Below are 142,286 nucleotides of genomic sequence, written 5' to 3'. Positions count from 1 at the left end.
TACCACCCTTAGCCTTTAATTTCTCAAACATGGGTAGAGTGTTTGTGTTTTCCTAATAACAGATAACTGCAGGAGTAGTTTGGAGGGAAACTGCACGTTTATAGACACTTGAATGCAGCTTTTAATTCCGAGTTTATTAAAGACATTTTTGAAGGGACAGTTCTGCAAAAAGAATCCATGTTTGCAGTTTTCCATGTCACCAGTTTACTTACTGATTTATTTCAGCTGCTGATCTCTCCCTAACTATTGCATCCCCAATCACTTTTCTCCCATCAGAGGGAACAATCACAAAAAGCTGCCATTGCCCCTCCAGGTTTCTCGTTGGCTAATTGGAGTTTTTGGCTCTTTATCCTGATGATTAAAAGAACAGCTGAGTGGAAGTCAGAATGCATTTACAGAGCTGCCACACCCAGCCCTGCTCTTTGCTTTCCTCTGATTAATTTAGCAAATGAAAAATCCCTGGAAGCTCACATAACTTTTTGCCCACACAAACCAGGGTTGCTCTACAGTTTGGAGTAAGCCTTGGGTAAACTGGCCTGGAGATAACGAAATCAATACAATAAAGGCTCCCAAAAAGCTTTCTGTTGAAAAGTGGTTTTCTGTAAAGTAACACTTTGTGCTGGGGCATATAGATAATATGAAATAGAACAGAACAGCCTTTTGGAGAAGCCTTTAATTTGGTGTATGAGAAAAACAACTGTCACTGTTTACTCTCCTCACTCAAGGTAAGCATGTTTGTCTAAAGTATTACTCCAGCCCGGCTTGCAAACACTTGAGGCTTGCTTACCATTTTTCTATATATAGACTGCTCTGTGGAACTGTCTTTATCAAAACCTTGGGGGAAATCTTTAACAGAATCTGAGAGACTTGCCTAATTTATGCAGCCATCTATTCTCCTCCTATTGATTCCCTCCCTGATATATGTTTATCCTCCCTGCCTGTGAAAACCTGGAATTAAAACTGAAGCATTTCTATTTTATGCCTGTAATTGCTGCTGGAGAAGAGATGGGGGTTATGGATAAAAGCTGTAATCTCCTCAGTGAGCTTTAAACAAATCATCTTGTAAATCCCAGCACAAAACTATCCCAACTTTACAAGACAGAAACTTCCAAACAGCAAAGCCTTACTTGAGCACAGTTTTTAGAAACTATTTTAGAGCACCTTTTGTGATGAAATAGCCTAAAATGCAGCAGGCAGCTCCCTGATTTGAGAGGGGACACAGAGAGCTGGGGACGTGGTCCCCACATCAAAACTATCCTGGAGAGATCAACCATTGATGATTTAAATCTTCACTACTTTATCTCTTTGTTTGCTGCTTGGAATGCTATTGATACCTCCTTTGTCTTTGTAATTGTTTTAATTAGGCACCCAGCATGGGCCCCTGGCAGAGGCTGCGATAGAGCATGGTGGGGCCGCAGCAGGGCAGGAGTTTGTTAACACGAAACACAGACAGCAGCCCAGCTCGGCCGCTTCATTTGTGTCATTTTTCTCCTGCTGCCCTTTAGTTGTGTCATTTTTCTCCTTTGTGTGCCTGTTGGGCTTCATTGCTGCTGGGGAAGGAAAACCTCCCCGAGTTCTCTGCTTTTTAAAAGGGGAGAGAAGCATGGAAAAGCCTGCATGAGTATTTCCCGGGGATTGTACAATTCAAGCTGATATTTGCACCTCTCATTGCTGGAGTCAGACAAAGAGTGAAGCATTGCCCGTATTGATTAGTCTTTGCACGAGTCGTGTCTTCAGCAATTAAAATGATATTTATGTCACTTACTGTACTCTGCGCTCGGCAAATTTCTTCTTAATTATGACTTTTTTGGCTCTCTGGTGTTATTTGTTCTTGTTGACCACATCCTTCTTTTGTAAGTGGAAATCTGGATGTTCAATTATGATGCAGATCTGCAACTCATTAGCAGTAAGCTTTGGTGCTGTGGCCATTTGAAGACAATTCTGTCATTTAACTTGTGGGAACTTTTGGCAATGGGTGTATTCTGGGGGGGGGAAACAAAACCCAAAAGTTTGTTTTTAGAGATAAACAATAACATTGAAACCTCAAATCCTTTCAGAGTATGGTTTTCCCCCACAAAAAAAAAAAATAGAAAATAAAAAATAAAAATAAAAACCCACCAAACAAAACTGTGCCTGGGATAGAGGAATGTGAATAGAGAGAGGTGCTCCATGAAAGCACAAGTTTCCTTTGGATTTGGATTGTTCAAATTAGCCCAAGGTCATTCCCTGCCAATTATTGCCCCACTTCAGCTGCTCTCTGGACATTAATAAAAGCATCTCCTGTATTAATCAGGAATCCAGTCTTGGCCTCTCAAAGCAAGGAGTTTTGGTGTTTTCCCCCCTCTGGGATGAATTTTAGCTCATTAGTCTGTGTGCTCCATCTCATTGCTCCCCTTGAAATGTGTCCATGATAAAGGATTCGTTTGGGTCTTGATGGACTAGATTGAAATAATTTTCCTCTTGCAGTTGAATGTAAATCCTAAATGCCTGGGAAATCCTATGTTGTGCTAACCTGCAGGCACTGCTGATTCTCTGTGGTGCCAATTCTTGCACTTTTCCTCTTGCTGGAGGGACATGAAAAAGGTGTGTTGAGAAAGGCCTGAAAGTTCTTTATTAGAGCAAACAGACAAATAATGTCACCTTATGAAGAGGGGGAGGGATTTGGGTTCCTTCAGGAAAGGAAGCAGCAGGACATTCACTGCCACATTTTCCATCTCTTCAACACAGGAGTTAATACTGAATTTCTCTGCACCATTTCCTTGCTCTCACATACAAGGAGAGACAGATCTTTGGTTTGCCTCAGCACAGCTCAGGGGTGTTGGTGGGGATGGCGAATGGCAGAAATTAAATTGTCTCAAGATCTGATGATTTTTATTTGCATTTATAAGTCTGAAGCAAACCTTGCCTGCAGACTTCTTGTTTGACCTTGGGCACCTTGCTCAGCCTCAGTCTGCTCCCCCAAGCAGAAGCTGTGGCTCCTTTTGCTTTTCTAGAATGTGGCTAAAAGCCACCAAAGATTGCAAAGAGCTCAGAGGCTGCTTTAAATAAAGCTTTTGGGGTTGAAAGGAAGAAATCTGAGAGTATCTCTGATGGCAGTGCTTAGCCACCTTTTACAGAAGAACAACTAATCTTATTTATATCTGTTTATGTCTATTTGTTTTTCTTCTCCAAATAGAAACATAACTCTTGAGTGGCACTCAGGCTCAGCTGTGCTGTGCCATGTGTGCCAAACTGATACTTGTAGGTGATATTTGAGTATTTTAATCAAAAATAATTCCATTAAACATTGCAACTGTCTTTGCACTGTGAAATCACACACTTGCAAGCTGTGAATTTATATTTCTGGAGTCTCCATTCAGATTACTTTGAATTTGGAAGTGCATTTACTGCAGGCAGCAGTGGTGGCACTGCTGATTGGGTAATTAGGGTTTGATGGACTGATTTCCTTGTGTATTCATGGACAATGCGTGTGCAAATTGAAGGCACAATTTGGTGTTTGATGCTTTTTTTCATGCCAGACGCTGTGCCTACTCTTGGATAAAGCTGAGTGTGGCTAGCGCAGGTCGTTCCCATGAGAATTCTTTTTGTGTTTTATAAATAAAGACAAAGTTTGGATGTTATTAAAAACAGTGTCCCAAGATCTGGACGGTGCAGGCCTGGCCAATCTGGCCTAGGGGGAGGTTTCTGGCTGACCAATCTGGGTGACTTTTGAGAACTCTATATATATGATGAAATCAAAACAATAAAGGTCTTTCCTTCTTGCCACTGAGAACTGAGTTCTTTACTCTGCTAGCTGCTCAACAGCGACAGCTGAGTGTAAAGCAGATGCTGCATTTCTGTGATGCCATTGCAGTCGAGCTGTTGGGTGGTTTTCCTTTCAGCCTGGACCAGTGGCTGGTAGAGTTCACAGTGTGGTTTCACTGGCTGGGCACATGAATTGGATGCCCACCTTGTAAAGGCACAAAACCAACAAGCTGAGCCCAGAAAGAATCCCTTGCATGCAAAAAGCTTGTGGAAAAAGGCAGAATTACTCCAAAGGAAGCCTGACACGTTATTAAGAGATTAATGTACTCTTTGTGATTAGGATGGAGCCATTGGTCTGGAGTCGATTTTCTTTTCAGATCAACAAACCTTGTTCACTGGTTATTTACTGGAGGAAGGCTCCTATAAAGCACCAGTGCAGAGCTTTTTGTGTGCCTCCATCTGAGTCACAATTTATAAATAATAGCTGTGTTTACAAACCAGCCATGAGCAGAACTCTCCCGGGTGAGGCAGTGTCTGAGCTGAGCCACTTTAATTAGCTCTTACTCAAGAGTTGGTGCTCAACAAAGGCTCACCCCAGTGCCAGCAGGAGTGGGTGTTGTCTTCATGGGCTGCTGGGTGAGTGGTGGGATTTGGCCACTTTGGACACATCACGTTATCTTGGTGTTGGAAAGCTCTCTAAGTTATCTGTCAGCTCTGGACACTGGAGGGAAGGACAGCCTGAGTCTGGGCCTCTCCTCTCCATGGGCAAACTCGTGTGTTGGGGAGCCTAATGACAAATATGCACTGCCAAGCCCAGCAGAACATATCTAATCTCACATTTCTGGGTTTCACTGGGGTTCAGGCCTGCTGTTAGTGCCCAGCCCCAGACTGGGGAGGGGGAGATGCCCTTGGAGGGAAGGTCACCTCCTGGAGAACACCCCTGCCTGGAGAGACCAACATCTGACTCCATCCTGATGGAGCAGCTGTGCTGGGGAGGGGATTTGGGGTCACTGTAAACGTGCTGTGGGCAATGGATTGGGGCTGAACTGGGAGAAATATGTGCCAGAGCTAAAATGCTCATTTCTTACACAAGAGCTCTTGTGGTAATGCATTGACCCAAAGGCAGCTTGAGTGTAAACAACTAATTGTAAAGGTCGTGTGATTATTTTCTAGTTTTCATTTTGAGCTGGATGGTGAAATGTTTACATCTCCTATAGATATGATTGATGTGGAGAGCAAACAAGAAAAAAATCCTTTGCTGGGTCAACAGGTTACTTAGAAATGTGTAGAAAGGTTAATCCCAAAGCTTCTGTCCTTCTTAAGTGACCATTGTTATTTATGTATTCATAACCCTGGAAAAATCATAAAGACCTTTCCCCCCACTCCAGGAAGTTATACTCATGCATTTACCTGTTACAAATGACTAACTAAAGTAATCCACGATTTTTATGACCTCTCACTGCACTTTCAAATGAGGTTTTTTCCTTTGTGAGAGCTTGCTGAGGTATTACTTTCTGCTCAGGTGTAACTGAAATCCTGGGTCATCCATTCAAGAATGTTGTTGCCTGTGAGATATTAATTGCTTCTCAAACCTCCGAGCTGCTCCAACTTCCAAAGGTTAATGGAGCAGATAGATTTAGGACATGTTCCTAACCACCCAGGTTATCCTCCCTTCCAGAAATATGACACTAGCTGGAGATGGGTCATTCATTTTTATTGTTGAAAATGTAATGAAGCATGGCATTTATAATCCACTGGCTGGGAACATCTTACTTGGAGAAAAAGAGGTGATGATATAACAGTGCTGCAGTGGGTGTTGGCACATCCAGCCTGGTGCTCTGGAGATAAAGCCACCTGGCACAGCCCTGTGGCACTGCCAGGGCAGGGGCTGCCCTGGGTCACCTCCAGAGCTCCTCCCAGCCCCTGCTGAATCTCTGGCTTTGGCTTCCATTACCCTCAGCTTGCTTGCTTTTCTGTGCTCTGAGACACACTCAGTGAAATTTGCAGGGAAATGTTCATTTCTCTAAATATCACTAGGCCAGGACCCTTGAACTCTGTGCCAGACAGCACTCCTGAACAGCACCAACAAATTCCTCATGTGAACTTCATTAGCTCCTCCTCATTTTTGGAAGTTACCTAAATTCTATCTGTCATAACCCCTTGGCAAAACAGCTGCTCAGTTTTGATAAATATTCCATAAACTCCAGGATTTACTGGGAAGATTCATGAGGGTCCCATCATCCCTCCCACACACGCTGTGGGCTCTGGAATTTTAAAGATATTTGCACAGGTTGAGTTGTGAGCAGGATGTGCAGACACGTGGTGTGGATAACCTGCAGCTTCTGGTGTGGATAACCTGCAGCTTCTCCTCTTTGTCTCACAAATGGAAGCAGTGGTTTGGCTTGCCAGGTTCTGCAGCCTTTAGTGGCCTGAAAATACAACCGAGGAGGTCTAAATCTGGTTTAGATCAGTTAAAAGCTATGTATTTTTAACCAGTTTATATTTTGGCTAGTAAATGTTATCAATGTTCTGTGCAAAAAGAACAAAAATACTTTTTCTGGCTCTCTGGTGTCCATCAGGTTGAAATTGTGATAGAAAAGTATTAAGTATTCTTCTGCCATCCCAGGGAAATCAGCCACGTTCTGTGCAAAGGCAGGTGTCACCCAAACTCTTCCTTTTAAAGCTAAAAGTCCAAATAAATACTGCCCTCAAAGCTGGAAGTGGTTTTTTTTCTGAGGGATTTCTCCTCCTTCCCTCATCCAAAGACAGAACCAGTGGGAAAACCACAGTGATCTCAGCTGCCCACAGGGAGGGATGGAAAATTGTGATGCTCCTCAGGGTCTTATGGAAACTCAACTTTATAGACTCCAGAGCTGAGTGCCACACTGTAAAATAGGAAGGGGGAGCTTTATACCTTAAGCACAGAGTGACACTGAGGATGACAATATTTCAGTTCTTAGGGCATAGTAAATGGAAGATGAGTAGATAAAGAGGCTGAGAGCACCCAGAACAGACACATGTTGGAAAGAGGTTTGTTAAACAGCTGGGCATGGGCAGTGAGATGTTTGCTGCTCCTGAGACACTCTGGGCTCTCTGAGCTGCTCAGCACTGCTACTCAAGGGTTAGACACATCACCAAGGGGAACAGTTGTTTAACAAAATTTCTTCACTACTGCATTTGGATTAATTGAATCCTGTGCAGGCCTTATCAGGAAGAGCTGTCAGCAAAGAATTCCAATAATCCAATCAGGAGGTCACGAGTGCAAGAATAAGTATCTACAAATCGGATTGAGAGAGCCAAACCTGAAGCCAAGCAATATTCCAGAGATGACAGAATAGATGATTTCACCACATTGCTGATATAATTAATGGAGATTGATAAGTTCATCACAACACCCGTGTTTTGTTTATGGTGCTGGAAAGGTGATAATCTAAAATCCTGATTCAAAAGGCAACAGAACAAACCAAGAAGTGTAAATTGAGTGGTAATAGCAGCTAAAGTCACGATTCTCATGTTACAGTCTGTGCAATTTTATGAATAGGAAGGACTTTTAAGGAGGTGTCCAAAGTTAACCACCAGGTGAAGTAAAAAACCAGTTGATAACTGAGCAACAGATGGGTTAGAGTTTGTTAAAAAAATAAAAATAAAATCACTGGTCATGGGACTGCTTGTGTCAAACAGTCACCTAAAAATAACAGCTATTCTGCGGTGCAGATATTCAGGAATATCGTTTGTATCAAACTGTTCTTGAGAAGAAATATTTCAAGTGGATGACTCAAACCTTACTCACTTCTTGTTGTGTGTTTCCTGTTGTATTTATCAGAGAAGTCTCTTGACCTGAGCTGTCATGTAAAAATGAGGCTGTCCAGAGGTGATTGAAATACAGTAAGTCCAGCTGGCACCCTGGTTTCACCTGTCAGTTTAAGTTTTGGGATGGGTTTTTTGGTTTTTTTTTTTTTTCTTGCAGGAAATGATAGTCTCAAAAAGAGAACTGCAGGGTGTGCTCAGGGCAGGGTATGACTGGGAAAATCATCACCCCAGGTGAAACTCAACCAGCACAGCCCTGGGGATCTCTGACTCTCCAAAGGGAAGGAGTCTGAGCTCTGTCAGTCAGGGCAGCTTTAGGTCTGGGATGTAAAACCCAATTCTGTGGTGTGTCTGGGACTACAGGTCTTCTCTCACTCTTGTGGGACAATTTCAATTTCCTGACTGCAGACACAGAGTATTTACCTAAATATCCACACAGTGCTTGTTTTATCCCCATGTCTGGTAGAAGGTGGTGTAAAACAGGATAATCTGCATATGCTAATGAGACGGAATGAACCGAAGGGGAGAACAAGTGAAAAGTGCTCAGTTCAGCTTCCCTCACACAGGAATGGCTGGGAGTAACTTTGTGATTTAAGCCAGTGTGACTGAGAGTTGATTTGGTCTCTTGCTGACTGCAAAGGGGCTTTCCTGAGCCAAGAGGTGCCTCTCTATTGTAAAACCTTGTATTTCTAACCTTTAACATCTTACCAGGAGTACTGTCCATTGCTTTCACATCATTATCTGAGTTTAAATACCTCTCATCTGAGCTTAATCTTTAAACCTTGCTTAGTGCTACCTTCATACTTAATCATTCTCCTGCTTTGCAAAGCACTGGGGCATCATTCCGATGATAAATTTCAGCTTCATCAGCTACTGACCCACATATGCTCTGCAACTGCTTGTCCCCACAGGTCCCGGGGTAATGTTATAATTAAAGAGCAGCTGCTGGCACATATAGGCTCCATGGGCTCTGTCATCAAAGGGCAACTGATGTCCCACATTAGCTGAATGGATCTCTGAGGAATTTCAGTGACAGAAACCAACTTTCGTCCTCAGGAGGAATTACAGCACATCTGCCTTGTGCTGGGGATTGTGCCTCAGCCAGTCCTGCCTGTGGGCTTGGCCATGAGGTCTGGGAGAACTCAGGGACCACCAGCCATCCCCAGGAGTCTGATGATTAAAGCTAAATAGCAGACCAATCTAAAAAGTCGCTTTATAAAGCAGCAAAAATGGATACAAGCAAATAATCTCGTGTTTGGTGTATGATTAACCCATGGAATTTACTGCAGTAGGATATTACTGAGGCAAATAGTTTAGTAGGATTTAGGGATTAGAGAGATGAATAAGAAGAGCATTTGCTGGTTACCTTCTCTAGGTTTAGGAAAGGCAATTTCTTCCCGGTGCAACTCGATACATGAGTTGAGCAAACAATCACCAGCATGAGGACAGGCAATGTCCTCTCCAGCCCATGGCCTCCAGCAGCTCTGCAGGACAAGGTTTTCCCTCCCTGCAGCAGGATGGGGCAGCAATGTGCTTGTCAGTCAGGGCAAAGCTGTCCTGAGAGCCCAACTGCTCTCTGCTGTGGGAGGATTGTTTTGTTCCTGTGCCCAACTCAGGACTATTCCACACCCTCAGCACTTTGGGGCTTTGCCCTCCCACTTTTTTTTTTTTATTCCTTTCTTAATTTCAGAAAGCCAAAGCCCTCCCCAGTGATCATTATGGGTACTGGACAAGTTTATTTATTATATAGTCTGCTAAGGGGTAGTTAACAAGCCCAGGTTTCTGTTTAACTGTCCCACTGTAACCTGCTTGGGAGCAGAGCTGCACTCCAAACATAATGACCTCTTAATGCTTCTTATTTATTTATTTAGAGGCAGTATAAACACCCTAGGCCAGAACCTCTGTGGACACATCAGCCAGGATCTGCTGAAATCAATGGGCCTTTGCTGATTTACATCCCCAGAGAATCTCCATGCAAAATAAATTCCAGCCAGGAGGTAGGAGATATATGGATATGCAGAAGTCAGATAAATTGGTGTGTTTGTATGACACACAGACGTTTCAGGGTCAGCAGTAGGTACAGAAATCAGAGTTCCTTTAAAAGAAAACACAACGACTAATCCAACTTATTAAAGCTGATTTATGTTTGTTAAAAAACAGTCAGGTGACAACAGACTGATGCATATCTTTATTTGCTTTGGTGTAATCCTGCATTTTTGTTTTGCACTGGCAGCTCTGATGTCTCCCTGTTTTCAGGTCAGAGTCTGATCCCAGCTGTCCCGAGGAGGGAGCAGCACAGCCCTGCTTTGTGTGCATGCACAGAAAAAACTGCTTTTGCAACCCTGAGCCCCTCCACACTCACAGCAGCTGTAAACTGCCCCGTCCACCCTCAAAACAACAAAATACCTTTAAATCGAGAACTTGCAAAATGCTTTTCAAACCGTCAGCCCAGCCAGGCAAGTTTTAATAAGTTACAGTAGTTCTGACTTTTTTTCCCCCCCTGACTGAGGTCAGTCTTCAGCAAATGCCATGCAGGTTTTGCTCCAAGTGAAATGAATATGCATCCAGTTTTCTGAGGCCACAGCCCATGGCGTGTGCACAATTGGAAGTTGGGTTAAGCTGAAATCGGTGGATTTCTGCTAAGGAACGTCAGTATTGTATATTTTAAGTACACGGTTTTAACTGACTCATTTCTCTGCTGCTTTCCCCCCTCCCTCAGGATGAAAGAAGGACTCAAAACTTTCAAAACAACCATTTCTGTGGGTTTTAGTGATGTAGCCTTGTCCCTTAAGCCATTACTACTGTACTATGACTTATTATAATGCTGTGCCATGAAACACCTCATAAAAATGTTATTTCCTCTGCTTTCTTCTGAACCTTTACAAGAAAATTGCTTTCAGTCTGCTCAAATCCTGTTGCTTTTCATAACAACCTCTTCTAAATAAAAGCAGTGTAATTAGCTTAGGTTGATAAGAACAAACCAGAAAAATAAGGGAGATGTTTAACTTTCTTTCCCCCCATTTTGTTTATTGCTTTGTCACTTACCAAAGGTTGGAGGGGCAAAAAAAAGAGTAATTGGATGGTTTATAATTTGTGACCATTTAAAAGAATAAATGACCTGAATCAAAGGTCAAAGCCTTTGTGCTTTCTGCAGTAGAGAGGTTTTTGTTTTGTTTTCCCCTGAATCTTTTTATACTGGGAAAAAAAAAAAAAAAAAAAAGGAGAGAAAAAAATTAAAGCAGAGCAAAATAAAAATCCTCCCTGTGCATATTCACGTGGTTCCAAAAGGCCCTTTCCAGCTTCTGATTTAAACGCCTTTTTCCTTCAAGCTTGCAAATATCAACAACATTCCTGCGCACTGTAATCAAATACTTGCCCAAAAAGCCATGGAATGTGCCATAATTTGTCAAAGATCCTCACTGACAAGTTTTTAGTAAAGTCCACTACAGCAAACCCTCCTCGGCCCCCTTGACCCACGTAGCAAGAGACCTTTGACCCTATTTGGGCCTCTTTTATGAGCTTCTTTCACTCTGACCAGATGGCTAAACTATCAAAGGTTTTTATGAGTAAAAACTGCTTTTCAAACTCGCGAGTTGTATATTTCTCTCCATGTTAATGTGAACTATCAACCCAAAGGCTTTAAATGGAAAGCACAAAAGGTGCAGCGCAGCTGCCGCATTGTGCCGGCGGGGTGGGGATGTTTGCAGAGTAAACAGCTGATGGCCACATGAAGACGGTTTAAGGCCAAATAGTTTAAAAAAACACCCATCCCAAACGTAATAAATTATTTTTCCCCCGGATATTGTTTGGAGCCTCTAAAAGGGGTGTTTGCATATTCATTCTCGGCTCCCTGCAGCCCACCCTCCCTCCCTGCCTGGAGAGCACTACCCCCAGTGGCAAATTAGGACTAATTAGACCAAATTGTGTCAGAAACAAAAATAGAGAGATTACAGACTTCTCCATCAGTTTGAATTTCAATGCAAACATCACTGAACACCTGGACATCACTTTCTTAGAGCCAAGTGAACTGTCTTGTCTCTTGCTGTGTTCTCTCAGAGTAGCACTGGGCAGGATCTTTGATCTGAGATCATTAGTGGAGATTTGTTGTTACTGTACAGTTCAGATTTTTTTTTAATATAATATGCTCCTATATATTGTTTATATAAACTATTAATATACTGAATGTGTTTCACAGCGTTTGGTCTTCCTGTTTTTAACGGGTATTTACCAACTTTCAAGTCAAGATCCTATAAATCACAGAGAGATTAATAAAGAAAAATCATACCCTCCGAGGCTTTCCCAAGAGAGCTAAGGAATATAATCTGCTCTTCCTCTTTCTCACAGGTCTCTAAGAGCTCTTTTTTAACCCTTCCCATTCTGGCATTCCATTCTCTCCATGGAATATTTGTTTCATTAATGGAAAATCATGTAGTGTCCAAGTGGGAGAACTGCACATCTGGGAACAACTCAGTTTAACATTTTTAATGACTTTACTTTTGTGCAAGGTGTTTCTTTAATTTGTTTCTTTAAAATGAGGGTCTTAATTGGCTCTGTATCTTTTTGAGTCAGATATCCTTTCCTCTCACTTAAAATCACAAAAGGGTTTTGTTTGAATGAAAACAGTGGTGTCCAAGTAGGATAAAAGAGAAATATTGGAAAGAAGTCCCTAGGTTAGTGAAACCAAGGTGTCTGGTGACACCAGGCTGGTAGATCATGTGGTCATCCATGCATCCTGAAATCCCAAATGCCACAGGCCAGGGCTGTGTGTTCTCCTCAGGAGCTGTTCAGGTTTACTGTACTCAGAGCTGTCAGTCATGTCAGCACATGCTGCAGGAGAACATAATGTACAGCAAAAGAGATGGAAAAATGTGTCAATTTTTCTCATACCTGAGAGAAAAAAGAAATCAGCTTATCCTTACCTCCTGTCTAAAGCTTTTCACTTTCTCAGATTTCTTTACATGTGACTTGTTAATCCATCAGTCTTGTTTATCCAACTGGGTTTATTAATGACAAATGTTGCTGGCCTTGCTGAGTTATGACTGTAAACTGAAAGAATATGAGGGCCAAGGTGAAAAGGTGATTTCTTTATAACAGCTGTAATTTATCCTGGGCTTTGGCCAGGCCTTTGATTTTGGACTGGCCCTGGATATAGTATTCCTACTGATTGCATTAGAATAGCCCTCAGGGGTCATGCTGAATTCCAGGGCCCTGGAACCAGTTAGAAGAATGGAAGATGACCATATGTGCAGGGTTAGGGAATGATAATAAGGTGCAGCACAATACCAGCCCGGGTGTTGTGGAAATCCTCTGCTCTGCCTTCTGCAGGCTGTCATTCGAATCAGCATTGCTTAAGAAATGCATCCCAGCTTGGACAGGGGCAGGAGAAAAGAAAGCAGGAAAAAAGAAATTAAGTCTCTTAGTTAGTCCTTGGGTTCATTAAACGTCTCCTGCAATGAGAGGGTCTGAGTGTCTCGTGTTTCCTCTGGGAAGGTTTTTGAAAGGACAGGAGAGGCCAGAGCCATCTAAAGCAGCTCCAGCAATTGTTGTCCCCAAGTATCACTGCTTGTGCAAAAGCCATCCTGTCCTTGTCCCACAAAGAAGGAGGAGATGGAGAACATGAGGGTCTCATCCCTGGCTATGTCTCAGCTGGGTGTCCCTGGATGGACTCAGGTACATCCCATGGATCAGGGACAGGGCTGGGCTGCCCAGGGTGACCTCCCCTCCTGGGGACTCTGAGCTGCAGCACTCCCCAGCTCTGGAGAGCTCTCATCCCTTCCTTTTCCAGCCTGGCTGAAACCATATTTGAACCAGCAGCAAGTCCTCACTCTTTCCTCTCAAAACTGTTTCACTTTCCATGGATTAATTAGGGGTTCATCTGGAGTTGTAAGAGCACAAGAATGTGTGTAATTTTCCTAACACAGGGCACTGTGTTGGAAGGGTAAATGAGCATGGGGCTCTGCTCTAGCAAATATTTGCATTATTTTTATTAAGCAGTCACAGAGAACTTACTACAGGAACAAACTTTATTTTTTAATGGCCTATTCTGAACTGCAAATAATGAGAAACTAGAGGAAACAGGAGGTCTGAGCTCACCTGCCCTCGAGTCAGGTGGATTTGCACTTTGTAGGTGCAAACAGCTGATCCCACTGCAGTGCCACTTGTACAACTCAGTGACACACACTGCTAGGGACAAGTTTTCACAGGTGCAAGACTGCCTTTGAAAAGAGATCAATCCACCTCTTAAAGCAGTTTTATGAACTGTTGACAATTCCCTTTTTATTCAGGCATGGCTGGTTGCACTGTCACTTTTGGCAAATCCTGGCTAGCTCGAGCTCCCTGCTGACTGCAGAGGCTTTGGGCAGGGTGATGCTGTACCTGCTCTTCTTGGCCAATATTTCACAAAATGCAGCCTTAAAGCTCTCTGTTCTGATGGCACAATTAACAGCAAGGCATCAATCTTCGTTAGCAGAAGGCAAGTTATTTTAAATTTCTTTATTAAGTATGGAGAGGCTATGAGGTTTTACCTCAAAAAACACTTTCAATTTCTGCAAAAGAGCAATAATGTTATTTTCATGTCCTTGTTTCTGAGCTGTGCTCCATACAATTACCTGTGGTACTCAGAGTTTAAAGGCACAGCAATAAGATGTACCTGAGTATCTGGGGAGTGGGCAATCCGTGGTCCTGCTAGAAATGCTCCATGTTTCAGGTGCAGCTTGTCTATACCTCATTATTAATTAATAATCATAATCAATTAATGGTTAATTAATAATTAATTAATTAATGATCATTAATTAAAATCAGTCACTTTTGCAACCATTCTTAGCCCAGCTAGTGAGCAATGCAGTGGTGAGGTGCTGCTGTGTTCCCAACCCACTGCACCACTGTGGCATAAATAAATCCCTGACCAGGAGCAGAGCAGGCAGGGCTGTCAGAGCTGTGGTTTGTCAGGACAAGGAGTGTTGACTGACAGATTCTTGCAGGTCTGGCTGGTGCAGTTCCCTGCCTGCCCCGTCATCCTGCCTGCCTTGGTGATAACTGCCTGAGAGGTGGGAGCAAACAAACAAGGAACTTCTCCAGTTGTTCCAGGTAGATCCTGTCAGCCTGCTGTGTGCTCCGTCTGAGGCTGCTGCTTGTTTGCCAAAAATTGGGCACTGCTCGTTTAAAGAGGCATGTTAGAGAGAGCAGTGATGATATTGGGTGCCTCAGTTTGGTCCTAGGAGGGCTGGGCAGAGCGCTGGGATGAATGAGGTGAAGGGAAATGAAACTCCTTCCCAGGTAACTGCACCTTGGCTCACATAGTGCAGAGCCCTGGCTTTATCTGCACATCTGACAGGCCACTGGCCTCACTTGCAGAGAGCTGACCTTCTGTCAAACAAGATGATCTGACTGACATTTTCTATTTCTGGAAATGATTAATCTGTTTAGAAAAAGTTCAGTTAAGAAAAGCCTTGAAGTTTCCTTCCACATTTTCATTGATTTCTTAGAGATTGAGTTACATTTCCCATTTGTTAGAGACTGAGAACTGGCTATTCAAAGAAATTCAGATCCCAGTGCTCTGTGAGGCCTTGGCAGGGGCTGCCCAAGGAGGTTTGGAGTCCCCATCCCTGGAGGTGTCCAAGGAAGGACTGGATGTGGCACTCAGTGCAAAGCAATGAGCATTAAAATGAACATAACATCTTCATTTTTACCTTCACATCTCAAAAGCCATGAGATGCCTTCTTTACCCCACGGAATGGCAGTCTGGGTTCTCTTCAAATTTGTTTGCATTTTGTGATTTTCCAGCTTGTTCTGAGCTATAAATACTCTCAGGAGCCATTAGGCTCCTATCAGATACATTCATATTTGCCCTTCTTTTGGCATTCCAGTCCCCAGCTGAATCTGATAAGCAGATCAGTCACTGCCATGTCAGCAGAGAAGAGCAACGTTGTACCTTAATATTTGTCATCATTACCCAACACACCCATGCAGAGCAAGCTGTGAGGAATGCAGGTTTTCATGCTTTATCAGCTGTAATGAAACATCTGGTTACAAAAAAAAAAAATGAATCACTCAAAGTTAATGGAGGTTATGATTTCATATAATCCTTTTCAAGCAAAACAAATTCCACTGGAAGAATATAATAGATTAACTGTGGAACTGAATCAATTGAGGTTTTGCCATCAGTTATTTATAACTCATCCGGTTTCCATTCTAAGCTCAAACTTTGTTTTGTCATTGCCAGCAGGACTTTTGCATTTCTTTTTAAATGTGCTCTCGAATGCATTCATTTGGTAGTTTCCTAGAAACATAACCACTGGTTTAGTTGGGAGTTCAAGCAGATTAGTTCAGTTTGTGTTACTGAAATGCTGTTTTTAATAAGTGAAAATAAAATGCAGCTATTCCTTAAATTCTTGAGTGTAATACCTGACACAGGGTCCACTGCAGAGGTGAAGGAACATGGCCTTCTGTAGCCTCTCCATCAGCAGATCTGAATTATTTCACATGCAGTAGGGAGATCTCGGCAGGAAATCTCAATTTCCTTTCTGAGAGGGGAGGAACTGAGGCACTCTGGTGTGCAAAGCCTCTGCCCAAGGTGGGGAGAGCTGAAGTGGGCAGTGCTGGGCTGGGCAGGAGGAAAAGCTCCAGGGAAGCCAAGGGCAAAGGAGAAGGACAGAATTTTAGGAGGTACAACAGGGGAAAACTTCTTTAATGAAGCCTCTGAATTTTATTCCCTATCAGATTATGATTTATCTTTATGTAACTTAGAGTATTCATTTCACTTCAAAAGCAAAACTAAATAAAACTGCTTGCTTTTTAAGAATGCTGCTCTCCGCACCCCTGAGTCTGGGATTTAGCAGACTAATGGGATCAGTCATCCCCTACTTAAACACATCCTGGACAGCATTCAAAGGAATGTCGTTGTTTGTGTCCAAACCAGGCTGTCTTCCTCTTTTTAGCATCTCTGAAAATGAGTGAAGCTCGTGGAAGTGCCAGTGCCAGCTCTGGGCAGGCTGTGCCTGCAGGAGCATCTCTCCCATCACGTTGACCGTGGTCTGTTCTCCTTGGCTTCTCCTGCAGCTCCTTCTGGGTTTGGGGTTTAGTGGTCCAGGGTGCCCAAACTCTTCCCTGCCTGTGGCTGGTGACAGTGTGTGGCATCAGCCCTGCTCTGTGCTGCTCCCAGGACTCACCAGCAGCAGGGCTGTGACAGATCCAGTGCCACACTTGTGCTGGAGGGGGTGAGGGACCGTCATGGCCAGCTGGACTGGGGAATGGGCAACAGGAAAAGCCTGGCAGTGCTGGGAGCACTGCATTGGTATCCAGCCTGCTGCTCCTTGAGTCCCCAAAAACTGGGATAAAACAAGAGATAACTCACATTGAATAAGAGACATCAGTGTTGGATACACAGCAATTCAGGTCTGACCCCAGAGCAAATTAAACTTCCTAGGGCAGAAATCCCAGTGGCCTCAGCTCTGTCCTCTCATGCTGTGACAGAAATCCAGGATGGTTTGCTCTGATAAATCAGACGAAAGCCACTTAAATTAATCATTTAGTGAGCCAATACAAAAGCAAGTGGATTCAGGATCTTTCTGGAAGGATAATATGGACACAAAAATAGAGTTGCTTTACAGGCCCCTTTTTGCTGGGTAAAGTTTCACATCCTCCTAAATGACACCCAATTGTCTCCTCTGTGTAGCAAAGATCTCCCACTTCTTTCACAAAGCTTCCAGGACTTATCTATTTTTGTTTTTCCCAGCTGTTGTTGTAAAATCTGTTATCTTTAATGTATTACCCTGAAAAACAACACACCTTTGAGAAGGCCAGTGGACTGTGACATAATTAGATGCAAAATGCACATCTAAAAGCTGTTTACTTCCTGTAACACCAGGATAACTACTAATGAATCACTGACTCTGGGGATTCTCAGTTTGTAACTGGATACTCCACCAACTTCTTATCAGATCAACAATGATTTCTGTCAAAAAAGGGGGGGGAAAAGAAAAGTGGGGGTGGGCAGGTTTTTTTCCCCTGAAACCAGAGTTTAGCCTACATGCACCAATTCTAAAGCATTTTTAGCATGTCAGGCAGAGTAGTCATGGTGAGTTTGAAGGGATAAGGGAAGATAAAGTGTATCAAAGCAGGATCTGACACTCGTGATGCTATGCAGACCTTTCTTTCTGAGAGCATCTCGCGGGCTGGACTGACAGCAGGGATTAATCCATGCAAAGGCAATAAACAATAGCTGAAGTGGGGTTGAGGCCTAACACCTGGATGTTGTGTTAGCCGCAGCACAGCAGCCTGCTTCATGCTGGGGCTGAATATAGATGATTCTGACACTGTTGCTTTGCCAGCAACAGGTAAGACTGCTCAGAGGTCTTTTGGGAAAGGATTTTTTTCCTTTTTTTCCTTCTTTTTGTCCATGGAAAGCCTCATGCTGTCCGATGCAGATGAAATGCTTTAGCGCATTTCCGTAAGGCCCACATTTAGAGGTAGAGCAGCTTCAGTGCACAGACTGACATTTTGTGGTTGTCTGCAGATCCATATTCGTCCAGAATCCACTTTCCCTGGCTGGGCATGGACACCTCATGGTGTTGGGTGGTCCAGGGTGCAGCAGAGTTTCCCACGCAGGACAGTGGAGGCGAGGCTCCAGGCCATCCCCGCATTGTCCTCAGCGGAACCGAGTTTGTCACCTCCGCTCAAGCGTGTCAGCCCTGCCGATCTCCCTGTGAGGAAATCACCCCTTATCTTCCCTGGGGTGACCCTTTTTGGCTATAAAACTCACCTAAAAATTCACCTAAAGAAGCTGGAAGGCCGTGGAGAAGCCAGAGCTCTGTCAAGCACCGAGGGATTGGCGGGAAGTTCACCGTGTGGGGGCTTTTCTCCATTTTTGACCTCATTTACTCTCGTGTATTATCTCTGACTCCTCAGGGTCAGCCTATGTAGGTCAGGGATTCATTGACATAGATGTTCATCTCTCTTCTTTACAAGAGAAAAAAGGCAGGGGGGAGAAAAGGGAAAGTGGGTTGGACAGACTGACAGGAGGGCCCAACAGCCACAGCCATGAGGGATGCAGGGAGAGGAGGCGAGGGCAGGAGGGAGAGGGGTAAAAGGAAAAGTGCTTCAAGCCATGCTTTGGGACAAAAACTGGGAAAATACACTTGTGGGAAGCCCTTCACTATGGTCTTCCTGGGACAGGCCTGGTCGTACCAGCCTGAGCAGAGAGCTGGAGTATGGAGCACACAGAACTCCAAGCTGAGCCACAATGGAGTTCTTCCAGCTGGATGGTTTCAGTACAATTACATGGAGAATTTAGTTATCCTAGTCGTGTACTATGAGATCCCCTGAGAAAATGAAGGGAAATGGGATGCCTTTGCTGTTTCATGCTCTGTTACAAGTATTTTTTGCATTCAGCAGCACCAAGTGATATGTATTGAAAATCCAATTGCTAAGACACTTGGCCAAGATCAAGAGAGATTTTGCTTAGGAATTAAATCCAGATTTCCCAAAGACATATGCGAATTCCATCCTGCTAGTCTGGGCTTAGCCACACTGAATTAAATCAGCCTTTGACAAGGGGCAAGATCACTTTTGCCTGTAATTATCAGGAGGTAGAAGTGGCCATTCCACTTTCACCTGTCTCATCTTGCTCTTTATAACTACTCAGTCCTTCCTCAAAAATAGCACAGGGAAATCAACTAAATTTTTGTGAATTAACTGTTCTTGTCAGCTCCAGCAGAGACATTAATTTGAATAAGTAGCTATGATTTTTTTTTCCTTCAATCCCTTTCTCTGTCTAGCCAAATAGCACAATTTTGTCCCCTTCCTCTGCTACTTGGCCACTGTATTTAGATGTTACAGAGGAGATTTTGAACACGCTGAATGCTTGCCAGAGCCAAGGTCTGAGGCCAGTAGGCAGTGAGGTATCTGGAATACAGAAGTCTGTCTAATTCAGTCCCACTCATGTGTTACTGGAAGCCTTTCTGCTAAATTCAGGCTTACGATCAGCCTGTTAATGTTTACAATGTGGCTCTTTTGGAATAGATGGGAAGGATTTGCAAAGTGAATGTGCCTATAAAATCTCTTATTTACATGCATCATTTGAGTGATTGTGTGTGCAGAAGGACAATGACGTGAGTTGTTTCCTATGCAGTGTATTCAGCAGTCTTTTTCATGCAGCAGCGTGGGCACAATGGGTTTTTAGGGGCATTCATCAGTGCCCTCCTCTGTAACCTGCCTCACAGAGTTTACAGCAACTTGATTTCAGAGAGTGATAGATTTCCAGAAGAAAAAAAATTAAAATGCATCAAGCAAGGCTCGGAAATGTGGGCAGGCAGGGGAATGTTGCCCAGCTGGGCAGCTCTCAGCCTGGCAGCCCATCCACTGATGGCTGCACCTCTCTGGCCCTTGGGGTATTTTTTTGCTCAGTTCCTTTAGGCATTTCAAAACCTGTTTCTAGCTATGAAGGCTGAGCTTGGGAAGGGAATGTCCTTTCTGTGGTTATGAATAGGGGAATGGCTGACGGATGAGTCAGAAGCAGCTACAATTAAGTAGGAAGCACATTGTGAAACATCTGATGGCGAAGCAGAAGGAGGAGCTGTGGATGAGGGGTTTATCCTTGGTTTTACCAAAACACATCACAGCTTAGGTACCAACTTGTGCCTTCCTCCTGTCTCAGCCCTGCCTGTCTTGTCATTCCGTGGGGACAGGAACTTGGTGGCTTTTTCCTCAGGGCCCAGAACACACAGGCTGCTCTGAAAATTCTGTGGCTGCTACTGCAGCCCAGATAATACATTCAAAATATTGGCTGGATGCATCAGATAATTAAGCCTTTAGGCTAAAGAGCACCTAGCAGCAGAAAGATGCAAATCTTGCTCACAAAATTGCATCTGTGATTTATTTCTTGATTCACCAAATATTGCTTCCCAGGTCTCCAACGTCTTTTGATCAAACTGCTTTCAAAATGGGAACTCCCAAGGTCTCGCAGCAGCACTGGGTGGTGGATACCCACCTTGGTCATTCACATTCATTGAACTACTGTGTTTAAAAAAAAATAAAGAGGCAAATCAAGTCTATATCCAGCTCTGTTTGGTGATAAAACCTCCTTGTCACTGCAACAGAAATTAACCTTTTGTCAGCAGCTCTTGCCAGGAGGGTTGCAAAGCCCCCGACTTCCTAAAGTGCGGAAATAGCCAAGAATTCAGCAGCAGAACTCTGACATCTGAATTTTAATACACCAACCCCTTAGGAAGCTGATCAGAATGGGGGGAGGGAAGTATTTGTGCAAAATGCTTTTATTTGACTGTTTTCTCTCCATTCAGGAAGAGTAGTTGCCCTAACAATGGCACGAATGTAGTGTATCGGTGAGTTGTATCCCTTGAACTCCAACTTACAGAACAAAAGACTTCTAAGAAGCATCCATGCAGCAGATGTTTAGTTATCTGAAGTGTCAGAATGCCAATTAGATATTGAACATGGCAGGAGGAGGGTGGAGTTTCCAAAACAAATGAATGATGAATAGGAACAGTTCCCGAGTTTGGTCTAAAGTCCTGCTGTTCTTTTGTAAAATGATTTGTGGCAAATTTGTTTTGTCACTGAGGCATAGTTCCCCTTCAGGATTTAAGTGATTTTTATAATCACTCCAAGGAAACTTAAAAAAAAAAAAAAAAATAGAAAAGAAAAAGAAAAAAAAAGGAGAAAGAATATGAGGATAAAATGCCTTATTTGTTATGAAGAGCAGGGTCTAAAAATGAACATGTTTTAAAGTGTAACCAAATAATCCTGTCTTCCATGTGGTTCATACATAGGGGCTACTCCCCCACAGTGAAATCCTAGCCTTGCATTGCAATAGAAAGGGGATTCTTTCTCAGGAGGGGGGGAGGACATGAATAAATTCAGTGAAAATCGTTTGTTTCAGAGATTAAATTTTAAATTTTATTGCTAGTCAGTGCCAGTGTAATCTTGTACATGGTTGCATGAAAGGGGTTAAAAAAAAATCAACGAGGTTACAAAACGCTTCTGTAGCTGACTTGCATTTTTATTGTCATTGACCTCAGTAAATCATTGTTAGAAATTAATATAACATGGACATTTTCAGCTCAGTGCTTTACATTGTGTTTAAAATACTCATCTCTGACTTGCAAAACGCTCTGGGTAATTCTTCTAAAGAGTCCCACACAGCTTGTAAGTGTACTCAGGACAACTGAGCCTGTGTGTCCCTGGCAAATAAGAATAATACTGAACAGTATAAAATACCAGGCAAGGCAGCAGAGAGGAAATTGGACTTGCATTGACTTAAATAAGCAAGTGCTGTGACAAAATTGTTTAGTTCTCGTTTGACCTTTGGAGGTCACGTTTGACTATTTATGCTATCTCCTAATGCTCTACTTCTCCCTGCCTGGTAACAATTATGTGTTTATGCTGTTCTCTGCCTTCCCTGTTGGTATATTAAACAATCACTAATTACTGCATAAAAATATACATTCCTGGGTTTGGAGCTTCCTGTAAACACCCAGCTACTTCCAAATGCTCTATTTAAACAGCCAAATGAAAACCTCCGTGTTTTAGTCATGTTGGCTGATTTGTTTAAAACAAAGGCATAGAAATCAAAATATTAAAACTTGACGATTTTTTTTTCCCCATCCAGATATGGGAACAAATAGCAAGATTTATTTTGGGGAGGAGGGAGTTGAATGATGTGGTAAGATTGGGATTTTGTTTGCAGCAGTGCTGTCAAAGGAAAAGCTCAGCTGAATGCAATTTTAATAGACATTTTGTGATCACCTTTACTGTAGTATTTGACCCTTTTACCTTAGGTGAAGTATTGCTAAGAGAGCTGAGAATAAAACCTCTCTTACTGCCCTACATATGGCAATTCCTGTCCAATTCTGCAGGAAAGACAAGAATTAAAGTCTCAGGGTGACTTCTGCTGCTTTGAGAGCTTTCCCTGGTCCCACTGAGGTCTGCAGATGTCACTTAATTCCAAAGGCTGCCAAGCCAAAGTGTAGCTAATTTAAGGCAGGATCCTGATACTCATATTTAAGTACTTGAGTGAAAAATATTTTATGTTTAAGATATTTGGAGATTCCGTTTGCTACTGAGCAGCAGTTACCAAACATACAAAAAACATTAATAATAAGTTTTCATGTAAAGTATCCAGCTACTGTGAAACCTCTGATTTCTTTTTTTTTTCCTGCCTGTTTTAAATTGTATGTCCTTTACTTTAATGCTACAACTTGAAAATAATTCGGGCAATTTATTGAGAGACAAACTGAGCAATTCCACCCACCAGGATATTTCAAGGCATTTCAATAAGACTGTTAAGCACCACATAGGTCATGCACTTTGCCCACCTGGTTCTTTGGTGTGTAGTGCTTAAAAACATAGGAGTCTTATGGAAAATTGGTTACAAAATACAAATTCTTTTCTTGCACTTTTAGTTTACAATGTTTACTTCCACACTGAACATTCCTCAGAGAAATCAGTTCATGGCAATGGCAGTGCAGGATGAATTCTCTGCCTCCTGGCTGGACTTGGTCTTTCTGCTTTACCTTTCACAAAAGCTGGGCAGTCGATTCCCAGTGAGTGTTCATTGTGTCTCAGTGCGCCAAACGTGGCCAAATTACAGTGAGCCACAGACAGAAGTCTCAGCTGAAATCTGACCATTCTCTTGCTGCCTTGTGCTGAAATCCAATCAGCACCACAGCCTTGAATTGTTGCATTTGATGCTGCAGGATGGGGACAAGGTGCTGTGACACCCCAGAGCGAGGAGCCAGCACCAAGTGAGGGAATCTTGCTCTCGTGACGTTACAGTACGTAAAGCAGTGAAACGGGGCAGGAAAGCCATTTCCCAGGCTATTTCCTGATTTCCTGCTCTCTGCATTCCTGCACATAAACCTTTAATTCATTTCAGAATGCAGAGGTCATGACAAAAAGGCAGAGGATAAATATACCCTTTTGACAAACAGAAGGCTGACAGCAGTTTTTACCCAGAAGTTTCAGGGCCAGGTGTTTCCCATACACTGTATGGAAATGTCCATGTTGTGTTAGTGTTTCAACTGTAAACACTCTGCAGCATTATGCTCCAAAATAATTTCTTGATGGCAAAGCAGAAACATTCACATCTGTAATAGTGCAAGAGCACAGGTCTGTCTGTCCAAGGAGACTTGGGGTCCTAGTGACCTGGTGACAGCATGGTGTGAAACGAGTCACAGAATCAGCATTTGTTTGTCAGATGTCCCATCTGAATGCAGTGAATTGCTGCTGATGCTGAAATTACATATTTCATATTGTCTGATGATGGAGCAATGCAATTATTTGCTTTTTAGTAACAAAGCAACCAAAGGTTTAATTCATCAAGAGGCCATTCTGTGATCCCTGATTCTTAATATTGCAATTATTTGTTGTGGTTTATGATTATGAGGACAGACTGTGAATACAAAAGGGAACAGGTTGGACATCAGCAGGAATTTCTTCATGTAAGGGGTGGTCAGGCCTGGCAGGAGCTGCCCAGGGAGGTTTGCAGTCCCCATCCCTGCAGGTGTCCCAGGAAGGCCTGGCTGTGGCACTCAGAGCTCTGGGCTGGGGACAAGGTGGGCATTGGGCACGGTTTGGACTCGATGGTCTGGGAGGTTTTTCCAACCCAAATGCTCTGGGATTCTGTGAAACAGAGGGATGAGGTACAAAGTTATGACTTGGGTGGCAGTTCTTCGCTCAGGCCAAATCAAACCCTGCATTATTCCTTACAGATATTTTTCGAACAAATACTTGAGCTGTTGGAATGATGGAACAGAAGCATGGTGTGTGCTGTGCTGAAAATCGGGCAGTGAATCTCCCAACAGAGAGAAAGGCAGCGAAAATTCTGCAGTGCAAACATAGCATCCATAGGGTTTGGTAGCTCCCAGCAGGGTTGCACCCCAGGGAGTGAATGTTGCACCCCAAGGGCACTGTGGCTGTCCAGCAGTCCCAGCTCAGCCCGTGGTGACGTGCCACAGTCCAAGTCAATAAAGTGCAGGAGTTTTGTTTAGCTAAAAAATCTTCAGGATTAGATGGCTCAACTTCCAATGATCCTCTGATAAGCAGAGAGAAAATACACACCCTCAATTTGCTATTATTTGGGAAAGAAGAGCCTAAAGAGGAAAGGGATAACTGGGAGTGCCTGGGAGCAATGAGTTCAGGGTATTACAGATGGTCCTTATAACCACAGCAGCCTCTGGGGCTTCCCTGCTGAGCCACTGCCTTAAAAGAGATCTCAGTACCTTTAGCTCTTGTGGCTTTTTGTTGGTTTGTTTTGTTTTTTCCCTGAGCAAGAGAAATATTTCATGATTCAAATAAAACTAAAATAGGACCTGCCTTTAAGGAAATCATGAAAATATGAGGAGAGGAGGTTGATCTCCCTACTGCAAGTGCAAGATTTTGTGTTGTGCTTCCACTTGCACGATGTGTGGGACTTGGCAGTGATGATTTTTTTGTTGGACCAAAAACATTCTGGGCTGCTAAGTGGGGATAAGGAATAGCAAAAAAGATTGGAGAGAAAATGGATGGGAAAAGAAAAATCGGTTTATTTTCTCCTGTCTTTAGCTGCCTTTTCCGCCTCAAGGCTGTGTTTGTGAAGCTCTCCCTGTGCCAAGGATTTCCAGTCACACAGGACATAACTGAGAGCCCCACAGAAAGGCACTGAGGAGCTGTTATCACCCAGATCAATGTTTCCTGCAATCCAAACCACTGGAGTTGGCTTGAAATGAATTGATTGCAGCTGTCCAGATGTCACAGCATCTTTCCAAAGTGATTTCTCCCCTTGGAAAACTGAAGACTCTCATGTATTTACCCTCACCCATTAGGTTTCCCAAGGGACATCCTTGTGTTATTATCCTTTATTTTGCCAAGGGTGCTTGCAGTGAGTGACCTCCACAGACACCCTCTGCAGCCAAAAGCTGGAAAATGCTACTGAAAATAAAACATTCCTCTCTGCACGTAACTATTATTATTTGCTTTAAAAGTCAACTTGGTTTCATTAGATACCGAAGTTTGAAAGCAACCTTCAAAGACAATCCTTTTTGCCCCCATCCTCCAAGTAAAATGTGAAGGAGATAAATAGATTAGGGACCTGTTTGCATATTGATAAGAAAAAGTACATTACATCAATGTAACCAAATGTCTTATCACAGCCATTACAGACTTCAAGGTCCCTATTAATATGAGAGCAGGGGAAAACCCGAGTGTTGAAATCAGCTCCTTAAAGGGTTTGCTTCCCTTCAGTTTTTATGAAGTGATGTGAATTTCTGTTCATCATGGATTGAAGGAAGTGTGGCATCCTCTGGGATGGTTCAGCTGACCTAAGGCTCCTTAAATTCCTCATGTGCTTTAAAGTGACTTATATACAGCAAAGTTTCCCCCAAATTGTGGCAGCAATTCCACCTGGCCAGCAAAACAGCATCTCCTTCATTCCCAGCTACTGGGGACTAAGGGAGTACAGCTACCTTTTGGTTTTTTGGTTGGTTTTTTTTTTTTTTTTGGAAGCTGAAGGGAATGAAATGGTTTTGGGAAAGGAATTTGTAAACTTGGGATGTCAGTGTTGCAATGACGAATGTGAGTTTTGTTCAGCTCTTCACCTGATTTTGTTGTCCTGCTCAACCACCTCAGAGGCCTCTGGTTTTGCTCTTTTCACTGGACAGAAGCAGATTTTGGAGACCTTTCTGTGTGTTACCTTAGCTCCAGGGTTGCTGTTTTGTAAAGTCAGTGATGATTTCCTTTGGTGTTGGTTGTTGTCTGCCTGGCCCAGCCCTGGGGTGGGAACAGGGCAGGTTCTGCTTTGGGATATTCAACACACAGGCTGGGAAGGAGCTGCTGTCTAAAAACAGCTCAGACACACAGTCTGCGACCTTGCTTCTTCCTCTCCTCCTCACAAATTGGGTAAATCGATGAAATTCAACTTGGGCCTTGCACTTTATCCATTTGTGATGGGTTTTCCATTTCCAAATTGGCCCTGAGAAATAACAGAGAGAGTGGAGGAGTGTTATGGGATCTGACACAAAGAAAATCCGCAAAACTGCGCTCAGAGAAAGGACAGAAAAATAGGGAAAAACCAAACTTGTCTATATTTAACAAGGATGTAGATGAAAATGTGAAGAACTAAAAACCCAAACGTGTATCAACTGTGAGGCACTGCCAGCACATCCTTCCCAAAATCCATATGAGGGAGGAGCTATCCTGGGGAACAGTAAGGCAATGTTTTCAAAGTTTCCTTTTTTTTCTTTCTCCTCTCAGAAAATCCGGGACTCCAACCTGAATGATTGTTGCATGCTAAATAATATTAGCATTTAAATAGGGCAGCATTGTAGTTAACAACTGGGTGAGAGTAATGGGAGGGTGGCAGTGCTGGGTTCACACCTCTGGCCCTTTCCTACCCTCAGCTGCTTCTCCCCCTTTGTTTGAGACCTTTGCAGGGATAATGAAGATCCAGCAGCAGCTATAAAAAGCTAAAGTCCTAGGCCTGTCTTGTAGCTTTTGCCTACAACTGCCTGTAAACCCACGTCTTGCTCGAAATATGACCCTAATCAAGTAACTCTCCAGTAAGCTGCTTGAAACGCATTTAAAAATTCCCTTTTTATTTCGCTTAATAAGCTTGGCAGGCTCTTGGCCATAAGGAGACTGCACAGAATATGTGTATACTCAGGTGTCCTCATTGTCACAGCTGAGATGTTGATATGTTGCCATGGAGGAAGGCTATTAATGAGAGGAAATTAAATTAGATCACCTCTGTGCATTTATCTGCACACAGCACAGCTTCAGTCTCGAGGAGAGGGAGTTCTTGTGGGAAAGCAATTAATAGATGCAGGTGCACAGGAAAAAAAATGCATTTCTTACAGATCTCTGAAGGATGCAGATGATATTGGGGCTCTTTGACATGCTAATCACCAAATTTCACAGGCACCGGGTGATTTATTTCACACAAATTTCATAATTAGCAAAATGTATTGTTTTTTGCAGAGTTCCTTTCAAAAGGTAACAGATGCAGCTGTCTGAGGTAGGGGATGTAAATCATTTGCAGCTCATGTAGAAAGCTGTGAAAGACACCCCAGTCTTGAGTGACTGTGTATCCCACAGCAGAACGTGGGATCAGAAATGCCCCAAAATCCTGGAGTTCTGCTGCAGCCAAGAGTGCTGAGAGGCAGCCTAGGTGACCAATGTGTGTGGTTGGCTGGGGCAGAGGAGGCTGTGCTTAAAAGGAAATGGATCTCCCAAAAGCAGGACAGAGGCCATGGCAAGAAGGACCTTTGTGTCAACAGCAACGTCCTGCCCCACATCCATGGAGATGAAGATGAATAAAGCCTAAACCAGCTCCTCAGTGCTGACAGATTTGTTGGGTTGTTAGGTTCGGTTGTTTCCCTTCTGTTCCATCTTTAGAGGTGTCTCTTGTGGCAGCTGGAAGGAGCTGAATTTGCCCCCGGAGGGCTCCAGAGCCAGGGTGGGTGAGCAGCACCTTCCCCTCCTGCACCCTCCAGTCCAGCATCACCCATGGATCTCCTGCCTTCTGATTCCCCTAACGAGGAAGGCAGAGTAATTATCAGCCGAGGGGATCTCTGACCAATCAATTCTGACTCCGTGAAAATTCTGCACTTATTTTGCTTGATGCGGTGACAAATGACATCTTCTATAACTGTAGGTAATTTCCCTCAGTTTAAACACAAGGAAATTGAGCCCCAAGGTCACCAGAGTTACAGTCAGGTACAACAGGAGGTATTATCCATAAGGGGCAAAAATCCACCTTATGAGTTTGGTAGGAAATAGCAGAAACTATGCTGGAAGGAAACTCAGTAGATTACAGCAGAACTGTAATTAATATCAAATATATAAATTACACAATACCAATGCCTTAACAATAAACAGATATACTAGATTTAAATAATTATGTCACCCAAGATTTTTTAAAGAGGTCTTGGACTTCTAAGTTTCTTGAGAAATGTACTTAAACTAACTTTGTAAAGAAAATGTACAGTGTATTTCCTGAGGTTTTGTCCCAAAGGAGAACGAATTAATGACAACTTTCCTTTTTCTTCTCTGCTCAGCCACAACCCAGCCAAAATCTGAACAATAAATTCTGCCCCTGGGCTGAAATCCTGTATGACAGGTCACAGCCCAGAGCGAAATTTCAGAGATGAGCCACGTAAGCCCTGCAAATAGGAGCTGATAATGATAACAATCACTGCCAAACCTTTAACCATGCCTGTGCTAGTGTGTGTCACTATAATACAATTTTGTATGTTAAACAACAGATGTCAAACAGAAGAAAGGAAAGAGGCCTTTGCTTTTCTTCTGTTGTGGACCTTGTTCTTCCAAAGCAGCCATTTTTTCAGTTGCCATGACAGTGTTAATAGGAGTTTATCATTTTCCCATGCCTGCTGCATACTAATGAGGGATCAATTCAGGACTGTTATCTGTAGGGCTGGGAAGGAAGGGCCCAGCACCACATCCCTGCAGCATTCAGGGCTCGGGAAGCACCTCCATCCCTCCTTCCCCACTTTTCTAGGGAGCACTTTGTGCTGCTCACCTTTAATCCATGCAGGGAGGATATGCAGCAGCCAGGCTAACGACCCAGTGCAGCCACCAAAAAGTTGGATTTGCTATTTCCTCATTTGGTCGAGGGAAAAGCAGCTGTGAAATCTTCACAGAGATAAGGAATCGCTTCAGCTGCATGGGGAAAGCTGAGATTTCTGTGAATTTGGCTGAACTCTGGGACTTGCAAACTTTTTATTTGGAGCATTTTATTTGAGGCTGTTAGGGAAAAGGCAGATCTCACCTTCTGCAGGAAGCACCAGGATTTCAGAGGCATTTTGGCATATTGAGTGAGGTGGGATTGATTCTGCCCCCAGCAAGCGTTTTCCTCAAATCCAGCAGTGAAAATAGATGAAGAAACTGAGATTAGGAACTGATAGCAGAACTGGTGGGGGTGTGACTAAAGTGATGCTGAACAGCTTGATCCTAAAAGTTAAGGAATGCCACGATACAAAACCCAGCCCAGCATCACAGACTGGAGGAACTCAGTCCCAGATGCAGAAGTTTTCCCCCTCATCAGTTCATTAACTGCACCAGGAAATATGGGGTTGAATTATGAATATTCATAATTATGCCGTGATTTATTCTAGGTAGCAAATTGAGTTCAATACAAGGCCTTCTTGAGCTGTGTAAGACTTACAAATACATTATATATCACACTGATAATGCCATGGATTTCTGGATGTAAATTTTTCACCCATTTTCCTTTTGGGTTTCTGTGTTTGTTTTGCTACTATAAAAGCCCAAAGAAATTAGGGTAGACAGCTTCCTTTTTTTTTTTTTTTTTCACGTAGACATATTTTTCTTCAAGAAATCTGAAAGCATTTTGGTCTTTCTTTTTTCATTCTTTTTCTTTTTTTTTTTTTTTTGGTGTGTGTGTTATTTGCAGTTGTTCTTTTATCATTATCTTCAGGAAGCAGCATTACCATGCTGCAGATAAGAGGCACATCCAGATGTGCATATCAAAGGATGAACAACTACTTATTAAGAAAAACTTCTTTTACGCCGAGCAGGGTTCAAAGGAAGAGTAAAGTCTAAGGCATAAGCGACAAAACTGTCTGGCAATTCTGTGCATTGTCAATCTAATGCACAGAATGGGGGAGAAAACAGTTTCATCCCAAAGAAATGGTTGGAAAATGCATGTGGAAAGACAAAAAGATACTCAAAGGGCAAACACCCTTCTAAGCAGTGACAGTGTTACCCATTCATTTAATTTTTGTGCATTAAAAAAACCCTAAGTTGTTGAAATTTGCTCTTTTTTTTCTGTATAGGTTATAGACAGAACAAAAGTTCCCAGAGAAAGGCAGACTTGTGATCCCCTTTGGATACTGCTGGGAGGTGCATGAGCTTGCAGTGATTGTACACAAAATATTCATGTGTTACCCACCATCTTCATAAAATATTCTGCTCTCTTTGAATGGCAAGGAAAAGCGTGTTGAGCTGGCTGTATCTCTGTGCAGCCCTGTAACCATGGCAAAATTGGGAGTTGGGGCTGCACTTGGAGTGCTCTAAGGCAGGAGATCCCTTCCCATGAGGAGTGGGAGCAGAGCTGCTGCTCAATGGGTTTGCTGGGATAACAGCTGAAAACATGATTATTCCCTTTTTACCACAGCCAGCACAGCCTCCCTTCTTTAGGGATAACTATCACAAAAGATCAGAGAGCCAGGAGAGAACAGAGTGCAGTAAATGCTGTTTTTTTCTGAGCACTGCCAGGATTTATCCCTGCCCTGCTGCTTTAACACACCCCGAGCTGAGCTGGAGCAAAAATCCCAACTTCCTCTGCAGTGCATGTTCAGTGGGACAGCCCTGCCTTAGGTCTGCTGAAGTGCATGAAAATCAGCTTTTCCCCCCTCTCTGTTTCCCTGTACTCTCCCACCAAAGGTTGGGAAGATATCTCCAAGGAAGGTTTGTGTTCTCTCACAAAAGTGGAATCACAGCTTTCTGACAGCCTCAGTGTTGTTGAGATAGCTGGACTCTGAATATCTGACATTACAGCTCATTTCAGGAGTCGATGCATGAAAAATGCTGCTCAGGCTCAGGACTGTATGAAATCTGATGGAAATGTTGTTGGGCTGAGCAGGATGTGCTCAGGACTCATCCTGCAAGTGATCAGGGAAATTCAGTTGCAAGCAGCAATATTTCTCCTCGTTGTTTGAAAGGCCTTTTGACAAATTGATTATTTCTGATCAATCTTTCACTGTGAGTAAATTGAAATAAAATCATATTCGTGTTCCCATCCTGTCAACAACACAACATAGGATAGTTGAGCAGCTGGCATAATCACTGCAAATTTCTGAGCTCTTTTCAGTTTTAGCTCTGTTGAAAATATGAGATTGCATAATGCACTTCTGTGTTTTATATAACAGCCTCACATGGCTTCACGTTATAATTTCACATCAGTTTTATCTCAGAGTTTCTAACAGGTCAAGTAACCTTCTGATTTCATTTAAAGTTTCCATTATTCTCTCCTGAAAAGGAAAATCTAGCTCTTGTTTGGACAGCTTTGGTAACTCCAAAGGAAAAATTGGGCATTATAGTGAATACAAAAGATTCACTTTCCATGCATTAGGCTTTTGAATTGCTTTCTTAATGCAAAGTTGGACAGGAGAGTATAGGCAGGGAAAAAAGATCATTTTGTGTCCATGGTCAGATGTCAATATTGACAAAAATAAATGGAATGTAACAATAGATCCTTGCAAAGATGAAGGTCATATGACTAAAATGTCTAAGCAGACCTTCACTATGGCTGTATCTTATTGCTGTTTGTGATAAATCACTGGGTTTCCCCCCACCCCTCGTTTAAAACATGCAAAAAGAGAGTCAATCTGGAATTTTAGCCCATTTTAGCCAATAATAGTGATGGTGAATCTGAACTGCAGCACTTATATAATGAAAAAAGAAATTAAAAAAAAAGAAAGCGAGAAATAAGCCTAAGGAGGTCAGCAGTGTTGGTGTCACTGTGGTGTGTGCACATCAATCCCCAGTGCAGAATCTGAAATTTATCAGGATTTGAAATTTATTTCTTCCAGACTCAGCCGATGCAAACTGCTCTCCCTGCCCAGGGCGCTGGGCTGAGCTCCAGTTTGTAAATTGGGTTAATTACTGATAGTCTGTAAACCCATCGTGCCTTCAACTGAGAGTTTTCCTCATGTCAGACTTTCCTGCCCAAGTCTGAAATGCAATCAGCCTGAGATTCTTGCAGGTTTTGACTTTTCCCAGTTAATATCACTGTTTTAAAGGGAATAAGTTGTTCAGCATTCAGACCTTTTCCCCCGGAGGTTCTTCCCGGAGTGAGGAGCAGAGCTGAGCTCTGCCCAGCCCCTGTGTGTGTCTGTGTCACCCCAGTGTCACCCCAGTGTCACCCCAGTGTCACTGCAGGGCTAAACCCTGAGCCAAACACACAATCCACTTGGATTTGAGACCTTTGGCTCAGCAGCTCTTGAGAACTTTGAAGTGTCATCATTTATGGTCTCCTCACACAGTTTCTTATGTCTTTGGTGCTCATACCTCTTTTCTTTTTTTATTCTATGAAGGTCCATAAGACAGGCATTACTGATTTTGTGAATATTTGGGTATCTTTTGTGAGACTGAAAGATAAACTCGTAGATGCCCAGCGATCCCTGTTCAGAAATATGGACAGACACTCACTGTCAACCAATTTTTAAAAAGTCAAAAAAACACTTCAAGTACTTTAATTTGCAGCTGATTTATAGACCTGATGGAAGCTGTTTCCTTGACATGAAATATTTTTTTTCAAATGACTCATTTTTTTATTAGCACCACAGTCTGAGAAGCTCCTCATGTCTTGTCTTGCATGTGGAAAAATCGACTGTTAAGTTCAGTCCAGAAGACAAAGCAGGGGACAAAGGTTTCCCAACCGTGGCATTGTCCTCCCAGAGTGCTGAACAGCCCCACCAAGTTTGTTGCAATTACACTGCCATTTCCTAACTCCATCCAAAATATTTCTTCTAAAGGCTCGTCTGGTTTGGGGTCGTGATCATAGGTGGAAGGTCAGTTAGTCATTTGCAGAGACATTCGCTTCTCACTCGAATCATCTTTCATAAATCTTAAAGGAATGCAATCGTTTATGGCAGGAGGAGCAGGGGAGGAGCAAGGGAGGGTGAGAGAGATTCCCACAAAATGCATTTCTTCAGCTTCTGTGTGTTAGCTTTTCCTCTTTGGACCGGTGAGAAATGAAGCTGTTTGCCCACTTGAAGGAGAAGGAGCTCCATTGCTCCTGAGCACACGAGGCTTCTGTCCAGCACAGGATTTGTCAGGAAATTTAGCTCCAGGTGCCCATAAGCACTTGTTACTTATGTGATATGCATATAACAATGCTGGGCTTAGCATTATTATATTATCTGTGTGCCAGCACAGCTCTTGTGGGACAGAGAGGAAAAAGAGTGGGAAAAACCCACCTGAAATTTCACCTTTATTTACTGATTTGCTCAGGTCAGGATGTGCAGGCTGTGCCTGTCCCAGCCCTGGGAAGGAGGAGAAAACCTGAGGTCTCCAAAGGGATCCAGCAGAGCCAGGCTAACAGGGGATGCTCTGAACTGCCACCTCCTCCCCTCCTTATCCCTAATCCACCCTGGCAGAGCTGCCAGTGCTTCTGGGGGAACAGGCTGTGCTCACCCCAATGGGATCATTTCAAGTGCAATTTTAATGCACCACCAGGCTTGTGTAGAGATTTAGGCAGATTCATTTCTCTGATTCTGAACATGAATAGTGTCGGTGTGGGAAAATCTTACTGGAAATGTGGTCAGTGTGACTTGTAGAGTGCAGTGAGTGAGCCTGGGGCTTATCTGATCTGTGTAAGTGCAGTGAGGCTGGCCCAGAAAACCAACAGTGCTGCCACTGAATAGCAAGAGAAAAGTACGTTAAACAGACAATGAAATAAATTCTTTATCAGATACAAAGAGCAGAGGGAGGATTCCTACTGTACTGCTAGTTGTACTGGAAAATGTACAGAAATTGTCTGGGTGCTTCCATTTTCTTGTGTAAAAAAAGAAAATGCAAGAAAGATTTAGTTATACTCATTCCACAAGAGTGTTTTCCCTCATTTAGAATAGTTTGTGAAGTTTGTTAGATGAAAACTGTTAAAAAGATGTCAAGTGTTAGCAGCCAAAAATCCATATTGGTTTTGTTTTTTAAAAAGAAAAAACAAACTACTGATTTCAAAAATCCATACTATAGATTTATCCAGTGAGAGCAGAACTTTTAGTGCCTCTCATAAAAAATATATGGGCTGATTCTCCCCTCCTGATTATTGGTAGAGCACAACAAAAGAGTTCTGAACATGGGTTTGATGATGAGGTGTGAAATGTTTCAGTGATTTGTTTTGTGTTTGTTCCTTTCATTTCTAGATCACTCATGACAAACAGCAATGTATCAGCAGGACGAGACAATTTACCACTGCATGAGCTAAAAGGGGGAAAAAGTTCCATACATTTTATATCCCTTTTGTAGTCACTCTACTGCACTAAAGATGACCGTGGGTCACAGAGCTTCTACCCAGCATAGTTTATGTGTTAATAACTTCTTTGGGTGATCTCACCCTGTTTATTTTAGGGTCCTCAGATAAAGATGGTGTAGTCTGGGCTTTCTTTCATGAGACCTCCTTTCCTCACATGACCGAAAAAAATTACTTTCTTATTAAAATAAAACCCCCAACCCCCTCAGCTGCAGCTTTTCCCCCTTCTCAACGGAATGGATTTTTCCTTTGTTTGTACATGACAATTTGGGGGGGAGAGTTTTGTGCTTAAACTGCTCATGTGACTCTGTCACATGCATATCAGCTACAAAAGGAGCTTTGGCATGTTATGTATAAATCTCCATTAAGAGAGAAAATAGGCAAGTTTTACGTGACTGGTATCTCATTCACAATCATTAACTCATTAACCATCTCAAACCACTACGAGCAAGGGCAGAACAACCAGCAAAAGCAGCATTTTGGTCACGTTGTGCTACCTACAGGAACAGTCAGGATTCTTATCACAGTTCTCATGGCATAAAGTCTTTTTAAATTATAGGTCGTTAATTTCAGGTTCTTGTCCTGATTTATGCAGGAAAGCAGACCCGTGTGATGATAACATGATGTCTGTCTCTTTTTGTAGACATTTCACCCCAAGCAACTCTCAGATTTGTTGCCTGGTCTGAGCTGAGTTGGAGGGAGAGGCAGAAGTCTCAAAGATTGTGAGTCATTTCTGGGTATCAGAGAAGGGCATTTTTATTTCCAGACTGCAGAAAAGGCTCTGATGTGTTCAGTGTTTATTGGACTGCAGAGTATCCAACTCCAAAATACACAGGAAACCTTCATTAATTTCACTGCTCATGCAACAGCTGCTCTTGCTGTAAGATTTCCCCCAGCAAGCAAATCCTGTTCAGTGGGTAAAAGCAAAAGGGCGTGAGCACAGTCAAGAAAAATTACTATAAGGCAGGTTTTTTAATTGGAAACAAACCTTGCAGTTAGTTCTCAGCCCTACCTGCCAAAGATACACAATCCCTTTCATCTCCCACCTCTAAAACTAAAACCAAGCAAGTTGCTGGAACAGCCTGGCAAACTTTATCTCATTCATCAGCATTTTATGATAATTTTGAGTTCAAACTCTGCTGAAGGCAAGTTCCTCTCTGTGAGAATGTCACCACATCCCTGGCAGTGCACAGGTAGCTTCTTTTTCAGAAGCCCAGCATAACTCTGCTGTAGGATGGTGATTGCACAGGCAGGATCCACTGTAAAATTTTAAAGCTCATACAGGGCTGAAGAAGTGCTGTGGTGCTTTGGCCTTATCAGGTTGATTCCCTCAGTGTCTGTTCCTGGAGCAGGGAGGGGGACAGAGGTCTGAGGGAAGTCCCTCTGGACATGAGGAGAGGAAAGGACATTCCCAGCCAGGTGCCCTGATTTGCTGCTGTTCCCTTTGCAGAGCTGCAGCGGAGGGGTTGCTGTCATTAAGCTGTAAAAGCAGAGTCTGCAGGAGAAGGAAATGGGCACATAAAGCCATTCCTACAAAAGGTGACATCCCCGAGATTGTGCTGGGTTTAAGAGGCTTTTTAATTTGTCCGTGGGTGGAAGGAAACGTGGCTTTTGTGCAGAGGTTCTGCTGAATCTCTTTATGACAAGAGGCAGTGGACAAGTCATGGACAGATTCCCTGCAGGTGTGACTGGGGTCTGTGCCCACCCAGAGCAGGACCTCTAAAAGTGTAGCTGAGTCTCCAAAGGGCTTTGATCAAACATTTTTGGTGTTCTTTTCTTCAATATCACAGCCTATCTGAGAGATACACTTCCCTTTCATGACACGTCAATAATTTCAGAGCAAGGTGGAATGAGGAGGTGAAGGTGACAAATGCTCAGTAGGTGTTATCCAAGGACTCTGTGTCAGGCTGTGTCAGTGTCTGCATGATTTCCATTCGTGACAAGTTTGCTCCAACACTCAGGGCTGTCATTCATTGCCAGGGCTACGACAGGGGCTGGATGTGCACCGTCCCCAGCAGGAGCTGGAGTGACAACACATCCTGTGGGAACTGCAATGTTCTCTAAAAACTTGGGGGACCCTGCTAGGGTTAGAAAGTGAAGTTAAAGATGCTCCTTTGTGGGGGGAGGAGATCCAGCAGGCCAGTCCAGGATGGGCACAACCATCCCAGCATTCCCAGGCGTTGCCAAGCACCAGCAAGCCTTGAATTTACAAGGTCAGTCTGAGTTATAAATTGATCTGGACCTGCTTACTCATCCTCTGAACCTCCTGGCTTCACTCTTTTGGTCTTTTGGCTCCATTGAATGGAATCATTTCTTTTGGGGAGAGTATGAAAGTCCTGCTTGCATTTAGCTCCTCAGCAAGAGCAGCTTGGGCAGTTTATAAAGGAAGTCTCCCTGAAATTGCTGGTTAGCCTCATAACTGAAAGGCACTTCCTTTCATGGCTCCCTTTGAACGCAGCGCTGATGCTCGCTGATCATAAATGCAGCCTGCTCCCTGCACTTGAAAAAGCTGGGAAAGCACAGAAGTGATTCTGGAATTTTCCTGTTCCCATTAAAAATACCCAACGTCCTGTATTTGCATGGTTGCCAGTGTGATTTCGCTCCGGCCTGCTAAGCTCTTTTCACTCTACTGTAGGTCTAATTGTACATTTTTTCCAACGAGAAACCCCAGCTTTTCCCCTTTCCGTGGCACAGAAACACTCCTGCTGTGAGCCTGCAGCCGGGCTGGGTGTCCCAGCAGGGCATGGGGGAAAATTCCAGCCCTGTTTCCTTCTCCAGGGGGGAGCAGGGATCCCCAGGGCTCCCCTCTCCCCCAGCACTGCCTCCCTGGCTGCTGTTTGCCAGCTTGCAGCCACACCTGCTCCAGGCCACTAAAGCCTTTTATGAGGAGAACCTTAATACCTCCCAGTAAAAATCATTGCCACCCCCTGTGCCTCCCTTCCCTTCCCTGCAGGTCCTCCAGGTGGGAGCAAACTCATCTCTGGGTTTGATACATTTGGTATCAACATTTCCTGGAGCTCATAAACACCTTTGTCATTTATCAGTGCAGCGAGAGATGTTTATTGCCCAGATAGAAAACTGATGGGATCAGTGCTCTTGGAGACTCCCTGATCCCCCAACGCTCCCCAGAGAAGGCTGAATGTGGGGCCAGGTTTAATTTGGAATATGGGAACCCCCAGTTTTTAATTGCTGGGAGTGATGATTGCAACTTCCAGCAGGAGCTGGTGAGCCCTGTCTGAGCAAAGCTCGTTTTACACAGCCCTGGAAAGGACCAAATTGAGGGAGGTAAAAGGAAAGGCTGGGGCGGTGGGGGAGGAAGAGGAGATCTATAACTGGCATGTTAATAAAACTCCAGTTTGTCACTTCAGCAGCACACCCTGAGTGTAATAACTAAGCTTCCTTTCTATACCCCCTATGAGTTCCTTTGTATTGACAGATGCCATTTGTTCATTTACGACGTGATAATAAAAACCTTCAGCTTTACTGAATGTTGTTCTTTTCCTCCCCTGACACTGGGGCACCAAATGGTTTGTACTGCACTCAGCAGGCACTTTTCATTAAAGATCATGCCATGAAAATGAACTGTATTTGAAAACCATTTAGGAGCAGAAGTTCTGCTGTTGAATAGGCTGCACAGAAACCTTCCCTGGCGAGGCAGCAGCTTCCCAGGAGCCTCACACACTCCCACATGGATGCTGGGATCAGGGGGGCTTTATGTCCAGGAAACATTTGGGAGTCCAACTGCTCAGATTCCTGCAGCAGTGATTCTATATCGCTATCAATTCCCTGTGATTATGTCTTTTTAAAATCTCTATCTGATTTTAAATGCCTCAAAAAAAAAAAATCTTTATTTGTGCTTCTCTGTGCTTCTAGAAAGTCGTGATTTCAAAGTTTTTCACACTCACAAAAATTAAGCCTAAACTGTAAATTTGGATGGCTGAAAACGAACATTTGAATTGATAATTAAGCTTTTATTCAGGAATGCTTGTAAAGATGCTTTAAACCATATTTTTAAGTAATGGTCAAAATTCAGGCTGACAGCACCTGCAACTGTGATTTGATTTGCAAAGTTACAGAATGCTTCGAATTCCCACTGACCTGGGCAAAACATGAATGCACAGCTTTGGGCTGGACTCACCTTGGAAAATCAGCCCTACAGGTTTGCAGTGCTCTGTCCAAAATGTAACACTATAAAACAAGTCAGAAATTGCCAACAGGTAAGCAAAGCAATAAACATAATTTGTTCCACACATTAATTAATTTTTATCCTGGGGAATGAGTAATATTTCTCTCCCTCTGTAAAGGAGTCAGTTATAGGTTTAGTAGCTGGCTGTAGGTCTTGCTGTGAGTACAAAGCAATAATCTGCATTAATTATTTCTAATTAAGAAAAAGAAATATTACTGAAGCAAAAATAATTGGCCAAACTGGAACACAGCCACAGACTGTACTTTTTAAATACCAACAGGGTGCTCTTAGCATCCTTCCCTAGGCAGAACTCGTGAAACACATCACCAGCTTCTGCAAGGCTGCATTTGGACAGTGTTAGTCTCTTTTCTCTTATTATTCTTTAAATCAATCATATTCTATCGTACTTTACAAAATACCTGTAAAAGAAGTGTTTCCTAAGCACCAAAAAAGGTACTAATAACTGTTATCATCCTTCCCTGATCATCCAGGAGGGACTTTTATCACCAACATTATCACTTGTTGCCAAACAAGTACGGAGATGTTAGCCCGGAGGATGAAATAGTTTAATCATGGGGAAACAATTTGCAGTGCACAGATCTCAGCTGGTTCCCTTTCATCTGCTCGCAGTTACTCAGCGACTCCCGAAAATCTGTTTTGTAGCTGTAATAAAATTCATTCGCTGCTCTCGCACGCACACAACAAATGGTTTGCCTAATTCTGAAGTGTTACAATCACCTGGAACAAAGACAGGATTCATAAGGATTCAGGGAGGGTATTGTGGTTTTTTTTTTAAATCACAAAAGCATAATATTTGTCTTAAAAAACTAAATAAAAGGGAGATTATAGTTGTAGGGTTCGGATTTATCTCTACATTTACGACATCCATATGATCAGATAATCCATATTACATGTGTGTTCTCACTCTCTGTATAGCTACACTTTGATTATTAAAAAGCAACATTTATATTTATTTAATAACCCCTTTTGCTTAGTATGCCCAAACCCAAGCAATTACTTATTGACAATTGTTTGTTAGAATATAAATAATTTTATATAAATTTAGTTGGGGCTATCAGCTTCTACTTTGCTTCCTGAGCAAGCCTGTTACTCAAACTTTGATTAGACAACCATATCTTTTGTAGTATCTCTTAAATGCCCTCTAACTCTTGAAAACCCCACACATCCGAATGTGAGCAGTGGAAATACATGTCCAATGGTTTTCATATTCTCTTATCTCTTCCTCTCGCACCAAAATGGCTTTTGCTGAGCACAGATAAGATCTCAGTGCGAGCACAAAGCTGTGGGGTTCATTCAAAGCGTTGCTCGCTCTCCTCAGGCTCAGCAGTTGGGCTGGCTTTGTGGGCATGAAGCACCCAGAGACACTCAGGGCTTGGTAACCCCAAAAGGGAGCTGTGGGGAGCTGGGTGAGTGAGGCACAGAGAGAGCAGGGCTGGGGACAGGGGACAGGGAAAGGAACCTTGTGGCTCTGGGGACAGCAGCAGAGCACTGGGGTGAGGCCAGGGTGGGTCTGCAGATGGTGATTGGGACTTACATCAGTCCCTCAGAGGGATTTGGTGTTCAGTTCTTGCCAAGGACACACCAAGATCCCAGTGCTCAACTTCCATGTGGAAACTCCTCCCGAAGTGTGGGTGAGGCAAGGGAGAAGCTGGGAGGTCAGGGTGATGATGGCCAAGGGCTGTTGGTGTCTGAGTGATGTTTTCTGGCAGTGCAGCTGCCTCTAGCCTGCCCACAGCCCTGCTGTGCCCTGGGGATCCCAAACCTGCTGGGGTTTGGATCTGGACAGTTCCCAGCCCCAGCCCAGCCTCACTGTGCAGCTGCACCCAGCAGAGCAGCAGCACTGCAGCCTCCAGCCATGGGCTGCTGCTGAAATCCATGGTTGTTCTCCTGGGAAGCAGCACAGATCTGTGCAGGGCGTGAGAGGCACGTGGGGCTTCTTGCAGACCTCTGACACCCCTTATCCATCCACTGTGACACCCCTGTGTGCTTTGCTCAGCTCCCTAGCCACCAGCATTGACAAAAACCCCACAGGAGCTCCTTCAGCCAGGAGGAGCTGGCTGAGGACAGGGACAGCCCATGGCTGGGAACTTCCTGGGCAACCTGGAGCAACCTCTCTTCTCCCTTTCCCTCAGCTTCCCCCTCCATGCAGGGAAATGTGCAGATGGAAATGTTTCCCAATGTCAGTGTGCAGTTGTGACACATCATATTCAGATCCTCCCTAATGGCGACCATATAAATTCCATAGCTGCTTTATCTGATGCAGCAGTCATGAGTCTGCCTGTCGGAGAGGTGCTGCTCTTGATAAGCAAACATTCCTGCTACAGAAATTCCTTTTGGAAGGAGCACTGGGGAAGGTCTCAGCCATGTTCTGCTGAGCAGGTGCCTGGGCAGCAGCAGTGATGGTCACACGCCATGGGCTGGCACTTTTTTGGGTGACAGTCTCTGTAAATGTGCATCAGTGTCCCTGCAGAAGGGGACGGTCCTTTGGCAGGCACCTCCTGCCACCTGCAATGCCAAGGTAGCCCTGGAGCCCAAATTATTGGTCATTTATTTTCAAAAAACTAGGCAGAATTTACTGTTTTAATGGGTTTGGTTTGTGGTGTTTCTTTAAAGCAAAAATAATGGAAATTAGCTATTCTAATCTCATTTGAAAATGAAATTGTAATGTGTTTAAATATGCATAAAAGTTGTGGACTTCCCCAGTGCAGTGCCCTCTGAGTCCCTCTGTTCATCTTGAGGTGGCAGCTGACTGATCCAGAGCAGCATTATTTACCCTCTGGTGGCTAATAATGGCCAATAAACTAACCCAAAGAGCTCCAGAACACACAGCTCTTCCTCCACATGCAAACAAAAAGAGGTTTCTGGGTTACGAATGCCAGTGGCAACACTGGCAGCATCCCAGCTGGGCACACACGATGCCAGTGCCCAGGAAATCCTTGGAAAAATGCCATCAGTGCCACTGCTGGGAGCTCTGGCACTGCACGTGTGGAGCTGCTGATCCACACAGCAGAGGCACAGAACGTGGAGTTGTGTGAGTTTGTTACCCAATTCTGCCCTTTCCCCCCACCTTTCCATTCCATTTCATTCCATTTCACCTCGCTACAGTCAGTCCTGCAGGGTTAATTCAAATAACCTGTTTATTACTTCAGCAGTTCACAAGAAACATGACTTGTCTAGTTCTGTTTATAGAGCATGTAATCATTAGAATAAAATAACAACAAAGATCAGATCTCCATCTGTATTTAAAAGTGACCTCAAGTCTTTCCTGGGATGGAAATGCTGCTGTGAACACCTCGGCAGCTTTGGGGACCTCAACTAAAGTATTTTCCATTTTTAACAATGTACATCATTAGCTTTTGTGTCGGTGGGCTTTGCTGTGTACAGTTATTTATATTTATATTTTGTTGCTATGGTAATTGCTTCTGGTTTTGGAAGGTGGGGATGTTTTGTCAGTCAATTGGAATCAGATTAATTGAGCTCCTTCTGATATAAAAGTCTCAAATCAATACAGTGTTCACCTTGTAAAATGCACTTTTTTTTTTTTCTTTTTTTGTTTAATGCCTCCTGAGATCAGATGCATTAAAGTCCACGTGGAACTAACTTTTCTTTCTCTTCTCACCCCCACACTTCCCCATATGTGGTTTTGATTTTCCCCTCAGGGTACCTATGGGAGGTCTGGAAAACTCTTGGGAGCTTTCAAAGAATGTTAATATGTATAACACTGCATTTTTAGTTTTAAATGCAACCCGTAAAGATCTTTCTTTTTGAGGATAAACAAGTAAAGCTGCTAGTTAAAAACTATTTGTACGAAAGTTCCCTCTTACCATAAAAAAGCTTAATAACATTTCATTGTATTTCATAGCATTTTGCACCCATGGTATTAAGCATTTACAGTTCCTTGTAAAATGTCTGGGCAACACTGACTTTTCATTCTTATGAGCTGCTTGGGTTTTTTTTTCCTCTTCTTGATAAGAAATTTCTACCTAATGGTCCAGCAGAGCATTTGCTATTCAAACCTCGAGCGTTTTGTTTGCCTCCGAGCAGAACGAGGTCTCCACAAAGCCCATCTCTGCCTGGTGCTTTCTGCCAGCTCTGCCATTGCAATCCGAGTGGGAGCAAAGCTTTCTGCCATAAGTGATTCTGCAGATAACGAGAATAAACATTTCTGAGATCAAACCCTGCAGCTGGAGCACAAAGGCAGCACCTTTGGGTGGATGGCGAGTTTGTGGTGCTGCTCAACAGGCGTTAAGTTATTGGTTCTAGCTGAGCTCCCTCATTTGATCCTCACCGGAGGAGTTAGCTGGGCAGTGCTGCAGATAAAGACTGTGAAATTTGATCACTGGAACTAAAATGGATGGCTTAGCTGCCTAATCTCCTCCATCCCGTTATCATCAGCTCCCAATCCCCTCCCCACACCAGCTCCAAAATTGGGAAACAGCCCCAGACTTATGGGAATATGCTGCTGGGTAAAGCAAACACTCCTCGCAGACCGTGTGGCCCCAAGCACAGCCCCAGGTGGGAGCCCCAAAGAGGGAACATTGACTTTTGGGGAGATTATGGCACATTTGTCTGTGGGATCAGCTTGTTAAAGTCGATAACTGATTGTCTTGATAGCGAGAGTATCTGAAAACATCTGATAATATATTGCTAACTTGTATAATCTGCCTTTATCCCGGCAAATTGCCTCTGAAGGCTAAATCCCCCAGACAAGGAAGAAGTTTAGCATGAGGCAGGAGAATTGGAGCTCTGCTCAGCGAGCAGTGCAGCACAGACAGGGCAGAGCTCTGATTTCCCCCCTGCCATGGGGAGCAGCCTGGCTTGGGGGTTTGCTTTGCTTTTCCCCAAAATATTTCTCCACAAATGGAAACGAAGTGAATTCCTTCTGCAGCACTGGTTATTGATCCCTTCCCGGTGGATACACTGGAGGGAAGGAAGCAGCCCAGATGTGTTTGCTTTGTGCTGAATTTCTGACCTTCACCAGAGGGGATTCTGTACCCAAAACCTGCTCCACTCCTGCTTGTTCCACAGCAAACTTCCCAGGATGCACACAGCATTGCTGCCTTGTGTCATTAATGGAAATTCCTTTACCAGAATCACTTACTGTGAAGGGGAAAAAAAAGTCTACTACTGACATAGGCAGTAGTCATCCCTTTGTCATCCAGAGATCTTACTGAGCTTCACAAAGGGGAAAATGATCCACATTTCTTGATAACAATAGTAAAGTACAGCTAAAGTCCTAGTTTAATATGAGGGGTTTATTCCATACTGCAGGAGTACATAAACACATAATATACCTGATTTTGAATGTATTAGGTGCTGAAAATATTTTTAGGGAGAAAAAAAAAGTTATTTATTTTGCAAATTGCTTCAATCTTTGTGTGAGAAAAGATAAGAAAGTGGGACAGAAAACAAATGGATTGAGTTAATAATCTAAACCTCTGGAATTCTCAGCGGTATGTGTTTATGATTTGATTTTAACTGGACAACTTATTGGGCATATGAATAAAGTGTCCTCCTCTATTCTGTACCAATGCATTTCCTGAAGATATGAGCTGCTGCTAATGAAGCCAGCTGGTATTATCTGTAATGTTTTTTGAGGGATTTTGCCAGTTTGCCACTGGTCTGTCAGCTCTGGGCTCCTGCTGCTGGCTGGGGACAATTCCATGCTCTGGGCAAGAGAGAAAATCTCCGAGATGTAGGTGGAATCTTATATGTGAGGCTGGGGACTTGGCTTTGGTCTTCACAGTGTGGCATCAGGATTGCTGTGAGAGTAAGGAAATGATGGCTGATTAATTATAACTAATTATTATTATTATTTTTCATCATAATAATTACAATTATCATTACTCCTTATATATTTCTTCTATCTCACCTCAGATCAAATGTCCTCTATGCCAAAAGTGAAGCATTTCAGAGGCTGCACTCCCCATCCCCCTTACCCCGCCAAGGACATATTTAAAACTTAAGGGCAAATGTTCCATAAAACACTGCCCAACCCTTCGCAAATTCCCTGCATAACTCTCACATGCATCCTCTAACTTTAGTCCATCCCTACTCCAAAGTTGTAATTTGCCCTCCAGTCCTTTTCTTTCTCTCTCTCTCTCTTTTTTACAATCTCTGAGATGGCAATTAGCTCAAGAGATGCACTTAGAGCTTCGCTTCAATTACACATCCCTCCTCTCAAGCGCTCACTGCTCTATGCTAATTTAAACGTCCTTTTGCATGAAGCATCAGTCTGAATTCTTTAATTGTTCCCTCCTTATCGGAGATTTGCCTCATGCTTTCCACCCATGGGTGTGGTAATCATAGTCCCAAAGGCCAACTGGGACGAGGTTTTGTTACAGAAAATCCCCTGGGGCACAATCACTAAAGCTCTAGAAAAAAAAAGTAGCAGTATTAGTGGGGAGCATTAATACAGCCCTTTTCTCTCCACAGGGCTGGCAGAGCTTCACAAAGAGGAGTAAAGTTGTCATCTGCATTTTAGAGGTGCATGAGGTGAGACAAAGCGCAGAAAGTTACTTTGCTAGATCTGGACAAAGCTAGGGCTGATAAGGAGCTCAAAGGTTTGGAATATTCGATGTTCAGACATTATTCCCTGGTTTCCCTGAGATGATGATATAAAGGGGTGATGTGGCCAACATAAGGGTCAGCAGGACTGTCCCTTCTCCTGCCAGTCCTTGGGGTTTGTGGATTTGGTCTGAAATCCATGCAGGGCATATCTTGGGTGAAATGTTTCTCCCGCTGGGAACTCAACGCTTCTGTTTCCAGTTTAACTCTCTCGGTGCATCTCAGCCTCCCTTTGCCTTCCACACAGAACAGATTTCAATGTCATACTGGGAGGGAAATGGTAGGTTGAGGTAGCAAATATTGAGGTACCAAAGGCTCTGCAGCAGCCAAGGAGAAGCAGCACATTCAAATTTGGGAATTTGAAGGAAGCAGTGCCTGTGCCCATGCCAGCAGTCCTCCTGGAAGTGCTGCTGAGCCTAATGGCTGCAGAGACACAAAACTGAGTATGACACTTTCCTACCCCTCAGACTCCCAATTTCTGCCGCTGTATATTAAGCATCCCCTCGTGAAGTCAAAGTAGCTCATAAAAGTGTTGAGCAAAAAGTCCAAACTTACACGGGGACTGTTCCATTTTCTCTGTGTGGCCATAATGAGGTTATTTATGGTACATGTAGGAAAGATTAAAGGTTTTCATAATAAAGGAAAGCGAGAGCCCAAGAACTGGGTGCCTCCTAGCAGCACTGACTCTCAAGACAGGATAAATCACCACAGCAACCATTAAAACTTCAAGAAGATTGCTTGTAAACCTCCAAGCAATGCCAATAAAGCATATTCCTGGCCACGGAGCAGCCCAGATGGTGGAGCTCAGCAGTTTTCAGGGCTGAGGGCTCCTCAGTTTAACCCTCCTGTCTTTTTCCTCAGAGGGCACAGTGCCAGTGAAGCACTAAGGAATCGATGGGATCTGGAAATGTGGGATCACAAGGACAGCAGGAGTGGACATCCCAGTCAGAGCTGAGCTCCATTTCTGCCCTTAACAGCTCCAGGCCATTTTTCATGCTGCTTCTTGGGGGTCTCCATCATAACAAGCTCAGAGACAGCTTTTTATGGGCTTCAGGAAGTTAGGAAAATATTCCAAGGCCCTTCAAGGTTCTGGTTCATTTGCATTTTAAAAAGTCAAGTCTGCCCGTTCCTTCCACTGTGAAAGACCAAGGGAAAAGTGCAATAAATCACAGTTCCAGCTTGTGTGTGGCACAGCAGCAGCCAGGGATCCCTCCCTGAGTCCTACCCCAGAGAAAAGCCCCAAACCAAAGTTATTCCATTGTTTCTCCTCATCACTTGGTTGTTTGGTTTTATTCAGTTGGCTGTTGTATTTTGAGGTGGTTTTTCTCTCCTATTTCTATTTCAGAAAGACCTAACCCAATGTCGAGGTGTGTCCCTTCTTGCTCAGGCTGCCCAAAGGTGAGACCTGAGGAGAGTGATGTGGGAATCAATCTGGGCCAGCACAGACCAAGAATAACCCCAGAGATGGATCATGCCTGGTCCCAATTCTGACAGTGCATTTCTCTCATATTTCGTTTCTTTTCCAAGTCTTGCTCAAGAGAAGTTACCAGATCCAGTTTTCATGCTAATCATCAATCTTGACTTAAGAGAGAGGAGTAAATTTATGAAGAGTCTTAATTCTGCAGAATTCAGGCTCCCCATGGGGGTGTTCAGTGATTTTCTGGGGAAATCTGGTAACAGCCTCAATTCCCACAACAACAGCTTCATTCTTATTGGGGGATTTCTGATGTTGTTACATAATAAATCACAGCTCTTATAATAAAGATAAGGAAAATCTACCAGTATTCAAGCCATTCATATTTAAGCAACACTTCAGATTTTGGGAAATATTTTTTTCCAGACAATATAAGAAAGTCTTTCTGGGCCAGAAATGAAGTAAATCTCTCATAAATACATTACCATTGGTGTAAATCAATGGCAGTAGTTCATCAGTACATTTTCATTCTGTAATTTTTCAGGGAGTAATTCTAAAGTTGTGCTGGAAGAATTGTCTTATTCAAGAGAAATCTTTGTCCAAAGACTTTGGTGCCCGCATGAACTGGGATCTAACATCAGGGGGAGATGGATCCAAAATCCCTGTCCATACCAACCAGGCTGTCACTGTGTCCATAACAACCTTCAGATATCTCAGACACCACAGGCTGCCTGCAGAACTGGCTTTAAATTAAGAAGTCTTTGAGTCTCCTGAATGAAGGAATGGAGGAAGATTTAGAGGAGCTAGAAAAACACCTCTAGAAATTAGGTGAGGCTGTGGAGGTTACTGGGAATTTGCCTCTGGAGCAGCTGCAGTCACTGGGAGCTCATGGTGGGGAGGAAAATAGAAGATGTTTTTGTGAAACTCCAGCAAACTCCACCGTGCTGCTCCTCCATGGCTTGCTCTGCTCCAGGAAATCCAGTGCAGCACTTGGCATGTGAGTGGGGAGAGAGTTTCCTGTCTGGAGGCACCAAACTGTGTTTCATGTATGGCCAAAGTGCATTTTCTTTGTCTGTGGGAAGGTCAAGAGCACTAAAGCATCAGACCTGCAGTCAGACCAAAGCAGGAGAAGTGAATTGGTATTAAAAAATTATGGCAAATGTGAGGCAAGTCCATGAAAATCTCATTACATTTTATTTCTACTCCCTTCCTCCCCAGATATTTGTGTGTTGCCAGCACAATGTCTGTGTCTGACTTTTCTTTAAGTGCCCTCCTGAATTACCCATCCAGAATCATCCCAGAAATGCCCACGAGGTTTGAAAGTTAGCCTGGAAATCTTTCAAAGGACCCCAAAGATAACTGCACTGGGTCTTCTATTGCATTTCCATTTTATGGCATCTTTTTATATTCTGCAGTAGCCTTTTCTGAATAAAAATGAGACAGCCTCTTAAGAGGCCTTTTTATTATTTGCATTTGGCAAAAACAGCCTTAATGAGCTGTTAAGAGTCATTCCCCAGTCCTATTGTTGGCGATGCATGGGAGCCTGTAAAGTGCTGAAAAGCCAAAAGACAATTTATGATCCCTGATGCTATCCCTTCCTGAGACAATTCCACAGAAAGGAAGATATCTGGGGAGTAGGAAGTCCCATTATTTAAATGCCTGAGTAACTTTTACTGGAGTCATAACTGTGGAATTTGCTATTTTCATTTCAGAACTGTGCTCCCTGGGAGAGCAGGGATGTCACTGCCTGTGCTCTGTGCTCCTTCTGATGTGCAGCGCTGGAGAATAGCTGGATGACTCAGGAAAAACTCCCCATTCATTGGCGGGATGAATAAATAGCCCCAAATTCCAAGGAGGCACTAATCAACTTCCCAAAGTCTCATTTCTCGCTTGCAGCGTTCTGTGGTCAGCACTGCTCACAGCAGCCTGGTCACACCGTCTGGGAAGTGCAAAGGAACTCGAATGTTCTGATATATGGGGCAGGAAGGTTATTCAGCACTGGGGGAAAACCCAAAGAGTTTCTCGAGGCTGTGCAGTCGGAGGCTCTGGGCATTGTTTTCATTTTGGAAAGGGGCAGCAGCCAGGAAATGTCGGAGGTGTTTGTAGTCACTGAGGGGACAATCACAGGTTTGTGACAAAGGCAGAGACCTTGGTGTTATCATTGACACCCAGACGGCTGGAGAAAAGAGCAAATATCGCAGCCATTGTGTTGTCCCCTACTGTAAATGACAAAATGCCATCTTCAGCAGGCTCCTGTGTATTGATCAGCTCCCAGCCTGGCCCGGGTGAGGGACAGCTCTGCCTGTGGGACACAAACTCAGTGCTGTCCTTGCTGTCTGAGCAGAGGTGACCCAGTGAGGCCTTGCAGCAGCAGGATTGCTCCTGACTGGGGAACTAGAACTGCTTGTGCCATTAATCAAAACAAGGAAGACACTAAATAATGGAAGATTTAAAGGTCTCTCTTAAGATGTCATTTTTTGTGCAGAAGATCTTCCCTTTTAACAGCACCAAACCATATCCTCCACTGAGACATTCCCATTCCTGGCCAGGAAATCCCAGCACAGCACAGCTCAGGTGTGCAGTGAACATCCTGTAGGGTCACCCAGCAGCAGGCACTGAGCATCTTTTGGGGAGCAGCAGCACCCCAGCCTGGCACAGAGGGACTCATCCCTTCCCTTGCCTTGGTCCTTTAAGGGTGTGGAAACCTCCAGTGGGGATGGAGGGAGCAATCTCTGATTTTTGGGTTCCACTCTGGTACACACAGACCTGGGCAGTGAGAATTCAGGCCATGGTTACACTTGGTTTTTCAGCTGGTCTCAAGGGGCACACCACGAGATTTATTTGGATTTACATGTATAATTTACAAGCTGTTTTTTACTGTATAATCAAATGTGTAACTTGATTATCTTTCTATTATTGCTACACAGAATAGTCACATTCTGCTATAACAGAATAGTGTTCAAAAATAAAGAACTCAGTCTCACTTAAAATGCCAGCACAGGTTCTACTTTTTAGCTCTGTCTCCCAGGAAGTTTGATAAAGGATCAGATCCTGCAGCGATTTTCCTACTGATCTCCAATTTTTCAGGCACAATCACATTTTTCTGTTTGATTTTTGAATTCCCCTGAAATCCCAGGCTCTGGCTCTGACCTGGCCTCCTGAAGGGAAGCTGAGTGACTTTGGCTCATTCCTCCTTGCATTAACAGCAATAGAGCTGCTGTATAATTTTTTCTTCCAGTGGGGAAATGTGGTGTTGCTGTTTTGCTGCAGCCCTTTGTGAGGAATGCAATCATCAGTAGTTCCCCCTGTGCCACATTTTGTCACAATTCCTTGCTGCTCAATCCATCCACGGGGAACTCTCCATGTGGGGCTGCTGGAAGTGCCTGTGGGAAGGGTGACAATACAGTGATTTTTGCCCACAGCAGCTGGATTCTTGGCACTTCACTTGGCTTCTGATTCTTTAAAAATATCCTTTTCTTGGGGAATTTTCTTTGCATGAAAACACAGCACAATAATTTGACGGCTGCACACCCTCATGATGTGCAGAGGAAAAAAAGCAACTTAGCAGTGAACTAAGCAAGCAGTTATATTTCATTTTTTTTCTGCAATCACACCTCTTTCACTTTCTTCCCTCTGCTGTGACTTACAAAAGTGACTTACAGTGCAGCTGGGTTATGCAGTAAAACGAGTAACTCAGAGCTGGTAAAAGAAAAGGATTATTCTTCTGTTAACTCAGGGAACAAAGCTTCCCAATAAATGTCGTGTTCTGCCCTGCACCGAGTGCTTTTGTGCAGCTCATAGCACAAATCATACTGTTCCCAGTGCTCATCCCCAGCAGTATTCTTTAATGCTTAACTCGGTGACCTCACAAAAATAATTGGTGTGAAGCAAATTTACTTAGCCCTGCGCCTTTATTTGCAGGCTGAATGGCTGGGAGAATTGTGCACATTGTTTATGGAAATGAAGAGGGAGAAGGGAAAACAGGACGTTTCTCCCAGCCAAAGATGCACAGAAGGACCACAGGGCTTAGCACGGTGTCCCTGCGTGCCGTGGGGACACTAAATGGGAGATGCTGATGGACCAACCCAGCTGCAAACCAGCGCAGTGCCTGTGACAATCCAGCGCAGTGCCTGTGACAATCCAGCGCAGTGCCTGTGACAATCCAGCAGTGCCTGTGACAATCCAGCGCAGTGCCTGTGACAATCCAGCGCAGTGCCTGTGACAATCCAGCAGTGCCTGTGACAATCCAGCCCAGCTGCTGCCATTCAAACACTTCACGGCGTTCCCAGCCTTATTCTCAAGGTAAAATTTCAGCTTTCACTGCGAGCTTGGACTAATAATTATCCCCAAGAGGAGCCGCAGTGATTTATGAGCATCTTTACAAGCGGTGGATCAGCCCGACTCTCCCTTCTCTGGGTAAATCTGTGTAAAAAGTCCTTTTTGGGGGTTTTGGCATCCCCTGGGGTGCAATCCCAGCTCTGCCCCAGCCTGGCTCAGCACATCCCAATGCCCATCCCACCCCCGGCACTCAGAGGGAGGCAGAGCAGGGCAGGGAGACACAAACCCCGCTTATTTCCCCGCCTATATTTTTATATGTATAGATATGTAAATTCCCCGCCGAGAAAAAACCCAAAAAAGCCTTGGTTTAAAGCAGGGCGAGAGTCGCAGAATGGTGGTGCTTGATGTGCATGTGATATAACCGCAGCACAAAAGCAGCTTACCAAACAGCTTGCGGAGATTAGCTAACAAGAACTGAGCTATTCTTTTCAGGAGGTGTTATTAGCATATTTTTCATCAATACTATACTTAACAGCTACTACATAGCAGGAAGTGGTATTTAACCTCTTGTTCCAACGTAACGAGATTACTGTGGATGGTTATGTTACATTCCATTCAGAAAGACCCTCCTGTGTCCAGTTAATTAGATTCACTGCTCGGCAGCATGAACTGCGAGCAAAAGCACCCAAATGTATTTGGGATATTGAAATGTTCAGCTCGGTTTGTCTTTCAGGCTGCCCTGAGAATGATGTAAAACTCAGGGGTGTCATGAGAATATTCTGCCAGCTTCTGATGGACATGGGGGTTTAACCACCCCAATGCCCAAAGTTTAAAGGAAAGCTCTTTCTCAAAGCCAAACTTCTTTGAAATAGATGAACATCACCTGACTTTTTGAGGCACAACCAGGTCAAACTACATATTCTTTTATTTGGATATAAAAAGTAAAGAGGGGACTCTGCTGCCATAAAACTTTTGCTTTTCAGTGAATTCAGGCTCAATTTGGAAAATGGCAGGAGCATTTTGATCTGAATGTAGAGTTTGGAATAAAATTATAAAGCAGGTGAGCCTCATGGTATATTGTATTTCTGGTTAAAATAACATCCATGCTCCTAATAGTTTCCTTTTTATTTTTTTTTTTTCCTTTAAGAGTTTTTAGGTTGCAAGATGGGTACCAGGAATGTTTTTGTTATTTGAAAGATCCAGCATTAATTAATAAAAGGAAAAAACTTGTAACAGCCGAAATTAGTTTAGCAGAGAGTTACAGCAGCATCTCCCTCTTGTAGAAACTGCTTTGTTCTTCTACAAAAAATCTTGCAAAATAATGAAAGCAGCCTCCTTTTCCATCTCCTGTAAGAACAGGGCCTTACCTCCATGTAAAAGAAAGGAAAAAAATAAAGAAGCTAATTAAATTCAGCCATTTAGCTTAACAATGCAACTGTTTTGCTGTTTGGCTGTAGTGTGAGGTGCAGCAGATTTTGTGCAGCAGCACAAAAGAGACACATTGGATTTTTTTTTTTCCCTCTTCCACCAACCTTCCTAAGACTCACCAGCGCAGCCCTGACCCTCTGCATTGTTCTCAAGCCAAAGAAAAATCTACACGTGAACAGTGACAATGTTTTTTCGTGCCCAAGATTAAAATTAACAAATTAGGAAAAATCTGAGATGGGATTTTTTTCCCCTGTATGCTGGTGCTTCAGAGAAAGTCTTTAAACCCCTTTGTTTGTTCATCTCCAGGCTGCAAAGTTAATTTAAAGGGGCACTGCCAAGGCTAGCAAGCTCCGAATTTGATTTGACTGGCTGGGCATGTTTCCCAATAACTGCTTGGAAAGTCTGCATAGTTCTACATCTTTTTATCTTGAGGAGAGGGAAAAAAAGATATTCCTCCAGGGAAACATATCAAAGCTGCAGGTCTGACTTCATGGGCAATCCTGCAAGATCTGCCCAGTGTTTGTACATAATAGAGGAAAGGAATATTTGAATTAAAAACAGCTTCCTTTGCAAGGCTCCCAAAGGAATGAGTTTAGTTAAAAGAAAAGAGAAAAATAAAGAAAAAGGTGATTGAGGAGGAGGATTCTCCAAGTGGTGTGGAACTGTAAGCAAAACTCTATAATATAAAACCCAAACCACAGCAAGTATTGGCCAGTGGGTTATGGGAGCCTTTTTGTTATTCAAATAACTTCTGGAAAACAGCCTCGAAGTTATTTTCTCCATTTTGCTTTGACGACATCCCATATTTACTGATGACTCAGAGTCACAACCAAACCAAACCCCGTGGAGTTATTTCTGCAGAGCACAGACCGTGCAGCACCTGAGCTGGGTTTCCTGTGCTCCTCGCAGCTCCTGCTGGATTTTCCCTGGGAATTCAGTGTGGCTCTGAGCTCCAGCAGCACAGTCACCCAGTGCCTGCAGTGAGCTCAGGTGAGCTGCAGTGCTGAGGAGCTGTCCAGCAGGGCTGCCCAGCAGCTTCTCCTGCAGCAGCAGCAGCAGCACAGCCAGGGATGCTCTCAGAGCCCCAAAGTGCTGCTTTGCTGCTTCACACCTGGGAAAACCAGGGATTGAGTGTTTTCATCCCTGGGAATCGCCCAGAGTGCAGCAGCTGAGGCAGGGAAGGGAGGGATGAGTTTCTCTCTCCATCCTGAAGAACACAAACTCCAAATGTGTGTCATTCCACCACTTTCAGAGGTTTCTTGCATCACCTCATGCAATGAGCATCTCAAGAAGCCTCTCCATCTATCTGAGGCTTTTCCCAAGGATCTCTTTCCCCAGAAGCTATCCCAGGTTCCAGGCCCTTCCATCCCACCTCCCACTCTAAGCCATTAAATCCAATCCCAAATCAGAGCACATCTGCTGCACTCACTGTGTGAAAAGATAAAGGATAACTCTATAGGAGAAATCCATTTATCCTTTTTTTGGCTGTCATTCAGCAAAGTATGAACTCATGTACCAAAATTTAAATAATTTAAATGCACACATTCTCCTGGGATTACTTAATTGCTTAAAGTTGGGTACAAACACAAGCAGCTTGTTGAATTAGACATGAAATAGCATCTTCTGCTCATATAAATTACACCTTAAAGCTCATTCTGGAGCAGCGTGGTAAAATAAATCTTTATCTCAGTACTAATAAAAACAGCATTATTGGTACCTTTGCTATAGCAATTCACTGAAAGAGAAATGTCCAGCTGCAGAGAGCAGCTGACCTTGCTTCTCGATCAAGCTGATAATTAATAGGAATAGAGAAAAAGCCCTGTATTGCTGAGTGCTGATCAGGCAGCAAAGGCACTCCAAACATCTGAAGAAAAAACAGTTTGTTAATTGCTGTCTAGACAGTTTATTGCTGCAATAAGATCAAAACACAGAATACTGAGGTTTGTGGTATGAATCATGCAGACTAAACAATTGTTTTATTGCATTTACAGAGCACTTGATTTATAATGCAGTCAGCTCAGTAATAAAATTCCTCCATTGTATATCCTGAATAATTTCACCTCGTTTCACATCTCCCTGGTTGAATTCTATATCGAGATGTCTTTAAAATGTCTGGATGGAGAGGGGATTAGTGCCATGTGTATATAAAGTTACTTATCTCGGGTCTCTGTTGTATCATCACAGCCATCCAGTGTTCATCCAGCACGCCCTGCAGCAGCTGGGGGATTTGGGATGCACTGAGGAGCAGATTTATTGGGCTGCAGCCCCACTGAGGGCACTGCAGGGAAAGCCAGGCTGCCCCATTGCAGGAGGTTTCATCCCACTGCACCTTCAGCCAAAAGGGATCCACCAGGCAAGTGGCTTTTCCACTTTTTTTAAACTTTATTACTCTGCAAAACTTTTTTTTTCTTTTTTTCTTTTTTTTTTTTTTTTACCGAGAAGAAAGATTTATCTGTCTGCTTCTGTGGGCATCTCTGGGGGCAAAGGAGAGCTTTTCTGGAAACCAAGAAACTTTTGGGATGACAGAAATTCCGCTCTATTCAGTGCTGAGCTGGGAGAAGGGAATAATTGCATGGATCTGCATGGTCACACTTGGCTTCACCTGTAAAAGTTGATTTCAAATGGAATTTGAAAAGAAAACAGCACCAGGTCTGTACCAAGGCTGTTCCACCCAAAAAGCTCTCTGTGGGCTCTTTATCTCCTGGTGTGAGCTGCACTCCAGAGAAATGACCCTAAATGCTCTGGCACAGATTGTTACATCTCCGTGAGTGTGGAAATCAGCTCTGGCTCTCTCAAATCTCCCAGCATCACTTTGCTTCCCTGCTTTAGATTCCTCCTCCCTGCAGTGGCTCCATTCCACATTCCCTCTGAGCCTCCAGCTCCCACCCGGGGCAGAACTGCAGTTCCTGAGCATCCTGGGCAGATGAAGAGCTGAGTTTGGAGGGCAGAGATGTCCCTGAGAAGGTCAGGCAGAGCCCTGAGGGAAGGAGCAGCAGGAATCAGGTTGGACTCAACACCAGGGTGTGTCTCACGGCTGATCCCACAGGTTTGTGTCTCTGGAAGCACCAGGATTGGATAAGGAAGCTGAGGAGCTTTGGGAAAAGACCCAAAGGTCCTTGGAGACCCAAACTCCCGAGCAGTGAAGAGAAAACAGCTAAAGACAACATTCCCCAGAATGCCTCTTATTTCTTCTCCCAACGGCAGAGACACAAACACCAGCAGAGGATATGAAGTGCCTTTTGAAATCTCTGGTTGGTTTGAAAAAGCAGTGATAGCCTCAAAAATCAGATACTAAACCCACAGTGACAGGGCAAACAGGCTTCCAGCAGCTCAGATCGATGCCTTGAGACCAGAGAGATGCTGGAAAGAGAACCTGAGATGTAAACAGAATTCTGCAATCTTGCCAGCAATCCAGGAACTGGCTGGTCGTTTAGACCTAGAGATTTTCATTAATAGAATTGTAAAGTAAATCCATAACATTGATGTCGATAATGCAGAACTGTAGTTTTACAGTTTGGAATGTCCAGATAAATTATTTGGTTACTTTCTAACTAAAGTGAGAATCTGTTGCTGCCTGAGAGGATTTGACACTAAATTTGCTGGTGAAAATAGCAGCAAAATACTCTATTTAGAGCCCAGCTTCCATGCAGGTGTTTTTAAAGCTAAATAGCTCTGGAAAGGGTGGTGTGGTTTTTGTGTCAGGCCAATGGCCTATATTCTCAGCTGCCAGAGCTTTTTGGTACAAATTCAGGCAGTTTTTGCTGGGGATGTGCAGCAGGATGAGCTGGAGGAATCATCCCTGCCCGTGTGGATCCCAGGATGCTGCAGAGTCCTCCCTTCACTGCAGAGCACCTCCTGCCCACCCACTGCACCCAGCCAGAGTGCTCTGACAAGAGCCAGGCTGTCCTCATGAAGAACTTCAGGAGAAAAACGAGAATTTCTTCTGCCCACTGCTCAGCCTGATTTTCATTTCCTGCTCCCTGATGGCCTTGAGTGTGTTTTCCTGGAGCATCACTGGGGTGTGAGGCCAGGCAGGAGGGTGGCACAGGCAGTGAGCTCCAAAGCTGTCTGTGGGACAGCAGAGCAGAGGAATCTAGTGGGGAAAGAGAGAGGGAAGGGTTATTTGTGGGGAAAAGCACCAAAATGTTGTAGGGACTGTGAGCAGCAAATGCAGGTGCTGGAAGGCATTCCAGCCAAAGCCCCAGGTGTGACAGGCAGGCAGTGACAGGCAGTGACAGGCAGTGACAGTCAGTGTCCCCCCAGTGCCCCTCAGCCCGGCACAAGCTGTTCCAAGCCCAGGCACTGGGGGCAATCAGCCCTTGGTGTTCCTTTTACATGGCTTTAAACGCCACCAGCAGCATTGCTGCCGTTTATTGCTGCTCAATAAAGTTTTATCTTGTGCAAGTCATGATTTATTTACTCCATCTCGCAGCTCAGACACAGTGCTCTCTCCCACATCAGCACCCCTTTACCAGATTCATAAAACGTGTTAACAATTCATTTAAAATTCATATACAAGGCTAGCAGAGCTGCCAGCCAGGGCTGCAGCACGTGTGGGATGCTGGCAGGGTGTGCTCTGAGCTGCTCCCTGCCCAGCCACTCCAGCATCTTTACATCTTCCACTCAGCCTGAGTTTCTGCTGATTTTCCTCCTCAGCTAGCAGGAGAGCACAGATTGTGAGGGTGGAAGTTTAGAGAGTGACTGGTCAAGAGTTTATCTGCAGCCTTTCTGTTTCTGAACTCCCTGTTTCAAGGGCTTTCCCCTGCCCTGACAAGGCACAGCTTTTTGCTGCTCTGTGTGAGAGTTAGGAGCAGAAAGGTGAGAATCCAAATGAGGTTTTTCATCCCTCTGTGCCCCTGGGGGAAAATCATCTGTGCCTGGAGCTCTTCCAGCAGCCCTGCAAGGTGCAGTGGTTGTGTGGCTTCAGTGACCTCTGAGCAATGGCTGTGAAACCTCCCTGGTTATTCCCTTTTCTCGTGTATTTGGTGTTTCTGCTCAGGCCCTGCTCACAGCACTGCTAGTTTCATTGTGCAGCTCTGAACCTGACCAGCACCATCCCAGGCTGCTCTCAGCAAGATGCCCCACTTGGAGCCTTGGCCAGGCATGGAAAACTCATGGCAACACAACCTCAGCCTCCCTCATCCTCTGCTATCTCGTGTTATTTGCATCATTCCCAGCCTATGGAGATGTGAGGGATCTGGGATATCTCTGCAGTTTGCTCCCTTCTCTCCCTATTCAAACTGGGAAAGACAGTCTGCTGGTGGTGAATTCCACAGGAAAAATGACTGGCAATTCCGTGCTGCCCTCCCTAAATACAAACAGGACAATTTCGGGGTGTGGAGATGTCCCAGTTGTGAGCTCCAGGCACCAACTGTCCTTCAAAAGAGCACCCAGCTGGGTGTGCATTCCTCACCACGTTGCTGCACACACTTGTGCAATATTTGGCTTATTTGTGCAACATAATTAATGAAACATGTCTCGTTGGCACCAGCATCCTCAGGGACCCTAGAGCAAATGGAGGCCTTTGAAGCCTGAAAGGGTCTTAAAAGCAGAAAATATTTACCACAAGTTTATTAAGCCAAGCTTTACTGGTAATAAATTAGCAGCCTGTAGACAGAGCCTTATCTTGGAGAGCTCCATGGATCTATTAGAAAAACACAGTGACAATTTACAGTGTCCACAGCAGCTTTCAGTCCCTCATTCACGAACTGCTGATGCACTTGGCTACCAAAAGCCCCAAGTTTGGGGGCTGAGATGTCCTTCCTGAGGCAGAAAACAGCCAGAAGTCCAAGTTCTCCTGTCCATGTGCAATTCTCAGAAATCCTGAAAGATGCCAAACCTCATAACCCCATCCTGCCATTCCTTTTCCCACTGCCACTGATCCATGACTGGAAGTGTTTTAGAGACATTGACCCAGAGCTGGAGTGACTGAGCTGGGGTGGCTGATGGTGTCCATTCTGCCCCTCCATCTGCAGCTCAGCTTATGTGATCTCCCTGTGCTCTTTCAAAACCCCCAAACCACTGGGGGGTGTTTAGGGATTTGCACATCCCTCACACTGCCCCATTGTATGGTAAATTACATTGGAGCCTCTCCTGAGCTGCTGAACAAAAGCTCATTGTCTGAGGGTGTTATTTGCCCCACGTGCTCTGCAGGACCTACACTTGGAGCATGAAAGTGGGGTGAGGTCACAGGAGAGCTGTTTGCTGGTGTTTCTCTGTGGGTTTTTAATGGCATTTGTGCAGGTGCACAGCTTAAAAAAGGGCTTTTTTCTCAGTCTAGAGTTGGTCCATATTTCAGCTGGAATAAGAGCCATTCACAGCAATACTTGATTTTTAACAGTGATCTCAATATTTTGTTGCATCCCTGAGTATTGCTCAGCTTCATTTACTAATGGTGTGTTTGAGCATTTTTCCATTAAATAGGTTTGATAGGTGGGGGCAGTTTGTGCAGTCCAGTGCTAAATCAACTCCAAGGCAGCTGAAGATGTGTGCACAGATTAATAAATTCATCTTCTCAGCGCGAATGTTGTCTTAAATTAATAAACAATTCTGTTTTGTTGCAGTGCCAAGCCTTGTGTGCCAGGCAGGACAATCCAGGCAGGACAATCCAGGCAGGACAATCCAGGCAGGACAATCCAGGCAGGATAACCCAGGCAGGATAATCCAGGCAGGATAACTTCATCCTTAGTTTCCTTGGCAGAACCTGGAATTGCTCCAAAGCTCCAAAACCTCTGGGCTGTGGCTCCATGACAGAAAGGGCTCGGAGCATTCTTGCCCCATCACACCTTCCCAGGCTCCATCCCTTGATTCCTGGAGCTCCCTGAGCTGGGTGACAGATTTCAGACCAAGGTGAGCCAGAGGAAGAGGCAGCTGGAGGGAACCCTGGCTTGCTGGAACCCAGAATTATGTCAGAGCTCTCGGGAACAAATCTGCAGCTCGGGTTGGTTTTGACCCCAACCTGCAGCTGCTGTCTGCTCCCATGGGAGAGTCCCTTCCCAGCAGGGCTGTGCAAGGGCTGATACTCTGCCTTCCTCATTCCTGGAGGGCTGAAGCTTATTTGTACATCAAACAAGGCCCAGTTGGGGTCTAGCACACAGAATTGTCCCTCTAATATAACTCAGCTGTGTGTGTATTTCATTGCAAAGAAAATAGAGCCACCACTTGCACCAGGTTCCCTCATCAGAGGGAACATCACAGCAGTGCTAAATGTTCGTTTGGCTGGTGTGTTCAAAGAGGTGCACTGGGCAGGATTCTGAATAAAGGCAAATTTATTCCCAATCATCTGAAATATTTGGAATTACAGACAGAGGCGAGATCTGAGTCAAGCCACTTGTCCTAGTTTCTGTCACCCAAACACTAACCCTCTATAAATCATTAATTTCCAGACTGTTTATTATCCAGGGGAAGTAACAAAACAGTAGTATCACATAACACATCCTAAGAATGCCTTGTTCATTTTAAGAGCAAATAAAACTAAATAGCACCAAGTTGTTAGTGATGCAGCCTATGAGGCAGAGCAGAACACAAAGAGGGAGCCTTAATCAGACAGGGGCCACAAAATAAACAGGGCAACGGGCAAAAAAAGAGGAGAAAAAAAGCGTTTGGCCAAGGCTGACCACACGTAGACATCTTCACATAGATATTCTTTGTTTACTGTCACAGGGAAATTGCCTCTGCTCATTCTGTGGTGAGGCTGTGGAGCAGAATGGTTTCCACAGCTGCTGCTCCCCTCAGCCTCTTTTCTCACAGGATAATTTAGCACCTATCCCGGGCAGAGAGCAGAGCAGAGCCTCTGCTTCAAAAAAATCATCGTCAAAATTAATCACTCCGCCAAGAAAGCAAACTTTGGGGTGTTTGGTTAGCAGGGCTCTTCTCTAATGGGTTTGTCATGTGTCACCAGGGCAGCTTGTGACGAGGCAGGGACAGTAATTCCCAGCTGAAGGTGAGCAGGAGCAGAGGGATGTTTGTGCCATAAATTCACCTTCCTGAGCAGCTCCTGCCATGGGGAGGATGCTCCAACACCCAGACCTGCCAAGGCACAGAGATCCTCCATTCTCCAAATACCCCAGCAGAGCTGCAAGCAGGAGCATGGCAATTAGACAGACGAGGTGGGAATTCGGATTTATTTGGTGCCTTTCAATGGATAGTGCTGACAGCTGGGACGTGCAGGCAGCCTGGCAGGTTTGCTAATGCAGCACAGCCAGACTCACTGCCTCAGTGCTGCTGAGCTCCCCAGCCTGACTGGTTGTCAATTTAGCTTCAATGCTCTCCAACTTGCCCTAGTGAAAAGTCCTTTTCTGGGCAATATTTCAGGGTTGGTATTGAGCTGGGTGTTCTGCTGGTCACACTCGTCAGGAAGGTATTGTACTTCTAGAAGTGATGTTAGCAAAACTGGAGTCCTGCCCTCACACGTTATTTTCCTCCATATGTTATTTATTTTAGTCCCTTGAGGTCCCAAAATACTATATATTTACAGCTGCCCTTTAAAGTTATTGTTAGTTACAAAATATTAGAAACACAGTTTCATCTATAAAATGTGTAATTAAATTAATCTTTACCATACTTTTTTTTTTACCTCACACAGGAAGCATTTTAGTCTGATGAATACCATGGACATATAATTAGTACTTTATACCATAAACTAGATTATAACTTACACTGTCCACCCTGGCTCCAAAAATCCTTGCAGATTTTAATTCAATTGCTGCCCTTTATCTGGATGAAAGCATTTGAATTCAATTATTGGTTGGATTATTCAGGGCGGGTTTGTGCCTTTGCATGGGTTAGATGTGGTGGTAGTTTTAAACACAGGTTTAGTGGAAGTCTCAAATTAGCCACTTGCAGCTATATTTAGGCAACTAGCAGATTTTAAATGCTGAACATCTGATTTTTCCAGCTGAGGTTTGCCTAAGCTGGGGTTTAATGGGAATCAAGGCTGCATGATGAAAGTGAAGGGAAGCTAATGTTGAGGTGTGGCTGAATTCCAGCGGGCATTGGGCACCTGAAATGCTCATTCTTCTGACAGCCTGACATGCCTCACTGTGCCTAAATCCCTCCAAAACCTGGCAGGACACTTTGGAGAAGTGCTTACCAGCAAACCCAACAAAACCTCCTTGTTCTCTTTGAGTTATCCTTTCCACTGCCTGACAAACTTCCAGATATTTTCTAAACCAGACACCCCTGGAGGTAGATCTGCTCTTTTACATTTTAGCTGAAGACGAGTCAGATGTGGTTGCAGTTTAAATACAGTTTAACACAGAATTGTGGGGTAAGCCAGGATCTGCTGCTCTGAGGTGTCTGTCACAGATGGAGAGAGCTGGGGCTGATCTGCTGTGGGACAGAGCAGAGCAAAGCCATTTATTCTGCTCTCCCAGAGCCAGTTCTGTGTTTATAGCAGCGTGTTTAGCTTACCCCTAATGCACATCCTAGGACCTACCTCTCACACACATCCCAAGACATGTTTATGAAAATTCTTTATAAGCAAAATATTTTACTTCCATTCAGTAAGTTCCGCTCCAGAGCAGCCTCAGGCTGGTTCAACACTCTCCCTGTGCATCTTTCATTGCAGAATTCAGCCTCCAGCCCACCCACAGCAGCACAGAGCAGCAACTCCTGCTGGTTTGGCCATCATGTTTGCAAGCAGTGATTACTAGAAGATTAAACACCGTGTAGAGCTGCAAAGGTGAGCTGTCAGCTGCAGAAGAGCAGCTGGGATTTGGGTTCAATTCTTTAAATGTCTCCTCAGAGCAGGTGGAATATCCCTTTCCAAAGCTCATATTCCTGAGCTGTGATCCTCCTCTGTCAGCTAATTGGGAAATCTGTTCCATCCAATCCAAGACCTGCCTTGATCTTGAGAAAATCTTGGGTTTTTACAGAGCTCACTGAGTCTGTTTGTGGTGCTCAGCACTTCTGAAAACCAGGCATGAAGCTTTTAAAGATTAAACAATAGCCCGACTCCAGCAGGAAGTAAAATCATTCAAAATTTGCAGAGAGACACATAAAAAGGGGACATGACATTCAAGAGATATTTTATTATATCAGACAGCAAATTCATAGGAAATGCTTTCTCAGGGAAGTGATTTATTGAACTGTGGGACTCATGGCCACTGAGAGAAGGATTTTAAAAGTTCCATGCACAGGCTGGATGACAGAACTATCTGTGTTGAACTGGTGTTGCCAATGGCATTTCTGCAAGGCTTGTTTAACCTCAGGCTTCAGAGTCTGATCTATACTCTGATTTTCAGCTCAAGACAGAACCTAAGGTGGTGCTGATTATCTTGTTGGTCTTTGACTCCATCTTCCCTGAGCATGGAATGTGCAGAATCAAAACTAATTATTGAATAAAACATTCACCCACCTTCCCCTCCTCGTTATTTCTGTCCCATGCAGTCATTTCGTTGTCCCAAAATCAAGTTTTGGTGCTCAGACCCTGCAGGAAAGGTGCAAATGTCCCCCAGAGAGATTCTGCCTGTAGAAAACAGAGGTGATGAGCTGGAAATCCCAGCAATAACCAGAAGCTCAGGTGAGTTTCCTTCCCTGGATGCTGCTCTGTACCCACAGTTACCCCACACAGAGCTGATCTCTAATTTCCCTAAATTCAGCAGGATTCAGGTGGGCAGCACTGAACTGCTGTGCTCAGCCTTCTCCTGCATTATTTATGTTCATTCTTTCCTGAGCGAGGGGAGAAAAAAGAAAAAATATTTTAGGTGCTTTTTACACTCATAAATATAATGAATCCAAGGCAATTTGGCAAATCTGTTTGATGGCTGCAGGCCCACCGTGGATCTGCCCACTTAGCTCAGCTCAGCCTTGCTGAGGCACCTTCACCTCGAGGATCTGTCCCTGGAGCTCATCCATCACAGCACAGCCACCCTTCCTTCCCAGCACCAGCATGTCTCACCTCCTTCTCCCATTCCCTCACTTCCTGCCATCTATCTCCCTCAACACTTCTCATTTTTGATCCCTTTCCCAAGCTCTATCTCCACAATCCATTTCCCTGCTGGGGTCAGCAGACTAAAACCAGCAAGAGAGTGAAGCTCAGATTCCCAGCAGGCTGAAATCTGATTTCCTGCGTGTTTTATTCACATACCATTGATAGGACATTGAAAACAGAACATGCATTGGGTTTGGATGAATAAATTCCACATAGGAGTGAGATAAATCCAGCATTATGCTCATAGGTATTGAGAGGGAAAAAATCCCAACAAAACACACATACATACTCACACTGCCAGGTATTAGCTTCAATTACCCCAGAAGCTCCAAAATTACCTTAAAGTTGTCTGACACTTTAATATATATAAATAAATGTATATATATACACACTGTGTTTATATATAAATACTGCAAATATCTATAAACTAGGAAAAATAAAGAGATATGTATAGATATACTGGAAATGTTCTGTTTACTTTCTGAGGGTTTATGACCTTAGGATGAACCCCACCAAGACCCCACATTTTCAAGCTTTTCTTTATTATCCCATATTTTAAGATTACTTTCGAGATCTGCAGAAGAAAGGCTTCTCTCACAAGCATTTGTTTCCCTAGGAAATTCAGTTCTAAATGAAACCTCAAATATCGTGGGAGTTGGAAACCCGAAACCAAACAGTTTGTATCAAGAAACTGCTTGATATGAACAGGGAGGGCTCTGAATAGTCCTCATTCATTTTCAGAACTGCCATCAGCTGCCTCTGTAATAGTAGATCCCCAAAATTATGGAAGTTTGCAAAAATATCCCCTCACATTGTGAATTAAAACCTTTTTTCCTTGTTTTTTGCACATGCATGAACGTCCATCACATTTCCCAGATAACACAGTTCCATGGAAGGTTTGATTTCCGTGCAAGGATTGGTTGGCAGAGCTCAGGGATCACCTGGACAGCTCTGCCAGGTGGGATTGCTGGGTGGCTGCAGGGCCAGGAGTTGCACTCGATGATCCTTGTGGATCCCTCCCAAATCAGGAGGTTGATTCTGTGCCATTAAATCCATATTTCTTGACTAAATGGTGACAGGAGAAGGCAGAAGGGATCTGCTGGCTCCCCAGAATTCAGGTGTTCCCATCACCCCTCTGATGAGCTCATCCACCATCCAGCAGAGCCCAGCCTGGGGATGGAGCTGGGAGATGATGCTGTGGGGTAACAGAGAGCTGGACATGCCTCTCCTCGGGATTTAGTTGGCCTAAAATGGTGAATGTACAGGTTCCCTGGTCCTTTCCCCCTTGTACTGCATGGCATTCCCTGGCTAGGCTGGGAGCTGGGAAAGCAGCACCTCCAGGGTGCAAATCCCCTTGGGACAAGAATCACAGAGTTAGTGCTGGGTCAGGATCAAGCCTGTGAAATCTGAAACATTGAACATGAAACTTCAGGTCCTTATGAAGTCTTTATCCACACAAAGCCTGATTTTGGTGTCACTGCTCCTGCTGAACTCTGACACCTAAATATTGGAGAAGCTGCTGAGCCCTGGGGACACTGCAGTGTTTCACTGCAGAGCAGAGAGCTTGCAGAGAGCTCTGCTCAGGCTGTACAATCCATGGAGGTACATCCAGCCCAGCTCAGGACACAAATCCTGGGTTACTGGGAGTATTCCTTGATGTTTGTTTGTGCACAGCTGCCCAGGATATTCCAGCAAGAATTATTCCACAAGAATTGCTCGTCCCTTCACACAGGCAGGAATGACCCCAGCCAGGCCAGGGACACTCAGAGCTGCAGATTCAACCCCTGCCCACTCTGAATTCAGTCTGCCTCCTGCCCCACTCGGTTAAAGCTGCTAAACCCAGAGGCACACAAAGCTGCAGGGAGAAATTCCCGCGTTCAGATTTACACTGTGCACCAGCAGCCTTCCCCCTGCTCCGGAAGAGTTACAAAATGCATTAATTGAGCTTCAGGGTGGCTGATAATTACATAATTGCAGACTAATTTCCCCTTTCCTAGAGGTGAAGTTACACTGGTGGCAGAAAGACCTGTGCAGTGTTTTCAAAGGCAGAAATGCTGCTGCACAGACTAGAGCTGAGCCTGGGCTGGAGGGAGGCTGAGCCTGGGTGGGCAGGGATGGGGCTGGTGGGCTCCAGACCCTTGTCAGGCTCCCCTCCTCACTGGAGAGCTCCACACACACTGTTGTGGCTGTGGGCTGGGGAAATGACCCAGCTGAGCCTGCATTTTTTTTATTTTTTCTTTTAACTGGGTTATTTTTCAGCCAGTGCAGCATGAAGAGGACAAAAGAGAGGTGGGAGCACAGGGTGGTGCAGCCACGATGCTGTTTAGGGTTGATGCTCAGGTGTCACTGAGCTAAACTGGGAGGTTCTTTGGACACAAAATCCTGTCTGCAGCCCTTCTGCCACCATGCCTCCTGTCCCCAAGGCTGGCAGCAAGCAGGAATTGAGTTCATCCCAACCTCAGCTGCTCCCCAGAGCTCCTGGCTGAGCCACCTGGGCTTTGCCACTTCTGGCTGAGCAGCCCTGAGCTCCCCGAGGGCACAGAATGAAAACCAGGGCAGGCTGGGGGGCTGCAGAGGTGACCATTTCTGCCAGAGGCATTAGCACCCAAAATTCAGGCTCTGCAGCCCTGATTCAGCATTCCTCACTGGGAGCTCAGACTCAGTGTAAAGGCAGAAGCAGCAGAGGTGCTCTCTAGGGGTGACAAGGGTGTGACACCTCAGGTTTTTGGTTCCATCAGCTGCAGGTGACATCCTGCACCTCAATCAGCTCTGTCAGTCCCAGGCAAGAACCTTCTGCAGTCTTGGACATGGCTGTAGTGTCCAAGAAATAGATATATAGAAATATATATGCATTTCTTTAAGATTACCTCAGCTGGTGTCTGGAAACCCAAGTGCTTCCTAATCTTTTGCTTCCCCCCGCCAAAAAAAAAAAAAAAATTATATTTCTCATCCATTTTAAAATTTGTGGCTTCAGACTCCAATAACAACTTGAAAAGGTTTGTAGGAAACAAGGCTGCAAATGTATTTAGTGTATGAAAAATGATTTTCTGAAGAACATACAAGATGTTCTATTTCACCTCATTCTCTGTATTGATTTCTGTGGCATCATCTTCTTCCTTCCCTTTTTCATCTTTTAATGCATTTCTATTTCTTCCGAACACACAAAAACCCTGTTTCTTTTACAAAACAGAACAAAGAAGTTGAAGTTTTCCTTCCCAATCAGTAATTTCGTTTTCTTTTGTAATTGTAAAAAGAAACTCCTGAAAAATCAATAGATTGTTGCCAAGTCGTACACAACCGGGAACGGAGCAAGCTTAGCAAATAAAGGAAATTGCAATTTTTTCCTCTCTTTGGTCACCCTTTAGTGCAGGCAAGGTGACTGCCAATCTCGCTGGTGCTTCCCACCCCACCTGTTCTCCCTTTCCTCCCTGAAAATGTTCAAGTTAATCTCGGAGATGAAAAGAAAAGTTTGAAAAGAATTGTTCTTGGAGCCAAAAAGTCCCAGATGACAGCAACCCCCACCCGGCGTGGCTGTGGCTCCTCAGAGTAACCTGAGCTCTCTCAATTAAGCAGCCCCAAGATAAAGATTGCTCATGCTAAAGATGTCACATAACACCGAGCTCAGAAATTGGAAAATCTCACTGAAGGGAGATACCTGCTCGGCTGGATCAATAGTTTCAACGTGTATCAATATTTGGATACGATTTACTCTCTTGATGTGCAAAATGGAGTGAATTTGTGCATCCAAACCTATTGTGGAACAGCCTGTTTAATTAAAATGTGTAAGGGAGCATTTACAGGTGAGGGATTGGAGGAGCTCCGATCTGGGAGGCTTTTTGTCATCTGCAAAATCCCTGCAGAAACTCGGAGTTTGGGAGCTCAGATGGGAGCTGAGGGGACAGAAAAAGAAGTGTTACCAGCTTGATTTGCACCTCCAATTAAACAGAGACCCAGGCCAGGCTAATTTACACTGAAACTTAATTGCCAGCATAAATCTCATGTATACAAATGACATATAAATAAAACCTCTCCCAGATATCCATGATCTGTTACACAAAGGAGCCAAGAGTCCCATATCTCCTTTTTACTTTTTTTCCCCATGGTTATAGGTCACACTTCGGGACACAGAATTACTTTAATGCATTTGTCTTTTTGCCTAAAAACACCTAACTGTGGGATGTCAAAAAAAGACCTCAGGATCCAGTTTGTCCTGGCACACCTTTGAACAGGGATGTTGTTAACAATTAATAAGCAGCACTGTGGGGAAACACAAGGGTGGGAGTTACAATTTATTAACTCCCATTGCAGTGTCCTGTAAAGGTGCTTTGCTGCTCTTGAGTTTTGGTGGAGAGAGCCAGAATTTAATGCTATGAGGAATAGGTCAGGGGATTGTGGTTTGCTGGGGTCATTTTTTACCTTCTAAACATATTTCATGTGTGGAAGGTGCTGTGAGACCTCAGGGCTGAGCTGTGCACAACCACAGTAAAGTTATTTTTGTGAGTGGAAGTGTTTGGTGCAGTCCAAGGGAGAAGGTGAAGGAAGGGAACATCCAAAAAGGACAAAAAGCACCCAAAATTGGGTGTTTCCCCTGAAAATACCTCTGACATAACAGTTTCTTTCATATCAAATTGAGTGTTTTGGGGCTTTGAGGCTCCTGGATGAGGAGATGGAAGGAGAGTCAGATGTGAGCTAAAGGCAGCTAAAGTCATTTCATGTCTGGATTTGGAGCATCCTCTCAGCAGAGCTGGGATCCTCATGGAGGCTCACACTGAGCTAGATTGGGTACTCAGAGGGTGGAATTTGAATTTCTTGTGGTCCCCCGGCTGGTCAGCTCAGAGGCAGCCCAAGGTTTGTTTCTCTCCCCAAACTGTATTCTGGAGGTTTCCCCCTTGGGCTCTGAGGCTGCAGCCAGAACTGCAGTGAGAACTGAGCTAAGCCCATGGTGTGACCTACTTACCCAGGGCTGGAGGCTCACCGGGCTGCAGAGACCAAAGGCCACAAACAGGAAAAGATATCATATGAGAAAAAAAGTTTTGAGGCTTTTGTCCTCCCATGCTGCAAGGTGTCAAGCGCTGGAGCAGCGCCGGGAGCATTGTTCAGCCAAGAGCTCCTTTCAAATGGAAATGGCTGCAAAAGCCATGTCAGCAAAAGGAATTCTTTGCTTAAACTGTGCCTCCTCGCCTATATCCCACAATAAAACCCGAGGCCTATTAGTCCATACTTAGGACTTGTTAGGAGGTTTTAAAGCTTCTTTCAGGCACAGTTTTAGCCTAATCTGGCTGTACCACCACCACGGGCAAGATTAAAAAGCGCCAAGGTTAGGTTGCCTTCGACTTGAATGTACGTCAGGAATCTGATTTAGAGTTTCTAGGAGCAAACTCTCTGGTTAAAAATATCTTTCTGGAGCTCCACGGGCCTGGCTGTGTCTGCCCAGGAAACAGGATCAAGGATTTCCAAAGGGTTGTTGATTTTTCAGCTCTCGTGCTCCGAAGGTATATTTCCTTTGAAGTGTCTCAAACAGGGTAGTATCCAATTATATTTGTAATCCCAATCTAATTCAATCAGGGACTCCAATTATAGTTGATCTGTCTCTTAATCTAGTTAAAGTCTGTGGGGTAGACTGTACCTTGGCTACCATAACCACATTGAAATGTAAGCTGTTGATCCAGGGATAACCGAGTTACAACACGCAACTAGCTGAAAAGTGGGAGGTTTGCAATGGAATTGGGTTTATCCTCCTTTAATCCAAACCCTGCACCAGTTCTCCCCGCAGCCAAATCTCTGCCAAGCTTCCAGTTATGAAGAGCCTTAAAAAGTACTTTTGTTTTGAGCCCAATACAACTGGCTTAGCCTTGGCTGGTTGTTTTGTTCCTCCTGAATTCTCCATCTCAGCAGTGCCATGTCCACAAGGGCATCACCTTGGAACTCTCTGGGGCCTCAGAGCTGCCTGGCACCTTCCCTGCTCCCCGTGTGCCACAGCTGGAGCAGCCAGGCTGGTTTATCCCCTGCATTCCCCCTCCCTCCTGGCATAAGGAGTGGAGCCCTAATTTTGATCATTTTAGATATTGAAATAATTCCAAGCTAACCCTTCACCAAAACCAAAACAAAAAACCAAAACAAAAAACCTAAACAAAAAAACAAAACAAAAAACCAAAACAAAAAACCAAACAACAAAAAAACCCACAAAAAAAAAAAACCACCCAAAAAAAAACCCCAACCAAAAAAACTCCAACTCATTGTGTCCTTTTTTTCTATCAGCTTTTATTTGGATAAATGTCTGTTGATTTCTATTGATGGTTTTAAGTGTTAATGTTTTGGGTTGAGCCTTTTTCCTATTGACTTCCAACCCTAACAGTTGAAGACAGCAGACTTGGGGATCTTTCACTTGTTGATAATTCCATCTTTGAGTAAAAGGCGAGTTATCAAAGCCCAGATGGCACCTCCCGAACCTGCTAATGCTCTGAATTTCCAGCAACAACTGGCTGTCAGTCCTTCACGAGGTGTGGCACGAACCAAATTCATTCACATCGAAAGTAGCCAAATTTAGGGCTGGGATGTAACTGATAAAAGTAATTGGAAAAACTGCTGTAGCAGAAGAAATGCAATTAAGTCTACCACATTTTAAAAAATGTTATTAATCATAGTCATAAAAGCAGAAAATGAAAGCTAATTTTACTAAGTAAAAGCCCCCTGCTAAGTGGTATTTTGACATCTGAAAATAATTCAGTTTCGATCCTGGTGCTCCACTGACATGAGCAAGGAAATTGATAATTCTCTCTCGAGTTGCTGTTTCCAGCCTTCTCCAGGCAGATGATTTTGCTGCCAGGAGCACCGAGCTGGAGCCAAACCCAGGCCTTGGCAGGACCAGCAGAGTTTCCTGTGCCTCTCCTGAGCTGCTTTTTAGGACAACACCAAGTGTAACCACAAATGGATTGTGGAGCAACTCTACCTGCAGTTCCGTCGTGGTTATTTATCTGAGACAAGGCTACAGGGGAGGCTGTCATTTACTATATATTAAGTTGTATTTTCATTGCCATCTGACTGAATATTTCACTGTCACATTCAGATATTGTTTGTATTCCCTGAAAAATAAAATATGTCTCATAATGCAATAATTCCAAAGCATGCAGGGGATTCCCCAGAGGCCATGGCAGCCCTGATTCACCCTCACCCCACTGCTGGCCCTGCAGCTCCCCTGAAAAAGGGATAATAATGAGACATCTCCCACAGCTCCGTTACAGCACAGTGCTAAAAAAGGGTTTGTGTACCTTGTCTGGGAGGAAAGGATCTCACAGGATTCCTGTTACTCTCCTGACGTATCACTGGGCCATGAAATTCAAAGAGGACAGCAGACAAAGCCAAGTTACACCCACCTCTGATCTTAGCTTTATTCAGAAGCAACTAACTGTTTGAAATTGAGCAAATATTACAGAGGAGGGGGGATGTTATTCACTTAACATCCTAAAAATACTTGAATTCTTGGGGAAAGCTGGACCTCTCTTTGTTCAGGTTGCATCTGACTCTGACACAAGATGTTGCACAAGGACACTTTTCATGCTGGGAGAAGTGAGAGCTGATAAAGTTTATTCCTGTGTAGGTGAAACGCTTGGGCATTTTAACAAACACCCAGAGATGTGTTCGTTTGCCTGCCTGCCCCACATGCCTCCCATTCCTGCTGCCTGGGAGCTCCTCGGTGGGTCTTTCAAAAAGTTCCAATTCCCACCTTATTCCTTCCCTTGCCTGGGAGAGCAGAGGTTGGAGAGGAAGATTCTAACTTTGGCCTGAAGCTTCCTAATGACCAAGTGTACCCTGCAATTATATTGGCCTGAAAATACATCCATGGACCAGGAGCATGGCTCTGGGGGTGGCAGTTGTGTTTGCATCAACAATTAATGCAATTAACAATCAGCAATTCCCACTGGAAGGTACTTCAGCAGTGTTGTGGCAAGCAGGGAGTTTGGGCTGAGGTTGGTTAGGGTTTGTTCTCCATCCTTCTCCCTCCCCAGTGTATTCCCTGCTCGGTCCCAGTTCGGCTCTGTGCCCTCTGGCTTGCTGGCTGCCGTGTGGGTAAGGGATGAACCCTAATTCTTGCTTCCCATGACCACATTAATTCGGATTTCTTGTCTCTCTCCAGGTGATGATTGTCACACAATCAGAACAAACTCACATCTTCAAAACTGCTCCCCCAGGATCAGGTGTGACTGAGGTGCTCAGCGGCTTCCAAAAAGGAAGGTGGATAGACAGACTGAGGGCAAACAGAACCTTTATTTTGTAATAGAGGAGGAAATACATCCCTTCATTATCATAGTTATAATGGTATAAAAACTGTTTAAGAGCCTCCTGGTTTTGGACTGGGTTGGTCTAGTCTGGAGGAGCCACAGCCTTGCCACCATGCAATTTACCATCCTTATGAAGTGCTGCTGGATTCGAATGTCTGCCTCTGCGCATTCAATCCTGATTAACTGGCCCGACAACGACTGTTGATCGCCCTGCTTTACATTGCCTGCAGAGCCATGGTCAGCTTCATAGCAGCAACCTGCAGCTTCCCCAGCCTGTTCCAGCAGGGAACACCCAAGCCTTGCCCAGTGGAGATGAACCTGCCAGTCTGAACTGGAGATTTACCTGGCAAGGAGCGCAGGGAGGAGCAGGGCAGCAAAGTGAACTGCTGTGCCTCGAAGATGCTTTTGCTTTTTCTGCTCCCCAAGCTATAAAGATGTAGGTAATACACAACACAACTTAGGAAAAAGGCATTTTTAGTTATATTTGGATTCTGGATACATAAAACCCCCACGTTTTAAGCCTGTGTGTTCTTCCCAGCAATAAGCCGAGCTGGTCAGAGGAGACAATTCTAGATTTAAAACAATGTTTTCACCTTGGTGGAAGTTAGTAAGTATCCATATGGAGATAAATACAAGATATACATCTTTAATAAAGATCCCCAGCAGATTTTTCCATAGATGTAACCATTTGGCAGCGACATTCCCGAGGAGAGGAATTCCCCGGGCTGGCAACAGTTTCTGGTGGCAGGAGCTCCACGTGCTGCCGAGTTGGGCATTAAAAACTCTGTTATCCCTGGGCTGGGCTGGGCTGGGCTGGGCTGGCTGCTCCCGGAAAGTCGCCTATCGGCAGCGATGCCGCAGCTCTGTTGGTGGCAGAAGAGTGTTCCTCTGGACTTCTCTTAAAAAAATAAATAAATGTCAAGCCCGAAGAGGAAGCCTGCTATTTTTCAAATGCACGAGCTGTAATCACGCTAATCCATATGATCGTGCTAAAGCCAAGCAAAATGCCTTTTGCATATGATGTAATCACCCCGGGTAGCCTATTTATAACCACCTCGGGCTGGGAACACCTTCCCAGAAAAACAGAACCAGGACAGCTTTGCCTTGGCCACATTCCTCCTCTTCCTCCCCGTGTTTTTCACTTTGTTTGTGCTCTTTCTCCCACTTCTGCTATCTTCCCAGCCTTAAATACAGCAACTTTTTAATTTTTATTTTAAACTAACGCTTTCCATGTATTCCATTTGATCAGTGTGCTAGAGCCGTGCTGAGTGAAATCCCAGTCCCGTGAAATCAATACCAAAACTTCTATTGATTTCATATAATATATTCCTTTAAATTCAGGACAAATGCTCCACAGGAGTTGTCTATTTTAAGTATGGATCTACTGTACAGGGCTGTCAGTCTCTCAGCTGGACACATAAAGCAGCATGGTTTAATAATTCATTGGTGTGGGGTGGGAGCTTTATGGGTAATAACTGGAAATCTGTTGGTCAGACTGAGCATATCAAGTGTAAAAGGAGAGGATTCATCAGTGTGAATATCTATCTGTGGATCAATTGGTATCAATCTTGTTTAACAGTCTATTTCCTCAGGACACACTTTGGGAACAAAGAGCATTTCAAACTGTTGGTTAAACAAACAAATATAGAGAAGCTCTTTGGGCAACATGGGGGTGGAGTAAACAGCAGATAAAAATGGTCAGCAATTTCAAATATGTGCTAATCTCTTCCATTTTATATTAGTAAATACAGGGTTTCTCTTGATGTAATGTGCCCATTAAAGGGGAGGTAAACCATTTTTTGCTTGCAGATGAAGGTGGCCTGGAAACCAAGATTTGTCCCCTGACCTCCATGTTCAATAGTTGTCCAAGGAGGAGGGTGACACCTTCTGCTCTGCAAGATTTGTGTTATCCTTAGCTAAATAAAACCCCCTTATGAGACACTATAAAAACAGAACCAACCCCCAGAGGATACAGAACTAATTAGATCAGGATGCACTGCTTACCTTGATCTACAACATTAAGATATTTTATGTTTGTCCCATCCCGGTCCCCCCTCGTCAAGCCAAAATTTAAATAATCAACCACCAAAATTTAAATAATCCTGACCAGAATTTTGTAATGACTATGCACATCACAAATTTTAGTGCAGAGTAAATGCTGTACAAATCCCAGGGGGTTTTGCAGGGTAAAAGTGCCAGTGCAGTAGCAGGTAAATCGAGCTGTGCTGTTGTGCAATGTCCTGTGGCTGCCTGAGGTGCCATCTCTTCCTGCTGCCCACTCAGATTTGGGTTTTCCACTCCTCACCACCCTTCTGAGCCGCCCCATCATCTCGGCTGGGTGTTTCTGAGCACACAGCTCTGCTGCTGGGGCAGCCTGAGTGCACAAGCAGGAAACTGAGGCACAGCCGCTGCTCAGTGCTGATGAGTGCAATGGCAAGTGCGCAGGGAGTCTGCCTTCAGCTGAACCCAATTCTGCTGAACCCTCACCCCGTGTCCTCCTCCAAACCAACCAAATCAGCTCTTCACCAAAGAAAGATCTCCCTCTCCAGTGTTTTCAAGCAACCCTCTTCATTTTCCGTAGACAGACCTGGGTGGGGCGTGCGTGTTGTTCCACATTGAATCAAAAAGCAATCATGTCTGCCACCGCGATTTTGCAATCCACATCTCCATACATTCAAGGATCCTCACATTTTTGCTTATGCAAGATCCGTCTGGCTTCGGTGTGGGTCGGAGGGGTTGGGGTGACCCTGCTGTGACATTCGGGGCTGTACAGCACCGTTCAGCCGAGCTGGGTGCTGCAGTCACCTCCTGCCAGCGACTGTCCCCATGTGCCACCAGCGCCGGGGCCACCCGGCTGGGGCTCGGGGAGAGGATTTGAGCGTGGCTCATGTTCCCATGGAGCCCAACAGCCGAAAAGGGGAGTAGAATTGAAAATTATTCCACTCTACTAACGCAGCCAACTCAGTGCGGGAAACACTTTCAAAGCGCTGCTGCTTCAACTTTTTCACACGAGCCTTCCCGCGCCTCACGTTCTTACTCGCTGTTAAAAATACTACAGGCTCAACTTTGCCTGCTTGGCAGAAAGCGATACTTTAAAGAGTCTTTAAACAGCTGAACCAATGCCAGCCTAATTACGCGCCGTCTGCATCCGCTTTTAAACCCCTCGCGTTGCCCACCCCGCGGCGGGAGCCCGGGCTCGCCCTTCAGCTATCTGCGCTCTTCCCTTTGCCACCTTATCGAGCGACAAAGGGACGAATGAGCATTGTCCCGAGCCCCTGCTTGCTTTAGGGACAGGGGAAACTCTCGAAAGCGCGATGTAAAAAGCGCAGGTGAGACAACAAAGGTGCTGTCGGTGAGCGGCGGAGAGCCGCGCTGCCGGGCTGTTTGTTTACCCGGGAGGGGCTGGCTGTCCCCACGGCCGGGGGTGGCCCGGGTGGCTCCGGGCCCGCGGGGCTCAGCCTTTGTCGCCCGCCGGGGCGGGCCGGGCGCGGGGACTACATGGCCCAGCGTGCCCCGCTGCGCGGATCAATGGGGCTGATTTGAATAATCTGTGAGCCCTTGGACTCAGGCCAATCAGCCGTCAGGGACCCATGATAAATCGCAATGCATTATTGATAATCATAATTACTCTGACATGCGCATTCCGCCCAATGGGGGTAATTTCCCAACTCTAGGAATTTGTTGTGAAGAGGAAAATAATTGCTACTATTGCATGCTCCCGATGCTGGTGCACCATGTCGCGACGGAAGCAGGCGAAGCCCCAGCACATCAACTCCGAGGAGCAGCCCCCAGATGCTGCAAGTGGTGAGCGCGGAGCGGCGCGGAGCGGCCGCGGTCCCAGCCCGGCTGATGCGCGGAGGCGGCGGCGGGGAGCGAGGGGAGCTTCCCGGGGGGCTTTTTCCTCCCTCGTGCTTCACCCCCCGCTCCTTTCCCCCCGCGGGCTCTGCCGGGAGCCCACCCTCGGCTCCCCATGGGGTTTTTTGGGGGGCTGAGCTCCCCGCGGGGCTGGGCGAGGCACCGGCCCCTCGCTATTTTCGGGGGGGCTCGGCTTGGGGCGGCTGCGGAGCTGCCCGGGGCTCGCTCGCCCTGCCCGGCCGGCCGCCCCGCAATGCCCCGCAATGCCCCGCTCGCTCCCCCGAGCCCGCGGAGCCTCCGCCGCGTCCCGCGTGGGGCCGCAGCCTCATGGCACGGGAGCCCCAAAGCCTCCCCGAGGCGGAGGGAATGGGGCTAGATGGGTGGGGGAGAAATTTCAGACAACTTCGGAGGGGTAGGAAGCGGCGCGGGTTGGGTTTCCTCGATGTATTTAGCACTTTGTCGGGAGTTACATGAGAATTTTTGTGGGGCTTTAAAAAAAATCGGGGGGGAAAAAACCTCCACGCTCGGACTATTTTTGTTGGAGATCACAATCGCCCTGGACCTTTTGTAGCTTGACCTCCAGCCATCTTTGATTTCCGACTTCCTAAAATAACTCCGGTGAGCTAATGTGGGGTGTGCGTGAGCGCTTTGTATTTGGGCGGCGTGGGGGACTTCGGCACCGCGGATCGCTGTCCCCTTTTTGGGGGAGTCCGCGTTCCTGGCCGGGCTGCGGGAAAAGTGGAAATTTTGGCTAGACCCGCCGGGAGCTCCGGGGTGGGTGGGGGGCGCAGGGGAAGGGCGGAGGGGCACTGGCCGGTGGCTCCCGGAGCAGCATCTCCCCGAGCCGGGCTGCGGGCTTTGCTGGCTCCCCGGCCCCGCTGGGTTGTTCCCCGCTGTTCCCTCGGTGCGGGGCTGGGTGTGCTGGGTGCTGTGCTCTGTGCTGTGCTGCCGGCCGGAATGCGGCGGGAGGAGGGCTCGGCCCGGCCCGGCTGGCCAGCGTGTGCTCAGAGTTGTTGTGTCCCATGTTTCCGTGTGCCCCCCAAGAACTTTCTTTGCGCTCGGGACTGGTTTTGTTTTCTCCCCTAGAGCCGATCAAAACCCGCGCACGGTACGGGAGCTGCTTATTCCCAGCCCGCAGGAGGTTCGGGCTCTTTAATTTTTTTTTCCTCCTCCCCCCTCTCTTCTTTGAGTCGAAATGTGCAATTGTTGGGTCCGGTTAATGGTGACTTAAGAAACAGCATGCTGGCCAGAAGGCAATAAATCCCATGTTTAATGCATGACTGTTTTCCTTTGTGCATATGGTTAGGTTGGGGGATGGAGGTGATGTTTCCACATGTAAATCTCTGCCCGCTGCTGGAAAGGCACCTCCGGCCCCGCGCTGAAACAAAAGGGTTAATCACTCCTGATGCGGCCGCCGGGGCGGGGGAGGTGTGCGAGCGAGGGAGGAGGGAGGGAGGATCGCTCCACACCGCGCTCTCCGGGGCAGTGGCCAGCTGCTTTTTTGTTATTGTTGTTGGGGCTTTTCCCCCTCCCGTTCTCAATTTGAACAACCGAGCCCTGGATGGAATCCCTCCGGGAGCCCAGCGGTGGCTGCTCAGGCCGGGGGAGCTGCGGCCCCTCCTGGGGGCTTTCCCTGCCGCTCGGGGGGTGCTGTGCATTTGGGGGGTCGGGGCAGATCCCGCACCGAGCCCTGTCCTCTCAGAAATACCGCCCGGGGCTGCGATGGCTCGGACCGCCCGCCAGCTCCCAAATAGTGCTGATATTCCCCGCTCCAGGTGTGCCCGTAAATAATAAGTGATGAAGCTGCATAACAAAGTCGAAATTCCGCAGGGATTTGGCCGAGGCATTATCGAGGATATCCACATAATCGTAATAATGAAATCAAGCCCTTATCTCCTTTTTTGCAAGTGTTCCCTTTTTTCGCAGAGCGATTTGGGACCCACCTCTGTGAACAATGCAGAGGGTTAAAGTGTCCCGCGAACCTGGGGATCCATTAACAGGTCAAAAAATCAGCAGGTGGTCACAGGGGAATAATGCTACATACTGAAAATTAGCATTTCCACAAAGGGCTTGAAAATGCCCATTGTGCTGGATTGCTGCCATTAAAATTCGGATTCGTTCTTAAAAATACAGTATCAAACTGCAACTTTTTTTTTCCCCCTCAGGGTAAAATTAGCCTAGATTTCCTTTAATTAAACCTCTGATTCGTGCGCCGAGCTCTGTCCAAGTGGAGAGTGGTGTTGAACAAGGAAAGATTGAACTAGGAAAACCCAAGTTTTGCGGTGGTTCATTTTAAGTTGGATGTGTGTCGCTGCTGTCGGGGGCAGGCTGGCAGCGGGATGCAGGAGCATCCCCGCGGTGCTGCAGCCCCGGGAAGGGGCAGAGGGTGCCGGGGCGGAGGGGGGCGATGCTCGGCTTGTTTCTTTTTCCCTAAGTGCAACATTATATTGGTAGCAGGGATGGAGCCCTTTTGCCGGGCTCGGCCGCTCGTGACGTTTTGACAGAGCTGCTGCTCTAACCTTTGCCTCCTCCTGCTTGCTGTGGGTGGTAAGTTGATGTCAGGCTCACAATTAGGACTCTCATGCAATTGACCTTGGCAGTGGGGTTTGTGCCGCTGAGCTCGCTCTGAGCCACTGCTCGGTGGGAAGTGTGCTGAGCGGCCGCGGGCAGGTAGGGCAGGCAGGGCAGGGCAGGGCGGGGGGCTCGGGGGGAGCTGCAGGGACAGCCGTGGGTGCAGCTCTTGCAGCGGGTGATGCGGGCGCTGCCGCCGGCTCAGGTGGCTCCCGTGGCGGTGGCCCCGCCCGGAGTGGCGGTGGCCCGGCGTGGCCGGAGCGCGGGCCGTGAGTGCCCTCCACCGACCGGCCCCGGCAGCTCCGGGCAGCCAGCTCGGCTCTTCCGGGCCGTTCGGAGCCCTCCGGGCTGCCGGCAGCGGGGCTGAGCCCCCCGGAGCCCGCTGAGCCCCCCGGAGGCAGCGCTGCCGGTCCCCGCTCTGCCCGCGGGATTTAGCGCTCAGTTTGCGCTTCTCAGCCGCTAATTCAGCGTGGTTCTTGTGTCTGTGGTCAACATGTCGCTTGAAGTTGGGGAAATGCTAAAGGGTGAATCAGTTGGTGGATAGGCTAGGCGGTGAATCAGTGAGCAGATAATAAAACAATTCAAGCTTTGGGAGAGAGGCTGTAAGCACGTGAAATGCTGATTTTGTAGGTCTAACGCGTTTCTGCCTCGTTCTCAGCCAGCCAAACGCCGCTGGTGAATTCAGCGTAGAAAACATCAAGGCCTTTGCAATATCTCTGTGAGTTGTGCTCTCCTACTCAAGGAAGCGATTTTGTCGTGGTTAAAATGCGTTCAGTGGTGTTGGACGGTGGGAGAAGGGGCAGTTTGGAGTTGTTGGAAGCCCTTGCTCTGCGGCTGGAGCAGCAGAAAGGCAGCAGGGGAAGCACGGTGGGAGCAGCAGGGGAAGCACGGTGGGAGCAGCAGGGCGCTGATGGCAGAGGGTTCATGTGTTCTGTGTAGGACCGGAGTGCAGGGTTGGTAATCAATCCTCCGTGAGTTAATTTAAACCGGGGAAGTGCACGGGTTTGTTAACCTTAAAGTAAAACTAGGTGATCAAATGTGGGCAAAGCAAGCTCACCAAAGGAATTAAAACTGCTGAAATAAAAGTGGATGGGAAAGCTCGAGTTCTGTTTCATCCCAATTCAAGTGAAGTAAATTTGAACAAAAAAGTCGCTAATGGCTTAGATGAGTGGTAGACCAGCAGCTCCCTTCTTGAAATCACATCAAGCCAGATTTACTTCACTCCTTTTACTGTTTCCCTTTAAAAAAAATTAATTCGAGCAGTGTGGATTTTATCAGCCTTCCTCGTCGATGACCGCCTTGTCCTACACAATAGTGGATTTTTTCCATCCATTTGCCAGTGATTCAATCTAACCCCCCTGCTGGGTTTACTGCATTCTTCTAACTTATTGGATAACTAGATGCTGAGAGATAACATTCCTGAAATTCGGGGGTGGGGAGATAAAAAAACCACAGTAGAAGTCCTGTCCCTGGGAAGCCTTTGGAGAGGGTTAAGTGAAGTGCACAGGCAGTTGTGGCAGGGCTGTCCTGGGGAAATCCTGGTGCAGGCTGTGGGCAGAGCTGCCCTGCTGGCACGGGAAGCCCTGAATTCAGCCCGTTGGTTATTCCATGGGTGATAACTGCTGGGCTTTGGGTGCTGAGTGCTCTGGTTGCAGCTCTTGGGCTGGGGACTGGAGCTGCTTACAAATCAAGATTATTTTCACAGAAGCTGTTGGGTCTTTTACAGAAACAGTCAATTGCTCCTTTATTATTCCAGCTACTGTAAAATAACCCAGCGTCCTGCTTGTGAATTTATCTAAAACCCTTTGTGAGACAGGCGAAGAGACACACTTTTTTAAGGTAAAAGTGAAAATAATGCATAACTTCACTATTTGTCGTGCAGGAAGTAATTTCAAGCTCTGAATTGAATTTATTTAGAGTCCTGAGCTAATGCTTTTCTGTCAGGGAAACTGGAAAATAAAATATGTGACAGGGGCAGGGCTGCCAACCTGCCCAGCACAGGGACCTGCAGTTTACTGGAGTTACTTTCTCTGAGGTGGCAACTGCTGCTTAGAACCTTAAGCAGAACCTCTGGTAAGCAGAAAAGTTACCAGAGCTCCTCGGAATTATGAAAATGAGGAATATGGGCTGTGCTGGAGATTGGCAAAGGGGAATTGAATTTAGTGTGATCTAATCGGTGCAGAAGTAGAAAAATAAGTACTGGTGAGGGAAAGGAGATAAATGATCAGATGCTTTGAAGCACTTGAAGTCTGGGGACTTGTCTAGTAATTATCCTGGAATATGGGCAACAGGCTATGGTGCAGACATTTCTGTGCCACGGGAGAAAGTCAAGTTATGTTTTAATATTTTGCAATGTGCAAACAGTGTAATTCCACCTGGGAGATGGCGCTGAGAAAGCCCCAAACACTTCAGGATTTGGAAAAGAGATTTTCATGTTTTAGTGTATTCTATGAAGTAGGACAGGAAAGACCTCTTAAGTCAGTGTAGAGCAATTTTGAAAGTTTATTGTCTTTTTCAACACTGGTACTTTCTTTCCCATTATATTTGTTCAGACTCTTGCAAAACGACTTAAAAATAATCTGTTCTTGATCCTGATTGACTCTGACCAAGTTCTGAATCATGTATTAGTTGTACTTGTTGTCAAACTAGATTTCTGTGTTTTCCTGTAGAGTTTAATCAACTTTAAAGACATCACTTTAATGATACTTGGGATGGGAAATGTATGCTGCTGTTCTTGTTTCTTTCACTTATGGAAGTTGTTTGGGCTGAAGGGGAAGTATTTAATTCTCCCTGTTTAAATAGGAGGCATCCAAACATTTTTGATCACAGCTGTGCTGAGAACGCCTTTTCTCCCCATTCAAGGACTTGTGCAGATTTGGATTTATTGATCTGCAGATCATAGCAGAACAGACCTCTGATACTCGTGAATTTTTGTAACTGATCAAATACTTATTTTTACAAGTAAACTTTCACACACTTCATGCCACACAACGTTAAACGGCTGAAGTTTGATTGTTGAATGCACACAGAGTGCCCTTGTTGAGCTAAGAAATGCCAAAGTTTGCAATATCCTCCCTTAGAGAGGTTTTACACCCCCTCAAACAGCGGGATCATGTGCTTGAGTTGTCACCTGGACACATTCCCCTCCAGGTACAGGTTTGGTCACACCTTTCCCGATGGGCTCTGCAGGACACGTGTGTGACACCATTCCTGATGGGCTCTGCAGGACACGTGTGTGTCACACCATTCCCGATGGGCTCTGCAGGACACGTGTGTGTCACACCATTCCCGATGGGCTCTGCAGGACACGTGTGTGTCACACCATTCCTGATGGGCTCTGCAGGACACACGTGTGTCACACCATTCCCACTGGGGCTGTGGGAGGTGAGGTTCCTGCACCCCATGCACCCATGGAAATTGGAGCAATTCCAGTGAGTTCCACATGTTTCAGCTGATGGGGTTGGAATCTGCCTGGAGCCCTTTCCCTCTCACTGGAACATTTTCTCACCCGAGCATTGGCCCGCCTCGAGCTGGGCGTGAGTTTGTTGTTTGAAGGATGGCAAGGCTGAGCAAAAACATCCTGTTTTGGTTATAATTGCTCTTAACCTCTTCCAGTTCAGATATTTCCCCGAACGATTTTTTTTTTTTTCCTCCACGTGCAAATTCTTCTTAGTCTAAGCTGTGGGGTGCTCATGGTGGAGAGGCAGGAGTGGACTTGGAGCCCAGGTTTTGGCTTGCACTGCCCTTTCCAAAAGTGGGTGAGTTGGGGATGCAGCTGACCTGGATCTCAGGCCTCCTGGGAATCGGAAAGGGTGTGGTTTGCAAGTAGACTTCTTACTTGGTGTTTAATAATCCTCAGTATCAAAGTATCAATGATTGTATCAATCGTCAGGCTTATAGCTGTGTGTGGAGTTCTGGATGTTAATCATGTCGTTCTTGCTGCTGTGTCCTTTTAGAGATTACTTTCAGGGCGTGTGTGCTTTTGAAGGATTTCAGAGCTAATATTGGCCTTGCTTTGCTTTTGTCAGTTCTCTTGGGTTGTAATTACTTCAATAATGGCAGAGTGCACGTCGTTTAGATCGGTACAATTAAGAATTGCTCAGAATTCCTGTGCTAACAATCTTGTATGAATTTCTGAGGTGTGGTTAAAGAAGAATTAGAACCTGAAGTGCAAACACCAAATAAGCTCATGGAGTGTTTTGCTCGGTGCTGTTTTTCCTTGTATTCCTTTTAAGCTGTGTTGCAGGTACTGCCTTGCTGGATTGTTTCTTTTTTTACCTGTATGAAAGTATTTGGGATAAGCTTTTTTTCTTTGAGCCTCCTGAGAGACCTTTCATATTGTTTTTCTTGAAAACTGAACTGAGATGCAGATTTCTTTGGGGTTGCAAAGGAATTAGCATGAAAACAAAGTGCAGAACTCCCCATTGTTCTCCAAACTTGATTCCAGTGTCTTGTATCTTTAATTTGCAATTCAGGTGGAGTTGGTGATCTTAATAGTGCACAGCTGGTCTAAATCTAGCAATTAATAATGTGACTTTCTTTTATTTTAAGGGAGTCCACAAGACGTCCCAGGTGATAGAGATGGTGAAATGAGTTCCAAAAGGTGCCGCACGGAGGAAACCAAAATCTGTGAGAAATGCTGTGCAGAATTCTTTGTTCTCTCTGAATTCCTTGAGCATAAGAAAAATTGCACTAAAAATCCGCCTGTTCTAATCATGAATGACAGTGAGGGAACAGTCTCCCCTGAGAGCTTCTCCGAGGCTTCTCTGGGGACCTTCCCGAGTGACCGGATGGACAGCAGGACACGCAAGGACATTCAGGCAAAGGGCTGCATTGCTTCCGTGGAAAAGAGAGAAGGAAAAATGGATGCTGACTCGGTAGGAGGAATGTACCTTAAAATAGAACCTCCCATCACACCTGCGGCTCCCGGCCTCAGCTATCTACCAAAACCCAAAGTACCAAACACTAACGTGACGCTGCAGACGATCCGCGGCACGAAGGTGGCAGTGAACCAGCGCACGTCCGACGCCATCTCCTCCTCCGCCGCCGGGTTCAACGCCATCCCCATGATCCTGGAGCAGCTGGTGTGCCTGCAGCAGCAGCAGCTGCAGCAGATCCAGCTGACGGAGCAGATCCGCATCCAGATCGCCATGATGGCTCCCCACGCCCTGCACCCCTCCATCGCCGCTGCTGCTGACCCGCTCAAGGCTCTGGGCGCCCACATGTCCCAGCAGCTCTCGGCTGCCGTGGCGCTCATCGGACAGAAAGCTGGCAGCCAGAGCCTATCACTGGAATCCTTGAAGCAAGGAAAACTACCTCATTCTAACACTGGCATTGCAGCCGCCAGCTCGCTGGCTGCTGGGCTCTCCTCCTCCTTCCCCCTGAAGCCCGAGGGCAGCCGAGGCCTCCCCGGCTCCATCCCTCAGTTCCCAAATCCTTTGCTACCTCAGTCCTCCGGCTCGGTCATCTTCCAGAACCCGCTGTCGGCCGTGTCTTCTGTGATCGATTCCTCCAAGAAGGGGAAGGGCAAACCCCCCAACATCAGCGTGTCTGAAAGCAAACCCTCTGCGGAGGAGCCCTTCTTCAAACACAAGTGTAAATTCTGTGGGAAGGTCTTTGGCAACGACAGCGCCCTGCAGATCCACCTCCGCTCCCACACCGGGGAAAGACCCTACAAGTGCAACATCTGTGGGAACCGCTTCACCACCAAAGGAAACCTTAAAGTGCATTTTCAGCGTCACAAAGACAAGTACCCCCACATAAAGATGAATCCGTACCCGGTTCCTGAGCACCTGGACAATGTTCCCACTAGCACTGGAATCCCGTATGGGATGTCTGTGCCACTGGATGAGTCTAACCTGATTGTGGACAGCAAACCTCTCCTAACAACTCTGCCTACCTCTGCGGCCACCGCTGCACCTCAGACCATCTCCAGCCTGGCAGGCATGAAGGAGTCTCTGCCTGGCACGTTCTCCAGTGATCTGCAGTCAAGGCCCTCTCCAGACAGCGAGGGTGGCTCCTCCTCGTCGGGGGCGGTGGGTCACGAGTCGGGAACGGAGCACAGCCTCAGCTCACCACAAGCTACCTGCAGCGTGAGCATCTTCCACGTAAGTGGGTCAAACGAGCAAGGCTCAGAGACATCAAAGCTCCAGCAGCTGGTTGAAAATATCGACAAATCCACCGCTGACCCCAACGAGTGCCTGATCTGTCACAGGGTGCTGAGCTGCCAGAGCTCGCTCAAGATGCATTACCGCACTCACACCGGGGAGAGGCCGTTCAAGTGCAAGATCTGCGGCCGTGCCTTCTCCACTAAAGGGAACCTTAAAACTCACTACGGTGTCCACCGGGCCAACACCCCCTTGAAGATGCAGCATTCGTGCCCCATTTGCCAGAAGAAGTTTACAAACGCCGTGGTGCTGCAGCAGCACATCCGCATGCACATGGGCGGGCAGATCCCCAACACCCCCATGCCAGAAACGCCCTGTGATGGTGCTGAGCTGGATCCTGCTGCGGCCGAGAAGAACGGAGACGTCGCTCGCCCGGAGGAGATCGTGGAAAGCATCGACATGGAAGAGGACGTGGACTCTCAGGATGGCCCCAGGAGTTCTTCCAAACCTCCCACTCCGTACGACACACAATCCGAGTCGCCCGCCGCGGCCGCCGCCTTCTCCGGGGTCACAGCGCTGGAGAACCAGATGAAGATTGTCGCCTCCTCTCTGAATTTGCAGCGGCAGAGCAGTCTGAAGTCCAGCGACAACGGCTCGGCAGAAAGCGACGGCATGACAAACGACTCGTCCTCGGTGGCAGGAGACGCCGATTACCAGAACGGCAGGAGCCCTGCAGCCTCTGAGTCTGCATCACTCCAGGCTCTGTCCCCAGCCAACAGCCAGGCTGAGAGCGTCAGGTCTAAGTCACCTGCTTTCAACAGCCAGGAGGATTTGGGCACGGGGAATAAGCCAGAGGGCCCTGAGAGCACTCCTGCAGAAATGGAAGGGGTTGTTGGAGCTTTGGATTTAACATATGGCAACATCGGTCGGAAGGTCATTAAGGAGGAGCCTGGGCTACACTTTGCAAATGGAGAATATGGTGAGTAATCAAAATGCTGGCAGTTTGGGGTGGGGCAGTAGGAAATCAGTCTCTAGAAGGACCAACAGGAAGCAAAACTTCTTCGGCTTTCCCCTCTTCCTGCTCCTCTGTTTGGGTAAGGGCATAGGCCTTGTAAAGTTTTCCTAAGTCAGGCCCAAAATTCAGCAAAATTGAAAGGCTTAATGCTGTCATCTCCTGCAAGGTCCTTAAAATTAATAGAAACTGTGCCCTTTCTATTTTTCATGGGTTCTCCTGATATCTCCTAATAGCTCTTTAAAGATACACATTTGTGTTTTATGGGAAAACTGCTTCTATGTCACACTGAGAGTGTGACATAGGAACTCTGAATTCCTTTGTGGGGTTTTCAGGCTCACTGAAGTTAAGGTTGATCTAAATTTGACCTGAAAGACTTTTCTACCTCAAGCTCACCATAAAGCACAGGGATGAACTGATTTGTTTTAGGTTATCCCAGGAAGTGGGGTTGGCTCTGCCAATGTGCAGCTTCCAAAGGCAGGGTGTCTCTGGAGTCTTGGAAGCAGAATGAGGTTGGGATAAACATTCCCTTTGCATTCTTTCCAGGTCGGAGCAGTATCCCAGCTGCTTTTGTCAGAGCCCCGCCAGCCCTGATAAAGATGGAGCTGCCCAGCGATCGCTCCCTCAGCACTGGCCACTTCATTGGCCCCCCAGCTCTGTCCCCCGGGGTCACCCCCCTGCTGGTGCCACGCCCCAAGTTCTGCCGTCCTGCCAAACAGCACATCTGCACTACCTGTGGCAAGAACTTCTCCTCAGCCAGTGCCCTGCAGATCCACGAGAGGACCCACACTGGGGAGAAGCCCTTTGCCTGCACCATCTGTGGGAGAGCCTTCACCACCAAAGGGAACCTGAAGGTGAGTCCTCTCTGTTGTCATCTCCTTTGTCTGTGAAACTCACATGAGAGGTGGAAAGGGTTTTCTTTTAGGTCCTCAAATGCTTTTGAGTCTTGTCTCCTTGCTGAGTTTCTCCACACAGTTTCTTGCATAAGTGTTACTGAGATTGCCCACAGGTCTTTGCTACTGTCCTTGACTTTCCTTTTGGGATGGAAGGGAAGGCTTAGCCCTTACTAAGCAGATTGCTTTCTTTTTTAATTTGGATTTGGATGTGTCAAGATACAAGCATTTCATAGACTGAATGCTACAAAATGCTGCCTGCAGAGTGAATGCATTACAGTGCACTGCTTGGAATTTTGTGAGCTGAGGAGGGATAAACCAGGATAATCCTGAGATGGCACAAAGTGCTTGGGGATTGTGTCTGAGCACACGCTGGAGAAGTGCTGTGAGTCTGTCCTTTTGCCATTTGAATCCATTTGCCCCATGAGGGACTGAGCTCCCTCAGCTGTACAGAGGCTTCTCTCTCCCTGTGAGAACCTCTTCAAGCTCCTCAGTGCTCTTGTATAAATGCTGACAGGGAGGGAAAATACTCTGCAGTGTGTGAGCAGCACCTTGCTGGAAGCACCAGCAGAATGTGGTGTGCAAGATTTCAGCTTCAGTGAGCCTCCCTGCCAAATTACTTGGTGGTTTTTTGCATTACCCAGTATTTTGCTCAGTGTAGGCTGTTTGCAGCTGATAACTTGGCTTTCCTTCTGGGGGAAGAGAGGTGTCTTTGTCAACACCACTTAGTTCTAAGTGTAAAACAATTCTCTAAGCCCTCCAGGAGCAAAGTCCAGAGGGCCGTGGTGATGCCAGGCAGTGGAGTGACTGTCTTACCATGCCAGGAAGGGAACTCTGACAAGAGCTACCCAGCTGAAATATTTACCTGAATGCAAACGGAGCAAGCCAGACTTCTTTGGACCACTTGGCTGCAAGCAAAGTAGAATTTGGGTACACCATGGAAGAGCTGCAGTATTAATGATTCTCTTTGCTCTCCCCCCTCCTGAAGGTCCACGTCGGAACCCACATGTGGAACAACTCGGCCAGGCGGGGCAGGCGGCTCTCCATCGACAACCCCATGGCTCTGCTGGGCAACGACCCCAAGAAGGTGTCGGAGATGTTCCCCAAGGACATGATGTCGCCGTCGGTGGGCATCGACCCCGCCGTGTGGAACCAGTACGCCGCCGTGCTCAGCAACGGGCTGGCCGTGAAGACCAACGAGATCTCGGTGATCCAGAGCGGCGCGCTGCCCGCGCTGCCCGTGCCCGTGGGTGGCACCTCGCCCCTGAGCGCCGCCCCGGGCGCCAAGGATGCCACCGCGGCTGGCGGCGACGCGGAGAAAGCCAGCGCTGCTGCTGCAGACAGTGTGCCAAAACACCAGTTCCCTCACTTCCTGGAGGAGAACAAAATCGCCGTGAGCTAAGGACTCGGGAGGAGTTGAGCTACAGAAAGAACAAATATATATAGACACAAACATATATTTTTAAGAGATTCCACTTCGGCCTCCTATTTTCCTATTGACGTGCAAATGATTTTATGGTTGTCTTTGTAAGAGTTGCCCAGAGTACAATCATGATATTGCTTTGCAAATAGTAATTAATAAAGAATAGGATTTCCTTCTATTTGGAAAGATGCGGGTCTTGCAAAGTAGTTCTTACGTGTGACTTTAATGTGTACAGCCTTACAGAAGTTTCTACAACTTGAAATTCCAAAGGTTAGAATATTTACCTCTTTGTCTAGAGTGATAATGGGGGTTTTGAATAGAGTGGAAACAACCTACTGTTGATGGAAAAGCTTCTATTTACTGATGAGAAATGGAAACTATTAATGCGGGTAAATATCCTAGAATGTCTGCCACCCTCTTAGAAAGAATTTTTCTGTTTGGATTTTTGGCTCTGTGTGGTTTCTGAATGTACTTTTTCTTAAAAGTGGCGATAAAAACTACAGGTTGGTTTCTTTTTTTTTTTAATTCCTTTGGTTTTTTTGCCTCAGAAGTTATCTGGAAAGCAAGTTGCTGTTTTTCTTTAGTCACTGCTCCTAAATAATTCATTTTTTGCATTGTTGACTGCTGCTTATTTAATACTACTACTAGGACAGTCCTTCAAGTCTAGTGCCAAAATTCCTGCTTCCAAAGATGTGCAGTTTTTCCTAGATGTTTTATTTCAATACCAAGAGCCCCAAACAAGCATGGGTGGGTATGTATATACTTTTTTTTTGTTTTGTTTCCTCTTGAAAGGGAAGACTTGCCTTGGGAAGTCAGGTCTAAAAGCTCTGCAAGGAATTTCAGGCAACTGTTGCAATTTGCCATGGGGAACTGGTTTCCTTAGCAAGAGACTTTTTGGTTTTATTTTTATTTTTTTTTTTCATTTGGGTAATTTAGGAGATCAGTCGGTGTAAACCTGTATTTAAATATGAAGTATTCATGGTTAGGTTAAATGTTTTGTGGGTTTTTGGATGGCGTTCCTGCTCTGATCATTAAGGTTTTTTTTGGTGGTCTGCAAGCTTGCATTCTGCCAAAATGGTAATTAATGATCCATGTGTGTTGTATGAAGGTTGCTGGGATAGTCATCTGGATTCTAAGTTATCTACCTCATTTTTTTCCTTTTGTAGTTGTAGTGTCTATTTTTCTATTAATGACCACTGTAATGACTGAGATTCAAGCAGATGCTTCCATGCACTATGTGAAACCAAAACCCAATGTATTATTAGTGGAAGCACCTGAGGAGTTGCTGGACTGACCTTTCACTATTCCTCGAACGCCTGCTGGAACTGGATGTGTATTGGGATGTGAACCAGCCTGCACAGGGAGCATTTGGTGTGGAAGGACTAAAGGATGGAAAGAAACCTGGCTGTCGACTGCAGGAAATCTTCAAGTCCAGTCTGTGTTGTGGAAGGCCCCAAAAATGCAGATTACCAAAAGTTTGTGTGATGTTGTTGCACCTGATTCTTGCTTATCTCTGTATGCCGAGTTGTGCCTTTCCTGCTGGTCTTGTGAGTGAGAACATACCAGTACCTGTTTACACTGTCAGATGGATATTGTTACCTAGGCCACGCAAAAGGCATCCCACCTGTCATGTTTCTACATTGTGAATGTATGACTTCTGAGAACTCTGTAGTTTTGAGTATCTACTGATGCGTTTCTGTTGACATTTTTGAGAATAAATTTTGGGATGGCTTTTTCACACTCGGTGCTTCCGTTTTTCTGGCGAAAAGCTTTTGTCTCCTGGAGAGTGAGATCAAGAGGCAGCATGCTGCCTCACTCCAGGGACCTGAAACCCATGAGCTGGAGTTAGCTTAGTTCATTATTTAGAGCAACAGGAGCTAGGAAGCTGTGGAGGAGTCCTAGATCCATTCCCTAGGAACAGCTGGGGTTGGGTACAGGGGTTGGTGCATGCTAGGGACATTGATTTCTACTCTAGAATAGAGTGACAGCAATATGTGCAATCCTCTTTGTACTGTGATCATCCTACAAAGGGAGAAGGAATATTAAGTTGTCAAATTGCCAATGCCTGGAGATGCTGGTGCACAGAAAAGGATAAATAACTTCCCCTAAAGAGCAAAGAAAAACAGTTCTGAGAACAGCCCTGATAAAGTGGAAAAGTGCTGAGATTCTGATTCTTGCAACCTAAACTAGCAAATGTATTGTGGCCTTGGCAGGTAACAGAGGAGGAAAAGGGTGCAGAGCCAGGGAACCCCAAAGCTGCACCTTTCCTCTGCTGCAGCTGCCTGATCGTGGTGCTCCTTGCACAGTGCTTGGGAGTGCAGAGAGAGGCAGGAAGCAAACACTTGTTCACCGAGCTCTGAAGGAAAGGAAAAAAAGGTGTGGGGAGGGCAGGAGTGAGTCTGAGCTCCAGCCTCATTTCTGCTGCAGGGAGATTATTTCCAAAGCACACAGGGCTGGGCATTACCTGCTCTGCCATGTGTGAGAGAGAGCTGGACCAACACCCAAACTCAGTGTGCTGCAACTCCCCACAGTGGCAATGTGCTCAGTTTACAGTAACATTGCATCTTAACAATTAAAGGAGACAGCTGATTGTCTTGTGGCCCTTGCAGTGTGACTCAGGAGCTGCAGTGGTGTGAGAGCAGAGTGAGCACGGCGTGTGCACTGTCTGTGCTCATTAGCTTCTCCTCTTGCCTGGAGGACTTTCCTTGTTTGTCACTGCTTGCTTTGCTCACCACTCTCAGCATTGCACACTGTTGCTTTTCTGTAAGTAGCATATGTGCTTGCATGAGCTAAGGTAGGGGCTGGCTTGCTTAAAATGCTAAATTTGAACTTTAAAGTTGCATTACTTAAAAACTGAACTGTGTTTGCTTTACCTTAATCTATTACCTCTAGTGTTCCTCTGAAGAAAGATTTCCTTTAACCTGTGCTTTCTGTTCAAAGCTTCCCAAACAGTCGATGGGAACTTTGAGGAGGGAGTTTGTGTGACAATTGGAGATAAGCAGCTCTGGGCTGAGCTCAGCTGGGCTGATTTGCCTCTCCACAGCTGGCAGTGGGAGCTGGCCTGGGTTGGTAAATAGTGTGAGCCAAGGGTAAATGACCCTGGAGCTGGGATCAGCAGAGGGGAAAGGACCTGGCTGAGGTGCTTGAGCTGATGGGATGGCAGAGGTGGGCTGAAATGAAAGAAAAGAGATGAGTGTTACAATAAATGCTATTTCCTTGCTGTTGAAGGCCATGGTTCTCACGCAGGGTTTGCAGTCTGGAGTCAGGGAAGGTTTCTGTCTGCAAAATAACAGCGTGGGCAGAAAGCTGCCCTGGTGTCTGTGATCCCAGGAGGTTCCTGCTCACAGCTGAGGCTTTCTGGGTGATTTTCTGTGCTGTGCTCAGCCCAGGGGCTCCTGTGCCTGTGCTGGCCAGGGTGTGCTCCGTGCTGGGCTCACGTGTTTCACTGCAGCTCACATTCACCACTGACCTAGAAAAGCTCCTGGCACTGCACAGCCACAGCAGGACAGGAAACAGCTCAGAGGCAGAGAAAAAAACAGCAATTAACCACTCCTGGAGCCTATTGCCATATTATCTATTTTGTTATCATGGCTTCTGGTTTGTGCACTTTAATTTCATATAAAGGACAGTGTTCTTAGCAGCATTTTGATTGCTGTTGGTGCTGTCTGGTTTATTGGAAAGCTTGGTTGTTAATGGCTGCTGTAACTGGTCATGTGCTGAGCATCCCATGATCCCATTCATCACCCTATGGCAGCATCACTCTCCTCTTAAACTCCTTTATTGGCATCTCTGCTTGGCACATCTCACAGGTCAGAGATTAACTTCTCTGCCTCAATTACTTGTGCAGAAAATGAAGTCTCGAGTCAGGGTGAGAACAGGTGAATCTCATCATGGTTTGACGAGGTGAATTCCATCCTTGGTTTGGGCAAAATCCAGACATGACTGAAGGTGATGCAGGAGGAAGGCAGGGAGTAATGAGTGACAAATAACCTGTACTTAGTGCAAAACACAGAACCTGTCCTGAAATCTTTTATTCACATGACCTTCCCAGGTACTCACTGGCTTTGCATGTGATGACAGAGAATGTTTTTAAATCAAGTTACCTGAATTGGCCTTACAGCCCTTCCCAGTCCTGTTGATCCACTTGGCAAAGTTTGTTTTAGAAAAATTTGTCTCCATGCAGTCTAGATGTTCAGAATACCAAACATAACTTTTTTTTTTTTTTTCCTTATATGCTGGTTGTTTTTTTTTTTCCCATGAAACCAGTTTGATTACTTAGGTCCTTAAAGTTCAGCACACATTCAGGTGATTTGCTGCCTTGGGGTAGCTAAACTTCTGTATGTATTAAAATACTCCACCCCTCCCAACTCACAGTGTCCAGATTTTAAAAACACCAAATTCCTTCATTACTTATTCTTCTGTTTCCCCCTCAACTCTTCCAAACTTAAATAGCCACTTATGTAGGGTTTTGGTTTTTGTTGTTGTTGGGGTTTTTTTTTAATAAATTTGCAAATATAAAACGTAACAAATCTTTTCAGTTTAGAGCTTTGCATTTTTTAAATCACACAGGAGGTTTAACACAAAACCAATATGGGAAGAAGTCACAGAACAGCTATAGCTAATAGCCAGATCATTTCAACAACTAACAAAAAATATAAAATGCAAGTGGGAGTTTATTTGTCTAGAAAGCTTTTTTCTTTCTTCATTTCTTAACTTGACAGCTGTCCTAGCTGAATGACAGTTTGACTATTATGGCTTTAAAAATTAGGTGCTAAAGGGTTGTTTTCTTCTTGATCCACAACATATAATTATGCGAGGAAGAAAAAGATCTACATAAAGACTGCACTTCCTCAGAGCAGCGTGAGCAGTATCTGCTCTGAAACTTCATTATGAGCATGCCAAATGTTCTCTGCAGAGCAGAGCCCATGGCAGCAGGAGCTTTATTGTAGTTTCCCTTAGCAAGTGTTGATGGATTTATGGAGGGCTTCATTAAATATAGGCTTAAAGGATATCCGCTATCGCCCACTTGTCAAAAGCAAAAATAATATCAAAGCCATCCGTGCAGCTCCGAGCTGCAGGTGTTAACAGCACATGATAATCTGGGAGTGTTTAACTCCCCATTCGTGGCACTGCTCTTGTCTGGGTGCAGCCCTTTCCAAGATAAATTTCAGAGATGAATGCACCTCGTGGAGGCTGAGGGCACATGTTCAGTGATCCCACAGTGCTGGTGGCTGGTGCTGTGCTCTCCCAGCTCGGGGTGTGTTTCCCTGCCTCCCAAATTCCCCATCCCAGCTGTGGCTCTGAGCGTGCAGAGCTGAGCCTGGGAATGGATGGACTGTGCAGGTTTGCTCTGATTTTGAGGGATTGTTTCAGTGCTGCTGGAGGAACAGTGATGTTTCCCAGCACCAAACCCACCTCCTTGCCTGGCTGTGGTGGGAGTGAGTCAGGAGCAGGGAATTATCCCAGTGGAGGAGCAGAGTGCTGCACGTTTGCCCTTGGCAACCAAATCCCTTCTCCTGCCTTCCTTCCAACAGGGCAGCTGCAAGCACAGCCCTGAACAAAGCTCCAAATTCCATGTGCAATGGGCTATGCTTTCAGACAAAGGAGGTGCACCCTGGTGTTTGTCAAACATGCACTTCTGAAATCAGATAATAGCAGGTACAGAGGATAATGGCACAACTCGGGCTGCCTGTGGAATCATAAACATTTTGTCCAACCAGTCACACACCTTTGGTCTGAGCCAACTCCTTAGATGTCAGAATTCTCTATATTTTGATACTCATGCTTAGGGCAAAAAGTAAAGTAAACAAACCCAAAAGCAGCTCCAAAACTGGATTAATCTTTCAACTTGTAAAAAGTCAACCAGGATATTATTATTATTATGACCTTCCTCCGTGTTCCTCAAGAAAAAAATGGAGTCATATGCATAAAAGCTCAATTATTGATTTAGTAGCACAACTATAATGGAAGAAAATTTATAGCATATTGTGCTAAATAGGTAATGAGTACAAATTGCAAATGCATTGTCAGAACCACCAATGCATTGTTTGAGTGAGAAACTGGCACTAGGACTTGCTGCTTGAAGGAATACGGGCACAGCCCCAAAAGTTTATTTCCATGTTCTTTAATCAGTGGAGCTGAGAGACCTGGATGTGTTTGGGGATCAGTGGAGCCCTGGAAGGTCCCACGTGTAGGGGAGAAGTTGGTGCCACAGGCAGAGAGCAGGAGGAAAGCCATGGGGACAAGGAGGGGACAAGGAGGGGACAGTGCTCTGTACCACAGAGCTGCAGTGGAGAACGGCAGGAGAGAAGGCAGGAAAAGCTTCCAAAAGCAGTGGGAAACTCAGTGGGAGAGGCTGATGGACACAGGAACTTCTGGTTTGATTAAGATGCACCTGGAGCTGGTTGTGTCTGTAGAGTGCTTTGCCAGGGTTAGCTTCCCCTTGTGGGGCTGAACATCATCAGCCCAGGGGAGACTCAGTCCACAGAACAATCCTCCTGGCAGAGCAGGTGAGCTTGTGCTGCTCTGGGAAAAGGGATGGAATCATCCCAGTCAACAGCCTGGACTTGCATAGAACACTTTCTGTTAAAAATGGGGCTCAACCTTGGATTGCCAGTAAGCCATTCCTGGGACTGAAATGGGATTTAAGATGTGCAGTGGTGAGAACACTGACAGCATCTGATGGACTCCTTACAGGACAACCCCAGAGGGGTTCAAGTGGTCCAGCTCTGGTTGTAAGGCAAATCCCTTGGTGAGGATGGGGGAGCAGGGAGGGATGTAAAACTACTCAATGTTCTCTTAATTAAATCACCTGGGGGGAAATGTCCTGGGAGGGAAAAAACCCATAGATAATGATTTAAAATTATGGAAAATAACTCAGCTCCTTTTAATTAGCAGTGGTGCACTATGAATTCTGGAGCTTGCAGAGCTCCTTTGTGAGCCACAAGTTCTGTGCTTGCAAAAACAGAGCATCAAAGCAAGGCAGTGGCATAAGAAAAAAACAAAATAGGTTTTATTTCTCTTGATTTAACAAATCTAACTTCTCAGTTTGAGGCTGGAGGTTTTCCCTTGGGCATTCCTTCTCAACAGGAGAATGAAAATCAAAGACTTGGAAACCAGGAGAACTCCTACCTGCTGTGAGTGCTGAGATCACAAGTGAAATCTTTACAGCAAAGCTAATGTCATGCCAGAAATATGGCAAGGAGTGGGTTTAGCCCATTGGGCTACAGCCTGGTCTAGATCCTTCACAGTGATTTGCTAACTAAAAATCAAAAGTGTCTCAACACAAGGCAGAAAATCAGAGTGCCTGTAAGGGAGGCTTTGAAAGCTCCTTTTGCTCCTCAGATGCTGTGAGTCTGCAGGCTGCAAGGCATCCCTGTGCTCCTCTTTCAGGATTCCTGGCACTGAGTCACCGTGCAACTGTCAATTGTTTCTTCTCCCATGTGCTTGGAGTTGTGGTGGTAAGAACAGTAGATTGGGAAATAAGAAACTAAAACATGGTATTACTTAATTGAAATACAGCCTAAAATCAGTCCTACAAACACTTTTTGTAATGAGACAACCCAAGTTAGGATAGCATTGGAAATATCTGCCTGAACAGCCTCAGTACTGGTGCCTGAAACTGGTGTAACTCTTCATTGTGTTGCTGAAATGTCCTCATTGCAAAATGTCAGGATGACTCTGCTTCAACCGTAAGGAAAAAATTAAACAACTGCAGTTTTTGTGCTGGTGTAATCCATAGTGTAACGAGATGCTTGAAATCACAAACAGAAATGCTGGAGCAATTTCTGCTTAGATTTGCAGAGGACATCTGAATTTGGATCCAGAAGTGAGCATTGTGAGGAGTGGGTGAAGGTCACCGAGCAAGAAGGGTGCGAGGAGCAGCAGCACGGCAAATCGCAGTCCTGTCCGGCGGTGGAGGGCTGGCGAGAGGAGCGGAGCTCAGGCTCGCAGCTCCGCGCTGGCTGCAGGAGGCAGAGAACAGGCGGGATGTGCTGTGGGGCTTGCGCCGGGGGTGAAGGACAGCAGGGCTCAGCTGCAGGGGCGCCGAGCCTCGGCACAGAGCGGGGAATGAAGACAGGGCGCGGGGGAAAGGGCGCGATGGGGTGACGGCAGAGCAGGTGACGGCCGAGGGCAGGGCAGGGCAGGGCGGGGCTGGGCTGGGCTGGGCGGACTCGGCCCCACCCCAGACCCATCCAGCCCCACCCCAGTCCCACCCAGCCCCACCCGAGCCGTGCGGAGCCGTGCGGAGCCCTGGCTCGGGGCCGGGCCGGCGGAGCATCCATCCCAGCGCGGCTCGGCTCTGCCCGGCTCGGCTCGGCTCTGCCCGGCCCGGGAGGCGGAGCGGGCGGCGGGCGGAGGCCAGAGGAGAGGACGGGCGGCACCTGCGTGCTGCAGCCCGCGGCTCGGCCCGGCCCCTCGGCGGTGCCGCCAGACGGCGGCGGCCGGGCTGGGCGCTGCCGGAGCGCATCCCCCGCTCGGCTCGGCTCCGCTCCGCTCCGCCCTGCAGCCGCGGCCATGACAGACAACATCCCGCTGCAGCCCGTCCGGCAGAAGAAGCGCATGGACAGCAAGCACCGCGGCGGGTGAGGCTGCGCTCGGGATGCGCGGGCAGCGGCGGCCGGGCCGGGCGGGAGAGGAGGAGGAGGAGAGGAGGAGGAGGAGGAGGGGAGGCAGGCGGGCGGGCAGGCGCTGACAGGTTGCTCCTGACGCCATTGCCGTGGCTCGGCCGGCTGCGGGGATGGGGACAGCCGTGACGGGGACAGCCGTGACGGGGACAGCCGTGACGGGGACAGCCGTGACGGGGACAGCCGTGACGGGGACAGCCGTGACGGGGACAGCCGTGACGGGGACAGCCGTGACGGGAGCGGATCCGCCCGGCCTGCAGCGCACCGCGGAGCCGCCGGCAGTGCGGGGATTGCGGCCAGGCGGGGGGCAGCGCCCGGAGGGGCGGGCAGTGTCACCGGGCAGTGTCACCGGGCAGTGTCACCGAGCCATGTCACCCGGCAGTGCCGCCGCCACCCGCCCGGCTCCCGATTGTCATCGCCATCCCGCTGTGGCTGGAGAATGGCTGGGGCTGAGCTGGGAGGAGCGCAGCACATCCCTGGCTGTAACAAAGGCCCGGCTGCGTTAACTGTATCACACAGCAATACAATATCCCTGCGGGCGCTGTTGCAATAGCTGAGGGTGGGATGTGTCCCTGAAGGAGACCTGTGTGTGTTTATGCTGTTATTCCCATGCAGGAAGTTAAGTAAGAAAATGGTTTTCTAGTTCTCTTCCATGATGAAATTGCACCACAGTGCAGACAGGTTGGTTTGCACTCAGCAGGGTGCACAGGCTGGCCAAGTCACCTGGCTGTCAATTAGCACAGCATTCCGTTTGTCCCTGGGTAATTTGGGCTTTTAAAATGTGGTGAGTTATATTAGCAAAATAAACCAAAATATTGAAGGAAAGCTTCACTGTTAGAACAAGGGTAAATATACACTATTTTCTTGTTTATGTTTTGGTTGGATTTTTTTGGGTTCAGAGTCCTGTAATTGACATTGCTGTGCCTAATTTGTTCAGTATCAGAACTATTCCTTTTCACCAGCACTGTTTCTGGCACCTGCTGTGGCAGTGTCATGCCAGGGAGGTGTGTGATGCAGCCAGCAATCCCCAGTGCCTCTGTCACATGCAGCCCTGAGCAAGGACCACAGGGTGCAGCCACCATGGCATGGCACTGGTGACGTGACTGAGGGCAGCAGGGAGAGCTGAAGGCCTGGGAAATTTCTCAAAGCTCCTCGAATGATTTCTTTTCCTGAAGTTCTCTAATCTCCGCCAAGAGCCTCCTGGGTGTTAGGATGTGGTTAGTGCTGCCTAGCAGAACCTGCCCTCGGCTAACCCGAGCTATGCTTCACTGTCTGTGGATTCCACCTGATCAGCAGCCTCTGAGAGGGTTTCCCGTGGTGGCAAAAATATCCAGCAGCATGAGAAGGAAGATTGCCTAGGGTTTTTACTCAATAGCAGTTGAAATGAATAGGATTTGGTGTTTCTGTTTGGTGCAGTAATTGTTTGGGGATGGGACTGGTTAAATGTGAGGAACCCTTGTTTCAGTGATGAGCAGCCTTTGATCTCTTAGTGTTGATCAAGTGATGGATAGCAAAGCATTGAAGTCAAGCCAGTCCAAAGCAGTATTATAAACCATAGAAGAAATCACTCAGTAAGTTGGGGTGGTTCCTGGTGTCCCATCCAGAACAGAATCCTGGGAATTCTAAGCCATAATCAAGGCCTCCTTTCTTCTGTTCCCTCTGAGGAAAACCCCCAAAAAAGCTGTGGTATGTTCCTCAATACATATGAAACACCTGGGATAAGCAAGTCTTGATAAGCTTCACCTTGCCTTAGCCCCAACTTGTTTCTGCTGTGGGGGTTTCCCTCACTAGTGGGGCTGAGTTTTCAGACAGATTTTTTTCAGTGTGGCCTTCTGGAGTAGGGAGCAGATTTCAAGCCCTGTACTGAATGACTTCATGGAAATGTTTGTTTCTGTTAACATAGAAATGAGAAATGCCCAATTCACCTGTAGGGCAGGAGCCATCCAGCAAGGCTTTCATTACCCTCAGCCTCTCACAGGCTTTGAAGGGAAGCCAGGGAGGAACTGGCTCAGCAGCCTTGCAGAGATGAGTGATGGCTCAGGCAGCTCAGGTCTGTGTCAGAGAGAAGCCATGTGCTGAATGCAGCAAGGGGAGAAGTGGTGATCTGTGCTGAGCACAACTTCAATGTGGCTCTTCCTTGCTTCCATCAAAGGCTGAGCTCTGAATTCCTGTGCTCCATGCCTTGAATTCAGCCATGTTCATCCCAGTGCTCTGGAGCACTCTGAAGAGCACTGTGAGCTCTGTGCCAATTAGGAGGGAAGGAAGGAAGGCATTAATTGCAGCAGGACTGGGGATGGTGAGTGAGCCTGAGCTTCCCAGGGCTCAGAGCTCTGCTGGGCAGGGAGCTGCCAGTCCCTGAGGAGCCCCAGGTGCTCCTCTCAGTGCATGACACAAGGTTTCCCCTAAATAGCTGGTGGTGTCAGTCCTGAACGCTGCAAGGCTGCTTTTAACCCAGCAAACTGCTGTGCTCCTGCTGCTGCCATGGAAAAGGCCTGGATCAGAGCTGCAGGAGGGGAGAGGAGAGGCAGTGAGCAGGGGAGGAGGAGCTTTGCAGGAACACTTCATGAGCCATTCCATTGGCTGTGCCTGTGTGCTCTGGCGCTGTTTAAAATGGCAAATTCCATTTCAGAGTCAACAGAGAGGGACAGGAGCTCCTGTATATGTGTGGGTGTGCCTTGGCACGTGTAGGGCTGGGCTGGGCTGCCTTCCCACACAGCCTGTGCCAGCTGCAGCTCTCCTGGCCCTTCCAGAGCCATCCCACTGCTCAGGAGTGCTTCAGGCTGTTTCCTGTGGAATAGCTCAGGTGGAGGTGCATAAAGAGGCACGGTGGTCATGCATACCTCTGGTTTTTTTAGCCATGGAGAATTTGTTACCTGCTTTTGGAATAATGTCATGTGGGAGGTTGGTTTGTGTATTAAATGTTCCAAGAACAGCCCATGAGGGTCACAGGAGCATCATCTGAGAAGTGTGGTCAGTTTAGAAGTGACTAGATATGTCAATGAACTTCAGCACTAATTTGGCAAATGCTACCTCAGTATTACACAAATGTGGCACTTTTCCCCCGTTAGATTTGTTGTACATGGAAGTATTTTTAATTTGATCTTCAAATACTTCCCCATCAAACATGCTGCATTTATAAATAAAACTGCTCCTTGGTAGAGGCTGTTCATCTGACAGTCAATCTGCCATGCTGCTGCCTCTTACCTCATCTCTGGGAATGTGGTTTTGTAAATAAATATAATCCCAGGCAAAGAGCAGAGCAGAGCTGATCTTCAGTTCCTCCTTCAGTTGGATCTCTGTGCAGGTTAAGGGCAACATCACCTGCAGGCTTTAAAAGTTTCAGGTACAATTTGCATCCAGAGAGATTCTTTTGAGTGGTTGTGACTTTATTTGAGGCTTTGTGAGTTTCTTCTTATAATTTTTGCCAGATTATGATTTAAAATGTGAATTGCACAGTGCTGTATAAACTGCCCTATATAAGGTGTCTTTGTATATTTTTTCATGGCCTTTCAGTAAGGTGATAATTAAAAAAGTTCATGGTTTACCCTCACTTGCTGGTTTTGTGTACCTGAGGGGTTATTGCAGGGTTATTCCTCAGTGCTCCAGATGCAAAATGGAGAAGGAGAAATGTTTAGGAATGTGTTCCTAAACTTTTCTATAAAACTGTTTACATTTCTGTAGCTTTGTGATTCCTATTCTTGGAAAGTGCACGTTAATTTTATCAGCAGTTCTCAGCAGAAATGTAAACTTTCAGCTGTTTTCCTAGAAAATCTTTCCCTTTCCATGGATGTAGTCTTCAGATTTCATGATGGAAAATATTTTATTATTCCTAATAATGCAAATAATTCTCTGCCAGAAACTTCCTCTTATGGCACTGCCTTTGCTCTGAGCAGAAACCTTTGGTGTAGTGAAGCAGCTCCTTCCCTCAGCATCTGAGTCCCTAAGACTGAGACTTGAAAACAGGGGTGGTAGCCAGAGAAACAGCAAAATTCTTCCAGGGAGGAGCAAGTAACTTAACTGGAAAAAGCTGACAGCCCCAGTCAAAAGGATTTTTTTATTTAATGGGCACCAAATCTAGACTGAAAACACGTTTGTGTGTGCTCAGAGGACTTTGTTTCTGATGCCCAACTGATGGATTTTTATTTTTTACATTAAGATTATTCAGTTTCCAGAGGAGAAAGGGAAAAGGAGAACTAATGATCTTATGGATTCTTCACCCATGATGTTTAAGACATCACTGAAAAGTTTGAAAATAATTGAAAATAATGGCAATTGGATATGTTTGGGAGGAGTGATAAACACCTGCCTGGAAGAATGAGCACATGGTTTTCTAAGCTTGAGAAATGACTCTGCTCTTACCAAAAGTTCATTTTCCAACTGATTTCAGCAAGCCCTGGGCTGCAGCTGAGCAGTTACTGTGTGAGATGAGATAACATTCCTGTTATTCCAGGCTTTGGATGGTGGATTGCTCTGTGCTCACCCAGCAAAGCCCAGCAGGGGAAAACAGGGACACAGAATAGGTTAAATGGCAGCAGTGGGGCTGAGTAGGTGCCTTCAAATAAAAATATTCCAACGTTTTTGGGGTGAAAGTCGGGATTTGCTGTCAGGACTTTCAGCCATGGTGAGGAGTTGCTGGCTGAGGCTGCAGCTCTGGGCTGTGATGTAATGGGATTGCTGGGCTGATGAACTCCCAGTTCAACTGTTGCAACATGGAGCTCTCACTGCTGGTTGTAGTATTGTGTTCGTTGGGAATTTTTTATGAAATACTTAACACAGAAACCTCGTGCTGACAGGCTGTGTAGGAAACTCCCAGTAGAAATGCTGGATATTCTTGGGCATTGATACTCCTGATGTTTGTTTTCAAAACTTGCTAGGCAGGACATTTTTCTTTGTCTAATTAGGTTTTCAGTTTGCTTTCCCTGTAATTCAGGAGGTTGCAAAAATGGTGACTCCAGCCAGGCAGGGATTTCACAAACCTGTTATTTTTACTCAGCAGATTCTCCCATGCCCTTTCCTGCTTACACGTGGAGCTGCATTATTTTCAGTTTGTTTCTCAAACCCTGTAGTAGCACAGCATTTGTAAATCACCATTTTTACAGCAACAGCTATGTTTGTGGTGGAAATGCTACAAGAGGTCAGCCTATTGTAAATGTTATGATATAGGTGTGTGGGTATTTTTGCTGTTGAGTACAATCCCTATAAGAGGCCCAACCTAAAAAATAAACAAAGGCAAATGGTTTCAGATGTCTGATTGCAAGGGCTGACTGATTTTTCCTGACTGGAAAGCACATTGTGATAAAATAGGGTGTGTGGATACCAGATTTGCTCCCTTGAGCAAAGCCTCTTTTATGGAGCTTTTTCTCCTTTGTGGAAGAATCAAAACCACTTCCCCCCCTTTTTTTTTCCTGTAGAGCTTATCTATATTTTGTTGGAATCCAAACACCACCATTTCCACTATTTTCTGTTAAAATATATTTGGGATACCAGTGGCTCTTTGTCTCAGGTCTTCACCTGCAAACACAAAACTGCAGTTAGAAGGTATCCAGCTATTAAAATACACTTCTGTAGTAGATCTTATGAATCTGAGTGTTTAACACCAACTTTGCTGTTTGTCTCATGCTGGTAACTAACTGCCTTTCAGATGTGGATGTTATACACAGATGTGGGGAAAAAGGATCTGCTAGTGAGTGTTTTCTGTACATTTTTGGTGAAAGCTGGGTGAAGGTGAGAGCTGTGGGATCCTTGGTGACACTGGGGGACCTTGCAGCTGCCCAGGTTTTGGAGCACAGGGTTTGGAGCTGAAGGAGTCTCTTGGGCACCATCCAGAGCTTGTGATTCCATGTTCCTGCAGCACTCCTGATGGCTGCTGGGGAGTGCTCTGCTGTCTTGTCAGCAGCCTGGGCTCAAATTTCCTTTCAGAAGAAAGCCACCTTCCCTGTGTTTGGGTGGCAGCTGTACACTTCAGGCTTGGATTGTTCTTGGTACAGACTGGAGAAAATTCACCTTTTCAGGGCTTGTCTGGGACTTCTCATGAAATAGAATAATGTCCAAGTAGTTTGATTATGCAAAAGTCCTTTTACATAGTTTTAAAAGCCTGTGAAAAATTATTGTGCAAGCCAGGCTGGCAAAGTGAATGTCTGTGCCTGCTCAGGGAGCTCTGGATCACATGGTGACACCTCTTTATTTCTGGAAGCAAAGTTGGGTTTTAGTCCCCTTCTGTACTTGGGGAACTGACTTAGCTGATAACACTTCTTTCTATTTGCAGCCAGCAGGGCTTGAAACATTAAAAATGAGGCTCTTTGTAGGTAACCACCTTCTGTGTGGTGAGTTGTGAACTCTGTTCAGTGCACTGCATGTATCTTCTGGAGAGACAGGAACTTCCAGAGTGCTTTGTGTGCTTCCTTAAATAGTTATTTCTCTGTTAGCTGAGCATTGAACTGAGCTGCTGGGGCAGAAGGTTTGATTCAAGAACAAGTCTTCGTGGTACATTCTGGAAAGATGTTTTGTAAGAGCTCTGCAGCTCTTGGTTATCAGCCTGGCTGATGCTGGCTTTCCCAAATGTCAGTGAAATTCAATCCTTAAAGGAGCAAGGGGGTTGGGAAGGGATTGGCTTTTAGAAAGCAGCAGTGACAACTGAAAAATGCCCCTTTTGGGGTTTGGGAGGGCACAGTGCTGCAGTTTGGAACAGAGAGGCTTTTTCAAGGTGCAGGAGGGGTTGCTGGTCCATCTGTGCATCTTCCACAGAGGAACTGGAGCAGGGAGTGGTTTTCTTCCCTGAAACTGGTGTGCACAGGCAGTTCTGGAGCCTCAGTGCCAGGCTGAGGGTGCTGTGAGGCACCTGGGGCTGCTGCAGGTGGGCTGGGGCTGCAGTGGGCGTGTGGGACTCAGAAGTGTGTTAAAAATTAATTAATGAATGAATGTTCCTTCGGCAGGTGCTGTGAGTGCCTAAGATGCTGTGGCAGGAGAGAGCCCAGGCCTCGCACAGTGTGGCTTGGCCACCCAGAGAAGAGAGACCAGAGATACCCTCGCAATGTCATCAACAACCAGAAATACAACTTCTTCACCTTTCTCCCTGGGGTAAGCATGAAAAAAGCTGCTTTTCATCATCACACCCCAGTGCTTTCCCCGTTTTCCAGTGGTTTTACAGCAGCCAGGTGCAGAACCTGCAGCTGGAGGAGTTGGTGGGGCTGTGTTTGGTGGGGTTCATGCCAAGAGTGCCTCAGGGCAGCTCAAAGCAGGCACAGGTCTGTCCTGAGTGTCCAGAGCTGCTCTAGAGCTGCCCCAAGCCAGCACTCAGTCAATGCATAACATCCTTCCTCTTCTTTTTTCCTTTTTTTTTTTTCCCAGGTGTTGTTTAACCAGTTCAAATACTTCTTCAACCTTTATTTCTTGCTCTTGGCCTGCTCTCAGTTCGTGGTTGAAATGAGGCTTGGTGCACTTTACACATACTGGGTTCCTCTGGTAGGTCATTTCAGGTTTATTTATCCAAGAAAGCTCCAGTGTTTGACAAAATTTCTTGTGCTGCCTTTTATTGTTTATTGCCTCTTGCTGCTTTCTTGTGCTGTGGGGTGTGAGTTTGCACCTTAAATCACATTTTTAACTTGCTTCCTGAGGCTGTGCTGTGCATGTTGTGGGGTTTAGACTTTCAGTGCTGTGAAGTCCCTGGTAAAGAACAGAAAGAAGTGAAAGGACAGCTTTGGGACATTGCTGCTAAAATTCTGTTTGTATTAAAGCCTGAATCTCCATGAATTCTCTCTCAAATGCTGTATGGCATTTGCTGTGTGAATCTACTGCTGGTTTCACAGGATGCTGTCCCATACATTAAATATACACAAGCACAGAGCACCTCTGCTGTAGTATGGGCAGTTGTGAGCTGTCTGTGCCAGGTGAGCAATTAGAGCTCCCTCGGTGTGTGAATAAGAAAGTTCTTTGTTCATTACTGCTGCTGCTGGGAGTGTTGGGCTGGAATGACATATGAGATGACACAGTCAGTGGGAACATGTGGGAATATTTTGGGGGTGATTATTTGAGGACTCTTCAAACAGCTGAAACCTAAGTTGAAAATAGCTGACCCTTTTAAAGTTTTATTTTGGAAAGCGGGTAGGAATTTCTAGATAAATGAACAAATGCATTTCATGACTGCATTAATTAGATCACACATTTAGACATTTGTGTGTACTAGCAATCTGAAGCTCCTAAAGTCATCTTGATCCCTTCTGAAAATAATAAAGTTCCTTATTGACAAAGGTAGTCAGTGTATAGTTGCAATTTTCAACACAATACAGGTTGTAAAAAAGTTCATTTTCTGTGATGCATGAGGAGTGTTTGAACTGTTCAGTAGGTCTCGGAGAATAGTCTCTAGTAGAAGCATGACTTTGTGATACCAACCCCATAAAGAATTGGCTTGCATTAATTTAGTTACTTTTTATACAGTGGAGGATGTGATGTGGGCATTTCCTCCTGGCAAGAGGAAATGAGATGACTACTCATATGCACAGAAAAGCAGGATTGGAGCCCTAATCAGGCAAACATGTAATTATGCCATGAGTAGTGCACATAAATATCTCGAGAGTGTTAATTTGTGTAGGTTGAGTGTCTGTATCCATACACATGAAGGCACGTGCATTCTCTATTTCTCTGCATGTATGAAAAGGGTTATAGAGATTTCTGTATGGATTTCTATAAAGAGAAATCTCCCAGATGAGTTGTGCTGACTGCAGTGGCTCTGTGCTGCTGGGAACACTGAGATGTGAGGGATCCTGCCTTACACTGGATTTCTGTGTAAACCCTGGGAACACTGAGATTTGAGGGATCCTGCCTTACACTGCATTTCTGTGTAAACCCTCTGTGATTCACCTGGGAGGTGCAATGAAATACAGAACTTACAGCCTTCAGATAAACTTTGCAGAGATTTGCTTGGGGGATAAACTTTAAGATTTGCTTGGGGAGAGCATCGTGGTGAAACAGAAACATTTCTTAAGCAGCAGATTTTTCTGAAGCAGCTGCTGTGGGTTTGGTGTTGGCAGTTCTCACAGCAGCACATCTCGCTGTACTGATCCGGGCAGATAAGCTAGAGTGAGGCATTGGCACTGTAAATATCGCTCTCGTTAGGGGCAGATGTGATTTTTGTGACCTTTCCATCCCTGCTCTCCGTGCTCCTGGCAGGGGTTCGTGCTGGCGGTCACGGTGATCCGCGAGGCGGCCGAGGAGATCCGCTGCTACATGCGGGACAAGGAGGTGAACTCGCAGATCTACAGCAAGCTCACAGCCAGAGGTCAGCTCTGTGCCTCGGGAATCCAGCCCTGCTGACAGCCAGAGCAGAGTTCAGCTGCAGGGAGGGGGCTGGGGGCTCCAGGCACGTGGCTCTCGTGGCCACTGTCACTGCTCAGCCCTGGGGTCCCCTGGCTGCTCCTGGGTGGCTCCTCTGGGGGAGGCTGGGCTCTGCTGGGGGATTCATGGGATGGGCTGGGTGGGCAGGGACCCTACAGATGATCCAGTGCCATTCCTGCCATGGCAGGGACACCTTCTGCTGTCCCAGGTTGCTCCAAGCCCTGTCCAGCCTGGCCTTGGACACTTCAGGGATCCAGGGACAGCCACAGCTCCTCTGGGCACCCTGTGCCAGAGCCTGCCCACCCTGCAGAGCCCAGCAAGGCTGGCTGATGTGATGGGTGTGTGTGTCTGCCAGCAGCAGGGTGTCCATCCTCAGGACTGGCAGCAGCAGCTCCTTGTTTTCTGAGTCCATCACCCTCAGCCTCCTGGCCAGCCTGGTTTGGGAGTGAGCTGGGCTGGGCTCAGCTGAGCCTCACTGCCCCTGGCCATTGTTTGCAGCTCTGCTGGACCTAACAAAGACTGAAATTCTCATTTCAACAATCCACTGCTGCCTCGCTATGGAGTTACTGCTAATACCATGACAGAGGCCAGGGTTCTGTTTTAAAAAGGGAATGAACTGAATTTGAGCAACTTTTGGTTTTTTTTTTTTTCCTTTTCCAATTTCTTTGTGATAAAAGCTGATACCCCTGAATTAAGATGCAGCGATCTAGGTGTAGTAAAAATATGTGGCAGTTGTAGTAATAAGGCTGCTTTTGGAATGTAATTGCTTAAGGCTGTATATATTTCACAATCCAGGAGTTATGGGGCAACTCCGAACTGGGGAGTTTGAGTTTCTGAATATTAAATCCCCTTTTAATAACATGTTCTTACTACAACACTTAAAATGCTTGGCAACCAACAAAAGCCTCATCCAAGAGGGGTGTACTACATCTATTTAAAGATATAAAAGAGTTGCCTTCTGGATTCTATTCAATGATCTATAAGGGGCCTGACCTCTCCTTTAGCTCTTTTCATATTGCTATTACGTTTCCCATGAATGATTTCCCTCCCCCCAGTCCTTTAACTTTTCTAATTTTGTGAAAGAAACCAAGGAGGATTGGCAGCTGGGCACTAGCTGAAAATCTTGAGCCACTTTATTTAACATGAATTTTGTGCAGAAACAGGAATGAGACTCTGAAGTATAGTTTAGAGTAGAAAAAAACGTAGAAAATTATTTGATTGTCACATGGTTGGGGGAGAAAAGTAATTTTCTGTCCCTCATTGAATCTCAGTACTGATTTTTCTGGGAGAGCTAAACATCTCCTTTTCCACTGATTAAAACCTCAGCACCTCTGGGAATTACCTGGGAGCAGGGAAGGGCTTTGTGGGGCCAGCCTGGCTGGGATGGAGGTTTGGGGTTTGGCTTGTTGCTCCCCTCTGTGCAGTCGGAGAAAGGAGCTGGCTTTCCAAGGGAGATTTTCGCCAGGGCAGAAGCAGAAGCAGCAAACATCAAAATAAGTTGGGAGCAGCTGATCTGAGCAGTTAATTTTCAGTGTAGCTGGCAGAAGGACTTGGGCTATTTCGAGGTTGCTTCTTTTTTTGTTGCTGCTGCACAGCACAGGTCATGCTGCAGATTTTGGCAAAGACCTGGACTGAGACCTAATGACAAAAAAACCTCCTGGACTGAGACCTAATGACAAAAAACCTCCACCCTAAACCTCTTTTATCTTTTTACCCAGATGATCCATTTATGTTCCAAAATGATGAAACCAGCAGACTTCTGGAAAGCATTTTTTTTTTAGTGGAAAGCTCTCCATTTAAAGGACAGTTGTTTGGATTGTTATAAAAAATAATCAAATTTCAATCCCCTATTCATGAAGCCACAAGCCTCCCTGTGTTCAGAGGTCTGTGTTCTGATCTGCTTGATGGAAAGCTAGAACTGTGCTTGCAAATTCCTGGTTTGTTTTTCTTCTCTTGCAGCCCCCCTTGCTGGGTAACACTGCATAATGGAGAGAAACTCCTCAGCAGAGTGGGAAGGGACCTCCTGCTGAGGGGTGCTACTTAAGATACAGATCATTGGTATTTACCAGCCATAGAAAAACAATATTTTCCCAAACCCTGCAAGTCCTGCTCCCCACATAAGGCTACAAAAGCCAAAAGTTTGGAGCAGCACATCAAACAAACTCCCCTATTTTTTTTTTTTTAATGCCTTTAACTTGTTTTAGTAAACCTCTGCCTTCATCTTGAATTCCAAATTAAGTGTTTGGATCTGTTCCTTAGTGGAGCTCTGAAGATCTATTGTGAAATCTTGACCCAAGTGCTCACATGGTAGAAAAAGGCATCTCTTCTGGCTAATATATTTATTAAATAATCTGCTTTGTGGTACATCCTTCATGCTGCAGATTTGGTGATAATTTCAAAGACTGTAGCTTAAGTTGGAACAAACTGTTTGCGTTTTATTATGTTTACTTTCTTGTCTTCAAAAAAGATAAATCAGGATGCAGCAAAGAATGAAACAAATAGCAGGCAAATTTTAACAATAGATTTTTTTTTTAAACAAGAGATCAAGACTAGTTCCATTTAAAAAGTGTTAAACACTAACTTCTGATTAAGTTTAAAAAGTACAAACTGAAAGTGATATAAATGCTAAATAAACCTGTGTGTATTTACAGGAAGCATTTCTAGTTGTACTTACAAAAACAGGAGTTTATCATTACAAAAATACTTTAATAGCAGAGCTATACTGGGAGGTGGAACAGCTGTGCTATTAGCTGGTTTTAAACTTTTTTTTTCATGCTATTAGCATGGTTTTAAAGATGAGAAAGCATCTAATGTTTAGGTGGCAGTTTCCCCACGGAAAGAAAAAGGAATTACAGAATTCCCAAGATCAAAATAAAACAAATTCAAGTAAGTTGCTTTCTGGGAGTCCTGAGTCAAGGCAACATCTGGTGCTGAGCCTGAGCAGGACAGGGTGCTCACTGCAGGGATGTCACCACAGGGCCAGGGAGCTGCAAGAGCAGAATGAGCTCCTAAAAAGGGCATCTCATTTATCCAGAGTTATAAAAGTGTGTGTTGGGCAGAAAGGTCTCCTCTTTGTTTTGCCCTCAGATGGATGGGGTTGGGAGGCTTGGTGAACAAGACAAATCTGCTCCAGCTGCTTTGCTTTTTCTCATCTTGGAAAAATTTTCGAGCAGATGAGACTGTTTGCAGAATAATGATCCAAAAAGCCTTTTATGTGCGTAATGATAGGAAATCATCACATTACAGCTTTGCCCAGGCATTAATTTTGCTTTTGCAGCGTGCTTTTTTCCCTCATTAAGGAAAACATGACAAAAGTAAGTTTTGCCTGAACCCTGCAGGTAGTGTTGCTTCTACTGACAGTCACCAGATAAATCCTTGTGATCTTTAAGGGAATACAGAAAATATGGTTAAACAAATCCACAGCTTTTTTTGCACACTGGGTCAGGAATGGCTGTGCCTGTGTGGGGAGAGCACACAGCTTTTTTTTCCCCCCTTCCTTTGCACAGGAGAATATTCAAAAGCACTTTTTGTTGTTTTGTGAATAACCGTATTAAAAGGGGAGGAAGAGATGTTATCTGTCAGACCCTTTTAGTGTCATAGTACCTAACTTTGTATAGCCCATACAGAAGACTGCCAGGGATGCTTTTTTTGATCCTCTTGGAGTGCAGCTTTTCTTTTCAAGCCTCAGCGTAATGGACTCTTAATCCCCGGGTTGCTTCCTGCCCCGGCAGAGATGTCTTTAGCCCAACATTCGTTTTGTTTACCTTTTTTTTTTTCTTAAAAAAAACCTAAAAAAATCTCACAAGGCAAACTCCAGAATCCATGAAAGACCTATGAGATATTTGTGAAATGGGCCATGACTGCTTATAATTTGTAGGAATAATTACAGCATGCGAGGAAGTCTGCATTTATTAGCAGCAGTGATGAAGCATGTTGTTAAGCACACAGTGTGTCACCAGAGCAGCAGGCTGCCCCCAGCCCAGAATGGCTTTCATTGTTAATTTGGAGCAGAAACACTGAAGCATATCCTGAGAAGGATGCTAATGAAGGGACTGCCAGTAGTAAAATCCCAGTGACCTTTGTGCTTTGTGCTAATTTCTATTCCCCCTCCCTTCCCCCCTCTGCTTTCCCCCTGAGCTGCTATCTGGCCAGTTAGCCCATGAATTTTGAGGTACAGTAGGGGTGTTGTCCGGGCAGGGGGAGCTCCACGTGCCTCCCCCACTCCCACTCAAATCACAGCAGATTAAAGAGGCTTTTGTTGAAATACAACAGACACGTAGAGGCAGGGCTCAAATTAACTGATTATAAATCACTGCTTAGCCTGAGAAGCCAAATCTAGAGCTGGCTAATGATTTGAAATTACTAGCCAATTGTTAAATTAATCCTCTGTTTTAAAGCAACTGGGAAATGTTTGACAGCTGCGCAGGAATAAATATTTACATGTTTTCTGCAGGGCTCGTTTGGCTGAGTCCAGCAAGAGGCAGAGGAGAGGTGGCAGAGCTGAGCAGGGCAGGAAATGAGCCTGGATTTTACATGGAGCAATTGTACTTCCAGCTTCCAGGCCTTGGCTGGAGAGCTGAGGTTTGAATTTTCAGTCACCTAAGGAAAAGGAGTTGGATTTGGTTCCCTGCTGCAGCTTTCTGTTCTTGCTCTGTTGTCTGCCTGATGCTGAAAGTATTGTTGAGTTCATGAGTTAAGCAGTGCAAGAAAAAGAGCTTAAGGAGTTGTGTCAGAGTTATCATTAGGGAGTGGTGGGGCTTTCTACATCCTGGGCTGAGGTCTGGAGCTGTTAGATTTTAGCCTTTAGCCCTTTTTGGGACACCCACCCCTCAGTGGGAGCAGTGGGCTCAGGAGGTCTCACAGGGCAGCCTTGCCTCATTCTTGGGGTGGGAACATCACCCATTTTCCCATAAAAGTGCAGTGGGAGGGAGGGAAGGAGCTGCACGCAGCAGCCCTGAGCCTGTGCTGCTCTGCTCTCACACTGACACCTCTCCTTTGCAGGGACTGTGAAGGTGAAGAGCTCCAACATCCAAGTCGGTGACCTCATAATTGTTGAAAAGGTTTGCCTTTACATTTATCTTTCCCATGTAAAGTACTTTTTTTTTTTTTTTTGCAAGGCCATAGAAAATGAGATCTTTGGAATTCATCCTTATTTTACAACAGCTTTAGAATGTCAGGGGTTGAACATGTTAAAATATTAAATCACTTTTCAGGATTCCCTCACCCCACCAATAACATCATTATCTTTACAAATGAGAGCAAATCTGTAGGCATGCACACCTATAACCTAAATTTTCTACTTATACTATAGCAAGGTAAAGAGCCTCCCTATTCTTTGTCTGGTGGTTGGACACAGGTAAATACCTGACACAAATGCAGCATCCAGATGTTTCTTTGGGTATAAACATTGCAGTTTTGGGAGACCCAGTGATGTGTTTGTAGTACTGATGTCTACAGGTATATTTTCCCCTTTATACGAGTTTTTATGTGGTTTTTTCTTTTTTTATCCACTGATTTTGTTTTTCCCACACATTCTCTGCAAACAGCTGTGATCTCTGAAAGTATTAGCAGGAAAATACTCAGTAGAAAAAGAGAAAAGTGGGAGCTGGAGATTCCAGATACAGCCTTTCTTCTAACATGGGGCTCCTTGAAAGGAAACCAGCACTAGTTTAAGGTTTCTTCATCCTTCTAGAATTACTCTGCAGCCCTTGTGTAAACCTAACCCTTGGGTCTGGCCAGTGGGAGCTGGCACCACTTGTTATCCTGCACTTGGGATTCTGCAGGGAGGCGAGTTTAGGATTCAAAGCAAATGGAATCCCAAGGTTCAGGCTGACAAAGGAATGCTCTCTGTGCCTCTGCTGCTCTCTGGAAGTTGCTGCACACGCGTGCAGGGCTGGGTGCACAATAATGGCCTTTCTTCTCCTCCCAGAACCAGAGGGTCCCTGCTGACATGATCTTCCTGAGGACGTCGGAGAAGAATGGTAAACATCTGGAACCAATTGTCAAAATAGCCATTAACCTTTCACTGGTTGTTTAGAGAAAATTATCTTTTGGAAATGTGAAAGAAATAGATAATAGTAAAATTTTAGAGAGGGAGAACTCAAGTGGTTTTATGGACCACCACTTCTCACATGTTATACTCTCCTTTTGTTTGCTAATCAAAGAATGTAGGGGGTTGAGTCCAGGGTAAGTGAATCTGGTTGCATTTTAGAGATAAATAATTTTACTTGCTGGTCAGGTTTGTTTTGTTGAGTGTGGGATAGAGAAATGTTTGATCAGAAGGATTAAAAACAGATTAATGGGAGCATTTCAAATGTCCTAAAAAGTACAGAGCATTCTGGCCTGGTGGAAGGAAATTAATGTGAGCTGCAGGAATGCCATCCTTCCATTCTTAACAAAAGTTGCTGGGAATCAGACACTGCTGCTGGAGAAAGGAGGATGGGACTATCCTAGGGAGAGAGCTGCTCTGTGCAATACTTCTAGCTGTGCCCAGGACAGGTTGGCAGCTCCCTGCCTGCTGTTGTCCATCCCCAGGCTCCTGCTTCCTGCGCACTGACCAGCTGGACGGCGAGACGGACTGGAAGCTGCGGCTGCCTGTCAGCTGCACCCAGCGGCTGCCCACGGCCTCGGTGAGCTGCCAGGGGCTCTGCTGGGAGATGAGGGTTGGCCCTGGAGAGCTAGGGGTGCTGCAGTGCTGCAGCTTGCAGGCTGCTTTTGGGGGGCACAGACATCTAGTGGGTGCCAGGAGTCTCTCAGGTGTCGCTCCAAGAAATCCCTGGTGTGATCCCTGGTGTGATCCCTGGTGTGATCCCTGGTGTGATCCCTGGTGTGATCCCTGGTGTGATCCCTGGTGTGATCCCTGGTGTGATCCCTGGTGTGATCCCTGGTGTGTTTTCTGTGTGTTTTCTGCAGTAGGTAGCATGGCTTAGTAATTAACTGGGCTTGGCAAGTAGCTCTTGCTGAAGTGTTCTGGTAAGACACTGTGCATTATTAAGCTGTGGTTGACTCACTGTTTGGCAGGACCTGCTGCAAATCCGCTCCTATGTCTACGCAGAGGAACCCAATATTGACATCCACAACTTCGTGGGGACCTTCACCAGGGTGAGTCTTGCTGCCATGTGCTTGAAGTCAACCAGAGATCCTCCAGAGTTTATGAGAATTCTCCATCCTATCAGAAATCCCTCTGCCAGCTCTCCTAGCATCCTTCTCTAAACACCTCATCATCCTCTGCTCTCCTGCATTACTGACAAGTGTGTTTATTTTTCTCTTTATCCCATTGTAGGAGGACAGTGACCCTCCAGTGAATGAGAGTTTAAGCATAGAAAACACCCTGTGGGCCAGCACAGTGATTGCATCAGGTAAGGTGGAGACCCTGTACAATTGTTTTTAAGGGAATATGTTAACAATTTTTAAAGGTATTTCTGTGATGGAATAATAATCTCTGTCAGTTGGAGAAATTAGCGGTTGGAATGAGGTTTCCCCCTTGTCCTAACACCTCTGGGGAGCTGAGCTGACATCTAATTACCTCTTGGACATTCCTAGATGAGAAAGAAGTTGAGTGGCCTTTGGGGCACTTCTTTAGCATCTAGGTCCAGAATAGCACTTAATTGCTCTCCACATTGACATCTTAATCTGTAACAGAAATGGTGTCAAATGGATTCTGGTAACAGAAGCTAAGATGAAAGATTTCCAGGTAAGTGCTTCCATTGAGTTTGTCCTATGTACTCTTCAAAAAGGAAAAAAATAAAGTCTTTGACAGATTTTTGACTCATAGATACGATAAACTCCCAAGGCCTGAGATTAATCAATGCCCCGTGCAGAGGCTTGTCAAAATGACAGCTGTGTTCCTCTCCTGGCCAGTGTGTTTGCAGGGCAACAGCTGTAGGAGAGAGCAATTCTGGAGTCCAGTTCTGGAACTGAAGTTCTCAAATGGACAGACTTGACAGTGCATTTGCAAATATAATTTCAAAGGGTTTGTGCAATTGAGGCTGTTTGAAATGGCTGTGAACCAACTAGAAACACTCTATTTTTCTACACATCAATGGATCTGCAAGCTTTTTCTAGTCCTGGCAGGTGTTTCCTCTCATTTTGACTGACTTACCAATATAATGCTCAGTTTTGTTTTTCCTATGGTAATAATAAACAGCCTGTTGTAGGTTATTTCCACTAAGAGAAAGTGTGGATATTATTGTCCATCTCTGTGAGTGGAAGGTGCAGAGCTGTGGTGCCATCTCACTGGGGCAGCCCCTGCAAGATGGAGCAGAGCAATGTGTCTTTCTCCATCTGCTGCAGGAGGGCTGAGGCTGACTCTGCCTGTTTGCAGTGGATTTGGAGTAGCTGTGCCATCTGCTGATTTGAATTGTGATGATCTTACACCACCTGCCATCTGGCTCCAGGGATTTGTTGTTGGTTTTGGGGGGGTTTTAAAGGAATGTTTCTCAGTGTATTTTTAGAAACCACCTCTCTTGAATCAGGCTTATTTAAAAATAAGTTGCATGCAGCTTGTTAAAACTTTAATCATTAATGAGAGCAGGGGAATAGTAGAGTATAAAGCAGCAATGTATTGGCAGCAGTGCTTTTTTTAGAGTTGGTTTTCTCCATTTTTACAGACTCCTAACATTTGGCAATAGCAGCTTTTAAACTGTTGATGGCAGATAGATTTTTCTTCATGGCTTTTTGCAAAGTCTTTAAGAGAAAACCTGTAGAAACCTAGTGATTCATGGTGCTAAACTGCATTATGTTTTTTCCAAAAAGAAAATGGAGAACTTGGTTGCTCTCAGCTCTTTAGCAACTGTGGGACAGAGCATTAAAATCCACTGATGGGCTCCCAGCAGCTCCATCTGTTACAGGAAGGTAGGAGTTGGTATGATTCACTTTGTGGTAGGAACAGTATTTAGACAAACACTTAAAGAAAATTGTCAATTTTAAAATAAGGTAATTCTGTCTTTGCACTCTGGAATTCATTTGATTTGCTCTGATTGTGTCAACCTTTACCAATAAATAACCACAGCCCAGAGCTGGTTTAACTCTGACACAAAATGAAGGATCACTGTCTGGTGTCAGGCAACACCAAGGTGGGATTCCAACTGGTGGGAGGAAATCCAAGAAATCCTCCATCCCTATCCACTTTTATTTATAGTGTGGAGAGAGACACAGCATCCAAAGGGGGTCAGGGAAAGTGGAGAGAGCAGAGCTGGCTGCTCACCCCAGGAGCTGATGGGGTCTGTGATGCTGCATCCAGTCCAACCGTGTGGCTGAAGAATTCCTGACTGGGAGGCTGTTTCCTGTTCCACTCTGTGTTCTCAGAGCTGTTGTGTTGCAGACACCAGCTTTGTGAATTTCTGTTTGCTTCTGAAATCAGCCTGCCAGAAATCCTTTCCACCTGGCAAGTACTTTACTGAGCAAACCTTTGTGTGTTCAGGTACTGTGGTGGGAGTTGTCCTCTACACCGGGCGGGAGCTGCGCAGTGTGATGAACACTTCCAACCCCAGGAGTAAGGTAGGCTGAAGAAACAGGCTTGTAATAAATAAAAAGGGTCTGAAATGGATCATTTCTTAAAGAAGATCCTTCCAAATGCTGTATGTACACACTGTAGGGACAACCTCACAGGAATAACTCATATTCTCCAGCCTGTGATTTAAGATAGTTTCCACAGAAGAACCTATTTCTCCCGATTTTTTGATCCTATTATACATGTATCTTCTCACTTTTTTAATATTTTCAAAAAAACATTGTTTTTTATGTTTATAATGAGACAGTCACAGTTAGAATAGAAAAGCTTATTTTGCTGCATTCTCCTATTGTAGCAAAGCTAAGACACGGTGCAGGGATGATTACCCAGTCTGCAGGTTTTGGCAGCAGGAGTCCTCACACCTCTGCATGCTCTGCTTGGCTCCTAAAGGACGGAAATCTCATTTAATAAGCTGGCAAGAGTGTTGTTTATAAATTTAAATATGTTTGTAGTGTTTTAAAAGTAGAGAAGCTGACTCGTGGGGAATGGCTCTTTGGATATTGCAGTTCATTTCCTTTGTGAATATTGCCATGAGCTGACATCTTCATCTGTGGGCTTGAAATGCCTCTCTTGCTGTTCTAGATTGGCCTCTTTGATCTGGAGGTGAACTGCCTCACCAAGATCCTCTTTGGGGCTCTCGTGGTGGTGTCCCTGGTCATGGTGGCTCTGCAGCACTTTGCAGGTCGTTGGTACCTCCAGATCATCAGGTTTCTGCTGCTCTTCTCCAACATCATTCCCATCAGGTGAGGGAGCAGCTGGTAATGCTTCCCAGCAAAATGCTCTGTGTTCCTCTGTGCTTCCAGCTTGGACAGGCATGGAAACTCTTTATCTGTTCCTCATTTCACAGCTAAGCAAAGCTACAAGGAGAAATGAAGTTACTGTGCAAACATGAGAATTGCTTTGCTGTTTCTGCTGAATTTGTCCAACTCACTAACCCATTCACTGGCATCCAGGACTAGGCTTTTACAGCCTCTTCTCTCAGTGTTTGGGCTACCTGGTTACTGTGATAAGAACAGAGCAAAAAATGGAAAAGGAGGGTTATTTATGGAGAATGTAGTGGAATACATTTAGAGGGGAATGAAACTTTAATATTAAATTATACTGTATTAGTTAGTAGATTATAACTTACTTTGGGTGCAGGACTGGGATTCACTTCAGTTCCATTTTTAATCTGCTCTCTGTGTATCCATCACTGTCCTCACTGTGTCCACCTTCCCTCAAATCTTACCTGCTCTTCTCACTGCATTTTTTTCATCTGTCTTTGAATCACAGTGTGATCACAATTGCCACCTGACCACTGACTCTGAATAAAGTTTTCCTGAAACCTCCCCTTTGGCTCCCCACATTCGCTGTGGAATTCATGTCCTTTCAGTGCACTGTGGCAGTTCACAAGGATTTTTTCCCAAGCTTACCTGGTGATACCTTATTATTTTCCATTTTTCTTTTCTTCCTGCATAGTTTACGTGTGAATCTGGACATGGGGAAGATTGTGTACAGCTGGGTGATCCGCAGAGATTCCAAAATCCCTGGCACTGTGGTTCGGTCCAGCACTATTCCTGAGCAGCTGGGGAGGATATCCTATTTGCTTACAGACAAAACAGGTATTGGGGCAGAAAATACACTTTGAGTCGAGCAATGTTGTTTGGATTTTGTTATGTTTTTGGCCAGGAAAAGAGGATAATGTAAGATTTCTTTGGACTGAGAGAAATACGTATTTCCTGTCACTTTGACAGTATGATTTAATCAGTTTTTGAAAAAAAGTACTGTATTTTTTTTGTTCTGAATGCACTATAAGTAAGGTCGGGCAGGAATATTATACTACTTCAAGGAACACCTAAAGCATGCTATTAAAACAAAAGCTGAGGGTAAAAATAAAATTAAAATAAACTTTTTAGAGCTAGTTTTCAAAGCCAGACTAAGATAAGCTATATATGTAGGCAGATCTGTACTATCAGCCTGTCTGCTGCTGTCCTTAAACTTTTGAAGCTGAGCTTGAATTTGAAGGCCTGGACTTGGTCTGCCATAAAATCCTGGTCGCAGTGAAGTTGTTTCCAATTTTTTTTATTTTGTTTTTTTGGGAGCAGAATTATGCTTACAGCTCCTGCTGGCATTGCCCGTGGGGTGACTGTCATTCCTATTTATCCCCACCCCTTCCCAGGAGAATGAGCCCTTGGGTTTGTTAATCTCAGGTTTTTGGCAGCCTCAGGAGCACTGCAGTGACCACATTCAGGTTTCTCTGTGAGGCACAGTGAGGACAGGAGGTGTGCTGGGGATCTGGTGCTGTTCCACTCCATGGTGCTGCCTTTCCCCAGGGACTCTCACCCAGAACGAGATGGTTTTCAAGAGGCTCCACCTGGGCACAGTCGCGTACGGTTTGGACTCCATGGACGAGGTGCAGAGCCACATATTCAGCATTTACACACAGGTACAGCTGACTGCTTTAACTCACTCTCTGCTGCCAAAGGTTTTCCACATCGCTGGGCTAATGATGCATTAATGTGGTAGGGATCTGCTTGTGAACTGCTTTTGGAGCAGTGTGAAGGTCATTGGGTGTTTAATGCATAAATAACGTGATTGCTCATTACATCTGTGAGTTGTTTCACATCACATGAAGTGTAAGTGTGTGTGTGTGCCTGTGTCTTGTTGCTGAGGTCTGAGGCTAAAATCACATTTATTTAGATATCCAGGTATCTCTTTCCTTTCTCCTTCCTAGCATTGGGTTCTTCTCTTGGTGTTGATGCCTTTAAATGACTGAGCTGTACTAAACCCCCCAAATCACAAACCCCCAAACTTCAGGTCTATTTGCCTTCATTTAGTACTCAGTCTCTGGAGAAAACTTGACTACTGGTTGATTATTTGCCAAAGTATCCAATGTTTATCAAGAACATTTGGGAGAGTGACTAGTGCAGTGTGTGAGCAGTGACTGAGTGCACTTCAGCCGAGGCTTTGCTGCTGGATTTTGGCAGCAGTGCTGATGAGCAGTGATATGAAATTTGAAGATCTTATGGGTCCTGATCACTACTGTGGAAAATAACATGTGGAATTACCCTGGTAATGCATGTGTCTCATAAAACCTTTATAATTACCAAGTGAGATTCCTTATAATGAGAAGCATTTGCTGGCAATGATTCATTTTGAACTGTAGTTCTTATTCTTTGCTCTTATTTTTACCATGTTGTGGCCTTTGACCTGGAAGTGAAACTTTTGTCCTCTTGACACTAAAGGTTAACAGAGCAGGAAACTGGATCACTGTGTGTGCCTTCTTCAACTGGGATAATTTAGTAATTGTGCAATTATCTGAAGACTCCCATTCTGATACTAAAAATAGTATTAAAAATTAAATGAATGTAATTAAGATTTTCTAGCTCCATGCAAGTCATCTGTTTTGTGTTTTCACTGATTATATTCTCTTGCACATGAAACCCAAGTAACTCTAAGTTTTCCAAGTCTTTTGTGGAGTAAAAAAGTGAGTCTTTTGAGGTCGGGGTGTCACACTTTGGCGGATCTGCAGCCAAGGGGCTTTTTCTTGGTGTAAATGATGTCTGATGGTTTTTGTCTTTTCTCTTTATACCCTTTTTACACATTTTATACCCTTTCCCTTTCCTTGGACATTTCACTCCCCGTACCTTAGCTCCACATGTCTATATCCCTTGTACTCTGATATTTTAGCCTAATTTGGGGTTCTCTGGGAAAGATGAAACATCCCTACTATCTCAGAACTCCAACCTTGGACAGAGCCTCCTCTCTGGAACATGTTTTTGTAAACTAGATTGTAGTCTCAGTTGAGGAAGGGGATAATTAGAATAGAGGGACAATTACTTCATTTAAGTTTCTTACCGGGGGATTTGAAGTAGATGTGCTAATTTGTACGGTCCATAAAATTATATACATGTTGTACATGGTGTGCTCCTCGGCGTGATTCCGCCTTTGACCAGAGTGGATCTGAGATCCTATTAAAACCAAGCTAACACCCTTTTTCCCCTATACTGCTATGTCTGCCTCTTACTTTTACCAGCTTCTAAGGCATCATGTACTGTTCCCAAACTGAGGTGAATCTTCTGGGGCCCTTCAGGAGCAATGCCAAGGGAACTGAGCTGCACTGGGGTGGAGTTGAGGTGTGGGACAAGCGTGTTGTTTCTGGGACATAAATCTGTACAGCCAAAGTAAAAAACTTCATTCAAATAGAATTTTTTCCCAAAAAAACGCTGTTTTGTGGTTTCTCTGCCCCGCAGCAGCCGCAGGAGCCGCCGGCCGTGAAGGGGCTGTCTCTGGCCACCAAGGTGCGGCGCACCATGAGCAGCCGCGTGCACGAGGCGGTGAAGGCCATCGCGCTGTGCCACAACGTCACCCCCGTCTACGAGTCCAACGGCGTCACCGACCAGGCCGAGGCCGAGCGCCACTACGAGGACTCGTGCCGGGTGTACCAGGCCTCCAGCCCCGACGAGGTCAGACTGCTGTCCCTGTGACCTTGCTGCTGCTGAAACCCTGCGGTGTTTGGGGGAGTGTGCTGGTTTAGTGAAGGGGATAATGTTTTAATGCATTTATTGTGCTGAAAAGCCGTGAATAGACTGTAAGTGCTCTCTCAGCTGTTCTGCCTCTCTGCCTGAAGCTCCAGGCTGGTATCTGGCTCTGTCAGCCTCTGCATTGCAGAACTGTGCTCCTGTTTCTGCCCAGAATTCTGCTCCTGTTTCTGCACAGAATTCTGCTCCTGTTTCTGCCCCTTTTGCCCAGGGTGTATTTTTCACTTCAGTGCCGTGAGTCCCTCTGACCACGTGTGGTAAATTATGAGCAATCTTATCGTGTCTGGGGGAGCACAGCTTGTGGAGGAGGGTTGGAATGCTCACATGGCTCAGCTCTGCAAGGTGTTTGACCTTCCAGACCAGGGAGAAATTATCAATCCCCCTAGCCATGGCACATCCCACATGCATGTGGACAGAGCAGTGCCCAGGTTAATCCTGGGAGGGAGTGAAGTTTTGTTTATTGGAGAGCAAAGCTGGTTCTCTGCCAGCACCCAGTGCAGCCAGGCTGTGGCACAGTGGGGAGAAAAAACAGCTTTAAAGCTCTCCAGAACCACTGGAGACTTTTACTGAACTCTGGAGACATCAGGGTCAATACAGGACTATAAGTGCTGTTTGCAAAATTTGGAAAATGTAATTATAGTGTTGTTTCCTCCTGTGATGAAGACAGGAGGCATAAAATACTGGTTTGGTGTGTTGGTTATGCTTCTTGGATACATCTTTTAGTGGAACAAAAGTAACACATTTTGCTCTCTATTAATTTGTGCAGTTGCATGTGCTCTGTGCTGTGGAGACACTGAAGTTTGAGACTTCCCCTGAGAGTCCCCCTGACAGTATGAGATCAAATCACCCTTTTGACTACATTCAAAGGGTTCTTCCATCTAGTGCCTCAAACAAACCAGCTTTGCCTCTGATAATAACCTTTCCACCTTTGCCATCAGAAGAGAAGCTGGCTTTCCTCATTGTTAGAGAAATGCTTTGCATGGAATTAAATGCACTCATTGGAATCCCAGCTGTGTGAGGATTTTGGGACTCTTGTGTTACTTGAAGACTGGCACAGAGCTGCTTCCCACATCTCACATGCATTCAAAATATTCCCTATAGTGTTTTTCTTCCAAAGCAGGCAATTCATTCACTTCATACAGTGTTTTCTGCTATACATGATCCAAAAGCTGCATTTCTGCTTTTCCCAAGTGGCTGTGGCTGCAGGGAAGTGCCAGCAGCACCTCTGAGCAGGCTGTGGGTGTCCTGTCCCACTCAGGGCTGGGGCAGCCTTTGCTGCCCTGCTCCTCTCCTCTGCAAAGGGTACAGAAAACAACCTCCTTTGCATAGAAACGAGTTCTGAATGATTTCCAGATGGTAATTTTTGTGATCTGCATCTAAGGTGGGGGTTTTTTTCCCCCTCCTAAGAAATAGCATTTACAGGCTATTTTTACACAGATCTCTGTTTATTTACATATATATTGTGGTATGTAGTGAAGTCAGTGATTTTTATTTTACTTTTACTTTTTGTACTGTTCTGTCTTTAAAATATTTACACAGCAATTTGTCTGAAGCACCCAGGGGATATTGTTTATTTGTTTTACTATAGCATGATAACTAATCCTTCCAAGATTATTGTTTAAATTCTTTTTTCCTTTCTCGTGATATCTTAAGTAGAGAATTACAGCAGGTTCAGAAATCAGATATGCTTTGCTGCACTGAGGAAGTCTTGTCTGTAGGTCTTAGACATACAAATATTATTTAGCCGTGCTCTGTATGTCATCCTAGATGGTAAAAAATGCAGGATCTACACAAGTGGAGTCCTTGAGAAGGGAGTAATGCTGTTAAATAACATTCCCTGTAGGGGAATGGCTTTGGACTCCTGTTAAAGCCAGCCTTTGAAATCCTATATCAATAAAATATTGCCATGGCAGGGAAGGTCAGTTTATGAAATGAGTACAAAAACTTGTATTCTCTTTACTTTAACAGCAAGGGTAATTTCTACCAGTTGGCATAGGATTCATTTCCTGTAACAGAAAGCAGGATTTCCTAAATTTGTTTCCTGTGCACGCTGCCATTTAGAAGTCCTGAAGTATCTTTATTCAGATATCAGTTACAGCCTTGGGGCTCTGAGCGCCAGTTGTCAGTTGTAGCCATACAGTAACTAACAGGGGAAATGAAATAGATATAATCTGATCAGAGATAAGAGTGCCTGGGATTCCTGGGCAAACACTCTTTAACCCTGACAGCGGCTGCCAGGACATGAAAGGGTGCAGCATCAATTGCTCTCTGCCTGCTGTCTGCCTGCCTAGGCAACCTGAGGGGACCCTGCAGAGCAGCTCATGGCACAGAAGGATCAATTTGTCTCTTTAGAATGAAATTTATTAGTTGATATCCACTCCAGTGGTGGCTTGGGTAATTTAATTGTTGGAGAGAGCAAAGTTGGAGGATCCTGTGCTGAGCTGCTGGAGCTGCTGTGCTTTGAAATGCTCAGATCTGGAGCAGACCTGGCCTGGCTGAAGCTGCACAATGCTGGCAGGGACTTCCTTGATTTCCCTCATCAGTGAGCTTGGGCTCCCTTGAAGGTGTTTGAGGGATTTCAAGCCTGCTTTTAATTCCCCTTACCCTAAGTTGTAAATATACTTTTGCATCTTGAATATTTTGCATCTTGAATATTTCCCATCTTTTCACTGTGGCTGAGCCACCTTCAGTCACCTGTGCAGGGTGTTCCCAGGATGTGCTGGCAGGACCCACACCTGCATGCAGAAGGGATTTCCTCCATTATTCCCTCCCATTCTCCATCCACAGCTCGTGCTGCAGTGCAGGGCAGTTGGTTTGAAGCTCCTCTGATCTGCTGCTCGTCCCTTTGTCCCTCTGCACAAGGCTTTGCTTCCCCGAGCTGCAGGGGTTGCAGTGGGATGCTGTCAGGGCAGCAGGGAGGAGGTGTTTGTGCAGAGGAGATGCTTTGAGAGGCTGAGCTGGGGCAGTTGGTACCTCCAGGCACCTGGAGCTCACCTGCAGGGCAGATGGACAGCCAGGGCTGCTCAGCACACAGAGCATCATGCTGCGAGTAATTCCCAGTAATTATTTGTTAACCTGAGTATTAGAAAGCCAAGCTCCATCTCTGTGCTGCTAGGAGGATTATCTAACTTTAATGCACTGAGGATGGCTTGAAGAAACTTTCGAAAAAGATAAGCTTGAAAGAGCCTTTGATTTGTCGTAATCTTTGGGAGTAAGCCTGCACAAACTTGTTAATATTAAGCCAAATATTGATTCAAATTGATTTAAAGGTCTTTCAAGGCACAGCCAACTCAATCACTTTTTTTTTTTTTTAATCTGACAATTTAAGACTAGTTTATGAAAGAAAAAGTTCGGTTTAGGTTCTCTTTTAAGCCTAATTTTGGATGAAAAGGAGCTGAGTTCACAAAAGGTTCTCCAGTTAGTCCAAATTGTGTCAATTCATTAGTAAAATCTAGACTCAGAGCAAGTCTTTACAGGTGCCATTTTTATTTGTATCTCTAGTGTGTGATTTTCCAAAATAAACTTCATTTTTAACGGAGGTATTTGTGGTCACTTGAGGCAGTAGAGGCAGAACCTGAAAGGCAGAAGGAATAATTAACCTTCAAGTCAACAGCAACCATGTGCCCAGCTCTCTTGTGCCTTTGAAAATGTCACTGTAAAACACTTGCAGTATTTCATGTCTGCTTAGGGAAAGTGTCCCTTGATCCTTTCTGGAGGCAGTGATGGATGGCTGGTGTCAGCTGCTGCTCCATCTGCTGCCCCAGCAGCTCCTGCAGCTCAGCCCAGCCAGCTCAGCAGGAGCTGATGTGGCAGCTGAGTTGGGCACTCTGGGTATATTGCACTCCCTGTTCTCAGGGAGCAGAATACAGGCTTTGCCCTTCTGCCATGGCTCAGGCTGTAACTGAGTGAAAACCTGGAGAGAACTCAGTTTTGTGGGTCTTTCAATAGTAGAAGCTGCAATAAAATGATGCTCACCTCAGTTCAGCTAAACCTGGAGCAGTCTGGGGGTTGTTTTGGGCTTTTTGTTTTGTTTTTTTAATGTTTAGGGAGGAGGGTTCTCTGCTAAGAGCTGCCTGAGCCTTCAGCTGGCTTGCTGATCACAAAATTGCTGAAATTTGTTGATGAACTGCAACTACTGAACACGTAGAGAATAACACAGAGCTCATTTTGTCTGGGTTTTTTAATATGAATTTTTAATGTGCTGCATTAGTGTTTCTGGCTTTGACATTGTAAATCCAGTGTGAGTGCATTATTTTGAATTCTTAATTTCATAGACAGCAAGCTGGGAAATAGCACTTTGCGAAAGTGAGTGTTTGTAAGGGATTTCCCTGATGGGCCCAAGGAGGTTTGGAGCTCCCTGTGCCTGCCCTTGCTGAGGGTTGTCCTCTGGGACAAAACCATGGAATCTTTGAGGTTGGAAAAGCCCTCCAAGACCATGGAGTCCAATCTGTGCCTGATCCCCCCCTTGTCCCCAGCACAGAGCACTCAGTGTCACATCAGTCCTTCCTGGGACACCTGCAGGGATGGGGACTGCAAACCTCCCTGGGCAGCTCCTGCCAGGGCCTGACCACCCTTTCCATGGAGAAATTCCCAATGTCCAGTGGAGGGTGGCAGTTGAAGGCAGGGAGGTGACCTCCTGCTGAGGCTGTGGGACAGTGCCACAGACATGAGCTGGGCTGCCCAGACCCTGGAAGGACAAAAACACTAGGAAGAGCCATGGAGGAGCACCTGTGTTTATCAGCAGTTCTATTCCATAGCACCATCAATGACTTCTGAATTAATGACAATGAACTAACAACTGATGAATTCTCTGCAGCCCCCTTGCCTTCACCGTGTCCTTCTCCTTGCAGGTGGCCCTGGTGCAGTGGACAGAGAGCGTGGGGCTGACTCTGGTGGGCAGAGACCAATCCTCAGTGCAGCTGAGGAGCCCAGGGGGACACATCCTCAACTTCACCATCCTGCAGATCTTCCCCTTCACCTACGAGAGCAAACGCATGGGCATCATCGTGAGGGTAAGGGCTGGGCAGGGGCACAGCAGGGGCACGGCAGGGACACAGCAGGGACACAGGGCTACCTGGGCCAGCCTGCCTGCTCAGAGGTGGCACCAGGGCACAGGGTGGCACCCCTGAGGTGTCACCATGCAGGGACACCCATACTCCCTCCAGGCAGCACACCAAGTGAAGCTCCTGGAAGACTCTGGAGTATGAGAACATGCCCAGGAGCAGGGATTGCAGTGGGAGTGGGCTGAGAGGCTGAGGTGGTACAAAATAATCAGCATTAAATCTGGGAATTTAGACATCCTCTGAGTGCATTGAACTCACACTGCCCTGAGTGTTCCCACAAACACCTTGTGCTGCAGGGGATGCCTGCAGTGAGTGCAGTGTGGATCCAGTGTGAATTCTTCAATTAACTACTTTGATAAGGAAAATTATGTGGAGGCTTCAGGCAATCTTTTCAAGACCTAGAATAAAAATATTACCAATAGAATAGGGAGGACTAAAGAACCTCCCTCCCCATTGCTTTTACTGCAAGTGCAAACTTTTAATGAAATGCTGTTTTATCAGAGGTATAACAAGTGGGCAAACCATCAATGCTAGGGTGAACTTCATTAAATTGTATTTATATGGTCAACAGCAGTGAATGCCCTAAAATTTTCTTATCATGAGTGTAAGAGTGCTCCTTCCCCCCCACTTCTTTAATTTGAAGGTTATTCCATCTAAATTACCTATTATTTGTCTTCTCCCCCACTAGGAATAAAAAGGTTTCTAGTTTGTATTTCTCTGTTTAGATTTTGCCTTTTGCATTTCAGGCAAAACCAGCAAAACTCCCACTTGTGGTCAGTGGGAGCAACATCAGGCTTAGATCCTGACTGTCAATAGCTAGGTGACCCCAGGAACAGATCTGCAAGACATAACTGCTAGTAAATACAGGAATAGTTAATAGTGAAAAGGAGTCACAGATGTTGCCTGGTTTGGGATATTTTTGCAATATCTGAGTGTTTCCTTGCGCTCAACTGTCATTTCTCCACCTGATTATTTCAGTTCTCAGAAATCCTGTTCTACCCAGGCAGCCTCTTCACCAGCCTGTGCACTGACTTATCTTCCTCTTTGAAGAAGCCCTGTTTGTTTGACCACAATATTTTCCATTCTTCGTTTTCTTTGCGTTTTTTTCCCTTTACCCATGTGGAATGAGCTTTGTTGAACACAGAGATAGTGCTGTTGTCGTATCTGGAACTGAAAGGAGCCTTTGAACCGTGGCCAGAGCCAGACCATGGTGGAAAAAGATGCTTCTCCAAAACAATAGAACTGGCAAATCTGTGTGTAGATTTATAGAGTGATCTTGCCATGATCTGAGAACGCACTAACCTCCTCCTGAACTCGGGCAGAGGAAATGACTAATGCAAGGAGATAGCTGATACAGTATTTATATTGGACAAAAAATCTAAACTATCTTAAGCCAGCTCTGCAGCACGGGAAGTGCAGTCTTTATTCAGTTTCCTACAGAGATGTTGTTAGGCACTCTCTAATCAAATAATTTCATAGATAAACCTTTACCTTTGGCTACTGCCACAAGTGTTGTGTTTTATTTCAGCAGATTGTGGTTGTTTTGGAAGAGTGACACCCATTTCCCTGTGGGGATGTGGGATGTGTGTCACTATGGGAGGGCTGGGTGTTCAGGACACTGAAAACCATGCTTAGACTTAATTACAAGCATCTTCCTCGTGAATATCTCTGTGAACTTAATTTCCTCAGCAAAGACACTTGTTTTCTTTGGAGTTTTCATATCCACATCAGGTGCTACTTTCTGCCTTTTTTTGCTATGAATTTAAACTGTTTTTTCAGTGTCACAGGACCTGAGGCTTTTGCCTCCCAACTCCAACTATTCATGTATGAGAACCTCCACCACTGATTTCTGTAATGATGGAACAGGCTGACCCAGATATTAGTGAGACAATGAAGAAGTGTCCACTCTGCTTTTCCTTCATTTCTTTTTTCCTAAAGTGCTTTTCCCCGTTCATTCACAGCTGTTTGTTTCAGACCTTCCTGGGCTTTTTGGTTTTGCATGTTAAGTTTGTTTTCCTCCTATCCTTGGTGGCTATCTTGGTTTACAGAGCAGTTTGCTCCTTACTCATGTTTTGTCTCCTTTGAGGAAATTGCCAGGGTTCCCATTAGCTTGTGATACTCCTAGCTGTGGCCTCCTTAGGTATCTGCCTGCTCAGAAGGGACTTTTCAATTTGTGGTGATGTGAATATGCTTTGCTTGCAGCCCATAAACTCCTTGTATCAGATAAAGCAGGCAGCAATCTAAGCTTTCTGTGGCCAGCATGAGCTTTAATTGTGCTTATTCCATACAGTGCAACAGAGCAGGTAAATCAGAGTGGTTTTTGCTCTGTTAAGCTTTGTGCATCTGTTTTGTTGTTTCAGGTAATCAGGAAATCAGTTCTCAAGGTGAGAGCTCGAGGTTGTTCTGGAGGCACAGGCAGGGCTGGGAGGTGTCTGTGTGTCTGTCTGTGTGGAGATGCTGATTGAAAAGCTGATCCTCTGTTAATTCCTGCTGCAAGGAGCTGAGTTGCACTTGAATAGGCATCTCCTTCTGGCCCTGGGACAAATGCTGAGCTGGTGGCTCTTCCTGACCCAGAGCAGCCAATTCTGCACTGACAATTCACCCCTCAGCTTGCCAAGGCTCCTCCAAACCTGTTCACACTGTCCCAGCTGAGCCTGCTGTGTTTCCCCTCAGGATGAATCCACAGGAGAGATCACGTTCTACATGAAGGGAGCAGATGTGGTGATGGCTGGCATCGTGCAGTACAACGACTGGCTGGAGGAGGAGGTATGGCAGGGCTGCTCTGCTCTTCTCCTTCCAGGGAGCTCCTGGCAAAGCTTGGCGGTGTAGCAGGGAGGAACAACTGCTGAAATTGGAGTCCCAGGTTGCTCCAAGCCCTGTCCAGCCTGGCCTAGGGCACTTCCAGGGTCATCCTCAACAGTAGCTTCAGTTGCTGATTCTCTGGTGTTCAGAGAAATAATAATAACTTGGTTTTATTTGAAAGAGTTGATTGCCAAAGATGTGAAGTCTGCAAACCACAGGCTTGGGCTCTTTTACTTAGAGACAGAAAATTTAAGCAACAGGATTGTTTTTGCCACCCTGGTATGGCAGAGAGGAGATGTTTCTTTCTGATCACTGGGATAGGTCACAAACCATTGCAGATCCCCTTTCTCCTCTCCAGTTTATCGTGCACTTTATCTCATGTTACAGACCCACTGGGGTTGCTCAGATGGGATGGTTATTTTCTTATCCTGCTATGTTACTCTGCCCTCTCCCCACTGCTGTGCATCAATCAGAGTAGTGGAGATGGAGTTCATGGTTCCCAATGTGATCCCTCTTTTCAGTGTGGCAACATGGCTCGGGAGGGCCTGAGGGTGCTGGTGGTGGCCAAGAAATCTCTGACAGAAGAGCAGTATCAAGACTTTGAAGTAAGTTTTTGGGTTTTTTTTCCCCTTTGCTTTTAAACAAACAATCACTGAAGTGATGCTCACAAAGCTCTTGTGACAATGCTGCCTCTCATCTCCCTGCTCTCTGCTAGAATTGTCCTTTTTCAATGTCTTGGTGTTCCTGTGATCAAAGTTGCTTTTCCAGTGATACATGGTCAGTGTGTATCCCAGCCAAGACCCTCCCAAGCAGTTCCTGAGTCCTGCCTTACAGTTTCTTGTGGTTATAAATTCTGCAAGTGCTCATCGTTTCCTAGACAAGTTTGGGAAATGTGTGTTGGCTTTTCATTCCCATTGTTGCATTTTGACTTTCAGGGAAACTACAAACAACCAGAATATAACCCAGGCAGCTTCCTGGGAACTCGGGCTGCACGTGTGGGGTTTGGCTGAAGGGTCTCTGCCCAGGGCACTGCAGAATGGGAAGGGGAACTGCTTGGGCAATGCAGAGATGTCAGTGGAACTGCTTGGGACTCTCTGCTGCTTAGCAGTGTTATGCAGAGCTCATGGAGGGAGGCAGGGAGGGAGGGAGCTGCTCGAGGCTCTGCAGGTGCCCCAGGCCAGGCTGTGCCCTGTGCTGCTCCAGCCCCAGCAGCACCTCCCTGGAGCACTGCCCACCTTGCTGCACCACCAGGCACCTCCAGATCCATCTGTGAATCCTGGAATCCCACAGTCACGGGGTTGGAAGGGATCTAAAGCCTGCATGGTCCCAGCCTGTGCACAGGGCCATTTCCCTGCAGCAGGTGGGGTGGCACAGAGTGGCTGGGTGGTTCCCTTGTCCTGAGTTCCCCCCAGCAGGCTGGGTTGCTGTGTGTCCCCAGGCTCGCTATGTCCAGGCCAAGCTGAGCGTGCATGACCGTTCCCTCAAAGTGGCCACAGTCATCGAGAGCCTGGAGATGGAGATGGAGCTGCTGTGCCTCACGGGGGTGGAGGATCAGCTGCAGACAGACGTCAGACCCACGCTGGAGACGCTGAGGAACGCTGGCATTAAGGTCTGCCTCACCCTGACTGGGAGCCTCTGGACTGCAGGGCGCTAATTCTAAAATTTGTCCTGAAATTGAGGGAGCTGGGGGCCTGTCAGGGGTTTAAATGTGACTTTGGGAACAGAACACGCTGCAAGTAGTGAATGTTAACACGTGAAAATGTGTCACCTCTTGTGCTTTTCATGCCCTGACTCTCTCTGGCTCCTCCTGCAGAGGAAGGAGTGGTGTGGGCATGAGGGGTGTGACTGCAGCAGGCTTTGGGGCAATTCTTTCTTTCAGAGTTGAATAAAACAGGGCAGGTTTGGCTGTGTTTGGTTTGTGGTGCATGAACCCCTGTGCTGGGCGTGGAGCTGTGCATATCCATATTTTCAGTAGCCACTAGAGGGGAGTCTGAGCCAAGGGAATCAGGGAATGGATTTTTTTTTTCCAGCTCTCTGAGTTTCAGCATCTCTGACTCCTCACCTACAGCCTGAGCTGTGCTCAGCAGAGCTGAGCTGCTGTGGTGCCTGCTTAGGTTCTCTCTCTGAAAACTCAGTCTTGCAAAAGGCAAAAAAAAAAAAGGATTAAACATTCAGATCTGGGTAAGAAAAGTAGGTGAAAGGCCCTGGTTGTGGTTTCTCTGCTTTAAATCGCAAAGTGAGCAAAAATCTGAAGCTGTGCTGTGAATGCAAAGCAGGGCTGTGTGTTTGGGGTTTAGGTAGGAATTCAAGGCTTAGGACAAACTTCCAAAAGTGCCTTTTTGTGGAGCCCTTCCTGTGACCAGCAGAGAATGAGGGCAGTGGGATCAGAGCTCCTCAGTGCTGCTGTAGTCCTGCCCATCACTCCAAAGGGTTTTCCTGCTTTCCCTTGCCCTTGGCTGGAGCTGTGGAGGTGTGGAATGTGCTGAGCACTCCTGGCACTGGGATGTTCATCAGGGCATTGCATGCAAGGAGGAAATCAGCAGTGGAGGAGGTCTAGCAATTCATGACAGGGACCATCTTGTTGAGATCAAATCTCCAACCTCACATTATTAAACAAATAAGTGAGTCTTTGTGGGGGGGGGTTTGTTGTTGTTTTGGGATTTTCTCAAGGTTTTTGGTTTTTTCCATTCAATATTCTTGGGCAGTGTCTTGAAAGAATAAAAACACCAGTGGAAAAAAACAAACTCACTGCAATATATTTACACTGGAGAAGGAATTCCCAGCCATTGCTGCTGACATTGCTTTCTAACTCCCTCCCCTCACCAGCACAAAATAAAAGGAGCAGTGTAGATTTAAAAAAAAAAATATAAAAAAAACCTTCAACCAGCTTAGTGTGTTCCAGACGTACACATCAGCACTGAGCTAACCCCAGTTGCATCATCCACATTTCAGGCTGGGCCAGAGGGATCTTTCTGCAGCAGGGCCCGGTTGAGGAATGGCTGGGGAGGGACACATTAACACACAAACACACATTTTTTTAGCTTGCATTTTGCGGGTTTATCAGCAGAATCTTGAAATATTGCAGGTGGGAAAAATGTTACCCAGAGTTTGTAACTTCCTTTGTGCTTCAGCCTCTTTAAGAGCTTCCCTTTCTTTCACACGTGAGAGTTTTCTTGTGTTTTTTAAAAAAGGGGGTTTTTAGAAGAATAATTTGTATGTGTATTTTAACAGTCCTTTTGTGAGGCTGAGCTGGCAGGTGGTACTTGCAGAGGTCCTGCAGACGTGGTTGTTGAGCTTTACTGAGTGTGTGAAATGTTTGGGTTTTAGGTGTGGATGCTGACAGGGGATAAGCTGGAGACAGCCACGTGTACAGCCAAGAACGCTCATCTGGTGACACGGACACAGGACATCCATATATTCAGACTAGTGAGTAACACCCTCAATATCCCCTCTCAGAGGGCCCAAACTCTGGGGCAGGAGGGCTGTGAGATCACAACTGTTTTCCAGCAGGATATTTTTATTCTTTTGACCCATCTTTCCATCCCAAGCTTTTGTTTCTCTGCCTGCATGCTCTAGCTTAGAGTGCAGACTGTCTGTGCAGCCTGTCCTGCCTTTCCCTTTGCTCCCCCTGGTTGTTTTCCCAGCCCGGTGAGGCACACCTTGCTCAGTTGCCATCCTCCCCCAGGTGACAAACCGAGGAGAAGCCCACCTGGAGCTGAACGCCTTCCGCCGCAAGCACGACTGCGCCCTGGTCATCTCGGGGGACTCCCTGGAGGTAGGGCAGCCCCGGAGCTGGGCTGGCAGCAGCCTGGTGCCCCAGGGCAGCGTGTAAACCAGCGTGTGCTGTGTGCAAACCAGGTGTGCCTCAAGTACTACGAGTACGAGTTCATGGAGCTGGCGTGCCAGTGCCCTGCCGTGGTGTGCTGCCGCTGCGCTCCCACGCAGAAAGCGCAGATCGTGCGGCTGCTGCAGGAGAGGACGGGCAAGCTGACCTGTGCCGTGGGTGAGTGACCAGCTGGGCAGGGCAAGCTGACCTGTGCCGTGGGTGAGTGACCAGCTGGGCAGGGCAAGCTGACCTGTGCCGTGGGTGAGTGACCAGCTGGGCAGGGCAAGCTGACCTGTGCCGTGGGTGAGTGACCACACCACACGGGATGGCATTGCAGTGCCTCCTTTCTGAGGGAGCAGTCTCACAGCATCCATGCCACCTGGAAGTGGTGATTTGTTGTGGGATGATTGAGAAGGTGAGATTTTGCACGTGGAAATTCGGTGCCAAACTCCTCATAACCTTTGCAGGTGGCATCTTTGCAAAGCAGAGCTTGAACTGGATGGGGTGAAGTGCCACTGTTAATCTGAGAGCTTTATTTCAGCACTGTAGCTATAGTGGTAAACGTACAAGTGAGATAAATCAGTGTCCTGGGGGCCTAATGAAACTTAAGAACTTAAATTCATCATTTCTATTTAAAGTCCTGCTTTTGTTTATTGGGCTAAGTGTTTCTTGCAATATTACAGTGTGGTGCAGATGTCTTTGGTGGGGTTGCAGGTTGCCCCTGTTGCTTAACTCCCAGTGTTGTTTGTCTCTGCCCTGCAGGTGATGGAGGGAATGATGTTAGCATGATTCAGGAGGCTGACTGTGGTGTTGGAGTTGAAGGAAAGGTGAGATTACCTCATGTGTGTAAGAATTTCTGTGGCTAGTTTTCAAGCAACTCCTAAATGAATTCTGAGAAATTTGTGCAAGGAAGGGAACAATCTCCCACAGGAATCATCATCAGACCAGTATCCCTGTCATGAGAAATAATTTGGCGATAAAGGAGAATACTGTTAAGGGGAGTTCAAATTCATTATTTGGTTCTTGGCAGAATCCCTGAAGTTGGACCCTCTTGGTTAGTCTGGGGGGGTTTTAGATGCTCCAGATGCTGGAGTTATAATTAAACTGATCAGATATACCCTACATGCACAATTAAAAACTGTTTATATTAACAGTTTTTAGCTGTTAATTTGCAACACAAACTCTGGGTTGGAATTCTGATTGCTGCACGTGAAGCTTTGTGGAGCTGCAGGACTGGATTGGCAGCAGGAGACAGACTCTGCTTGCAGTGAGCCAAAATTGAGTGAACTTTTGAGCCTGAGAATTTGTGCTCAGCACTGACAATAGGAGTGTCACATTAACATGTGTGGTGTGGATCAGAATCCAGAGGTTGCTTAGAATGGGAGGCCAAGGTTCAAATGGGAATTCTCCTCATATTTTTGCTCTTTGCTGTAAGCCACGGTGGAAGAAGTGCTGAGGCAATGCTCTCCCCTCACCCACCACACTGCAAATATTCCTGGAAATTCTGTCCGTGATAACTCAATAACAACACAATATTCTCAGTTTCCAGTGCAGAGATGATCTGACTGTGCTTTTCCCTGCTGTTGTTCCCAGGAAGGGAAGCAGGCATCGCTGGCAGCTGACTTCTCCATCACTCAGTTCAAGCACCTGGGCCGTTTGCTCATGGTCCATGGCAGGAACAGCTACAAGAGGTCTGCAGCCCTCAGCCAGTTTGTGATCCACAGGAGTCTGTGCATCAGCACCATGCAGGTACAGGGGCTGTGCAAGGAGGGCTGGGAGAGCCAAATCATCAAGGAAAGGTCCTGTGTTTCATTGTGGGTGCAACTATCTCCTCTCCTGAGAATGTTCATGGCTCAGGACTTGAGGTTGTTACTTTGATATGAAAACCCATGAAAGTTCATGGTATTGGACAAATGTCAGCAGCTTCTCCAAAGGAATGAAAAGGGTTGATATTCCATTAGTCTGCCTTCATTTCAGGAATTGGGAGAACCCACTGCAAGAATGTTCCAGGTTGAACAGAGTGTATTTCTAAGCTGTTACTTTCACTGCAGTATCTTCATGCCTAAAAAGCTCATTTCTTTTCTAGGCTGTTTTCTCATCAGTATTTTACTTTGCTTCGGTTCCTCTCTACCAAGGCTTCCTCATCATCGGGTAAGAGTTCCCTTTTTCCTGTGCTGGGGAAAACCTCTGCTGAATAAAGTGCAAGCCATGCCTGTCTGCACTGCTGCAGGAGATGCATGTGATCAGAACCCACTGCAATATCTGAACCAGTCACCTCTGTTTGAGTGTTCCTCATCAAAAGTCATTCAAAAAGCCAATCCTGCAGGTTTTTCCTACCTGAATAACTCTGGTGTGTTCCATTTGCAAGTTTTTGTAATGTGTACATTATTTGGCACTTAAAGAACTGTATTTCCTTTCCAAAGCCTGGCATTTCTGTTTGCTCACCCCATGTGAAATAATTCACTATCTTCTGCCTCTTCCCAGGTACTCCACAATTTACACCATGTTTCCAGTGTTTTCTCTCGTGCTGGACAAGGATGTGAAATCTGAAGTTGCCATGTTGTACCCAGAGCTCTACAAAGACCTTCTTAAGGTGTGGGAGACTCTTGTTTGTGTGTTTTGGTTTTAGGCAAAATCCTCATCTTGATTTGAAGCTCTGAATGTGTAAAGTCAAATATATTGCCAGGAGATCCAGAGCTTTATTGGGCATTTTCAAGCAAAATTCTGTTGAAGTCAAATTTGAATTGACAGATAGAACCAGATTTCCTGGCAGTTGCTTATTGAATGCTACATGAAATGCCATTTATTAAAAACGGCTGGGGAAGTAGAAGTTTCATTCTGTGGGAAATTCTAGGGATTTAATATTACGAATTTGTTCCATAATAAAGGGAAAAGAGAAATTGTTGGGGATTTGGCACTGTCCTGAAGCCAGAACAGGGAAGAGGGGAAGGGACATGGAGGCAGGAGGTTATCACAGAGTTTCTTCAACAGAAATTTGACTTGAGCACAATCTAAAGGTTTGCTTGCTGGGCTATTTTTGTAGCTTTAGCATCTAAGTCAGGTCCTTCTCCTTAGACAAAGAAAACCTTATTTTATGTTTACCATAGAAATACCAGGAAGGTAAATCTTGTCTTAGGTTCCTTTTTCTCATTTTTTTTCTTCCTCCCTGGAAAATGTTTTGAATAACTGGGGTATGCAGCCTGGGAACATCTTTCTTGTTTGGAGGAAAGGGTGGACTGAGTCTTCACCAGATCCTTTCCCTCAAGGATTCCTGTTAAACAGATACTCTCAGAAGCAAAGCCTGTTTTTCCAGAGCCTCAATAAGTCTCCATCTGGTTTCACTTGTATGTTGTCTCTTATGTCATAAACCACTAATTCTTCAGCCATCCTTAGGCCTGGTCTAAACATAGGGGGTTTTGTGCTGGTATGGCTGTGTTGGCTGGAGGTGGCTTTTTAAAATCTCTCTGCCTTCAATATGAGGGTGATTTGTGTGTGTCTAGCAATGCAATATTAATATATTGACATATTTGTGTGTACACACATCTCCTATTTCATAGTGCAGGGACTAAACTCATGAGACATCTTTGCACTGAATGAATTGTGTGTGCAGTGAGGACCAGTGGAGCCCTGAGCTTCCTCAGCCCTTTGTGCACCTGGAAAAATGAGAATAAAGGGGCACTACCTCAGGCTTGCTTGAGCTGTTTTATGTTTTTTCTTTCCAAATAACCTTTCCATTCTCTTATTAATTTCTAAGTTGATCAATAAGTGAATTTTCATAAAAGAAAACCCCAATGGAGCTTTGTCTTTTTTTTCCCCCACCCAGGGACGACCGTTGTCGTACAAAACATTTTTAATATGGGTCTTGATAAGCATTTATCAAGGTAAGAAATCAGCTTCTGCTTGTGCCTTGAGATGTTTTAGTGTGTGTGGCTATCTAAGTTTTTGGGTTGCAGGAAGTTAAGTAAAGGCATGAAATGAATTTCCCAGAGTAGCCTTGTGGTGATGAATATATATTTTTTTTGTCTCGGAAAATGTCAGCAGCGTTACCAAAGGAAAAAATGATCTAAAACCAAATATTGGCAGTAATGGGTCAACCCTGTGATGTAGAATTCAAACCATTGTTCCTCTTCCCATCAGCAGCATCCACTGTAATTTTGTGCAAGTTCCTTTCAGTGCTGTAGTTGCCCCATTTTTTTTTTTATCACGTAGCCTCAAACTCAAATACTTTCTGTAAGTGTTAATCAGGGAGTTGTAGAAAACAGGTCAATAATTGGAGCTAAAAGCTAAAGTGGAAATATTTCTTTTTTTCCAAAACTCCTTTATCCACAAGAGTCAGCATTATGGGTCAAAATAAGCAGGTAATTCTCATGGATTTAATTGATGTTACCATCCTCAGCAGGGAGTGAGTCTAGGAGTAGAAAATCTCTGTTGGTTTTATTTTCTGAACTCCATCCCAGGAGTCCTACAGCAGGGCTCAAGGCTTAGGATGCTGTACAGCACCATGGCAAAGCCAAGGCACTGCTAGAACTCTCCCAAGCAGTGCAAAGCTGCAGCCAGAGGGTGATGCATGGGGGGAAAGATTGCTCCTTGAGCTCAGAGCTCTCTCTGGTTACAGGCTTTGGTTAAAGTGACCTCACTTGAGATGGGCTCAATAACCAGCAAACAGCAGCCAAACAACAGGGCCAGTTGCTAGCAGAGATGAGCCTGACCAACACTTGAGCAGCCCGAAGGTTTGGAAAGTTCACAGCTGGATTTGAACTCTGTGGCTGGAGCTGTTCTCTCGCAGGTTTTCCCTTCCGGAGGCAGCGCGCAGTGATGGATGTTGGTGTGGATTACTCATGCTGCTCACATGAGTTATTTGTGCAGGTGGCCTGGAGCTGGAGAGAGCCCTGGCCAGCCAGCATGGGAGCACAAACAATGCCTCGTTAGCAGAGTTGAATGGCATTTTCTTCGGGGAGGTGTCAAGGGGAGCGATCTGGGCTCAGGCAGTGCAGAGTGAGGCTCTCTTGTATCCACCGAGCTTTTCAACACTCTGCTGCCTCTTGGCACCGAGGCAGTGCAGTAGGATATAGAAGAATTTGATATCTTTTAGCTTCTGAGTAGTGACCAAGTGCTTTTCTGGGAGGATAGAGTTTCATGATGTTAGAGATCTCCAGTTGCCAAAACAGCATGTATTAATTTCCTATCTCCATGTGTCTATGAGTATGATAGACTGTTAGAAAACTTTGGGTACCTCTGCTGTAACTTTTCCCTGTCTTCTCATCACTCCTGTCTCCTAAATAGTAACTGATTCGTTGTCATTACATTCATCAGGTTTCATGAAAAAACAACATCAAGATAGGATTGCTTCAGCCTTTCCAAGATCTAACTGTGGGTTTTAGAGCCGAGCCTAACGTTTGACTCAAATGGTTCCATTCCCTTGCAGGTAGCATCATCATGTATGGAGCACTCCTGCTGTTTGAATCCGAATTTGTGCACATTGTTGCCATTTCCTTCACCTCCCTGATCCTCACCGAGCTGCTGATGGTGGCACTGACAATCCAGACGTGGCACTGGCTCATGATCGTGGCTGAGCTGCTCAGCCTCTCCTGCTACATCGCCTCCCTGGTCTTCCTGCATGAGTTTATTGGTAAGGGGGAATGCTTTGCCCCAGGCAGTTCATGGACAGTGACAGGAGTGAACTTGGTGAAGCCAACAATAGGTGCAGTGACAGTGGTACCAGAATAAGCTCTGGATGGTTTGAAGGCACGAGGAAGATGCTGCCTTCTAAAACTTACCTTATTTGATCTGTTCACTGGGGCTGTTCTCTCATGGGTTTGGTTGTTGGTGGTTTTTTTAGTTGCCTGAAGCAGAACTAATCCTTTTCCCTGGCTAGGGGAAAAAGGGTGAGGAGTTCCAGATTCCCCCAGTAACTGTCTAGTTGCAAATCTCAGGTCCATGGGCTTGTTCCAGTGTTCGTTCAGGAGCCACAAGATGTCACTGCTTCTTCCATAAAGCTCTTTCCTGACTCTGGAGACAGCAGGGATAACTTCCTCATGGCTGGATCTGTCTCTTGCATGTGGTTGTACCAGTTCCATTTTGAACGATGCTTCAGCTATTTTTGTAAAGATTCTGAGATGTTCTGAGCCAAGAGCTGTGTTTGCTGGGCTCAGCCAAGGCAGCTCCCAGAGTGGGAGGACAGGCAGTCCTCAGCAGTGCCAGGAGAAGGAAATCCCTGCTCCAGGTGGGGTTAGTGAAGGCAGGTACCTGTGAGAGTCACATTCCTTACATCCTCCTGCTCAGCACCTTCTGCATCTTCTGTGGAAGGGAAGGGAAGGGCAGGAGAGTGAGGAACCAGGCAGAAAGAAATGTTGTCAGACTGAGCTGCTCTCCTGCTCTCCCTCCCCAAATGACCTGCCCATGTTTTTGCCTCTCTGCTCGTTTCTCCACACAGATGTTTACTTCATTGCCACCTTGTCGTTCCTGTGGAAGGTCACTGTCATCACCCTGGTGAGCTGCCTGCCCCTCTACGTGCTCAAGTACCTGAGAAGGAGGTTTTCTCCCCCCAGCTACTCGAAGCTGACGTCCTAGGGCTGCTCCTTGCACACAGACAGACATTGCCCACAGCCCAGAGACAAACCCCACAGCCGTCCCCATAACGAACACGTCCTGTGCCACGGCAAGATCTGTGGTAATCTGGTACCTGCTGCTCTAGGAGACACTTCCAGACTGCCCTGAGTGGGAAAACAAGCAAAGGGAGTGTTTGGAGGGTGGAGGCTCTGAGTTCATCCAGTTCTTGTCACTTCTGTTCCATCTAGCTGGGGTCAAACGCGTGGAACTGCGATGGCAATGGGTTTCTCTCGCATGGTTCAGTCTGTGGAAGCTGCTGCCTGACCTTGGGATTTACAGTTGGCAATTTAAAGTGAATTTTTTAAGAGTCTGCGCTGTTCTTTGCATTGTGTTACTTTATTTTTTTTATGTTATTTGTCTTTTTGATTCGAGTAGTTACATTCTTTTTACATCTTGGAAATCCCTTAATGTAGGTGATGCACTACACTGCTGACAGCTGATTGCTGATTTATGGCATGTTGTTTCCATAATGGGGCTCCAGCTTGTCGGATCTACACACACTGGAGAATCTGAGCGTGTCTGAGATTTTCCTTCTGCTGAAATGTGGTCACCCCAGTGATTTTGGAGGTATCCAGCCATTGATAAATACAGAGAAATGGTAGTTCAAAACGAGGGAATTCAGTTTTGTTTAGCCTTTCTGCTTCCTGTTAAAAGGAGCTGGTGACATAATAGTTTTACTCTGTATTTATTTGGGTAGGGGAAAATTATCTAAACTAAGGCAAATGCTCTTTGGAACAGAACTTTGCAGTTGATCATCCTTGAAATGTGTCGACAACGTGAGAAGAGCCTCGTACTGTTCTGCAGACAATGTGGCAGACGTGTCTTGAATCCTTGGAGACTGAAAGGAGAGGTCACAGAGCTGCTACTCCTCACAGCTCCACGAAATCTGTTTCCTGTTAGTGTGAAACTGTGAGGATGAGCTGCAAATACGCAGAGGCACTGCTAGGTGGATGTTTTAATGACATGCTCCCTGCAGAGAGGCAGTTTTTGGAACCTTGCACTTGCTTTGCTCTCAAAACCAAACCTGAATCACAGGAGTGGGTTCATCCAAAGGCATTAGACTCATGTGCAGAGCTAATTTATGTATGTTCGCTTTTCAAAAATTAAACTCAGTGAGTTCTGTCATTATTACAAACTTCGGTCCACATTATGATATCATGAGGAGAGCAACATGGGCTTCTCAGCTGAAGGATAGAGACTTTCAGGACCTTTTAGGTTTGGTGCATCAAACAGGGTGAGCTTTCAGTGGCAGCCATCCTTGTCTAAAGGCTCTTCAGTCTGTGCTGAATTAGTGGCTTTGCTGTCTTGTTCCCACATCAGAGACACCAGGGGCGGAGCTGGCACTGCTTGGCGCCGTTGTTCCTGGGCTGCACAGGAGGGGAAGAGCCCACAGCCTGAGCTCCTGTCCCAAGCCACAGCCTGAGCTCCTGTCCCAAGCCACAGCCTGAGCTCCTGTCCCAAGCCACAGCCTGAGCTCCTGTCCCAAACCACAGCCTGAGCTCCTGTCCCAAACCACAGCCTGAGCTCCTGTCCCAAACCACAGCCTGAACTCCTTCTCCTGTCCCAAGGCAGAGCCCAGAGCCCTGTCTGGGGGAAGTTGGGCTCACAGCCTTTAGTGAATGATGCCACTTTGCCAAAAAGATCCTCAACATTGTGTTTGTCATGACTGGATGATGTCAGCCATGCCACTGTTCTGGAGTCCCCAGGCAGCATTTCATAGAATCATGGAATGGTTTGGGTTGGAAGGGAAATTAAATCCCATCCAGTGCCACCTCTGCCATTCAGGGACACCTCCCACTGTCCCAGGCTGCTCCAAGCCCCAATGTCCCACCTGGCCTTGGACACTGCCAGGGATCCAGGGGCAGCACAGCTTCTCTGTCACCCTGTGCCAGGGCCTGCCCACCCCACAGGGAGCAATTCCTTCCCAACACCCAAACTAAGCTGCTTCCAGTAGGTTTAAGTACAAGAACCATGAATTCCTCCTGGCTCCAGGTGGTGACAGAGCCACCCAGCCCTGTCCCTCTCTCCTGTGTGTTGGTAGTTAAATGTCCTGCGACAGCAACAGTGCCAAGCTGCTGTGTGTAAATATTTGAGACATATATATGGTAGAATTCACTGTTTCCTGAAGTCAATACAGTTTACACTGAGTGGACCATATTTGCAAACTACTAGCTTACACCAAGAAAGGGAGTGAACTGTGATTTCATTTATATTTATTGAATCATAAGTTTAGTAGCATAGTAGAGTTGATAGTGATCTATAGCTGTGTTTTGGGGTGTGGATTATGTTCTTTGCAGCTTGTGTTTTTGCACAAGGTTATAAATCCAGGAAGTAATTTCTGCCTGGATATTATACTACGTTTTTTCAAAGCAGTCAGAAGCTAAAACTGCCATCTAACAAACAGCAGGAAAGAGAAACACTTCTATTTTTCAAGTTTAGCACTTTATGTTTGCCATCCATTTCTCTTAAGTTATTTAAAAATGTTTTTAAAAGCAAAATTTAATACATATGTTCATATTTACTGTACATTAAAATAAATGGATTCTCTGCTGGAAATTTCATCTTCCCTCTAGTATGCTCATGATTTGTACTTCTGGAGAGTGAAGCCTCGTGTTCTTCTCCTGTGTAGTATCCTGTTTGTGGCCTTAGTGTTCTTCCTATTCCTTTATCTGTGTGGGTTATGTACTGTAGGAGCTCATGTGTGATTTTTGTGCTTTGGGACTTCTCCAGGTGATGCTCCTGGGCACCAGGGTGAGTCCCACTATTTTTGCCCACTATTCCCACTGGTTTTGTGCTCCTGCTTCCCCTGGCTGCCAGCACTCCCTGCTGAGCTGCTGCAGGGTGAGCTTTGTGGCACACAGGGCTCTGTTGTTGCACCTCTGCAGTAACTGCAGGTGTCACAGCCCTCTTTAGGCCCTGAACTCTGGGTGAGCTTGTCCTGCTCATCTGTGCAAACATCAGCTTTGCTCAGCTCCTGGTGCAGCAGAAACAGAACTGTGTGTTCAGCAGGAGCAGCTGCAGTGTGTGCAGGGTGTTACCAGAGCTGGTGAGGGGTGCTGGGGACATCCCTGGTGTCCCCTCGGGGCTGCAGCTGGGGGAAGCTGTGCTGCAGTGAGCTGGGTTTGTCAGGGAGCCCCAGAGCCAGAGGGGATTCCCTAAAGCTTTGGGGTTTGTGTGTAAGGAAGCTGCTGCAGCTTTACTCTGATGCATCCCAGAGCAGATATGTCTGGTTTGCACCAGCAGAGCTCTGACCAGGGCTGGGAACTCCTGCCAGGAGCAGCTCAGTGTCCCAAGCTCTTCCCAGGGCATTGGGCTCATCCCACAGTTGCTGGGGTCAGTCCAGTGCCCACTCCAGCAGGAGCTGGATGGGCTCTTTATTTATTATTAGTTATTTCATAAATATTAAACTATGATTTGCATGAAATCCTGTGGTTCACAGCTTTGCCAGTATGGTCCATTACTACTGCCTACGACAACTTGTGTACTTCTATGCCTTTGAGAACATTTTTAATTGTTAAAATTGTTTCAGAAATCAATGTTATGTTAATTTAATTTTTAATGGGGAAATGGATTCTGGTGTCAAAATGATATTTACTGTGATGCCGATGTTTTGTACCTGTCATCCAGCTCAACAACCTGTAAATACTCCTGAGTCAAGAGAAATATGAATGCCAATTATTTATTGTTCTGTGGAGTTATATGTTGCAGATGTGTGAGAACTTTAAAGGGAATGTTGTAAAACAAGGTGGAAAAAATAAATTTTATGCAACTTCTTTACTTCATCCACGTATGATGCCCCTGGTTAGTCCTGGCAGGATCAGTCCCAGATGTGCTGGGAAGTGTCAGAATGTAGGGATGTTGTCCTGTGGGCCTTTACCTTGTGGGGGGAAATGCATATCCAAGAGCTGGCCAGAGTTGCTTCAATAAATTCCTTCTAGCAGCAGCTTTCTGACAGTGTCAGCAGGGATGGTCATTGGGGGTCCCTGCTGGGAATGAGGAGGAAATCTTTCATTTGAACACTGATCTGTCCTGCCCTGGAGAGCAGTGATGCAACAGCACCAGGAGCAGCTATTTTGGGAATGTTCTCATCCCTTGGACAGTGGATTCTGTGAGAGGCTCAGCATGAGAGCAGCTCAGGGCCAGGCCTGCTGCCCCTCCACAGGGTCAGAAACAGGAGTTTAACACTGAATATTCTCCACAGGGGAAATGTCAATCACGTTGATTACAAACACAGTACAACGATTTTGTACCAAAAATTTAATAGAGCCATAAACACTCTTTTAAAAAAAAATGCAATTGGAGAAAGCACATCTCTAACTTGGGTGATTTTTTTTATGAAAGCAGTGATAAACTATCCCTTGGATCATAGAACATCTATGGAAGTGTTTCTTTTAGATTCTATAGGACACAGATGCCCTTTTTAATTATTAACTTTTTTGGTATAAAATAGTTAATGCAAATATTAAATAACCCATTTTT

At 45.6% G+C, this 142,286-nt stretch overlaps 2 protein-coding genes across 4 annotated transcripts; both read left to right on the top strand.

The window, feature by feature from the left end:
• The first annotated feature begins 74,829 nt into the window (after positions 1-74,829).
• Positions 74,830-89,259, top strand: SALL4 (spalt like transcription factor 4). 3 transcript variants are annotated; one of them, XM_085078999.1, is made up of 5 exons: positions 74,830-74,987; positions 75,333-75,462; positions 82,636-85,170; positions 85,750-86,057; positions 87,085-89,259. In XM_085078999.1, the coding sequence occupies exons 2-5, from the start codon at positions 75,393-75,395 to the stop codon at positions 87,496-87,498; spliced, it is 3,327 nt and encodes a 1,108-aa protein (XP_084935125.1). In that variant the 5' UTR covers positions 74,830-74,987; positions 75,333-75,392; the 3' UTR covers positions 87,499-89,259. The 3 variants fall into 3 exon arrangements, with proteins under 3 accessions (XP_084935125.1, XP_084935127.1, XP_084935126.1); XM_085079001.1 differs by lacking the exon at positions 75,333-75,462 and having other exon boundaries at positions 74,835-74,987; XM_085079000.1 differs by lacking the exons at positions 74,830-74,987; positions 75,333-75,462 and adding an exon at positions 75,892-76,131.
• Positions 89,260-95,878: 6,619 nt separating this feature from the next.
• On the top strand, positions 95,879-141,589 carry ATP9A (ATPase phospholipid transporting 9A). Its single transcript, XM_085079373.1, has 28 exons — positions 95,879-96,104; positions 103,079-103,223; positions 103,494-103,607; positions 105,312-105,420; positions 110,478-110,536; positions 111,406-111,457; positions 112,011-112,105; positions 112,497-112,577; positions 112,759-112,834; positions 114,898-114,974; positions 115,570-115,730; positions 116,446-116,588; positions 117,300-117,412; positions 119,220-119,432; positions 124,358-124,519; positions 127,244-127,336; positions 127,894-127,977; positions 128,811-128,981; positions 130,700-130,798; positions 131,058-131,147; positions 131,231-131,375; positions 131,961-132,025; positions 132,792-132,947; positions 133,285-133,349; positions 133,683-133,791; positions 135,022-135,079; positions 136,624-136,827; positions 137,632-141,589. Exons 1-28 carry the CDS (start codon positions 96,037-96,039, stop codon positions 137,766-137,768), a joined length of 3,144 nt encoding a protein of 1,047 aa, XP_084935499.1. The 5' UTR covers positions 95,879-96,036; the 3' UTR covers positions 137,769-141,589.
• Positions 141,590-142,286: the final 697 nt, after the last annotated feature.

This window comes from Lichenostomus cassidix, chromosome 20 (assembly GCF_008360975.1).
Source record: "Lichenostomus cassidix isolate B80296 chromosome 20, HeHo_3.0, whole genome shotgun sequence".
NCBI classification, from domain to species: Eukaryota; Metazoa; Chordata; class Aves; order Passeriformes; family Meliphagidae; genus Lichenostomus; species Lichenostomus cassidix.
This window is presented reverse-complemented; position numbering and strand designations above follow the sequence as displayed.

Excerpts from the sequence above, each read along its gene's own strand:
- ATP9A (XM_085079373.1), top strand. The coding sequence starts at position 96,037 with ATGACAGACAACATCCCGCTGCAGCCCGTCCGGCAGAAGAAGCGCATG. Across the intron at positions 127,978-128,810 it reads AGCAGTATCAAGACTTTGAA|GCTCGCTATGTCCAGGCCAA; the intron begins GTAAGTTTTTGG and ends GTGTGTCCCCAG. Across the intron at positions 130,799-131,057 it reads ACATCCATATATTCAGACTA|GTGACAAACCGAGGAGAAGC; the intron begins GTGAGTAACACC and ends ATCCTCCCCCAG.
- SALL4 (XM_085078999.1), top strand. The coding sequence starts at position 75,393 with ATGTCGCGACGGAAGCAGGCGAAGCCCCAGCACATCAACTCCGAGGAG. Across the intron at positions 75,463-82,635 it reads GCCCCCAGATGCTGCAAGTG|GGAGTCCACAAGACGTCCCA; the intron begins GTGAGCGCGGAG and ends TTTTATTTTAAG. Across the intron at positions 85,171-85,749 it reads CTTTGCAAATGGAGAATATG|GTCGGAGCAGTATCCCAGCT; the intron begins GTGAGTAATCAA and ends CATTCTTTCCAG.